At 40.1% G+C, this 142,883-nt stretch overlaps 6 protein-coding genes across 10 annotated transcripts; 3 read left to right on the top strand and 3 right to left on the bottom strand.

Annotated features, from left to right (window-relative positions):
* Window positions 1-4,655: 4,655 nt before the first annotated feature.
* P2RY8 (P2Y receptor family member 8) lies at window positions 4,656-35,203 on the top strand. The gene is made up of 3 exons (XM_064716321.1): window positions 4,656-4,705; window positions 8,190-8,275; window positions 33,884-35,203. The coding sequence occupies exon 3, from the start codon at window positions 33,952-33,954 to the stop codon at window positions 35,023-35,025; it is 1,074 nt and encodes a 357-aa protein (XP_064572391.1). The 5' UTR covers window positions 4,656-4,705; window positions 8,190-8,275; window positions 33,884-33,951; the 3' UTR covers window positions 35,026-35,203.
* Window positions 35,204-49,484: 14,281 nt separating this feature from the next.
* Window positions 49,485-74,779, top strand: ASMTL (acetylserotonin O-methyltransferase like). Of its 2 annotated transcripts, none has more exons than XM_064711663.1 (13): window positions 49,485-49,654; window positions 50,650-50,781; window positions 52,556-52,603; window positions 53,237-53,301; window positions 54,305-54,366; window positions 56,280-56,388; window positions 60,106-60,526; window positions 63,435-63,597; window positions 65,353-65,537; window positions 67,238-67,367; window positions 68,455-68,598; window positions 69,103-69,225; window positions 74,455-74,779. In XM_064711663.1, exons 1-13 carry the CDS (start codon window positions 49,562-49,564, stop codon window positions 74,667-74,669), a joined length of 1,890 nt encoding a protein of 629 aa, XP_064567733.1. In that variant the 5' UTR covers window positions 49,485-49,561; the 3' UTR covers window positions 74,670-74,779. The 2 variants fall into 2 exon arrangements, with proteins under 2 accessions (XP_064567733.1, XP_064567726.1); XM_064711656.1 differs by lacking the exon at window positions 74,455-74,779 and adding an exon at window positions 71,352-71,697 and having other exon boundaries at window positions 49,512-49,654.
* Window positions 74,780-77,880: 3,101 nt separating this feature from the next.
* SLC25A6 (solute carrier family 25 member 6) lies at window positions 77,881-81,595 on the top strand. Its single transcript, XM_064711636.1, has 4 exons — window positions 77,881-78,075; window positions 79,227-79,713; window positions 80,406-80,546; window positions 80,950-81,595. The coding sequence occupies exons 1-4, from the start codon at window positions 77,965-77,967 to the stop codon at window positions 81,105-81,107; spliced, it is 897 nt and encodes a 298-aa protein (XP_064567706.1). The 5' UTR covers window positions 77,881-77,964; the 3' UTR covers window positions 81,108-81,595.
* A 2,082-nt stretch (window positions 81,596-83,677) lies between these two features.
* LOC135447000 (granulocyte-macrophage colony-stimulating factor receptor subunit alpha-like) lies at window positions 83,678-99,711 on the bottom strand. The gene is made up of 12 exons (XM_064711648.1): window positions 99,605-99,711; window positions 95,061-95,178; window positions 94,753-94,889; window positions 93,677-93,797; window positions 92,270-92,399; window positions 92,008-92,183; window positions 91,018-91,157; window positions 89,329-89,361; window positions 88,554-88,683; window positions 87,676-87,769; window positions 86,951-87,032; window positions 83,678-84,290 (listed from the first exon to the last, which is right to left on the bottom strand). Exons 1-12 carry the CDS (start codon window positions 99,626-99,628, stop codon window positions 84,228-84,230), a joined length of 1,248 nt encoding a protein of 415 aa, XP_064567718.1. The 5' UTR covers window positions 99,629-99,711; the 3' UTR covers window positions 83,678-84,227.
* A 3,236-nt stretch (window positions 99,712-102,947) lies between these two features.
* LOC135459265 (granulocyte-macrophage colony-stimulating factor receptor subunit alpha-like) lies at window positions 102,948-118,710 on the bottom strand. The gene is made up of 10 exons (XM_064735075.1): window positions 118,517-118,710; window positions 114,575-115,008; window positions 113,124-113,253; window positions 112,857-113,032; window positions 111,366-111,505; window positions 109,092-109,130; window positions 107,989-108,118; window positions 106,679-106,775; window positions 106,106-106,187; window positions 102,948-103,075 (listed from the first exon to the last, which is right to left on the bottom strand). The coding sequence occupies exons 1-10, from the start codon at window positions 118,708-118,710 to the stop codon at window positions 103,001-103,003; spliced, it is 1,497 nt and encodes a 498-aa protein (XP_064591145.1). The 3' UTR covers window positions 102,948-103,000.
* A 487-nt stretch (window positions 118,711-119,197) lies between these two features.
* On the bottom strand, window positions 119,198-133,655 carry LOC135449187 (granulocyte-macrophage colony-stimulating factor receptor subunit alpha-like). Of its 4 annotated transcripts, none has more exons than XM_064716021.1 (10): window positions 133,539-133,655; window positions 129,878-133,158; window positions 125,142-125,271; window positions 124,874-125,049; window positions 123,549-123,688; window positions 122,907-122,945; window positions 122,038-122,179; window positions 121,402-121,492; window positions 120,747-120,828; window positions 119,198-119,842 (listed from the first exon to the last, which is right to left on the bottom strand). In XM_064716021.1, the coding sequence occupies exons 3-10, from the start codon at window positions 125,267-125,269 to the stop codon at window positions 119,765-119,767; spliced, it is 876 nt and encodes a 291-aa protein (XP_064572091.1). In that variant the 5' UTR covers window positions 125,270-125,271; window positions 129,878-133,158; window positions 133,539-133,655; the 3' UTR covers window positions 119,198-119,764. The 4 variants fall into 4 exon arrangements, with proteins under 4 accessions (XP_064572091.1, XP_064572013.1, XP_064572265.1 ...); XM_064715943.1 differs by having other exon boundaries at window positions 133,575-133,655; XM_064716195.1 differs by lacking the exon at window positions 122,907-122,945 and having other exon boundaries at window positions 133,575-133,655.
* Window positions 133,656-142,883: the final 9,228 nt, after the last annotated feature.

Raw genomic sequence — 142,883 nt, 5'->3', positions numbered from 1 at the left:
CACAAAGTGAGGTTTCGTTTCAGCTGCAGGAAACAGAGACACCTCTTGGTTCTCAATTCAAGCATCACTTCCCTCCCAGGAGGAGTCACCAGTCACTGGATCACGGATTTATTTTGCACTGAGAGTATTTCAATATTTTGTACAACACTGAATAGCAAAGACAAATGCTGCATCTGAACTTGCACTCTGGTGCACGACACAATGCATCTGATGAGCGTGGTTATTCCTGATTTGGTGGCTGTGCCCCCTGCTTAATCCTACCTAAGGGCTTTTCCCCCCTTTTCTCTGTTCCCTTGCACATAACAGAGTATTAACTCTCCTCTGCCATCTGTCATCACTCTGCCTCTATTCCTTCACAGACTTTTTCTCACCCCTTGCTTGTCTTCATTCACCCCTTCATTCACCTGAACCTTTGCTGCAAGAAAAACATATGCCAGGAGTCTGCTTTGGCAAATCCCTCCAGTTTTGCACAGAAACCAAGAGGAAAGTGTGAGTGTGTTTGGGGGGGGAGGAGATGTTGAGGCTCTGGAAGTCTTGAGACAGTTTGGTTCAGAGGTGGGACCAGGACACTCACATCAGTGTAAAAAGTAGGAAGTTTCCCTGGTACGTTCTATGGTAGAACAGATCTGGTTGGAGAGATCCTGGCCCCCAAAGGCTCTGCAGTCCAATGACTGAAATGCTCCCCCAGAGGATGGACGGTCCATCTCAAACAAAGCAAAGACCCATATCATGTACTACTACCACTGTCACTCAATTAGGCAGCAGCTGTCATTTCCTATGACAGACATTTCCTATGCTGAAATGAAAAGATGTCGGTTTGAAAACACTGACTTGAATTTTTTCACTTTGAGTTTTTTCCCCATTCATTTGCTCTTGGTCAACATTATACAAACCTGCAGTTTGGGGGTTGAATAACTGACAGACAAAATGTTTTGACCCTTGAAGGCTGTGACATTGGGCAAGGAGCCAGGTCACATCTCATATGCAAGAAGAACTATTGGGTACATTTTCTTTCTCACCATACCACCCCTCTATGGGCCTAAAACATCTGTAATGAATCTGACTAGAAGTAATTGTTCCAGATTCCTTAAGAAATGATAGGAATGTCTGCTTTCTGCAAAGCTCCACAGGTGTTTTCATGTTAGCACTAAAATGATCAGTCATAACTTAGGACTGGAATTTCTTCAGATGTGTAATGGCATCGTAGCACACAGGTCAACAGCATTGGGCAAAAAAGAGTTCTGCCACCTGGACAATGAGCGCCAAAGTCACGTATTCTGCTTGCCATGTATTCTGTCTTTCCTATCACTGTTGGCATCACAACTCAGTTCTGAGAGTGGGTGGGTGTTCCACAGATTGGAGATAATCAGATTGGTTCTGATTCATGGGTCTCCTCATTTTTTTCACTGGTTGCCTGCCTGCCATTCACCCCTCAAAAAAGCTCACCTTGCTGTGGGACAATTCATGCCATGGTTATCTCACCTGCCTAGAATGGACCAAGCACCTGAGCCCTGGAGATCTGCTCAAGACCTCCTGGTGCTGGATGACAGAGAAGCAGAAGTTCTCAGAAAACTCTTCTTTCCTTCCCCTTTGCTATGATACAGGATAGATTTCCCAGACCTTTTTTCGTTCCTCTCTGTTCTGCTTGTCTTCCTACACAGATCAGGGACTCCTTCTCTCAGTCTCCCTTGCTCCTGCCACCTTCTCCTCACTTCTATGCAGATTTACACTTTTTCCATCTTCTCACTCCCAAATCACAGGACTCCTTTTTGGAGGTAGCCCACTGTCGCACTCCCCTATCACTGTACTTGCAGAGACCTCCCACCATCATCTGTGCAAGCTCCTGATCTCTTTGTGTCCCAGTGCATCTAAAGCTGAGCTCCAGCCAGACCTGCACAGCTCAGCTCAAGCTGATGTGAGGAATCCCTTGGGAGGGTGGAATGACAGCTTAAATCTCTCTTGTTTTCATGTCACAGCTAACATTGTGCCATGTCCTCCCACAGTTAGACCTTCTTCTGCTTATGGAATGACAGGCTAGATCCATCAGAGAGACCCCAAAATCAGGTCCTGTATTTAGCCTGCAATTCTGCCTTCCTCCAGATCCTCCTCAGCTGCAGAAGAGAATCCAGTGTTTGCTTCTCTGGGAATAGCATTGCTGTTAATGAATGATAACATTCAGCCTTAGTGCAGCTCCCCAAAGCCATTTATTTTTTCTCTTTTTATTGTACAAAGGGTTGGTATGGCCTGAGGCTGGGTAGCCCTCAGAGCCTTGTGCAAATCAGATCCCCATCTGCATCTGCTTCCTCCAGGCTCCAGAAACCAGAGGCACATTCAGGTCAACCTCAAGACTGTTGCAGATTGACTGTAGAGGAAGACCTCTGCACTGGAAAGATATTGAGGAGCTTTCTAACATCACTAAAAAAAAAAAAAAAGTCTAAAATGCCACCAGACTAGTCTAAAATATCTTACACAAAAGTCATGTCCCTGTCTCCCAGGAGAACACAGTTGAACTGCAGGTATTTTACCAATAAAGACAGGATCCCAAATACTCATAGACTGCTTGAAACAGCTCCAGGGAAGACTCTCAAAGTGAACTCCAGAGTCTGCTGAGCTCAGTGAGAAGCTAAATGTGGACTCTACCAAAGGAAACTCACCCATAAATATTCACACTCTTTCTCATAATCATTCTGAAAGACATGACCAGACTTTAGAGGAATGCTTTCTTAGCACTTAATTGCTTTCTGAGGAAATTTTAGCATGGCCAAATGAACATCATCAAATTGATTACCTTGTAGAAGTAGTATGTTTATTTATTAAATAATTTTCTTTTCATTATACTATGTTATGATATATCACAGTGCATTGTACTGTAGCATTAATTAATAATATATTCATTATAACACTTCAGGACTGTAGAATTTTATGGTTTTTTGCCAAAAGTACATGCTGGGTCTTTTTATTCTGAAAGTTTCTTTCCCCAGTTTTAGAGAGGAAAGCTTCTTTAAAAATTGTAGTGAATTAAGAGTTGCAGAATATTAATTATTTGTAGCCTTAAGGATCAAAAAGTTGAAAATAAAAAGCTCTATTTCTAGCCTGCTATATTTGAACTAAAAGAAGATTGTTGAAAAACATAACAACCAAAGTAGCAAATCTAATCTCATTTTTTGGAGGAGTTTTTAGGGGGTTCAATTTAATATATTTTGTACTCTTTGAAGCTATAAGACTGAAACTCCTTCCTGTTTACCTGTGGGCTCATGGTGAGAATACTGACAGTTGGTTTCAATTTTTTATATGTGGAAGTGAGAGGAGTTAAAGCAAGAACTTGAGTCCCCATCCTGTAACCGTCTTCAAATCAAAATGCCCTGGTGTTTCTGTAGATGAAGCTACAGCATCAATAGCTATAGTTTGAAAAGTCACACAAATCTTTTGTCCTCCATTCCAAGACAGCACTAAGTGCCTGCTCAGATCTAGAACCTTGAGCATCCTCATTCTTTTTGTGGAGTACTGCAAGAAGATAAACTTCAAGTGCAGAGCAGCCTCGTCAGTGTCTTGTGGGAGCATGCCTCTGGAGTCTTTGTTTCTGGAAATAATCATTAAAACTTAACTTTTAAGTTTGCTATGGTCATGAAGAAGAGAATTGCAGAGAATAAGGATTTTTTGTAGTTTTTATAATATCTTGATTGCATTAAAAATCATGCAAGCATATATATATATATATATATATATATATATATATATATATAAAACAGAAGAACTCTTATTTGGGTGTTAAAATTCCCAGTTAAAGAGTCTTGCAAAGGTCTTTTTCTTTCCACTGCGTATATTCAAGAGTGCTTTGAATGACAAACTGGTGTAGACATCTGATGCCCAGAGCTAGGCAAGATAATCCCATCCCTGTCTCAGAAAACCCCAACATGAGCTCTCTCCACAGGCTTAGAAGCCCAGGTGCCAGCTTGGGTTCTGTATGGAGGTGTCCACTCCCCAGAAGCAGCTTGTGCTCTTGTGGCAGCTGGCCTTTAATAGCTTTCAGGCTAGTGGGTGTTTACAAGCTCAGTCTCAGAAATGCCTTTTAGTCAAACATATACATTCAGGCAAGGAAAACAGGTTTTTAGGAACAGAGGGACACAGAGGACTGACTCCTGATAGTCTGGGATACCTGACTTTCAGCTGGAGACCCTTTGTGTATAAAAGTATCATACACCATATGTATATGAAATGCTTGTCCAGGCTGCAATGGATGCCACTCCTTCAAACAAACTCGGTTTTTACCTTGCTCTCTTGGGCACCACAACACTGAATTCATGATGAGAATGTTGCTCCACTGCTCTAAACCTATTCTGTAAATGAGAGCTGGGAGGTTAAGCCATTACTCTAGGTCATTTTAGCATTTCATTACATAGGTGTCACTCAACAGTAAATTGTACTTTGTCACAGTTATGCAGCAGTTCTTCTCTTTCACAGAGGTGATCAGAGTCTTCTCCTCAGTCCACCTGCATTTTCTCAGTGTGAAACATCATGTGTAGAGCAAAGCATTCTGCAAACTGCAGTGGAACTGTGCTTGAAAGACTTTGAAGTAAGGAAGGAGTTAATAGTTTCAAAATAGTCATTTCCTGAGTCTGGTTGGATGAGTAAAAACTTTCAACTATTTCTATTTCTTCGGTGTCATTTAAGAGGCTTTCAAGGTGCACTGTACTTCTCAGCCCAGGTAAGGAGTACAGCTTTTCACTTCTTGATTGTTTATTCATAATAGTTTTTCAGAGGAGCCAGACTCAGTCAAGACTGATTTTTCTCCCTCCTATTATTTACATCTGAAGTGAGAATGAAGTTCATTGCAATTCAAGAAGTACATGTGTCTCTTATGCCAGATGACTGTGAGCTGTAGAAATAAATGTAGAACTGTATGGCTTAATAATGGAGCAAATATAGTTAAGAAATTATGCTGCACATATTTAGAAGTCAGAATTATTACAGCAAATACTGCAGTAAAAGAGAAAGAAAATGCATCACAAATTTTAAGGAGTTCACTCTGCAGGAACCACTAAGAAAATAAGGGGTTCTCAGATACAGTTTGCTTTAGTGAGGAGAGTAGTAAAAATCATAGTTTTCAACTCTGATTTTAAAAAGAGGAAGAATGAGCTTCTACATATTGGGGACAGAAGAGAAAAAATCAAACCCAGATAGTTTTGTACCAATTTTAGTTGTAAATCTGGAGCTGATATCTAGCTTTAGCTATTGCAGAGTCATGTACTGTACTCATCCTGAGACCGCTCCGGCAGTTTGCAGCAGCCCAACACACACACACAAGTGACTGTGGAACAATATCATAAAATGATACAATTTCATCAGGGTCTTTTGATGCATAAAAGCTGAACTCAGACAGACAGGCACCAGAAGAAAGTTCCACAAGAGAGTGCACTTTAGCACATGGCATTTGTTGCTTCTTAATAGACAAGCAGAGGGATTATTTGTGTGAAAACCTTTTTATTTTGTTTAATAGTTCAGAAACGAGTATAAAATAGTCATCTGTGGGGAAGTTATTGTAATAATATGCTGTCATTGTGTCACCATACAGAAAGGGAAATTGTATGTGCCATGCTGATCCCTGAGTAAAATCATACACTGGTATGGCATTTGTGGGTTTTTTTAAAGACTCAGGGGTTTTTTTGCATTTGCAGGTTTTTAAGTCTTTGCTTGTTATCAGTTTTAATGTTTGGATGTTGACTCCTTGAATGTTTGGTGTGAACGCTTTCTGGATTTTATGCATAGTAGTCAGGCGAATCTAGTTAGGACTTTTAGCAGCATTGGTTTGATTCAGACACAAAATTTCCATCCCTGTTGGGACTTAATTCCTAAATAATTTCCACTTTACTTGTGAAACTGCTGATAGAGTAGCAATTGGACTTGTGTAATGAATTTCACGCTCAACAGACCCAATGATCCACGTGAAGTTTTGTCACTGCATCTACAGATGGGGACTTAATATGAATCTCAGCTGGTGCTAGACTTGTGCCCTGGTTTTTGCAGCTGCCCTGTGCAGGCAATCTGATCAAGAGCCCCAGTCTTCCCTTGCGAACAGCTGTGTCAGTTTAGAAACAACCAGAGAGCATGTCCCCCTTCTGCTAGGGAAGAGGCTATGGCAGGGGTAGAAGCACTTGCATCAGCCTGAGTCTTAGTTGGAACATCAGTGCTAAGCAATTTGCTGTTCCTTGGGGGTCTGTATGGCCTTAGTTGGTAAATTCTTGCAGCCTGTGCCATGGTTTTCTAAAGGAAAGGTGGCTGAGGTGTGCCTACAGTTCTGCAGTCACGTTTCCCAGTTACTGAATAGGCACAGCTCAAGGGAAAGTGCTCAGCAGCTTTGTGTGGGAAGAGCAAAGAGAACCCAGGCATTCCCTGTCACCAACCAGCATCCTACTCACTGCTTGTGTGTTCACCTTCTGTCTTACAGCGTGGGTTTGCGTTCAACTCAGATGCATCTGCCCATGCAGATAATTAGGCTTTCACTGATGACTGTTAGTGCAGAAAAGGCCAGCTCAGGTGATTTGAAATGTTTGCTCTCGGTGCCCTCTTTCAGCATCAGTATCTTTGTTTGATGTGGGAGAAGGGTGCACTCCTCTGTCGGAGGGTGCAGCATGTTATGTGCAGTGGTTACGTGTAACAGCACTGAAAACAAACAGCAGAAAGGTGATTCATTGTATGGCAGCTTTGGTCTGCCACAGTAACTGCTGTTCTGGTCAAGCGGCAAGAAGGGAGAGACCCAGACACAACTCAGCCACAACAATTTGCTTTGTGGTAGACTCCCCTGCCCTGCTCAGAAATGAAGGCACAACAAGACTGTCACCACGTGTCTAAAATACGTGCTGGTGTTGTGCACTTGTATTGCCACTTACAAACTTCACATTTGCACAATTTCCAGGTAAAAACTCATTTTGAAACAGAAGTTCAGGGAGGTTCGCTGCTGACAACTAATGTTTGCAAAGCTTTCAGTTGGACAGAAGGGAGGTTTCCTTATCAGGCATATTTATTGACACTGGTTCCATGCTCTTCACAGCATGAAAAAGGAGCTTGAAAATGTAGCTCTCCTCTGAAAAGTGACATTACAGAAATGCATTACAGTTTGGACCTTGACTACTGCCTCCAGAATTCCTGGATGAAATGAGCTCTATTTATAATTAAATGTCTGTGGGATTGTTGTTTTGGCTTGATTATTCTTACTGACAGCTCTCAAATGGGAAAGTCAAGCTGGTGTTCCTCTTGGGCTTACTATTTATAGACAGGAAATCTGAGAGGGACTCAGCCTGAGAGTTAAGGTTGTTACTTAAAATAGGTTTTAAATGGGTAATATAATCCAATTTTTGTCGAAATTTAGTTGCTAATCAATCAGAAATATCCCACAGGATTAATTTTCTGCATCTCTGAACCAGATAATGTCAGTTTGATCCAGTCTCTTTTCCTATATTTTTGATTGGAAGCCTTCTATCCTTACCAAAATTTTCCATTGTTAATCTTATTTTTCAGTGTTGATGAATATTTAACTAAAGCTAAATATCAGAGAAAGAGAGAGAAAATTCTTTGTATGCTTCATGCAACAGCTCAATAATTAAATACTGGGTTTTAGCTGTCATTGATATCGTAACAGAGAGATTCTCCATTTTTGCACAAGACTGTTGAGGGTTTAAGAGTTGCTCAGGCTGGGGCCAAGGATCTGTAAGTTTGGTCAACGAGAGCTGCACATGTTTGTCATATTTTCACACTACTGCATGAAAAAATCAGGCTCAGCAGCTGGTGAATTGAAAATCCTTGCTTGCCCAACTGCTGACTAAATCTTAAAATAAGAACAGAAATTACACCTTGCTATGGTTATGAAGAAGCAGCTAGGGATCCTTACTTTGAGATACCCTGCACCTGATTCACATCTGCACAAATGAGAAGGGAAAATAGCAAACCAAGAAGTATGTGCTCTTTTATCTTCTCTTCATCTTTAGATGTCTATATTCTGAAGCATTAGTAGTCCTGCACAGGTATGTTTTACAGCTAGTGAACCATATTTTTAAGGCTGTGAAAGAAAATAGAAAATATTATCAGTGCTTGTCACTGTCACTGTTTGTAATTACCTTGAGATATGTCCTCTTCTTCTTTATTTTTTTTCTTTTTTTTTCCTTAAAAGATTTCTTGTTTGTTCCTTTCTGCAGATCTTACTCATAGAGGAAATCTGATCTGCTGCAGCACGGAAACATCAGCAGTGAGATGGCGAGACAAATTCCTTAGGGAGCTGCTTGTAAGTCTGGTCAACATTTAAGATGAAAAGTTTTGCATTTTCTTTGGCAGGATGTTGCATGCAGAGTTTAGCTGTATGAGGCAATTGCTGAGGCAATAAGGGAATATTCAGGAACACAAGCTTTGAGTAGGTGAGTAAGCACAAAGGCAGAAATAATCTTGTTAGGATTTTTTCTTTCTTCCCTGCCTCCTCACCTTCTAAAAACATGATTGGTCTTTGAGACTCACTAAATCATGAACAATTGAAATCCTGGTCTCCAGAATCCTGAATTCAGTGTGCACACTGAATAGACGCCACTTTAGGGCTACAATCGTTCAGCAGTCGAAAGCTGTGAGAGTCGAAAGCCTTTTGTACTTTTGTTGCTTCACCTTGAGAGAGTCAAGCAGTGCAGGGATCAAAGGGAAATCCCCCTGAAACACAGGCAGTGGTGAGAGATAGGGTGGGAAACTGTGGATAAGTCAGCAGTGAAATGGTGAGGATGAGACCAAAGGAAGGAAAACTGGTAGTACAAACTTGGGGTCGATGAGGACAGAGGGTGGGATCTGGAGAGCAGTTAACAGGAGGAAGAGAGACTTTGGGTTACATGCTGATCATGATCAAAGTGGATTTGTAGAGGACAGCAAGGTGTGATTCTTTCAGGTCTTTCCCCCAAATACTCTGGAGAAACCCCTGAAATATCCAGGTCTCAGAAACATAGAAGTAAATCTTGGAGGCAGCACAGGTGTGCCCGCACCCTCTAGTGGGTTACAGAAAATTATTTTACCCAGCAGAAAATTACATTACACAGAATATGCTTTTACCCAGCAGTAACTTTCCACTTCATTTGCTAGGACCAGTCATATCCTGATGTTTAGCATATTTGACACACATGTAATAACTGTTTTCAGCCTCTATAACATGATGGCTGCATCCAAAGTTCTTTTTCTGGGATGGTCTTTTGTCTGTCATAGCTCCTGAACTATACAAGAAGTTGATTGTGGCTCAGAGTTGTTTGAGGCAGCATTAGCTGATGTGAGACAAAACCATGCCAGAACTGTAACAGCCCAGCAGTTGAATTTTGTGATCTGAGCACTGTTTTGACAGTGTTAAATTTACTAATATTGACATGCTTTACATGTAGTAAAATCTTCCTTGTGCAGGTTGTATACTCCTCAGAGTCCTAAGGGTAAATATTACAGAATAATAATGCAGCACAAAAAAAAATCAATGAACAACCTGTTTAGTGGGAGACCATTTCCTGTCTCATTGCTCAGCTCTCATCTACTTGCTGCTGGAGGACATATTCTGACTGAGATGTAGAACTACAGGAAAAAGCAAACCGGCTTTGTGATTTTAGTGACTGTGTAATGTTCTGGGAAATATGATTCTGCCACTAATTCTGCCTGGGAGAGGATGCTGATAAAAGCTTTTGTGATGGTCACAAAAAGGGCACCTTTTTAAGAAAAGGATACGTGTGAAATGCCTGAAATGGAGCTAGGATGGAACTTCAGAGCTTCAGCTCTGAACAGGGAAAATTCTGATGCAGCCTCTGACTTCTGGGGAATTATACCATAGTAGTTGCTTCTTCTAACACAAGATAGCAGTATTTAAGATACTTAGAGAGAAAAATAGAGAAGATATCCATTAGCAATTATAAGAACAAATGGATTTTGGCAGATCTGAGAAAGCTGGTCCGGTGCCACCAAGGAGAACGCTTAAAGAATGTCAGTGAAACTGTTTCTTCTTTACATATGCAGGTACTTGCTTTTAAAAAGGTCAAAGAGTAGGAAATAGTGTAACTCCTCTTCTAGAGCATGCTCCTAGGAGAAAGAGTGTGCACATTCAACTCTGTTCTTTGGAAAGTATTTAAAGTCTTATCCACCTCCCTCCTAGGTAGTGTGCTAAACCTATGGACTGGGCAGAATTGCACCCAGCCAGCAGAAGCTGGAACAGCAAGCAAAAGAGGATAAAAGAGGCCAGAAGCCTGAAATACCATTCAGCTGGAAGGCTAAAGATCTTATCTCTAGTCTTGTCTTCAGAGACAGTTTCACAGTAATCACTGGATAACTCCAAAGGCCAAACTAAAGCTAGATTCCAGGCCATGTGCACTTACTTGATGGCTGCCTTTAGAATCTCTTGCCCTCCTTCATGGTGTTTTCATCTTTTCCTGAGCTGTTGTTAATAATTTTCTAGTGTGCATCTCTGATGTGAAAGATGGGTGGTAACCAGAAGCTTTGTGGCTAAAGCAATCTCCACCTCAGAAAATCTAACTCCCATGGTCAGACTTGGAGGGCAGCTTAAGGCATCTATTTGCTGAAATTAACCACTGCATTATTGTTCAGACAGGGAAGGGAAGCGTTTTTCTTCTATCAACCATCTTAAAAAATTGTAGTAAATTATATTTGGGGCCCAGAAAGAGAAGGCAACAGAGAATTTTAACAGAAGGAACTTTGGCAAAGAGGTTCAAGGTCTCCCTATATGTTTCCTGTGAGAGTATGATGTGTGAGAATTACTATTTTTACCCCCAAATTTTCATGTTTTTATGGCTTATTCTCTGTCCTCACCAGATGATCTATATGTGTGGCATGTGAAGTGTGCTGACTTAACACTGTTCCTTATAATTTTTCTGACTATTACAGATCCCATTCTGAGACACCAAGGCCTTCACTGGTGCCTTCATCCTTCCACCCATGTGATGCTTATCTTACAGAGCTTGAAAGTCTGTTTCAAGGGGTTAAGCTTTCAGAAACAGGCACCAACTCTGAGTTCCTAATTTTCAAATGCTTATTAAAAGATATCTGAATCTGACTTGCAGAGAGTACTGAGTACTCAAAAATCCAGGTATGGTCAATAGAAATGCAGTTTTGAAACAGTAACATTTTATTTAATGCCAAATGCTCTTAGAAATCAGGTCCTGCTCCTAGAAATCAGGCCCTTCATTCCTCACATTCCTCTTTGTAATATGGGGTTAAAAAATACTTATATTAGAGGAAGGCTGCAAATAAGAAATTTGTAGGTGTTTCTGAAGCACTTTGATGCTATAACACTGGATGTCATAAAAATGCCCAAAAATAGTTTATTTAGTATTTAGGACAAGAATTTGAACGGTGCATTTTACATAGGGCGTCATTTATTGAACAATCAGGAGAAAAAATTTTCTGATAGGGTCTTTGGAAAATTGCTGGGAAGGCATTGGTTCCAACAGAAATCAAGTGGAAAAAGGCAAGCTTAAACATGTCCATTTTCAAGCTTGTGACCTGTAGAGATTTTGGCAACTGATTGAGTTCAGTTAGAGATAGAGAATCTTGGCTGATTTCCTGTCTTCAGCCTGTTGACTTACACCACTTCACTAGTAGGATCATTCAGCTAAAAAGCAACCAGGGGAACCTGCTGGTGAAATTCTGGCTCTCAAGATCTTCAGTTGTTTATTTATTCAGGCTGCCAGAACAGTAACCTTCCTGAGATGAATGGGCATTGTGAGCATATCAACATGGAAGGAAAAGGCATGACATTTTCATAAGGGACTTCTCTTCCCCTCAGTCACGTCTCTGCAAAACTGCTGATCTCAGTTACACAGTGTTTAAATCCTCAGTGCACAGATCAGAGCTGCTGGGGTCTTTACAAATACATAGTTAGTCAAAAAGTTTGCAACCTATCCATGACTGCAGCTAACAGAAGCTCGCTGCTAGCGCATGAATGTGAGACTGAGTTAAACCAGAAGCAAGATAAACACTGCCTTGCACATTGCATACATCTCCTTATCAGCCTGATTTGTGACCTAAATCTGTATATCCCTGTCACAGAAAATCACTGGAACCCAGTCTTTCACATGAAGATGCGCCTTCTTGATCACCCATTTTTCCCATGGGGCATAAATATGTCTTTAACACCTCTAAGAGAATGAAGAATGAAGTTTCCTGTTAGGTGTTTGGCATTTGCAAGCTCAGCAATTCTCAGCAGTGCAGATACATAATCTTAAAATCTTTATCCAGTGCTGGTGGATAAAATAGCCTCACAAACTCATCACTGAGGTTTTTCATGGTGAAATGCATGTTAAATGTTTGACATTTAAAACCATATATAGTTGTGAGAAAAAAATTTGAGCTTTTTAAATGAAATGTTTTCTACCAACACCTCTTCTCTGAGAAACAGGGCATGGCACAGTTTTACGTGTTATAGTAAGCTGATAGGTTTGCTCAACTCACATGTCTGTTCTGGTAATGTTTGTGGGTTGAGTACATAATTATCCCCTCATGAGAGGGGAAGAGATCAGAGACAGTACCTATATCATTAACAAATATGATTGATCTACCTTAGGCTTGGAGATGTTTACACTGAGTCGGGTAGATTCTCAGCACTTCCCAGTTTTTGTTGCTGCAGTACTACAAAAAACAACTGCAAACTCTCCCAGCAGTGCCTGGGAATCACTTTGATAAATGTGGAGCACCAGCATGTGGAAAGACTTTTGCTGTGTCAGTTAGCAGGGGAGAGCAGAGAGAGAAAGGAATCAATCATATTAGAGAAAAATCAGTTCCTTCGGTTGTGCCTGTTTTTCTGACTGCTTCAACTTGTGTTTGGGCCTACTGTAGTCATGAGTGTAGAAGGAAAAAGAGGTGGTCAGAAACAGAATCCTTTAGGTTGGAGAAGACCCTCAAAGTCATCAAGTCCAACCCTGAACCCAGCACTGCCAAGTCTGCCACTAAGCCATGTCCTGAAGTGTCACATCCACACATCTTTTAATTACCTCCAGGAATGGTGACTCCACTATTTCCCTGGGCAGCCTGTTCCAATGCCTGGCAACCCTTTCTGTGAAGGAATTTTCCTATTATTCAGTCTAAATCTCCCCTGGGTTTACAGGCCAACCTGAGTCCATTTCCTTTTTTCCTGCAGTTGTTACCTGGGAGAAGAGAGGAACCCCCACCCCGCTCCAACCTCCTTTCAGGTGCTTGTAGAAAGTGATAAGGTCTCCTCTTTCCTTCAGACTCAACACGCCCAGCACCCCCAGCTGTTCTTGTGCTCCAGGCTCCATTGTCCTTCTCTGTACATTCTCCAGCACCTCAATGTCCTTCTTGCTGTAAAGGGCCACAAAACTGAAAATCTTTGCCATATTCAAAAGTGCTCATGGTCACCTGGCGATTTGACTTTCTCAAGTTTGAAATTAAAACCTCAGTGTTGCAGCTTGCCATTTCCAACAATTTTGTTGTTCACACTAATGTTCTACAGGAGCTGTAAATGCTCCCTTGCCCATACCTGCGACAGCAGAGTAAAAAAGTTCACGCTCTCCATGTATCATCAGCGTAAACTTTTCTAGTAAATTCAAAGGAAATCAGAAGGGGTATGTTCACAAAGAACCAGCCAGAAATTTAAAGTGTGCCAGATATTAGAAATAAAGCCATGCTTATATATTAAAAATATTTTGGTGTCCAGCTATGGGCCTAAGAGGACTGAATGCTAGATGCTTTCACTTCCTTCAATGAAGGATAAATATATGGTTCATTCATAAACTAGGTCTGTCACATGTTGGGTCAAGCAGGATTTGGTGCAAGATTTGCAGACTGATATTTGTATCCACAAGAAATACTTTTGTCTAGGATGAAACAATGATACTGCCCTGCAAGGGGAGATAACACCAACATGTGTGGATCCAGTGGCTCTGTAAACAGTAGAAAACACTGGTCTATTTTCTTACTATGACTTACAGTGAAATAATATATAATGAATATTATCCTTATTGCCATTGCACACATCTGCAAACTTCTCCTGAGTTATTATGGCCATTACACACAGAAAACCATATGCAGTTGCACTAATCAGGGAAAGGAGCTAAAAAAAATTAGGTGGAATAATAAATGTCTGAATTCCAGGCTTTCATCCAGCCAATTCACATTTTTTGAGAAAAAAGAGAGAGGAGAAATATAGGCTCATGTATATAGGCCAAAGATCCTTTTCAAACAAAGCTGGACAGCAGCTGGGCTCAGTGGCTCTCTGGGTTTTATTTACATTCTTGCTTCTATGCTAAGGATAAAGTGAACAAGTGTGTGATACCTGTTCTGGCTGACAGTTGCCCAGGTCATTCCCATCTGGATTGTCCTGTATTACATCCTTCCCCTACAGATGAGGCTACATGCTCACCCACAGGCTTCATTTGTCTGGTAAGAAAGTGTACTGAAATATCAGTGTTTCACTTCTAAGTCCAAGCAGCCCAGTTGCTATTCTGGGAATAGCATTCATGGACTGACTCAGAGAAAGAATTGCCTGGCCCAGCATCTCAGTGTAGGTTCTCTCTGTTATCTCTGGTGTGCTCCACTGAGCCCTTGCCCTCAGCTTCCATTTCTGCAGCGCAGTGTCACTGTGCCCCTTCACTTTCTTCTGGGAGGGAGACAATAGGTTCAGGCTGAGCTTTCTGCATGAACATTATTGTCTCAGTGCTCTCCTCCAGAGAAATGTGCTGTAGAGACTTGTGGGGGCTTATTTCCTTTTTTCAGATCTGAGCCAAAGCTTAAGTCTCTTGATGTGTGGCCATCAAAGGCATCAAAGATAAATAACTCACAGTAGTTCTGGTAAATAAATATCTTGCAGACTGTCTTACTGTTTCATGCTCAGATTTAAATGGGATTATACAGAAGGAGAAGGTTAAGCTTGCAGTAATTAAACTTCTAAATGGTTTCGAACATCAAAATGAAATGTTTTCAATTTTATCTACTTATTTTATATTTATTTTATTCACATTTATTTCACTTATGAAATTAATTAGTTCTCAACCATCCTTAATCTAGATCCTTTCCACAACAACTCACAGTGGTGAGAAATTATGTCAGATTTTGGCAAGGCCCTACATACAGACAATTGCAAATGGCAGCACTTTTTTGAATACATCTGCAACATGCCTTATGCATTAATTTTTTTATATGTTAGGGCAACAAAGATTGTGCTGCTGCTGAATTACTACTGTTGACCATGATAAATGATAAGAGTATTTCCCCAGTGGAGAAACAGCCAAATATGGTACAATTTTTTAAAAGCCAACAGAGCATTCTCAGATCAGAGTTACAGAGTATGTCAATGCTGTTTGCAAATCAGTTTGTATATATCTTTTTGACACTGACAGTCTCGGTGTCCTTTGTGGTAAACATCACGAAGGGTTTTAATGTGCTTGTTCTGTTTTATATACTTTTGATCCACTCATTCTTAAATTAAATAACTAGATAGAAAAAAATTGTGCTACTCTACACTGAAATGGGTTGGAAACCAGCCTCTCTTCTCCTTATTAGAAATAATCCCTTCACTTCATGTTTCGGTCTGGTGGGTAAGAAAACTGCTTGGGTTTTTTTGGCTAAAAGTGTGGTGTTTCCAATTCTGAAGTTCTCATTGTAGTTTCCACTAGTTATGAACACCCACATCCCCAGGAAAAAAAAATAAAAACACCTAGTTTGGGGTTCTTCTGTGTTGTTTATACACCGTTTAAAATGTTATCAAGTATTTCTTAACCTTTCTCTTTGCTTAAAAGCAGATTGTTTCAACCACTACTTCCTTATTTTTCCTCCCTTCCTCTTAACTCTTTAATAGAGGACCTCTACATGTGCTTTTCTTCTTCATTTCCAGTCTATGAATAAATTGATCTGTGCATCCTGCCAACCAACTGGGATTATGAAAGCCAAGCAAACTTTAGGGTAGCTTTTCGTCAGAACAGCAAGATAGAGTTGAAGAGTTTGCTGGGAGTGGGGGGAGAGGTGGTGTCAGTCTTTCACCACTGAAAAACTTGTCGTTTTCCCATTCATCCTTCTGACAGTTTTATTTTGACAGCCTGCATCACAGATAGCATCATAGTGTCACCACACAATGCTGAAAATGACTTGATCATCTGCTGCTTTCCTCAAACCTTGTCCTTCACAGTGATGTACCCCCATAGGCACTGATAGGAGTTGGTCATGCCAGCAATGACAGGATGTTACAAGAGATATATCTGCAGTCTCGTGCTGGCACAAGAAGGTGTGTGTGATCTTCTCCATGTATGTCCTGTGAGCCTTGTTCTGTTAATAAAACATTGGGTTGGTCTTTGCTCTGAGGCCAGCCTGAGCCTTGTTGTAGCTCCATGAGCACAGCTTTCATTCTCACTGGAGTCCTTTTCTCTGGCCTGGCTTCCTAGGTATTTCCCTGTGTAATTGCCACCCTTGGCAGAAAATGGAGTCAGTGTAAGTATGGGATCTTTCTACTGTTCTTCTCCCATTCCAGCCAGGAAAAGGGAATATGTAAAGGATCTTAGCAAGGTGTAGAGCAAGTAGATACCTATGCCCCTGTAGGCTGAAGCTCATCATCATGAGATCATCCATCTAAACAATGCAGGAAGTCAGGAATTTTTGTTCAACTGGAAACAACTCTACTTCACCCCTGTCTGTCACAGGGGGAAAAGATACATGAACACTCAGCCAGGTGATTTGCAGTGAAAGCATCACACACACCTACCAAACTCACCCTCGCACACTTCCACAAGCACCTTATTTCTGCCTGGGGAGTGGTACAAAAATGTGCAGTTGAGCTAGGTAGCTTTTCTATGCTCAATGTCTTTCCTAGTCTGCTGGGACAGGATATCCGTTCTCAAAGAGTTTAGCACGACATTTTAACTCCATGATCTAGAAGACTGACTGAGTGGCAGTACATTCTGGAAGATCTGCCAGTGTTCTTGAACTAGAGAAAAGCAATTGGCACTGCAATAAAAGCAGAAAAAGGAAGTATTTTTATTTGACTGCCTCTGATTCTTACAATAGAGGATGAGGACCATCCATCCACTGTGGCACTATGCTCACCAATGGATGATTTAGGTAGGAGCATGAGGTTCTTCTGCAAAAGGAGCACAATCCCAGGAAGCAGAGCAAAGCAAATGTGCATTTGTGACTCACATTGTATTTCTAGCATCAGGCCTCTGCCTGTTCATGTGCCTGACCTACTTGCTGGGATCCACTGAAACCCAACACTGAAGGAGAAAATTTCCATCACAGATGGAATTTCCAATTTCTGATGTTTATGCTAGCACTGAAAAAGGCTTTAGGAACCTAAATACTCTTTTGTTGTCACTCAGTGCTAAACCTCAAGACTGAGGTCTTCGGCTGCTCAGCTTTTGGTAAAGGTGCTATTATATCCCAAGCATTAAGTTCTCGGAAGCCCATATATCCTCATACCCAGCTCAGGCTGCAGGCCTGAAATCACAGTTGTTGAGTGGGAGGAAGACTGTTCCTTGTTCTGCATCAGTTTGGGAACCTAGTAAACCATAAACTGCCAAAACACTTATTGGACTACATCCTCCATGGGATACAGAAGGAAGCAAGATGTCAATGCCCTGTGCCCTTTAGTGCTGTGGATACTTAGGGCACTCCCTACAGACCATGGATGTTTACCTGACCTAATTGGAGCCAAGCATTCTTGCAGAAATTCATTAATCATAATGTTATTTATCTACAAGTTGTCTTTACTCTTGCAGCTGAATTTGTTCCAGGTTGCATGGTACCACTGTGACATAAATTCCAAAGGTGAGAAAAACAAACTCTGTGTTTGTTTAGTGCTAGAGAGGAGAAGACATCCAAAATGCAGTTCCTATTTCAATGTTATTTATATATTTTCTGTGAATCAACTAATAGAAAATCCTATTGCTTGATGGGGGGGGTGGGGAGAGTAGATTTACATCTCCTCACTCTGATGAGAGAAATAAATTCATATCTCCCACTTCCCCATTGTGTGATATTTAGGAAGTGTACTCTTTTGGCTGGTATGGATACTTCTGGGTATTATGAGATAAGACAGAGGCAAACATCTCACTGCAGCAGAAACTTCAGGAGTAATACATGGTTGCATCTAGAGATCTCCCTGAAATCCTCCACAAAGGGTGTGGAGGGTTTCACACTTCCTCTGAAGCTTTCTCAGAGACTAAGGTGTTTCTGTCTAGCTTTCTTACTGCTCAGTGTCCTGATTTTCTGTATTTCATGGTAAAATGCCTAATAATGAGGTGTTGAGGTGGGGATAGGGCCATGGAAACTCATCATCTCAGACAGGGCCATGGAAACTCCTTGGCAGGCAGGTGTAAAAATTTTCATTTCTACAACCCGGGGCAGAGTAGGTATGGATGGTGGTGCACTGGGCTCTCTCTGTGGGTTTAGATCTGTCTTAACTCCTCTAGGTTCTTGCTGCTCTCCTGTGTCTCTTTTTCTTTTTTTCTTTCTTTTTTTTTTTTTTGTGATTGAGCAAATCTAACCACAATCTCTTTTTACACCCAGTTTCTAAAGAAATTCTTTTTCCTGGTTTTCAGGTTTTTCAGATGAACTGTTGCTTCAGTAGTAACAAGAACGAGACATCAGAAATCCAGTATACAAAATAATACATTGATTCTGCAATATGAGGCATTCAGTCATTTGAGAACCAGAGAATCTTACAGTACCCTGCAGTTTGTGGAGATTTTTCCTCTTAGAATATGATTATATTATTAAAATTCATACAAAAAAAAAAATCCACTAGCTCTAAAGAAATACTTATTTTATTTTGCTAATTGATTTAGGAAGTCTCATTATATCATCAGTTAAAGTTCGAGGAAGTGCTCAATTTCAAAAGCCACTTTAAATGTTCCCCTTATAATTCTTGTAGCATTTTCAAAGCAAGACACTAATATGCCTTGAGCCATCAGTAGCAAGGTAACTGAGTTGTGCAAAAAATATAAGTATTATTTAAAGAAAAAAATATATGAGATTAGGAAAGTGACTTCAGAAGTCATTGAGCAAGTGAGAGAGAGCACTGGAATTTAAGATATTCTCCTATCATCCCCAAGAACACACCTACAGTCTTGCCAACTCTTGCCAATCCAGTCAGCCCTCAGAAGACACATGATTCTTAATCATCGACCTCTCGAAATTGCAAGGAGGCCTTTTCACAAAGAGATACAAAGAAGTCATTAACATTTTCATCTCCTTATTGACATGGCTCTCTGCAGGAACGATAATGAGGAAGCTCACTGTGAGTGCTGCCTTCGGTCCACTTCATCCCAGGGCTTCAGAAGTGGTTTTAGAGAGCCAGATCACTTTACACAGTTCAGTAAGGAGGCTCCTGACTCTAATCTAGAAAGTCATATTGCTTTGGATATTGTGGCATTGTGGGCAGGCCACTGACATACTGGTCAAAGTATAGTTACTACATTCTCATTGACGGTTTTGGCAGGAGACAAACTCTGTTGTTTGTGTTTGCTTTTGCAGAAGCATACAGGGAAACTAGTCAGGAATGCCACTGCTAAGGACTGATTCATAAAATATTTGGATGTCTTCTGAGGACTTAAGGCAAAATTAGTTTATTTTCCAAATATTGCTTTGCATCAGGTGTGCAAAGAAATGGGGGGAAAAAGCCAGAAAAAACTATATTAATACAAATGGCAATGGCAAGAAGTTGGCATGTGATGTGACCTAAAAATAGAGGACTTATATAAACACTTGTTCAGACTAAAAAGTACTCTGTCTTGTGATTGATGTGACCATTTCAAAATATTTCCTGTTGTGATTTTATAACCTTTAAAAAGAAAGGATAAATTTGAGCTGGTGAATGGCTAGGTCTTCTCTTTCTGCTGGTCTTGGTAAAGGGATTTCTTTAACATTAAAGAAACAAGTAAACAAAACTAAAAGACAAGCCTTGAGGGTTTTGTGTAGGTTAGTTTACATCATGCTGTAACAGAATGCTCTAAAAACGACAAGCCTTGAGGGTTTTGTGTAGGTTAGTTTACATCATGCTGTAACAGAATGCTCTAAAAACTATCAACCTACGCAGTACAAACACAAGTAACTTTTATATGTAGTTAATAGTACATCTAAGAAGCATCTGTAGAGATAGTGTGGGAGTGAAGGGAGGGCTGAACTGAGGAAACTGCTTTTGAAAGTTGTTTTTTTGTGTGTGCAATTTTTTTAAAAGAATTTCAGAGAATGGAAAGAGGAACCTACACTGAGAAGCTAGGCCCAACTTGTCAAAAACTTTCCCCACAGCGTGTGGTGAAACATCTTTTATCACTGCACTCTTATCTGTAGTGTGTTGGCACTATGGTTTGCTCACCTGCATGGACAGATGGATGGATGGGGCTAGAAGGGATTCTGAGAATTTCTTTTGTTTTTCCAGGCTCTTTTATGAAAATTTAATGCACAACCTTTATTAAACCACAATTCTCAAGAAAATGGATCTATTTTAAAGCTTAAAACTCCTTTCCTTTTCTTCCTCTCTCTTTCTCTGTGTATTTGTATGATGATTAGGCAATATAAGAGAAACACACAGAGAAGAAGAAAGGAAACTAAAGTTGCTCTCCTGAAAAGTATTGCTTTTAGGTTTTTATAAAAGTCTTTCTCAGATGTTGAAATAAAAAGGACTCGAGTCTGTTTCTTTCAGTTCCCTGAAAAAGCTTCAAAACACTGGCGTTTTCCTTCATTTGCTTGCCAAACCACATTAAACCCTGCCACAGTGCTCAGTGGCTGTCACAAGCACGAGTGACTTCATGTGTCATGCCCCACCAGGCTCCCCTCTGCTGAGCTGATGCCACACAGAGATGCTGGCTGGATGCCCCGTGCACATGCAGAAAGTGGGCCAAGGTCCCAGAGGACTTCAGCAGGGCTGGGGAGAACATGGAGTCTTGGCAGCTCTGTGGGAAAACCCCATGAAGGCTCTGAGCCCCTGAACTTCTCAAGAGCAAGCATGAGCAGAGTCCCAAAACAGAGCTGGGAACTAAGCAATAGTAAAAAATAGATAACCTCCACTGTTCTCAGAAAGAGAAGTGAGAAAGTAGTTGGCACTGATGTTTCTTCACTGTGAGCTGGGCAGCAGGCTGTGTTTTCAAAAGGCCTATCCTGTCTCTACTCCCAGGTACCTGAGGGCATCCTTGGGGTTTCAGAAGAGAAGGTGGCTGCTGTGGTGGCTGGGATCACACCTCAGGCACTGCCAAAGCATCAGGGGTCTGCCAGCAAAGGAGCTTCCAGCAGCAATCCTCCTTCACGATCTGTGGCACCACAACAGAGTGAAAAAGAGAACCAAAACCTTCTGATAGGGAAGCCCTCATGAGAGTACAGGTTTCAAGATTGCCATTTGCTAAAAATTCTCAGTTAAAGAGTTCAAGTTGTAGAAATTTATCTGCAATAATCTATAGACCAAAGCTCTTTGGTGCCTCGATTGGGAAGGGGAGACCCCAGGTGAGTGCTCTTGCTGCTGTGGACACTCAGAATGGCCATGGCCTGAGCCGAAAGCTGCTAATCCTCATCTTGTGAGGGCCTCCTCACTGGGTCTTGAACAGATTATTTCCGCAAGGAATCATGTTTGATGTGCCTGAAGACACACATTGCCAGAGTGCATTTTCCTTGTTTGGTTAGGGGTACTTGAAAGGTTTTGTTATTTCCATACTGTTTGCTCTCACAGCTGATTTTTCTATCCCAAGCACATTGCTACCACATTTACCATCCTCATCATGTGATTAATGATGCAGTCCTCCAGCCACAGCCTTCAGCCCATGGAAATTCTGTCTTGTGTAACAATCCTGAAGCAACATGGCCCATTTTAGCGTCGCTGTATCAGTGTGTGCCTTGGCCATGCCATTCCTAACAGTCACTTTCTGTCATCAGACTTCTCAGATGCCTAAATTAGGTCAGATTGCCAGCTGAAAACCAGGGCAATCAGCCTCAGCATTTTTACATTTTCATTTAACTGGTTTTTTTTATGTATCTGGGTTTTGTTGTGGCTCACTGTTTTATGTGATGTGCTTCATACACTTCACACGTAGCAACTGTTTGTCTGGTTCCTTCCTGGACTTTATTAACACCTTTTCCTGTCATTTTTACTAAGATTGCAGGGGATTTAATAACATTCCCACCACTAAATATGTGCCATCCTGAACTGTACACTTTTCTGTGCCCCTTGGCTCTCTCTAATTTTTAGTTTAAAAGCTATAACATTAATTTTTAGTAACAGAAATTGCCCCGTTTTAGTTTAGGTCAAACCATATTTTCTTGATGGCACCATCTGCACCAAACATTTCCTTTATTCTTAAGTGCATCTATATAGTTTTTCTATGCATCTGCTGTCAAGTTACACACTGAAAGTTCAGGAATGTGGTAATATTTCAGAGCACATCACTTAGAGATCGCTAGGGCTCTTAACAGCCCAAATTTTGTCTCCAAAGAACTCTCTCCTAGTGCTATATCTATCTTATTGAAGCATAACTGTACAAGTCATCAAAATTGCCTTAGATCAGAGTCTAGCTGGGGTGTTTGATGCTGATACAGAACTGTGAGGAGTCTGACAGTGCTACAGAACTGTGAGGAGTCTGGTGGTGATACAGAACTGTGAGGAGTGGCTGATAACACCACGGTGCTGATCTGTCAGCCTGCAAGACCTGGACTGGCTCCCCACACAAACCAGGTGCAGAACACTTGACTTCTGCCTGTGATTATTTCATAGGAAGAATTCATTATAATAATGCATATATCTGACTATTGTTGGGGTACTTACATGCTTCTCCAAGCAAAAAGAGTGTGTTAAACAAGGATAGAATCCAATTTCTCTCTTATTTATGTGTTTAAGTTAACTAAGTGCAGAGAGGATGGGAGAGAAAACCAAACCCTGAATACCATGGCACTTGCAGCCAGGTTCAGCTGAAAAGCTGAACTTTGACTTCCTATCTCACCTGTACTTGAGGATATCAAGAGGAGTGAAGCAGATGTGGTTTCAGGGTGCTATTCCTGTTGTAGCTATTTGTATTAGTGTAGTCACAAAGATACTGGACTAAAGGTGAAGCTTTTCTCAGAAATATTTTTTCCTTCTTTTTTTCCCCATTTTATAATCTCTGCTTCTTGTAAGTTACCAGTCATACCTCTAACTGGTATCAGATTGCCAAGCTGAGGAGAAGTCAAGAAAAAAAGTGTTAAGTCACAAAGAAAGTAATAATTATGTTGACTCTTTGCTCTTCCTTTTGTGCATATATGATGCTGCTTTTAAAACTAGGTTATATCTGCTCCTGTAGACTGTTGTTTCTGAGGTCCCTGTTACCTGTGCACTTTGCTTTTGGGCAGATGAGCTCTGCACTCTTCAGGCACTTGTGAGTCCATGTTGTGCCTGGAGCCAGCCACAAGCAGCACAGCTGCAGTTATTGATACTCAACATAAGCTGTGAGCTTTTGCAGAGAAGCCAATTTTCAGTTCTTTCCACATGCGAACAAAGTGATTTTGCACAAGCTGGAAAACAATGATCTTGCTTCTGCCTGTGAAGCAAAGAGCTTCGAGGTGCCGTGCATACAACACACAAAGCTGCCTCTGTGTGCTGCATGAATATCAGACCTACAGGACTGCTCTGAGAGAAATGCTTCCTGGTCATGCCGTTGGACCTCCATAGATTATATGATCATAATTAAAAGGCAGAATCAGCCATGAATGTAGCTTGAATACTATTGAATGGTGATGACAATTTCTTTAAAAAATTAAGAAACTTTCTCTAGTAGAGAACCGCAACTACTTACATGTGACCATATACACAATCAGCTGAACATCACTCCGGAAAAATACAGCTCATCTGTAGCTCAGCAGTACAATTCAGGGTTCACATTTTGATCTGTAACGATAAGCAGTAAAAGAAACTGGGCAAAGGAAAAAGTTGCAACAGTGCAAGGTTCCTCATGGAGATGACCTGAGGCGCACCCCAACCACCGTTCCCTTCAGGCCAGCTGGCAAGGAAGCATTGTCCAAAGTCCTAGGGAATGAGCTCACCTTTCCCACTGCCTTGGATTGCCTACATTTCTGCCTCCTAGCCCTTTGTCAGCCAGGCACACCTTTCCTCCTGAAATATATGCAGTCACCTATTTTCAGTGGGTATGGACAAGAGGCACAGGAGAATGCCTGAGTGCAATATCAGTTCCAGTCATACCAAAGTGCCTCCAGCAGCCTGGTTTTGTATCAAAGCCTTCCAGTAAGATGTGCAGTTTGACAGGAAGCAAGGCTCATTCTTTCTGTATATCTAGCTCCTCTTACCCTTTCAGGAGCAGAGAATAAGTAAGATATGCAAGAAGCTGCACAGTGCACATCAGTTTAGCTCCTACAGAGCCCCTGGTCTCAAATTTTTCAGCCAAGACTGTTTTCATTAGCACTGATGGGAGAATCACTCCAAACTGACATGAAAATCAGGAGAACACCCAGTCTGCAGGAGTTCACTGCCACAACATTGCAGAAGGCACCTGAGGGGAGTGCATTGGTCAGTCCATTCCATGGTCTGCCAATAAGGGCTAAATGTTATGTACTGAGCAAGTACTGCAGCAGGAGCAGGAGAAGACAAAATAATTTTTATTCTGAGTCCTGAAGTAATGTAAAACTGACTGTAGGCTTTGACACACAGGTGGAAGAAGATGGATTCAGGTAAAACAATGCATTTAATCCTGTTCTGTGCCAATTTATTTTCACACAAAAGCTGACCTGGTCATTTAAAAGTAGAAATTGGGTGATCCAAATGTGAAAGGGGTCAATTATGTTTTAGTGAACTAGCTCAGATTCTGACAGATTCCAGGCAACTGTGGGCGTCCAGGAAATCAGGATCTGAATCAACAGGATGTTTAAAACAGGCTGGAATCTGCTTCAAACACCTGCATTTACTGTGGAAGTGACTACGTATGCAAATACTGCAGTCACTGGAGATCTGCCCAGTACAGTAAACACTTTCCAACTCACCCTAAAATAGATACTTAGATTTCTATGGATGATAAATCCATAGCTGTAGCAATGACCAGGCAGGAAAGGCCACCTATACACAAATCCTGCTGTGGAAAGACTTTTGCCTATTCATATAGATCTTAATTAATAGGAGGAACAACTATTCATCCTGTGTTTTTACCAGTCACCAGTTGTTATGGTTCCAGTACTTTTAGGACACATCTATTTATTCAGGGGGTAGAAAAATGAATCTGCTGAGACCAATTAGTCTCAGTGGAAGCAGTGGAAAAAGGCCCATCTGAAGGCAGCTTACACCCTCAAACAAGTTATTTGATACACCCCTGCAAATATTACTTACAATTTCTGGCCCAAATATGTTATATGGCTGTTCGAATTACTCTACATTGTTTGCTCAAAACATTTCCCAAATATCACACCAAATTATTCTTTCAGGTACTCCTGCAAAAATTCGTGGCCTGTCCTGTTTATGGGCTCAGTCATAAGCAAAATCATTTAACAGCTACAGACTGTCATATCCTTACTGTAAATATGAAAAAAAACATAATCTGAGGTTCTTTTCTTTTTTTCTTTTTTTTTTTTTTCAATTTTTATCTCTAAAGATAATCTTCAAGAGCACACAGCAACTGTACCTCAATTCCTTTGTGGACTGATCAGGAGAGGAAACACTTGAAGAGAGCTTCACAGAAAAGAGAGGTGAAAAGATAGAAAGTAGAGATTTCAAACAGAAAATATATACACACATATATTTGTGTATAGCATAAAAGCATATGTGTATACTTATATATATTTGTTTGCTGCAAAATGCAGTTTGAGCACACAGATTCAGTGTAAGACCACCAAGTTTCTGAGGACTGAGGGATTCTCTGTTAGGAATCTGTCATATTTTCTACCACAACTGCCTTGAGCCAATAAACTGTTAAAATTCTTTTCCTGGAATTTGAGGTCAGAAGGGAAATGATTGATTACACTCTTTCCTCTGACTCTTACAAGAGCTCAGTGAGGCAATTACTTGTAGAGGGAAGTAGTTGATGACCAGAAGCCATTGTCTGTCAATCCTGGATACAGACAATATTTAAAACCTAAAGTTATAAAGGAAACCTGTTCATGTGTTATTTAAATTTCAGCTAGGCAGACTTCAGGCAATTTCATCAAAGTTCTACAAGAACATGCGTCTACATCTTGCCATAAGTCAAGGCCAAGGTACCTGCAGGAGTGCCCTCTGGCACAGGATAACTCCACACTGTGCAGGATGTCTGCCGGAGGAGTTAAAGGGAGATTTACAACATGATTGTTCATGGCTCTGCACCATCTGACAAACTCTGTGGTGCATTTAAGTGAAGGGTCCTTGCCAGGAATCAGCAGTTTTGGGAACTGCTTGCATGGCTCTTCCTCCCTGTGCAAGATAGCATGGTTTCACCCAGAGGAAAGTTACCTTGTGCTGTTGGGAAATACGAGTGTGCATATGGGCAGTGATCACAGAGCCTCTGTGTCCTACAGAATGAATGCTTGAGCTGATATGTTGAACTTTTCTGTTGCCTTAGCTTTGCTAATATTTTTTAAAATATCAGTCTTCAAAAAAGCTTTTAAAAGTTTTAAAAGTCTGCTTATGTAGGAAAGATCAACGTATATATAATATTCTAGCTATTAGCCCCTAAATTGGAACCTCTTCAAATCCACTTTAGGATACTTACTCTTACTGAAATTTAAACCAGCCTACAAAATGTATCAGTAGTTACACAACTTGGGTTTCAACTGACCTAAGGTTTTGTGCACAACATTTTTATAGGCTGACTTGTGTGCTGGTAAAGAAAACTGCAAACTGATTTATTTTGTAATCTAAGTAGCACTTGAACTGTAAAATCATACTTCAGATGCTGAGAGGTTTTTGTCAATACTGGCTCACAGACTTACTATTTCCAAGAACCTGACTACTGCAGAAATAAAGTTTTTTAAAGACCATATTGATGAGTTTCGCTCTGAGCCGGCTCACAGACACAGATGACAGTGGCTGTGTTCATGCAAATCTTACCTAAATTAGGGTGAATGTTGCTAACACCAGCAGAGAATCCTGACCTTGCTGATTTATACTTCGAAAAGATGAAGGTTCAAGTGAACTAAAATCAGCACAACTGCATAGTCCAGGACAGACACAGGAAATTTGAAAGTAGATATGTACATTTAATTTTACTACTTAGCTAGTTCTGAAAATTCGGTGCAGCATTTGCTTGTGGAGTTTCTTTGCCTCTCATCTGTATTTTTTAAATTTCATGGAAACAAATTTTTGATTCAGTCTTGGAAAGTGCCTGCTTTTACTCTGTCAGGCTGGAGAACAGAAGCACTCCCTGGTAGGCAGAAATGACAGCATTATTTTTATTCATTTTTGAATAAAGCAGTTTTTCTCTAGAATGGTAGAGCTAACAAGCTCTAACAGGTATGCACCCCTCTACTACATGAAAGCTGGTAATGTTTCTATATTTTCTTGCTGAAAAAAGAGAGGGGTTTTTACCTCTCAATGTGAAATCCTTGTGGAGAGAAGACACTTTTGTTTTACCTTGCCCTGATGGTTTGAGGTCAGAGCTATAACCACCATAGGGTTTACTTTGACTGTGTGTACTAAGATAAAGACTGACATTTATGTCTGAAGGAGTTTTTGATTAATATAATGAGTATAGCTTAACTTTTTCATTGTAAAATATATGCCAGCTTTTGCAGTGAAGGTATACATACGGTTTACTTATGTCCTTTATCTGAGTGATCTTTGGTGAACAATTAGAAATAAAGAGCAGGGTTTTTTAAAAGCTAAATGGCATGGAAGGTCAGGAATATCATAGATAGTTCAACACCTTCAGTTTTGTTTTCTCTGCTTATTAATACTTGCACATACAAGTGCACTGAGGGTAGAAGTGTCATTTCCCAAATGTATTTCTTCTTAAAAGAAGGTAAGCTAAAACATCAAATACTGCCTTTGTGATAACATAACTAAGGCTTGGCAACAGTTTCTGACCTTTGTGATAATGATACTCAGAACAGAACAACAGGAAAACAAATAGGCTAAAAGAACAAGGAAGCCCAAGTACAAAGAAATTTCTTAGAAGACTTATGTTCACATCTTCACTGAGTGAACCAAACTCTTGGCTTTTAGAGATGTAGAGGTGTAACATTGCCAGCTAAAATTTGCATGAAAGTTTATTGCAAGGGTGAGAAAGAACCATCAGTACAAAACCTGCAGCCCCTTTAGGTAAGGCCCATGTTCTGTTTAGGAAACATTCAGACAGCGATGGACTCATTTGCATTGCTCAGATTGGTGAACTTGAACATTTGCAAAGTGTTTCTCTGAATCGCATGAATGGTGCTTTAGGAACTGGACTTGAGATGTGTTACAAAAGGGCACTTTTTCTTCTTGTTCTCATATTAAAACCCCTTACTTTATTAAAATATCGAAGTGTTTGTCACTTTTCCCACAGCTCAAGATAATCGACTCTTGGCTCTTTACCTTCCTGACACCTTCTTCTCCTCACACTCAGTCTACAATAGAAATTAAGCATTTGTTTTATGGGCTTTTACTCATCTCAGTAGTAATTCACATAGTCCAGGAGGGGTTGAAAACCCAGCAGGAACACTTGAGAGCACCCAAGTTGTCTCTAGTTTTATCTACCATTAGGTAGACATAAACTATCCTAACCCTCTAGCTCTTGTTACTGCTTTGTAATCAAATTGAATAAGCAAAAAAATAATGTCAAATAAAGTATACTAAAAAGCAGTCTTTAAAGAAAAGCAAAATACATTCTTCAGCTACACTTGCATTGATGAAAAACTATTAACAGGGTTTTTCTAAGTGCTTGCAATAAAATCTGTGCTTCCACTTTGCTTCATTCTAAATCTATTTGCACTTGAGTTGAAATTGCATTTCAGCTTGTTTTACCTGTAATCTGAAACATGCCATCCTGCATTCTTCAGCTAGAAGGGTGTCTCTCTACAAGTATAACAATATCAAAGACTTTATGAAATAAGAACTTTTTTCCCTTATGCAATAGTGCTTTGGCAGGTGGTGAAACAAAAATTAAGAAACACAATAAGTTTTGAAAGGCTTTCTGCTGTGGGATATATTTTAAGAGGTATTTTTCCATCTCAAATCACAAAGCAAATCTCAATTTTTTTGTAAATAGGCAATTTTCATTTTGACTTCACTCAAGGGCTTTTCAGTCTTTTTCACAGGTGTGCTTGAAACTGAGAACAGGAAGATAATAGATGTAAGAGAGAAATCACATCAGCTTAATTTAGCAGTTCTCTAAGAATAGAGACATGTCTACTGTTCGTCTTCCACAGCAAAGAAGCAACACGTATCTTGTGATTTTTTTACTGTTTGATTTTCAGTACAACCTTAAATGTTTTATTTATCAACTTTTGTCAATTGAAGGGAACGAAATTCCTATTCCTATCAGAAAAGCATTAAGCAGCTGTCACCTTAACTTATGGTTACAGCTTGGATGAAAACATGATGCCACTGAATTTCCAAGTGAGTTTTCTGTGCAGAGTGCCACGAGCCAGTTAGTACAAAGAGCAGCAAAAAAAATCCTACATGGATTTAGTGAGCATTACTCCAGAGGCTTAGTACTTAATATGAGACTAATATACATCCATCTACTAAATGTTTCAGAAATCAGGCAAGCAGAAAAGCTTAACATTTCTCCTTCTATGTCACAATCTTGAGGACTGATGTAAATGTCTCTAAGACTGGGTCATGTCACTTGAAGAATCCTTATTTAGTTTTTGTTTCAGTATGTACATTGGTCTGTCGTATTTGAAATATAGGTCTCCCAAAATTAAAGAAAAAGCATGTATTTCTAACAGGGAAATTTATGTAACAGAACTATATTTTGAAAAATTATGTGTATGAAACCATAGCTTAGGGTGGATGTTTTAAAATCTGTGCAAGCTTCACTGATTTGAATTCTGTTGTAAAGCTGAATTTGGATGGGAAAAGCTCATAAAATGTAAGAGGAGTCTAATTTTAAACCTCTAAAGAGGAATTATTTTCTCTCTTGATGTCTTACATTTACAAATTAAACCACAAGAGACAGACAGAGGCTGTGGGTGCATTGGGGGAAGGACACAGTTGCCCTGAACCAGATAAAAATGTAAACACAGCCTTAACTAAATGCCAACAGACGCAGGAATGGGAGGGGTACATTGTGGTTCCAGCAGCTTAACCTGCTGTGGTAGTTTCAGTCTAGCCAGCAGCCAAACCCCACACAGTCATTTGTTCACCTCCCCCACTAGGCAGGACTGGGGAGGGATTTGAAAGGGTAAAAGGAAGAAAAATTGTGGGTTGAGAAAAAGACAATTTAATAAGAAAAACAAAAGCCATGCACACAAGCAAAGCAAAACAAGGAATTAATTCACTGTTTCCCGTGGGCTGACAGGTATTCAGCCATCTCCAGAAAAGTAGGGCCCCATCCCATGAAAGGCTTATTTGCCAAGACAATCACCATCACTGCAAATGGTCCCACTTCCTCCTTCTTCCCTCTGCTTTATATGCTGGTAATGGAATATCCCTTTGGTCACTTTGGGCTGCCTGTCTGTGTCTCCTCCCAGCCTTGTGTACCCCCAACCTCCTTGCCAGCATGGCACTACAAAAAGCAGTGTGGTGGCTCTGTGTAAGCCCTGCACAGCAGTAACAAAAATATCTCTCTATTGTCAACTCTGTGTTCAGCACAAATCCAAAAAATCTTCTCATACCAGCCACTGTGAAGAAAATTGGCTCTATTCCAGCCAAACCCCACACACCTGGGCATTTAAAAAGCAAATCATTACAAGTGAGGGTGAATCAGAGCAGGAATTTCTTCTAGTCCAGGCTTTCCTGACAAGGAATTCAGGATTAGTGTCAGAGAATCTGGCAAAAGGAAAGATGAAATAGGGAGGAGGATTTTCTGTACTCCACATTTCCTCAGCACATTTCCCCAAGAGTCTATCCGCCCTCATGAATGACCTGCAACATCAGTCTTGTGTGCTTTGCATGCCCCCTTCTTCCCTGCAGAAGACTCTAAAGGAACCACCCATCATTCCTCTGCTCATTGTGATGGACACCTGCATTACTAAAAACGATGTCAAGGAGACATACCATTTTTGGAAAGCTCTTGTAGGCACATAATCAGTAAGTCTGGTGTCTTTCAACTCCAGTTCAAGAGGTGCCTGCATTTGGAGGCACTTCTGTTTTACTGAAAGTAGTGTTCCACAAGTGCATAAAATTTGCCTTTAGTCAGGCCGTGAATGCTGACACTGTTTTGCATTTGGCAGCATCCAGGCATGCATTTTTTATCTCCTTCTTATCAAGATGTTCTCTCAGAAAAATGCAAGTACAGAAGAAAATACATTTGAGATTAACACAAACCAAAATGTGAGACATATTAGATAGCTTTATGACCAGTGTGATAGATTTAATGGAAATTTTTACCTATATTCCTTCCTTCCCAAGTACCTGTAATTTCTATAGGAGTAGCTTCTAGAGGCCAGTGATAGCAAATATCTTTCATTTGCTCTACATTATTAGAGCTCTGTGGTAACTCTGATATAGACAACAATCTTCTGTTTGGATTGAGAAGTATAGAGTTGTTAGGCACACAGGGATGCTACTTGAGCAGGATTTTTGAGGTAACGGACTTAATGAATAAACATTTGCTATGCTAAGTCACAAACAGATGGGTTGAAATAGAGAGCATGAAGGCTTTTTTCCCAGAGTTATGTGACAGTGAGTGCTTTTTCAAGTTAGCCTGTAAAATGAAGAATTAGCTCCAATCTTGATAGATCTCCCCTGATAAGATTTGAATTTCATTTGCAATAGATTTGGCTCCAAGGGCTTTTTGCAATTGTGTCCATATGATGATCACTTCACTACCTGAAACACGCTTGCTCTGTGTCATGTGCGTGATATATGTCCATCTCTGATTTCTCTGAAATTCCTATTTTCTTGTTTCTTTATCTAGGATTCCAACATCTCAGCTGGAAGCAACATTAATCAATACAACTGTCTTGATACTCACTCTCACCACTTCTGAATATTTGTAGCTGACATTTAAAGCACTATTGTCAAATATATCAGATCAAGAAAGAACTTTAATAAGCCCCCACTGAGCTGCTTGCTGCTGTAGCTGTGCCTTTTTCTGGATCTGCACTCGGGTTTTTCTCAGTTGATTATCTCTTTACTGCACTGCAGCCTCCAGTAGAGACTTCACATTTGCCAGGTCCCAGGAATCATCAATGGTTCAGAAAACAAGTTTTTCAGTAAAAGCCTCTCTCAGAAAGTACAGTTTTTTGTCAGAATTATTATTTCCAGAAACTATAGAGTTTCTCAGCACTGTGGGATGAGCTCTTTGAGGACTGACTGGTTGGACTGCTCATGGCCTATGAGCACACAAACTAAAGCTCTTTTTAAACAAGATACCAGGTTAAGTGATACCAACATGTTTTTTAACCTAATCTCCTACAGCAGGGCTGCCTTGCAACAAGGTGCTTGGAATAAACCATGCAGGTGATGAGAGTCCACAAGCAGGAGTGTGTCTGAACCCACTCTCTGCCTGTAATTAAGTAGTAGAGATGTGCCCACAGTTATTGGCTGACTTGGCCTGGCACCTCTTCAGCCCTTATTGTAACTCTTTGCAGAACTTACTGTATATCTATCCTCTGCCTTTCTGGGTATTTGTTGCCATTTCTTCACTTTTTCAATGTTGTACTTTTGTGAAATTGCCTCCCTGTACTCACAGTTTAAGGAAAGCAAGCACACACATTGAGGTGTGAGTTTTGTCCTGCAGCTGCTGAATGCTTCCATGCTGCTTAAAATAAATACACTAAACCATGAGCTATTGCATCTGCCAAGAAATATCTATGAAAAGCAGACAGTGAAAGCATGGGTCTGCTTTGCAGACTGCAAAACTGAAAGTAATCTTGCAGAATTAGAGATTATGCAAATAAGACCGCTGCAAACAGGACATTTTAAACTAAGTTACATTTTGCAGAAACTGAAGCTCAATGGTATTTTTTTCTTGGTAGAAGAGAGCTTCTCCAGCCTGTAAACCAGTCCAAGCAATTGCAATCTGTCACTGCTTCTCATTTTTCTTTCTTTATATTCTTTTTATATTATAAATATAGCAAGAGTCATTGAATGCATATTTTCTTTTCCCTAAATTGAAAAAAAGCAAAAAAAAATTAAAATCCACACCTTATTTGAAATGGATCACAGTTTAGTTGTGGGGAAGAAATGTCAGAAGATACTGTGCACTACAGAAATCAAGGTTATGACACCTTGAGTAGATGCAATGGATTTAGCTCACAGACAATCCATGGACTAGTGTTCTCACGCAGACATCAATTGAATGTCAACTTGTGATATGTGATTTTCCTTATGTTACAGTAACGTAATGAATAGACTACAGAGCAATCCATGTGAGAGGGATTGATGGGCCAAGGTCTAGGGTGTGAGGTTCAATAAGGCAAAATGCCAAGTTCTGCCATTGGGTCACAAGAACCCCACACAGCCCTACAAGCTTGGGGCAGAGTGGCTGGGAAGTTGCCCAGTGGAGAAGAACCCAGGTGCTCTTCATAATCAGTGCTATGATCTAATTGACATGGTGATGTTTGCTCAAAGATGCCGTGATCTTGGATGTCTTTTTCAAGTTAAATGATTCTGTGATTCTAAGCATCAGAAAACCATTCACCAGGGAAAATCTAGCTGCTCCAAAATAGGAAGAAGTCAGATTGGTGATTTGAAGGGAGGCAAGATTTTCAGAAAGTAATTTTAATGGATTGAGTGCATTCAAGGAAAATCTATCAAACTGAAGAATTTTTTTAGTTGATTAATACATGATTCATGTCCTAAATTTCTGCTTTGACATATTGTTTTTCTCACTTGACATTTCTTCTCTAGGTTTTCAAGCCAAGTGTTCATGATATGATCCAGCTGGCTTACAGGGATCAACAATCCACTTATGAAAAATGGTTAAAAACGAATCCCACCTGGATGATTTGACACTGGCAATGCTCCAGAATAAAACAGTCTCCATCACCCTCCCAGTTGTGTATACAGTAGTGGCTGTGATCAGCATCCCTGGCAATTTGTTCTCCCTTTGGGTGCTCTGCTGGCACATCAAACCCAAAACACCTTCTGTTATTTTCATGATCAACTTAAGCATCACGGACCTTATGCTGGCCTTATGTTTCCCCTTCCAGATTTCTTATCACGTCCGAAGCAATCACTGGACATTTGGCAAGACTCTTTGCAGCCTTGTGACAGTGATGTTCTATTCCAACATGTATTCTTCCATACTGACCATGACCTTTATCAGCATGGAGCGGTACATGGGTGTGGTACACCCCTTGAAGTCGGTCAAGTGGAGAAGAAAAAGATATGCCTTGGGTGCCTGCCTAGCTATGTGGTTTGCATTGCTACTAGCCTTCTACCCACTAGAAACTACAGACCTGACCTATGAAGTGAAAGAATTAGGGATTATAACCTGTTTTGATGTCCTTAAATGGAATATGCTGCCCAACTTTGCAGCTTGGGTAGCCTTTCTCCTCACTTTATTTGTTGTGCTGTTCCTGATCCCTTTTGTTATAACAGTTGGATGCTACATTGGTATCATTAGGAAGCTAATTCAGACATCAAGCAGATATGGCAATAAGCAAAAGACTAGATCTATATACCTGGCAATAATTGTCCTTCTGTCCTTCATCACTTGCTTTGCCCCCAATAACTTTATCCTACTTGCACATATGATCAGCCGCCTATTTTACAACCGCAGTTTGTACCCTGCCTACAAGCTTACCTTGTGCCTCAGTTGCTTCAACAACTGCATAGATCCCTTCATTTATTATTTTGCATCGAGAGAATTTTACCAGAAATTCATGCAATTGTTTCGCCCTATGGTACCGCTCAACGACAGCTTGGAAACCAGAAGGGAAAGTTTATTCTCTGGCAGGACCATGTCAGCCAGATCGATGTCAAGTGGACCCATGGATGGGTTAGAGGGAGTAAGGATCAATTTGCAAAGGCAGGAAAGTGTTTTTTAGTGTTAGATATTCCCAGAAGAAAGACACCTGTGAAACTCAGGAGTAGATACAGAAAACATTTCCTTTTGAAAGGCCATGCTGAAAATACCTTGCTTCAGTGACAGAACTCAAACTGTACTTAAATTGCATTTCAGGATTTTCTGGTCATGGAAGTGCTAAAGGAACTGAATTTCTTCAAGAAGGCACTGAAGCAAATCAGGCAGGGTTAGCCTGGAAATAGCCTTGCTGCATAAGACCAAGGGATAGGTTTAGAACAGTTACTCTCAGGTTGTACTACAGTTAACCAAAGACTTTCAATTCTCAGTGAATGTGAAATATTACTGTACATGAATTAGAGCATACACCAAAGCTGGTTTGGGAGTAACAGAGTTGTTTTTCTAAAGAATGTGCTAAGCTTTGTTTTTGTTTTTTGATTATATTTCCTTCTCTGTTGTTGTATTTTTATAAAAGAAAGAATAAAAGTAGCATGGTATTTTACCATTAATGCATAATGCAGAGCCACTGTGAAATCACCCAACTGCTTTTCAGTCAAACCACACTGACACTTGAAAAGGCTAGGTTGACTCATATTATTATTTATTTCAATCTTATACAGCAAAACATCTCATACAATGAAAGGAAAGCTAACAATGTTTGCAAATACAGCTGCACTTCTTGAAGTTATTAATTTCTCAGGACTATGGGGAGCACTTTATTGAAAGTAACAGGCCTTCCCAGATTAACCTATTACAGTACCAATGCTGCTTGTATGGGGTTAGTATCAACTGGTCATTTTCACCAATGTGAAAAGGCTACACATAGAAGAACCATCCCCCTCAGCAGAATTTAACTTTACATAGTGCCTGGGGAGTGATGTTTTCTTCCTTACAGAGATAGTGTAGATTATAAACCAGATTTTCAACTGGCTAAATGAAAATTCAACCACAGACTGGAGAGTCATTCTGTGCCAGCAGAAGCCAGATGAAAACTTTTCCTGATAGCCGGATGTCAGAAACAGACTTCTTTCAGGCAGGCAAGAAGAGAGAAGAAAGATGAAAATAAGGCTTGAGAATGGGAGTTGTACAAAACATCCTGAAAATAAGTTATGGCAGGTAGGTTGAGCAGTCCTGTGTTTGGAGCCCTCCTCTGAAATGTCTTTCTACAGTTTGTTTGCGTATTGTGTGCCATGTTTAATCCTTCTCACTTCGCAACAACTGCCTGCATGCCTGGAAAGACAACTGCTGCAGAACATGCACTGGGGACAGAAAAAAGAGAAGTTATTCCTGTAGTATTTACAGCTTTTTACCTACATTTGACTCTCACTGACAGAGGATAGACACAAACCACCTGAGAAGACCAGACAAGACCCCCTCACAAGCAAGACAAAAATACACAATATCCTTTTGCTGCATTTCGACTCCATCCAACAGTGAGGAGGAAGCCGTCTGCAATGTTGTAGATAGCTGGTTGAGACATGTCATGCTGCACTGATTCCTGAGCTCCTGTGCCTAAGTAATAGGCAACCCCCAAGGCCCTTAAAATTTGCCATTTTTCTTTGGGCATCTCATGGTTCAAAACCAATTTTACATCACTAATTACCATGAATTTCTTCACAGTGGAGGGTGGAAAACCACAACATGCACAGTGAGATATTTGAATGTCCTCTCTTCTGCCAAAGTATTGTCAGTTTTTGGAATAGAATAAATGTGAGTTGACCTAGCACTACTGTTTACAAGCCAATGTGAACATTCAATGCTTTGTGGCATTTCACAGTGCTAGTTTTAATTGATCGGCACATTTTCTGAGTACAAAGCAAATCTTAGTGATACGTAACTTACCCAAACCCTCCCATCAACTTGCCTGGAAGCTACCCTTCACTATTCACTTTCACATGATTCCAGCTTTCTCACTATCACAATTGTTTAATTGTTTTTTGCATTTTGTTGTGGCAGATTTTTTTTTTTAAGTTTATACTGGAATCTCTCTCCTTTTTCTTTTTTTTTTTTTGAACATGGAAATATTTTTACATTGAAAGCCTTTACTTCTCCTACATTTATGTAGACTTTGTTTTATCTTGAACATGGTCCTCAAGTGCATAGTCCCTCCTAAAATATGCTGCAAAGTGCCTGAACTATAACTGACACAAAATAGAGCCAAGAGGGCAGAAACCTTGCACTTTGGACATCAACTGCTATATTTTGAAAAATGGTGAATTGCTCCTTTTTCAAGTGAAAAAAGATGCTCACAATGGACTGAAAATATTCTCTCCAAACTCATGCAGCCCTTCATAACCCTTCATCTCTCTTCTGAATATGTTTAAAAGGAACAGGAAGGATGCCTCATTTGAAATGACACTTCATGCCATTTCATTAACTAGCTTCTAGTTAACTCCTGTTGGGTCAGTGAGATTGTTCCTTGAGAAAGGAATGTAAAAATGCACCCATTAACACCAGTCCTTCGAGTCCAATGGAATATACTGTGAAGTCTTGGAGAGTTTTTATTTGAGAGGAATAGAATAAATTATTATTAAAAGAGGCCCATCATACTGTTCTTTCATCCTGGAAATACATCCTTCTGGAGCACCATAAGAATAATGACTTCTACCCTCCTTGATCAGTAAGTGTAAGTTGACATCCAAATACATATAAATATATACATATAAATATACATTGCAATTTGTGAAGTTATTGAGAAGATCATGTCCATATTCTCTACAACTTGGGGAATATGGGCCCTGGGCAACTTGCTTACTTATAAGCATTATTATGTGGTTAATGTAATTTTACTGAAAAGAATGTAAAGTCTTCTGTTTGTTTTCAGGGTTGGTAGGAGTGTTTGTGTTTGCTGTTGTTTTTTATGACAGTATACAAATTTAGTCTATGAATGTTCTTGAACTTTTTTGTAATATAATGATAATAATAAACGGAAAAAAAAGTACATGATTTAAGATTCATTCCTGTGTTTTTACCTGCCATGCGGAAAAAACTTCCGAGCATAGCAGTGGTCAAGGAAACCAAGTTATGAAATAAAATTCATCTATTTCTCATTGTTATTGTGGATTTTTAATTTTTTTTTCACATTTCTTTACAGGATACATATATATGTTAGAAGTTGGCATTATCATAGACACTTCACACAAGTTTGAAAAGTATCAATACTTTAATGAGATGTTGGCTAACTCGAGTCCTTCTCCTGATGCAAGAGGTGCACCAATACATATATTTTTTTAAATTTCTATGCATTTCTGAAGGAGCCTAGCAGTCAGAGGTTGACCCACCCTCAGTCTGGTGCAGGGCATTGGAGGAATCTGGGAACAGACAGTCAGAGTCAGTTGTGATGGAATCATAGAATCATAAAATATATCAAGTTGGAAAGGACCCACAAGGATCATCGAGTCAAGCTCGTGGGCCTTCACAGGACCATCCCCAAGAGTCACACCATGTGCCAAGGAATATTGTCCAAACACTTCTTGAACTCTATCAGGCTGGTGCTGTGACCATATCCCTGGAGAGCCTATTCCAGCGCCCAAACAACCTCAGGGTAAAGAATATTTTCCTGATATTCAACGTAAATCTCACCTGATACAACTTCAGGCCAACCCCTTGGTTCCTGTTCCTGGTCATCAGAGAGAAGAGATCAGTGCCTGCCCCTCTGCTTCCCCTCACAAGGAAGTTGTAACTGCACTGGGGTCTCCTCTCAGTCTCCTCCAGGCTGAGCAGACCAAGGGGCCTCAGCTGCTCCTCATAAAGCTTCCCCTCGACACACTTCACTATCTTTGTAGTGCTCCTTTGGGTGTTCTCTAACAACTGCATGTCTTTCTTACATTGTCGCACCCAGGATGCAAGGTAAGGCCACAGCAGCATGGAGAAAAGCAGGACAATCACCTTGCTCAAGTGGTGGTGATGCTGTGCTTTCATGAATGTTCCCTAGACTGACTACGTTCCATTTTGGGTTCATTGTCTGTTTGGCTACATATATGCTGATACATGAGAGGGCCAGAGATTATCCTGAAGTCAACTCATCACTTTTTGTCATTTTTTCTAGTTCAAATAGTTTATAATAACATTAGGTGTTATCTACATTGATACCCACCACAGTGTTATTTCTCTAAGGTGATAGTTAGGGTATGTGCTTTCCCAAAGATGGGAGGGATAGCACAAATGTTTGTGTGTGAAATTCAGTGTTGGTAAGTGTGAATTAATGCACACAGGGAAACCCAGTCACAGGTTTGTGTAAAAAATTATGTTGCTTATCAGTGACTACAGTGAATCACAATCTGTAAGTCTATTCATCAGCTCAGCATCATAAAAATCCACGGTTCACCCATTCCTAGTTTACTCTCTGCACTTCTGGCCTCTGGCACAGAGAGGATCAACAAAGATTAGAAAAGACGAAGGTAAGAGCACATGGTATCCTCTAAGAAATTAATTTAAAATCTTAGAAGTTAAATAGTTTAGGACTGCTCATCTCAGAAAAGAGACAATATACAGTAGGTAGGAAAGAGGCCTACAAAATCTTCAATGAAGTTGCAAAAGCTGATTTAGATGACTTACACTGCCTTTGCCTACTAATTGGTGAACAACATATTAAGCTGATGAGATCTGAGGTTAAAAAGATCAAGTTCCTATCTTTTCTCACAACACATAGGATAACTGGAAAACACTTTGCTAAGAATGTTGTGGATACACATATTACTGGTCCAGAGAAACTGGAAAAGAACATGGAAAAGAAATCCATTGTAGGTTATTAAACATGCAAACCACCATAGGCCCAAGAAGACCTTGAGGATTAAAATTGTCAAAGGCTGGAGAAGTAATAAGAGGAAGTCATAGTATGTGATTGCCCTGTTCTCCCTCCATTTGAAATGTCAGTGTTTGAGGCAGGACTCCATAAGCAAGACAGGCCCTTGGCTCCCCTCTAGTCCATCTAACACTCCCAGTTGAGCCCTGCCAGAACCACCTTGGAGCTTGGCCTCTTCCACCCTGCCTGCTGGAGGGCTGCCAGGGGGATTCAGCAGGAAATTCAGCCTGCTACCATCTTGGAAGAGGCTATTGCACAGTCAGGGGAGCCTGGGGCACAAGCCTGATGATCTGTCATTTAGTCCTTTTGACAGATCACAGAATCACAGGATGACTGAGGCTGGAAGAGACCTCTAGAAGTCACCGTGTCCAACCCCCCTAACCAAGCCATCTCTCACAATCAGGTGAAGATGAACTTGTGTCTTGCTCTTCAACAAATCTCTCCAGGTGCTTCTAACAGTTCATCCATTTTGCTTCAAAACACATAATTATTAATTCCATTTCTGACATATTGTCTCACCTCTGGTCTCACTTTTTCCATCACCTATGTCTCTCAAAGGCTGCTGCTGTTGGAGCTGACTAGCAGCAGACCTGCTTGTGCATTTGAGGCATGCAAATTCACTGCTGAAGTTCTTTTTTTAATTTCTCAGATGTCAGCCTAGTATACTCTTTAAAGCTCGCAGCTGTATGAGGGAAGAACACAATTCTCTGGCCTGAATTGTCACAAATACATTGGCAAATACACTCTAGTGTATCTTTTCTGCAGAAAAAAAAAAGGAAACAGGAAACAAAATCTTTTTCAATAACCTGATAAGTTATAAGAGCTAATTTAAGATGCTATAACCTGGAAAAGTCCATTAAAATAATCAGTTTTACTGGTAAAATTTTTAGATGTATCTAAAGTCATAGTTCTTTTAAGTGCCCCAAATGAAAATTGTAATATAAAATAACACAAGAATGATAAGGATATAAGACTTCGTTATAGTTCTTAGCAATTAAATCCATCTTAGTGGAAGAAAAACCCACCTAGAATCTTTTATAGGAATAAATGTACTTTCTTCATTCATACCACAGTTCATAGTCTCAAAAGGAGTTACTGAGAGCAAAATTTCAGTCATAGCATTAATTTTGATATATTTGGATTACTTTCATCCTGGATTAAGTTTTTGCAAGTAATTGTTTTCTTCTTGAATATGTAAAGTGTAATTATGTAGTGCATAATAGAGTATAGCATAATGCTTAGTTGAAATATCTCTTTTTAAGCTTTCTTTTTCATTTGACAAAGAAACCACAACCCTGCATAACTGAAGTCTAGACTGCCACTGAACTCCTGGTCTTTCATGACTTAATTGCAAGTCTTCTAGTGTTTTTCCCTAAAGTCTAAACAGCTGATATGTTATCAAATGAAGAGACTCTCAGGCATCTTTAATTATAAAATATGAAGTTCAGAGCTGCCAGACAGATTACCTTTCTAGCTTTTAGCATAAATAAATAACTCAACTCCCTTCTTGACTATCTTATGTTGGGATGATGTCTTGCAGTCGCACTTTTTCTTCTGCAGAAATTTTCAGCACAGGGACAGTGATGGTTCTCCTTCCCCAGTTTCTGCACCACTGCCCACATGACCTGGGCTCTAGCATGCCCCAATTTGCAGAAAGAAAAGTGCCATTGTCCTACTGAGAGCTCCCCAGGCTAATTGTCCTTTGGAGCTTTTCCTAGTATGTTCTACAATCTTAACTGCTGCTGTTGGGTATGGTGAAGTACTCAGGAAAATGGAGACGTGTTTTGTTGAGTGCCTTAAATCTGAGGAAATTAAAAGGTTTTTCTCCTCTGCTGTGTACCTGAGAAGCTTTATCAAAGCAGAAAGGACAACAGACTTACATGAAGTATAAGTAGAAAATGGAAGAAGGGTTAAAGGAGTAAGTTCTGTGGCAGCTGGGCAGAGAAATACTTTAAGTGTCTGTAGAGAGGAGACACAGGAAGTCAGTTTCTGCACTAGGCTATCTGCAGTTAGAGAATGTCTGTAAATAGTTCTTTCATAAATGGCCACTTTCATTTTAGAAACATGGCGCCTTTTCAGCAGAAAAGCTGGGAGCAGCAGTAAATCTCCAGATCTCTGCAGTAAGGAAAGAAATGTGATTAACAGACAAACAAACACTATCGAGATACAGAACAAACATCTCACAGAGTGACTCAAACCTCTGGAAATGTGGGCTTGCCATGCACAAAGGTGTAACTTACCTGATCAAGTGTTGCCCTAAGCATCTAATTGTTTGGAAGCACTCATGATGACTGGTGACTGTCTCCTTCATTTCCTAAAAAATACCTGCTTTGGTTTTTGATTGCATTCAGACATCCGATGTCAGCAGATCTCTCTGTAGACAAACACTACAAAAGAAATAGTGGTATCCCACACCTGTTACCATCTTCTTCTTGACAGTTTTTGAATTTTGACATCTTCATGCTTGTAACAGCAAGTTACAATAATATTCCTGAGGATCCCAGCAAACACTTAAATAGGCTGTGGGTCTTTCTTATCTCCCCAAACTCACACAGCTTCAGAAAATAAAGGAAAATATATAAGTTAATGTATAAAATGAAGTCTCTTCCCAACATTTGCCTCTCAAAAGAGTCTGTCCATCTTCTCAATTAGAAACTCTCTATAAAGTGCAATGGCTTTTTCTCTCTCAAAAGGTTTCAGCACCACACCTCTGACTTGGCTTCCTCAGTTCCTTATAATTGCCAACATGCTGATATTTTTTTCCCTATTTCATCTTGCATTCCATAGTATATGCAGAACGCATTGGTAACCCACCCCATTTTGATGAGCAATGCAAATTTCTCTGTACACTTTCTCATAAAGTGTCCATATGTTTGAGCTTTTTTAAACCCCTGAACGAGTACCAAAATAAGTTAAAATACAACATCTAATTGTTCTTCACTTGATTCATCTGATAAAATTGAGATGATAGAAGACAGAAGTCTGACAGTGTTTCTTTCCATATTCAATAAAGGTATTTGTTTCATAGGGTGGAATTATTCCTGTTCTTACAAGCATAAAAATTTGCTGAAGGAGCCTTAAGATCTGTGGCAATCATATCTTAGCACTTCTTAGCGTGCTTATGGTGTCCCTTTTCCCCTCCAATCTCAGTGCATCTCTTTCAAGATATTGCTAGACATATTGCCATTCACATCAGCTCTGACTGTCCCTAAAAGTACACATCTGCGCACACACATGTGCGTCCATTGCTCAGCGTGGAGAAGAGGACGCTGAGGGGAGACCCCATGGAGGTTCTGAGGTCCTCTTGCCTTCCACTCCAGAGCAAGAGGAGGGGCAGGCACTCACCTCTTCTCTGTGGTCACCAGTGACAGGACCCAAAGGAATGGCCTGAAGCTGTTCTGTTATGTAATCCTTAAAATTAAAATAAGGAATGTTAGCGTTTGGGGTGTGAGGCCTTTAGTTACTAGAAGTTACAGCATTTTGGAGGTACTTGAAAGTTAGGGTTCATTATCAGATACGTAGGGAAAAGACGGGACGCACTGCCCTCCGGTGGAGATTCAGATAATAAATATAAGAGCTCCAAGACGCTCTTCACCTCGGAGCCTTGGAAGTTTTTTCTGGAAAAACTGGGATTACAGTGAGCCAATAAATCTTCTCTTTGCACCTGATTTTAAGTTTCCCTAATTTCATGCCGTTGTCTTTGCAGTTATCATTATACTGTACAATAAGAGGGAAGACTTATTTTCCAGTCTTAGGCAACGAGATATTTGTATCTTGCATCACATTTGTGTATATATGTTTTTTTTTAATAAGCACACACACATAGGTAACATGTGCATGATGCATATATAATATATATTATGTATATGCACATAATTTCCCCCAAAATATTTTATGTACTTGTTTATGTATTTTTCAAATTTAAATAACACAGAACCAGTGGTTTTTATAGTCTGATACACAGCTTCTTTTTGTCTAGAGGCTATCTAAGTGCTAATTGAAGTGAGACTGAGGCAATGTTGAGATTAGAGGTGGAACCTGCATGTGCAGCAAAAACCAGACATACGACTTCAAGAGAGACTCATGCATTCTATATAATCCACTGGCTGTCAAACACACAAGCACACAGATATCAAGGGATGCTGTCAGAAAACACTTATCCTCCTGTCCCAGGGATTACAGGGTTATTAGACTCTGCCTAGTCTTCCCTTCTGAGGCTGCTTGTTGGCCTCAAGCTCACAGCATGGAGAGAGAAAGCTGCAGACCAGAAGTTGCTCTCAGCAGCAGACATTGGCTGTGGCAACAGCTGGTAAAGTCAGTACTGGCACTGTGTGTAACTGTAATCCTGTTTCTATGTCGTGTAAGTCAGGATGTGCTTGCAGCACTCCACTTTATACTGGAGGAGGATATAGCACTTATTTGATATCAGGTAGAAACTAGCAGGAAAGAAGCATTCTTTTCTTTCTTCTATCTTGTGTGGCTGCTGTGGACTTGGCAGCTCACCCTCTTGGCCAGCACAGGCAAAAAATCTGTCATTCTCTGCTCTTCTTACTAGGATTTAGTTGTCTTCACATTGAAATTTTTTTCAAGGCTCTAGGTTTCTCCAATTTACAATACATGTTCTATGGCAGAGGACAAAAGCAAAGCTAGTTTGAATTCCTAACATTCTTTCTTCAGTTATTCTTGGAATGACACTTTTTACACTATTTAAATGTGCTGGCCAAGGATGACTCTTTGGGGCTTGGATAATGATTTCTGTATTGTTTAAAGTTGTTTTGTGAATGGCCATGTCTTCCCCCTGGGCATTGCTATATCCATGTTTGATGTAGCTTTCCTTGTCCCAGGAGATGGGCATGGAGCTGCCTGACAAATGGGTTGGTATTCTTCTGGTACTAGTTATACTGCACTCCCTCAGCAGTTGTGAAGTTTCTTCTGAACGCATGATGTCTTTTGATAACTATGCTGTGAAGACAAAGATCTTCAAATTAAGTATGTGTAGAAATATTCACAGGGACATTATGTATCCTACAGCCTTTATCCTATGGTGCATTTAAATCTTATTTCATCTGACTTCCTGTGGTCTCCACAAATGTCTCTATATGATTGTAGTACTACTCCACTTCAAATAGAAAGGAAATTCTGGGAAGTGATCACCTGGAGGCGTTGAGATATTACAGGCCTTCCAAGCTGGATAGAAGAGGAGGAAGAAGCATTTGTGCCTGAGCTGACAAATTGATAGGGATTCTTAAACATGGCCTATGAGAACACAAAGCTAAGCAATAAGACTGTGAAAGAAATCTAGGGAATCTTCTAGCTAAATACAAGCTGTATACAAAAGGACAAAAATAAAACATAGGACGGGGAATGTTAAATGACACCATGATTTTAAACAGAGTTACTGATGATTAGCTGATGAAATGCAATCCATCTGCAAACAACTATTCCCCCTACAGTAACAGAAACTAGATGTATTAATTACTTCACATGTTAGACAGACACATTATACCATGGCAAGGATTTCGCTGGCAGAAAAAGGTTCATTGAAAAATGTGTGAGCTTTTTTGAATTGATGAGGTTATCCTAGAAAAGTCAAGCTGCCCTGTGAAAGGTGAAATGCTCGTTCCCTTCATAGCAACTTTATAGCTAAGCCCCTAGGGTTCACTAATTTCCTCACAATGGTAATGCACTGTTCCCCAAACAAGATGATCCTGTGCTTGCATAGGTGGCTCAGGCAAATAACACATCTGGTTGAAATACATACATCACAATTCACACAAAAGTAAGCAGAAGAACTTAATCATCACAGTGTTCTTTACATGCTTGAAGATGTTACTGTCATAGCCACCAAGTAAATGCATAGGCAGAAAAGCAGAGAACAAAAGTATTGAGGTCTCTGCAGTTCAGAGCTCGAACTGCTGTTTTGCTTCTGCTCAAAATACCTTGTATATTTGAAAAAGTCAATAGTTTCATAACCAACCTTGGACAAGCTTAATCTTTGACTAGCACAGTCAGCCACGACACAAACTTTTCTGATAACTGCTGGTGTCATTGATCTCCCCTCGGTCAGCTCGCTGCAGCCTCGCTGTGCCTGGCTTGGGAGGCCAGTGGGGAGCAGTTAACAGCTCTCTGCCAAACCTCTCCCAGCCGTGGCAGCTTGTGGGATGTGGTTTGGCTTTTCTCACAGGGTTCTTTAGCTTGACATTTGGACCAGCAGAAATAACACATAAAAATGGCAAAGGAAAATATGTACGTCAACAGGTTTGTGGTTTTGTCTTTTAAATAAACAAAATCACCATTTGCCATGTAAGTTTAACAGAATAACAGATTTAGTAATTACCACTCCTTAAAAATAATGATCCAAGAGCCACATTTCATTTTCTTCAAGTAAAAACATCTTTTGGTGGTCTCTAGTTTTGGGCATTTTCTTAACTTTCATGGAAAACATATAGAATTTCCAGAATTTCCACATATTTCCCATTTATTTGTTTAAGTTTCAAAAAGTCTGTTGTGCAAAGCAGAATTCAGTTAAGGGAAACAAATCAGGCTTGTTTTACTCTTCAGTTAATGGGACACCACACCTAAGAGGAGTTATGTTGGGTGCATCTCTAAAGACTCCACAGGTGTCTAGAGACAATGTGTCTTTGTTCCTTTCTCTCAAAGGAAGCTGCCAGGAACAGGTGTTCTTTCATCTCAAGTCTTTCCTTTACTCATACACACAGATTGGGATGGAGTCACAGCTTCACTGCTCTGTTGCTATGAGAGCCAAACTATATTGGAAGACTGAATAAAAGGAGTAAAAGAAAATTTGGCTTGTTAATTTGAAATATAAACCTTTGCATTATCATCTCAGTCCTCTGGAGTGTCTGATTTTAGTTTATTATGCTTGCTTATATACAGCACAAAGAAAAGACAACTAGAAAGACGACTAGATAAGAAATATGTCCCAGGTTCTAGGAACACCCATACAATTGCAATTTCCCTTTCTTTGGTTAGGAATGCAGTGACATTGAAGACGTACATATATTAGGATTTACATTTACTTTAAAGTTGCAGGGTTGTAATATTTTTTCCCAGAGAAATAACTCTTTTCTGGTGTGTGCCAGAAAACATAAGCTTCTGCTGCTTGATGAGATCCTTTTCCTTTTATTTAATCAAAAATTATATTGGCATCATAGGAAAGATACTGTGGCTTTCATTTCTGCAATATCTTTCAGACCTGTCATTTGCAAGGAGCAGTGTCACACTTCACAGCCCTGAAAAAGGAACAGTGAATTTGTTCTGACAAGCATACACTATTCCTTTTTCACACAGGCCCTATTTTCCTCACTGACTCTCCAGATATCCCAGAACAATATTGAATATTATGGACATGCAGAGCACAGCTGTCTACATTCACGGGTATACTTAATCTAAGTTTTTATTTCTGTTTTCAATTCAACATCATTTCCCTAGGTTCTTTGTACTTTGTAATTACTTGAGAAAAAATGTTTTTAAATTTTCAATTCTCCTCTCAAGTCACCATCACCACTTAAAAAAAAAAAAAAAACAAAGTTCAAGCTTTACATCCTGGTAGCTAGGATTATATACAACCTGTCAGGTTATGGTGACAAATGGCTGGTCCCCATGCACCATGACAGGAGCAGGAGGCCCAAGCCTGAGGGGAGCCCCAGCAGCCCCACAAGGCCAACAGAGTTCCCTGTCCCAGCCCCTCCAGGTGCCACAGGAGTCCTGTCAAAGTTGTGCTACTGGGGGATCCACATATGTGAAAGGTAGGTAGGGGAATGTGTGCACATACAAAAAGGTTTTTCATCCTGATGAGCCAGAGGGGAACAAAGACTCCTGGTGGTGTTTGTGCCTGTATGAGTCCTTAGTGGCCCTGTCCATGTTGCTCCAGCTGGTTTTCCATGTCTCCAAGTAGACATGCCATACAGCGTGTGCATGTCAGCCTGCTGGCAATGGAACTCATGCTCAGCCCTGATGCTGGGGGCACCTGGGGCATGGGGCTGTGGCAGTCTCACCTCCACTGGGCTGGCAACTCTTAACACAAACCATGGAACCACAGAATGGGAATTGGAAGGGATAATCTGGTCCAACTTCCTTGTTCAAACAGGGCCATCCTAGAGCACATTGCACTGGATTGTGTCCAGATGGTTCTTGAATATCTCCAACGTGGGAGTCACCACAATCTCTCTGGGCCGCCTGTCCCAGTGCATGGTCAACCGTACATTAAACTTCTTCCCCCTTCCCCATACTGAGGTGAAAATTCCTGAGCATCAGTTTTTGCCTGTTGTCTCTCGCTATTGCTTGGCAATAGAGAAAAGTCTGGCTCTGCAAATGAGACATAGGGTCCATGAGACAGGTGTCAAAAGATCCATATATGCAATGTAAACTGCTGTTTTAATGACTGGACATATTTTTAATGCTGGAGGATAGATTTCACTTTCTTCCAAGCAAACTGAGAAAGCATGCAGCATCACACTCTTTGGAAGCAATCTGAGTTTTTATGTTCTTCTTCTACTACTTTTTCTACTTTTTCACTTAAAAGGCTAAATAGGGGATATTTAAAGTTTGATGAAAATGCATCAGGTGATGATGAAAATGGAGTCACAGTGTCATAGAATGGTACATGTTGGAAGGGACCTCAAAGATTCTTCCGAATGCCTAACTTAAATTTCTCCTCTTTCAGTTTATACCCATTACTCCTCATCCTCTCACTACATGCCCTTGTGAAAAGTCCCTCTCTGACTTCCCTGTTTTTGCCCTTCAGGTACTGAAAGTTGTTATGAGGTCTCCATGAAACCTTCTCCAGGCAGAACAGCCCCAGCTCTCCCAGCCCTCTTCATAGCAGAGGTCCTCCCACTCTGATGGACTTCATGACCTCCCCTGGACTTGCTCCAACACTTTCATGTCCTTCTTATGTTAGGGCTCCTGAGCTAAGAAGAAGTGATAACACCTCTTTTCCAAACACTTCATGCCAGCATTAGGGGAGTGAAGGGATGGGATGTTACACATTATGTGAGCACTGGTGAGGCCACCTCTTGAGTACTGTGTCCAGTTCTCTGCCCCTCCATTCAGGAAGGACATTGAGGTGATGGAGTGGATCCAGATAAGGGGAGTAGAGCTGATGAAGTGTCTGGAGCACAAGTCCTGTGAGGAGTGGCTGAGGGAGCTGGAGTTGTTAAGCCTGGAGAAAAGGAGGCTCAGGGGAGAATTTATCACTTTCTAGAACCATCGAAAAGGAGGCTGTAGCCAGGCAGTGGTCAGCCTCTTTCAGGCAACCAGCAACAGGACAAGAGGAAATGGCCTCAAGCTGTGCCAGGGAAGGTTTAGGTTGGACACAGGGAGGAATCTCTTCACAGATGGGGTGATTGGATACTGGAATGGAATGCCCAAGGAGGAGGTGGAGTCACTATTCCTTGAGATATTTAAGGAAAAACTGGACTAGTGTCATGGTCTATTGGACTCGATCTCAGAGGTCCTTTCCAATCTGACCGACTCTGCGTTTCAAGGCTGCTGTCAGCTGGTGTACAGGGGATGACCGGGACAGCTGCAACCCTTCCCTCACGGCAGGCTGGCCTCCGAACCACTCTCCCCCCACGCGGCCGCCCCGTGCCGCAGGGATCCGGCCCCGAGGTTCTCCGCCCAGGCCCGGCCCGGCTCCGCCCCGCGGCCCCGCCGCCACATAAAGCCGCCACCGCCTCCTCCCCACCCCCGAGCAGCGCGGAGCGAAGGCTGAGAGCCGCCGTGCGCCGCCGCCATGGTGTTGAACCCGGTGCTGGGGAAGCTGGTCAGCAAGCGGGTGGTGCTGGCCAGCGCCTCGCCGCGCCGGCAGGAGATCCTCACCAACGTGGTGAGTGCGGCCCCCGGGCGCTGGCCTCGCACGGGCCGGGGGCTACGGGCGGCGGCTGCTGCCAGCGCCGGCCGGGCCTGCGGGGCCCGACGCCTCCCGGCCCGCCCGCTCCCACCCGGGAGAGCAGTGGGAAGGGAACCGGGGCAATAAAGGAGATGTGTCCTTTCTGAAATGCACTGGTGCAGAGCAAAGGAGGCCGTAACCTGTCACTGAGGCTGTTCAGTCCCTGCGGAGGAATATGTGAGCCTCGCTGGGTGGGCTGCAGGAGGCTTTTGAATAGCACTTGGGTATCACCTATCGAACTTAGCTTGCTTAGTATTACCATTCTTAATTCTCCCGATTAATTGAACTGAAGTGGAAGAAATAACTTCAAAATACGGATGTGTGGAGAAGCACCGAGGTTCAATCATGTACTAAGTTACTAGAAACACAGCATGCCTGCTGAGTGCCGTAAATGTACAAGTGTAACCTAGAGCAAAAAGTTGGAAGAATAGTTGGGCATTGTTTGATGAAACCAATCAGACACTGTCTGGTTTTGGTTTTTGTTTATGATGTGTGTAAGGACACATAAAGTGCAGTAAAGCTCCTATAAGAATGTGCACTGCTGTTGCATGAGTGAAGTGCTATTCATGGATTCAGTTTAAAAAAATCAAGTAATATAATCCTTTGTTTATGAAGTGTCTAAGTTTATACTATTATTTTTTATATGGAAAGAGTAATGAAATTACAAATGTGATTAGGCTCTAATAAACACGGGCAAAATCAAATGTACACACCAATTTCAACTTTCTGCTTGTTTTGTTTTAGATTGCTTGTAAAAGATATGTATGCACTAGACACAGATAGAAGCACTGGGGAGTTTTTTTGTGTGTGTTTGGGGGTGAGGTGTGTTACATGTAAAAAGCAGATGTCAAATTTGCTATTTGCTTAATATGCCTTGGGAGCAGTGTTTAATAATGAGGTCAGATTGACTGCATCACTTTCCTGTGTTACAGGGCCTGCGGTTTGAGGTGGTTCCATCCTGGTTTAAGGAGACACTAGAAAAGTCATCTTTTACAGCCCCTTATGAGTATGCTGTGGAAACAGCAAAACAGAAAGCTCTTGAAGTAGCAAACAGAATGCATATAGTAAGTTACTAACTATTACTGCAATGAGCTTTTTGTCATTAGGTGGTGCATGTTACTGTGACTTATTTGCTTGCACTGTTTAAGTGATCGCTGAGTCCTTTTTCTTCACTGAAGGCTAATGTATGTTTTCCTGTCATTTGTGAAAGATGGTGTCTTGAAATTGCCTAATCAGAAGTCTAATGCATGCAGTTCAGGCTTTCCACAAAATGAAGTGGCCTGCATCTTTTGTCAGCATCACACCTACTCTTGTAGGGGATGCATATTCCATATTTTTTTGAACAGTCAGGTGTGTGGCTGACCTCATTCCACGTATTTGACTTACTTGTTGACTGTGGAGACAGACTCCACAGAAAAACACTGATGGGATTCCAGTGCTTTGCAGTAGCTTTCACTGAAGGAATGACAAGAATAGCTCAGGAGTTGTGAGTATAGTAGTACTGGATGAAAGCAGAAAAAAAAAAATACTCTTTCTTTGCCCAAAATGTTTTAAAGCAGAATTTGTCTATCTAATTTTAAGAAGGCAGAAGTTGATATTATTTCAGATTCTGTTAGGGAAGGCATCCATTTTGTATCTTAAATTTTATCAAAACCAGTGATGCAACTTACACTTTCAGTGGTGTTTGACTTATGCCCTTGGCCGTGATCACTGTTTGAACACATAAGGCTCACCAGAGGCTTGCTACATAAGGCCCACATAAGGCTTGCTGCCAGAACCTGTTTAAAAGTTGAGCAGATTAAATCTCACAAAATTGACCATAATATTTTCTTAATAATATAGCTCTGAAAGAGAGGGGTGTTTGCTGATCCTATTCTAGCAGCAGAAAAGGAATGTTGAACACTTTAAATTAACAGTGTTGCCAGATGTCACCATACTTCAAAGTAAATATTGCATGATCTCCAGTGTAAATTGTTACCCAGTTTTCTGTCAACTACCTTCCAGACAATGGTACAGCATAGTAGAATGGATTTTAAACCCATCCTCAATACATTACTTACTTTGGGCTTTCATTGCAAAACACTGTGCTGGTGATAATGCTGGTTCAGTGTATTTCGAAACACTTCTTCATACAGGAATTGGTAGAACTAATTCTAGATATCGTTAAACAATTTAGAGCACATCAAGTCTTTGTCTAGAAGAATTGCCTCCCTATAAATGTTTTATTATAATGGTCAGACAGGCTTCATGTCATGCTGTGATAAGTAACAGCAGTATGCCTTGTAATATGCAGGTAAATCAAAACTTAGCTATAAGGACAGATACTGTTTAAAATCAAGATAGTTTTACAAGGAATTTTTGTATATCGCTACCTCATATTTAAAAAAAAATAGATCATGTTCCCTTTTAAGAGAAAAACACAAAGTATAGCTAAAAAAAGGGGATTTATTTTTCAGTAAAATTTTGCTTGGAGAAATGATCCTCGAGTGCTGTATTCTTTGGTCTCCAACTACTAGTCACTTCTTTAAAGGTATTGTTTGCCACCTTGAAGACCAGAATGACTTTTGAGAATGCACTTTATTTCCTGGATGCTTTTATTCATCAGTAACATATTTGGGCAAATTTGTGGCTTGAGAATGGTGTGCTCAAGCCTCACTTTTATGGTGATATAAACATTTACTATTTTGCAAAAAGTGCAAAAGGAGAAATAGTGTCTTGCTTACAGGTCAGTGTAGAGCCTTACTTCTAAACCAGTAAACTGCTATTTTCTCACCTTATGTCTTAAAAAATTTTCTTCTCTTTTCATCTTCTGACAAATGCCTTCTTATGCTTTTGCAGAAGCATATGAGAACACCTGATATTGTCATAGGAGCAGACACTATTGTGGTAAGAAGTCTTTAGTGATTTTGCATCATTTTCATTTATGACAAGTGTAGAAAATACTTGTATCTTTAGGTTTAAGTTTGAAAGCAGCCTTCACTGTGAAGTTATACCTGCATTATGATACATCTTTTTGGGATGTGTTGATGTGGCTTTTAGGGCTTTTTTTTCCCCAACAAGGTAATTTTTGAACTCTTGAGAGCTAGAAGCCTTGCTGCTGGTTTTGGGGACACTAATACTGCCATAAATATTGCCTTGGATCTCTTAATATGTAACGGAAATTCTGTTCTCAGGTGACTTGTCTGTCAGGAAGTCCAGATCATGTGAACAGTCCTGTGCTCTGCCTTGTTGGAGGAGGTCACTTTGTATGTGACATCTTCACAGAGACAGTGAACTGTTTAAGACATAAAAAGTTGAATTATCCTTTTGTTTGAGAGGTGCAGCCATTGGAGGGTAGAGTATGGCACCGATGTGCTTGACACTAAATTACCTGTTCTACCAAAGTATTTGTGCTTCTTGCTCTACTCAATAGATTCACGTTTGAAGCCCTGGCTGAAATCATGATATGAACATCATTTCTGACCTCAGTTTTTGAGAAGTGAGAAAAAGCAGCATACTCACTCTGTTTTTCTGTTTTAGTCTGTGGATAAGCAGATCCTGGAGAAACCAGTTGATAAGCAAGATGCATACAGGATGCTATCAAGGTCTGTAGTTTTAAGTAAGATACGAAATTTGAAGATGCAGTTTCTCTCCATCACTTAGATTCTCAAAAGGGTTCCACAGAAGGGATATATGCAAATTTTTGGGCGTTTTGTTTTGTTTGTTGTAAGTTTAGTAGGTCAATCTCTTAATTAGGGGTATGAAAAGCACTTAAATATTTAGCTTTTTAGAACTCCAGGAAAAAAGGCAGACAAGATGATGCATCTTTGCATATATCCAAGGTGTCAAGTGAAAATTTTCACACAGTTTCACCTTACAATTTGGTGTGGAATCTTGTGGGGGACAGAGCATGTGAGATGCTTCTGATCTCATCCAGAACTATCCTGCCTAATCTTTATGAGATTATTTCTTAAATAGTTTATTCGAAGATTCACAATCCCTTGCTATTATACATCTGTTGCTTACACAGCAGGTAATAAAGTCCTCACAACTAGTTGGCCACAGCGTGGCACTCTGGAGCCACTACAAGAGAGAGCCAGGGGTGAGGGAATCTGGGCTCTTCCTCTGCACTCTGGCTTGCCTGGGGAGCAATCTGGATGAAATGAGAACATATGCTCTAGTTCCCTATTACATGTCTAGTCTGAGTTACATCACCTAGCTGTTTATTGCCACCTTTCAGTGAAGATAGCCCTAACAGTAGAATTTATGCCAACTGGCCTTTTCTAATGCATTTGAAATAGTCACTTTTCTGATGTACAGTGAATGAGCTGATACCATGGACTACTCTTATACAAGTGGTATTTTAGAGACTTGAAATGACTGCAGCTTTTGGTAGTGTTTTTTATGTGGTTTTTTTTTTTTTTTTTTTGTGTGTGTTTTGCCATTATCTTTTCAGGAATATTGAAATAAAATTTGTTTCTTTAGGATGCATGTCAGATCCATTGAGTAGATACATTAATTAAATGGTCTGCTTCGCAGGCTGTAGCAATATAATCATGTAGAATATTTCATAAGACTGTTGCTTAATGGACATTTTTTGCCTGACAGGTTAAATGGGAAAGAGCACAGTGTTTTCACAGGAGTGGCTATTATACACTGCCACAGTAAAGGTACGTGTCATTTTATTACAACTCAGTATTTGTATCAAAAACTACTCTCATGATAGCTTGTACAAGTAAAGAAATAGGATGAAAATGTTTCATATACAGTCTGAATTGGTTTTCTACTCAAGAACTACCTTATCAAAATATAAATTAAAGACTCCCCACAAAAGCCAGCCTTCTTCCTGTATTCAGTTTTCACACAGAAGGGAAAGCGACAAGACAGTGGAGTTCAGAAATACTGTCTCTGAAAGCTGTGACACTAATTGAAAGGCCAGTGTAAGTGGTGGAATATTCTAAATTAAATTCAAGTAAGGTACTGTAGACCGTGAGACTGAGCTGAATGTGATCCATTTCAACTTCATTCTGTGTTGTGCTTAGACCAGTTGAGGCTTAGTACCTCAGACTGTTGAGAAGCTGTAGGCAGCAAGACACCAATGTTCCTTATCACATAAGATAGAGAAAGTGAGTCATTTTTATGGAAACTACCATAAATAGAATTTGAGGAGTGTTTAAAGGGCATTGTCTGATAATTGTGCCAGTAGTCTTTTAGTAGAGCTTTTGCAGACATTTCACTGGATATAGGCTTTCTGTACACAAATTAACAGTTTTTGACTTTTTCTGGAATGGTTGCGCTTAACTCTTGTAAAATGGAATTACATTTAGTATTGCAGTACTGCTAATATGCTAGTACAGTAGAGGGAGAGCTGCTGCAAAAGAAATAAAACATGTTTTATTTCTTTTGCCCACAGCAAAGGGCATGTTCCTGTGAGCAACCCAGCAATGTAAATAACACCTTTAACTCTTTACTCTAGGAAGAAGGTTAAGTGCAGCCAGCTGTAGTAGTGATACTGTAACAGCACATCTCATTTGAAGTGTACAAATTTGAACTGCATCACAGTCAGATAGCAATATACCTTTAGTCTGCAGATTCCCCAAGAGATGCAGTCAATAGAACAGTTTTGTGGAATTACTATAAACTGTATTTACAGTTTATAATTACAATGTGCTTTTTAACTTGCTAAAGATGGAATTTTTTACTAGAATTTGTTATCAATACTGAAAGACATGTTAATCTGTCTTCATATGCACCAATTTTCTTATTTTGTTTGAGCTTCACACTATCACTGTTAGAAATTGGTTGGCATTCTTTGTTTGGTCTGTACTGTAGATATTTCTTACTCTCCTCAAGCATTTCCAGTGCTACCAGAACTGTGGTAGCAGAAGATGCTTGGTGTTTATAGAAAAGAGTAGAGAGAGCTAATAATCTGCAATGTGCACACTCATCTGTGCAAGGCTGTTACCTTTTGAACATGTTTTGGAAAAGCCTCTGTCTGCAGTGACAGCAGGGTCACAGTGTGCCACATGCAGCAGGGTCCATACCCAGGTCTGCAGTACTTTATTGCACCTTCCCTCATCCACTTCCAGCTACAGAAGTCTGAAATAATATTGTCATCTCTTCAGAGATGGTAGGAAGGTGACGGTGATGATTCTTGATGGGACTGCTGGATACCCAAGTCTGAAGTACACGTGCAGCTGCGTGTACCCACTTTTATGACAGCTACATGTTGAACTCTGATATGTTAAGAGTTCTTTGACAACACTCATAAAGTTGAAATGGTGGCTGTAACCTTCTTTGTACTCAGTGCTGGATGTGTGTGCCAGCATCCATAAATAGCTTTGTGTAAGCATTGGTAATTTAAGAGTATATTCCACACAGGAAGAGCAATCTTTATCCCTGAGACAGGACTGCAGGGGCTGAAAATGCAAACTTACTGTTTTGATAAAGTTGAATCCACTGTCCCTGAAGACATACATCTTTGCAATATATTTAATTTTTCTCAAGCAAAACTGTAAAATGATTAAGAAATACAACCTAGATTTTATGCTCTCTAAACTACAATTCCTGTTTCTTTCTGTAGACAATCAGCTAGAGATGGAAGTCACTGATTTCTATGAAGAGACTAAAGTAAAATTTTCTGAGCTGTCTGAAGAGCTCTTATGGGAGTACATTCACAGTGGAGAGCCAATGTAAGTAAGACCCTGATGCCACCACACAGCACTTGAGAATAGTCCTTAGGGTACATTGTTAAGCCAGTGTAAAACATCATTCTGTGTTCTGTGAAATTTTGTTCTGTGTGTATGAGAAATGATAGTATGGGTGATGCAAGGGCACTATTCTTTTGTTCTTGTGTAAAGCTGTCATTTCTCCAGCAAAAGTGAGCTACCTTTTTAGAACCCTAATGATTTTGAAAAGTGAAGACTTTAAATACTCTGGATTAAGCAAGCACTTGTGCAATGTACAATTATCCTTCTGTTAGCAGAACCATTCAGGGATCTTCAATGCCCAAGACAATGCATAGTTCATTACAAACAGGTGAAAAGAGGTAGTGTTGGATAATCAGGGCATCATGGAACTGTATTGGGAGAAAGCTAGAACTTGGTGTATTTAGTTTATCAAAATCACTGCTCTAACTCAAGGAACACCAGCTTAGTTTTTACTTATCCTTGTGAGAAGTGAACACCCAGTTTGTGTGTGTTACTGTGTCAAAATTGTCCTTCAATTTATGCGTTTCTGCTACACTGCTAATATAGTTACTGATCTGTATAGGCAACATTTGCAAAGACAATATACCAGACAACAGCTATTCCATGGAAGAAATAGGATGAGAATAGAATGCCTAATTACTGCTCCTAAGATGAAGTTCACTAGATTGCTTTAAAAAAAAAAAAGTACTTTTTTGGAGACAACAGGGGAAAGGAATTTGTCTTCCCTTTGTGTTAGCTGGACCGGCCTGAAGGCATAGTTAGCACTCTGGACTGCATATCAGGTGATCTGATGTGAACTTTTGTCCCTGTAGCTTCAATTTTGACCATGTAAGAAATTGTGGTGGTTGTTGAACTCATTTGTGCTATAAAACAATAAAGCCACGCTTTAATGGGGAAAAGAAACCACTGTGGACTTCGGATATACTTCAACGCTTATGTGTAAATGAGGTGTACTTGGTGAAAATGTAAGGTTGACAGCTTATTGAATAGACTGATTTTTAAATTTGATAATATGGAGAGAATGTTTTGGCCAGATTGCAGCTTGTAATAAATTCCAACATAGATTTTTGGAAGGTGATGTTTACTATGCCAGTTAGTATGATGTTTAGATTTAGTGGGCCATAAAGTTGCACCTTGAAGGAGAAATGACCATGGATTTTTAGGAAGAATGTGAGATTGAAAATTGTATTGGAATATTCTGAATATTTCCTCTGGAAGCAAATATCTTCAGCAGTACTTTGCTGCACCAAAATGGCTCGTGAGCAGTGCTGGGTTGTTTTGTTCATTCTCCTGGAAAAGGAGTGTGTCATCAAGGGTTTCTCAAGGACCAAAGGTTCAGAGAATGTATTTTATTATTCCCTGAGGCTGAAGAAAATTGATCTTTGTTTCTATAATCCTTGTTTATATATGTTCCTATTACGTTTATATAATAGGAAGCAATTGTTCCAACTTTGCAAAGGAACTACTAACCATGGTGTCCTATAAATTTTGCAAAATTCAGTAAGGAGAAGTATCTCACAGCACTGGTTTTTGGTTATTTTTGTTCTCTTCTCCATGCCCACTCATACAAGTTACACAATACTATGGATTTTTCTAAACCCATAGAAAAACCTATTCTATAGGTTCTTCTAAACAACAAGTGACCATTCCTTTTTTAAAATTTACATGGCAAAATTATTTTCTGAAATAATACAAGACTTAATAATCACAGGAAAAAAATAAAAGAAAAATTACTAGTTCTCGTTAAGGATTAAATTGAGTTTTTTCTATCAAAAAAATGTGTACCATATGCAGTAGGGTCCATACCCAGATGTGCAATACTTCATTGCACCTTCCTTCAACCACTTCCAGTTACAAGAGTCTGAAATAATCTAGTAATCTCTTGAGAGGTGACAGGAAGATGACAGTGATGGTTCTTGATGGGACTGAAGAAGAAAATTGGCATATAGTATTTAAGTCAATCACTGGTGACAGAGTAATACTAGAAATACATAGCTGATGTAAAGTATGGGTAAGGAAGGAGGGGAAATTGCTGTCTCAAGGTAGTCTGTGATGAGGCTATAAAAACCCTCGAATTTTGGCTTCAGAAAGATGTTTTGCTTTTTGTTTTATTCCTGTTCCTCTTTCTAAGCAAGGATTTCTCCTTGCAGGCAGTCTCTTTCCTTTTTTTCTGTATATCTGTAGAAAGAAGGCTGTACCACAGTAATCCTCACTGTTTTGGGTTTGTATAATGAGTAGACTTTGATCCAGCTTTTTATTTTGTAATCTTTCCCTTATGAACAAATTTATCTGTCTCTGCTTACAACTGCTAGCCTGAAAACTGATGTGGTTTTAGTAGCTCTCCTCTGATGGCAGTGAAACTAAAGGACTCTGCTGCAGTCTGGTAAGGAGGTGATGACTGAGCCTTCAACTCTACAGCTTCACATTTTACTGTGAAGGAATAAAATATAGAATATAAAGGTTCTTTTCAGGATGCAATCCAGAACATTGTGTTGTAGAAAAATAAATGTGTAGCCATTTCTGTTAATCTTCTTGCTGGGAGTATGATACTGATGCTTTTGATGGTTGTAATGTTTTTTGCCTACCTGTAAGCATATACCAAAATAACTATAACTTCATTGGAAAATGAGAAGACATTTTAGTCATTATAATATTCCTAATGAAGTTGATCTAAATAATAATGTTATAAAAGAAAAAATAATTTAAACAATGACAAAGTTATAAGGTAGTGCTGACAATGCAATGACCTTCTTTCTCAAGCAGTTTGTGTAATTCCATACTACCTTAAGTTAATAGATCTGAGACTGACTGACCTTTGGTTTCTAAGCTTGCTGATGTAGGTTTTCAGATTCTGCTGTTATGTAGGAAACATACTTTTAACTGCCTTGTTCCTTGTATTAGAACAGTAAAATTGTTGGGTCTCCTGCAGCTTATCTGACTTGTACATATTTCCATTCCAATCTGTGGAATTTGCATTACACCTAAAGACAAATTAGATTTCCAGGGTTAGTTTCTGTGCATGTACATTCCTGTGCCAAATTACCAGGATTACCATGACATCAGAGAGCAGTGTTGTGAACCACAACTCTATTCTGTCTCAGATGGTTGCACAGGAGATGGATGGATAGGGCTAAATAGAGTAGTGGATCTTATTTGAATAGGCTGCTCTTTTCCAAGGAAGTCTTGTCTTCCCAATCCTCGTTTGAGGTATTCCTATGACTGAGATCTGCAAGATGCTTTCTGTAATAATTTGAGTTCTAAAAGGTCATCTTTATTGAGCTCCTTTGGGACCTAAAGGCTTTCCAGCCTCTTGTGGAATTGGGTGAGGTTCATTATGCATCTGGTGACCCAGTGGCAGTGCTGCTTTTGGTGACACTGTTACCTTTTTGGTAGCCACGGCTTGGTAACCTATGGCAACACACTGACTGCAGTCACCTGCTGCTTAGGTGACTGTTGCACTTGCACTGTCTGAAGCATCAAGACTTTTGGCTCCTCACCCTTAGTAGAAATTCTGATCCTTATATTTATCTTGTTATTTACAAATTGAAGTGTTGAGCCTACCTAGTAGATTTGGTCTGCCTGTAACTTAGGTACACTAGAATTCTAGCCTCTGCAGTTCTGGTGTACTATTAGTGTTGTGTGATATCTCTGCTCTTAAACGTGATTAGATCTTTGTTGGTTTTGTTTTATCTTCCTCAGGGACAAGGCTGGTGGATATGGTATCCAGGCCCTTGGTGGAATGTTAGTTGAGTATGTCCATGGAGACTTCTTGAATGTGGTGGGATTTCCTCTGAATCACTTCTGCAAAAAGCTGGCAGAATTGTACTATCCGCCCTCTAAACATAACATACAACATAAAAAGTATGACTCTATCCCTTCTGTGGACACTTTTGAGAACCTCAGCGATGGAGAATCTTCAAATTTCACAGAGCGCAAAGTTGCGAGTAAGTTGGACCACAGTGGGATGCGTTCCTCAGGAGCTGCTTACACTTCTGAAAACACTTCTGCTGTCAGAACTGGTTTTACAGTACCTTTGGAAAATCAGAATGGAGTGTCACAGAGTGCACCAAAACTTCCATCCAAAATTCTAGAGCTGATGGATGGTTTTAGAGCTTCAAAGGTAAGGGGAAAAAAATCTACTCATTACATGGTTGCCTGATGCATTTGTTTCACTGGACTTCAATATGTAGCAGGTATTGTGAAATATTTCAGCTGGAGAAGAAATGTATTAATAATTAGTAAAAAAGGACCACTGATGTTCTGGAGAATCTTAAGATAGCTGAAATTTCTGGTGCAGTGCAATCATTGCTGGGTTTGTCTTTTTTATTTGCTTTTATGTGTTCTATGAAATTTCAGTTACCTATTGGATAATTTTATCCCTTGAGTTGAGACGGAAAAATTTTTCAGATTTTTTTTTTTTTACTGATCAGAAGAGCACAACCGAGCTGGAATTATATACTCTTAAAAAAAAAAAAATTAATTTGATTAACTCACCTGACTTAACACTGAGACAAAAATTGTATATATTATATTTCCTTTGTAACTTTTAAGGCTTTGCATTAGAATTCTGTGGAAGATCTTAATTTTTTTACTGCCTCTTCAGAATATTAATTTTAATAACCTGTTTCATGTTCTGGATGTGTTTAACTGATAATATCCATGCTGTATCTGATGGAGGCATACTCATAGCAGCTCACAAACAAGGTCACATGCTCTGTGTTTCAGCCAGGCCTGATGAGAAATGCATAGCTGGACATTTTAATTACTTCCAGATTTTCTGCATAGTTCCAGTTTGGCAAAGACAATAGTGAAGAAAAGGAAGAAGAAATGAACAGTGATCATTCTAATATGTCACTGGTCTCCAGGTTATTTGTGTTTTAGGAAGATGTCTGAAAAAAGTGCTAAAGTGGCAGTGAAATGCAAACTTGGAGCTAAAGACTCAGCAACTTGGAGGTGAATGGAGGAGGGCACACCAGACAGTGAACAATAGTTTTGCTGAAACAGTGGAGAGTTTTGCTCAGCTCTGGAGGAAGACTGTAGTGTGATCATGTGGTTCTGTGGGTGTGCTGCTTGCAGGCATACAAAGCTGTCCTGAGAGGTTTGGAATGAAGTGGATTTGAGGGTGCTGCATTTGTGAACTTCTTGTGTACCTATGGGGAGTGACATATTTGAATGGGTGAGATGATGCTTAGCATTTCTTCCATTTAAGTAAAAACAAATATGGATAATCATCAGAGTGTGGCTGTATATTACTTATACTGTTTACAGTGATGTGATGCTGAATAGTTTTGTGCAGTGAAAGACAGTGGAAGCTGGAAATAAAAGAAACAACTTTACTTTCTCATTACTCCTGTGTAAAGTCATAGTATGAAGTACTGAATCACATGGTGAACTTGTGGGATTTTTTTTCCCACTAAATGGATCTTTGTAAAATTAATTACCAGTAGTGATGAATTGCAATCTGACAAAACTCATTATGTTCCCATTTGCCGAATAGGTATAAGTATACAAAAGCATTTATTTCCTCCAAAACTCTAAAGTTTTTCTCATTTTGATTCTTGGGTGTCGCTTCAATAACTTTATAAAGTGAGTAAAGTCTCCCACAGGTGAAGGCATTGCTGTCTATTTCCCTGTGAACCACTCTGTTGCAGAACAGGAGGAGATCAGGGTTAAATACCTGCACGTTAAAAAACTTTGAAGTTTACTGTGTTCCAAATTTACATGGTCTGATCTGTACTCATATCTTTTACGTTTTTTCTTCTTTAATTCCTTTTTTTTTTAAATTTAACTGAGAATTACTGTATGGGTTGGTCAGCCAAGTTTTCTGCCTTATCTTCTCACCTTCTTTTTCCTGTTCTAATGGTTTCCAGTTGGTATGAGTCCAAAGACTGGGCAGGTCTCAGAAGCCATCTGGTTGTAAACTAGGTGTAATTGGCTCAGTATTGTGAAAGCCTGAATTATAATAAATCCCAGCAATATTTTCTTATTAAGGTTGTTACAAAATAGAATAAAGTGATGTGAAGATTATAGAATATAAATACATGCAGTAGCAGACCTACCTCTCAAAGTTATCTTTTTCTCCCTTTGATTTTTATCAAACAGAATGTCAAGGCCCTTCTTTCCTTAATTACCTTTAGATTTAAATTTCATTGTAGTTGCTTGCAATTGTAAAGAAGTGGATTCTGTGATTGCTGCATTTGCCTCCACTGTTGTGCTCTCCACAAGTTCCTTGATTTTAGGTGTTTTACCTGCTTCAGAATACAGAAACTGTAGAATTGCAAATTAATTTTGAATGGAGAGGTATATATTACTATATTTAATTAACTTTACTCTCTGGTTTGGTTAGCATATCTTGAAAAAAGTTCAGCTAAGGTTTTCAATTTAAGGCAGCCATTACCCATGACTTTTTCTTCACCATGAAGTACTAGCTGTTCTTTTGTCCCCATCTGTACACATCCTGGTAAGGTGTGCTTGTAGTACAGTTGTCCTATGAAGTCTTACTCTTTTTGTTCTTAATCTTTTTGTGTTTTTTCCTTAATTTTGATAAAATAACGACTTGTACTTTAGCAACTGAAGCTGTTACACTATCTTGGTGGAGACTTTTGAGTTCCTTATGCTTTGCATCTATCAAATTTAATTTTTCATTATTTAATAATAATTTTTATTATCAAATTTTGGTATTGGTTCATATGCTTAAGAATGTTCCATTACATCAAACAGCCATATAGATGGAGAAGTGCTAAATATACAAATAAAGTGGGTCTTCATACACAACTTTTAGGCTGCATTCCAGAATACTGTGAGTTTCCTTCTCTCCCAAACACCATTGTTAAAAGTTCTGTTACTTAGCCAAGATACTGAAACCCTCTGAGAAGGAAGGGAGCAATTTTTAGGAGGTTTGTGAAATTGTGTTGCAGTAGTTTAACAGTAGTTGTGTAGAATAATTGTAGGCAAACAATATAATTCTTCTGTTTTCTGATTTCAGTCTTTTAAACACAGCATGATAACAATTTCTTACCTACAAATAGGCTCTGTTTGTAGCCTCTAAGCTGAAGATATTTGATCATCTGAAAGATAAAGGTCCAACGAAGGCTGTGGATATTGCAAATTATGTTGGAGCCTCTGTATGTGGAACTGAAAGACTCCTTGATGCATGTGCTTCTCTTGGATTACTGGAGAAAACACCACAAGGTGATTAATTTACCCTCTGTGCAACTGTATATACTAAAAGACAGACAGGACTGGAAGAGATGCTTTTAAGGTCACAGGTTCTGACTTGATATTGTGGGTAACTTGGATTTGGGGCAGAGGGGAATGGATTCCTTTGCTTCATTATTAGTAGCTGGAACTGTTTCATGTGGTGGAAGGCTTTATGTAATGAACACATTCAAGTCTCCCGTATGGAAACCTTAGATTGTTTTTGCTCTCTGTACATAATACTGACCAGATTTCTAAGAAAAGATTGCATGGACAGTCCCAAGGAACAGTGTAATAGCTCAGATCTGTCATCTGTACTTGAGTCACAGCAACCCCATGCAGCACTACAGGCTGGGGGGAAGGTGGCTGCAAAGCTGCCCAGTGGAAAAGGACCTGGTGGTGTTCAAGAGCAGCTGAACATGAGCCAGCAGTGCCCAGGTGCCCAGTGAGCATCCTGGCCTCTATCAGCAGTGGTGTGGCCAGCAGGAGCAGGGCAGTGACTGTGCCCCTGTGCTCAGCACTGGTGAGGCCACAACTTGAATCCTGTGCTCAGTTTTGAGCCCCTGATGACAAGAAAGACACTGAGGTGCTGCAGTGTGTCCAGAGAAGGGTAATGGAGCTGCTGAAGGGTTTGCAGTGTAAGTCTGGTGAGGAGTGCCTGAGGAAGCTGGGAATGTTAAACATAAAGCAAAGGAGGGTCAGAAGAGAGCTTATTGTTCTCCACAACTACGTGTGAGGATGTAGTCAGGTGGGAGATGGTCTCTTTTTACAAGTAACTAACAGCAGGATAAGAGGAAACAGCCTCAAGGTATGCCAGGGGAGATTTAGATTGAATATTAGGAAAAATTTCTTCCCTGAAAAGATGGCCAAGCATTGGAACAGGCTGCCCAGGGAAGTGGCTGCCTCACCATCCGTGGAGGTATTCAAAAGGTATGTAGATGTGGCACTTGGGAACCTGGTTAAGTGGTGAACTGAACAGTGCTGGGTTAAAGGTTGTACTTGATAACCTTAGAAGGCTTTTCCATTGAAGTGATTCTGTGTTTCTATCTAAAATGATTGTCAAATTCCATTTCCTTCTGCAGCAGTGCCATCAGTCTTCAGCAGAGGATCAGGCTTTTAATGGGGAGAATTCTGCTATCTGTCCCTCTTTGTGGACAAGAACTTAAATTTTAGTGCTCCTAACTGGAACAGTCCATGAATGTGTATGTAAATGAGGGAGTCAATATTGGAATTAACTTTTTCAATCAACACTATATAGTTCTAAGTTTCCATGTGTATCATTTACATAGTAAGACTTGAAATAATTAGGTGTAAAGAAAAGAAAATGAAGGACTCTTTTTACTCTGTTAGAGGACAAGACAAATGAAAAAGACCCAAAGACAAAATGGAGAAAGCTTAAATTCAGGAGAGAAGCAGTCATAATCTAAACAAAAATAGTCAAGAATGAGAACCTCTAACACTGTCCATTGAATATTAGGTATCTAACTGAGGTACTCTGGTTTAAAATAAAAAAAAAATAAATCGGTGTGTATCTATATTTTCCAGCATCTAAATTCTTTTTTGAAACTAAGTACTTGCTCCTTTAAGAATGACAAGACTTTCAGAATTACTTTTTGTGCAAAAGTTTTAGTAATAGATCATGAGATCAGGATTACTAGTTATTTATGAAGGAAAACATGCCTTCAGATTTTAAACAAGAGTTGCACAGTACTGAAACAAAGCCGGTTACAACTGTGTTCTTCCCATAAGGTTACAGTAATACAGACTCAGCAAATACCTACCTGACCTCAGATGGTAAATACTCACTTCATGGCTACATTATCCATTCTAATGACCACCTTTGGCCTCTCTTCACAAACCTGGAGTTTGCTGTCAAAGAAGGGAGCAGGCAGAATCATCGAGCCTTTGGAAAGAAAGCAGATGATCTATTTAAGGTAATGTAAACTCTTACTAGTATCAAAACCAGTAGTGAGGAGCCCAGAACTGCTCTAGGGACAAATGGAGATTGACAAGTTTTCTTCAAACAGCTGTGTTTCAGAAATGGTAGAAGCACAATGCAATTCACCAGTCCCAGGCTTCTGTTCTCTGCAGCTTTAGGCTGTGAAGTAGTGGAGCAATCACAGAATATATTGGGAGATTTGAGTGCTGACAAAAATTCTCCAGATGAAGTGTTGCCCATCCCACTGACACTCAGAACAACCTCTGGGCCTGATGAATTGACATTTGTGTCCCTTTTATAATACCAGATAGTACCTTACCACACATGTACTCCTTCCATATTGGATGCCAGTCATGTGATAGTGATGTGCATCCAGTTTAGGCTGTGCTGTGTAGTCAAAGCTGGTTCATGGTGATGCAGTGGAGAAGGGATCTAATCTCCTTTATGAAGTTTTTTAGTTTTGTATAAGCTTCAAGCTGATTACTATTACTGATAAAATTATAATCCTTCTGCTTTCTATTTCAATCTATGGTATTCCTTTCCCAATGCTAGCCCAAGTGGATGTAATCAGACTGGAGAATCACTTAGGTGTATAACTAGCCTAACTTGTCATTTACTCATCTGGTGAAGCAGGTTGAGAGGCATAAATATTTGTGTCTGTGTAAGCAGAGAGCTGCTAGTGTGAGCAGGAGAATGCCTTTGACAGCACTGCTGGCTTAAATTGTACTTCAGACTACATCCTGAGGTCCTTAATTTGTATTAAACTTCAAGATGGTGATGAAGGCAGTCTCCTGAAGGAGATGTCTGTATTCCTCATGTATTGTCAATGGAACAAAATAAGGACTTCTGGAGACTTAAAAGCTCTGCCAGTTTCATGTTAGTGCTTAAATAAGTGGAGGACAAAAATTCCATTGGAAATCATTCAAAGGGTCTTTAAAGGGAGTTAAGATACTTTGCTTTAAGATAGCTGTTGGAGTAGATGTCTAAATTTATATACAAATTAAGTGGTTTAATTAACCACTGGAGCTTATCCTTTGTTAAATCTGGGTTATCAACTTTGCTTGGGTGATTCTTGTGTCCAGTTTAGACCTGGGCTCCATATGTGTACAGGATGGTGTGCCTGAGCAGAATCTATGGTCTGCCTGTGGCACTGTGCACACCACAGCCTGGAGATACTGCCACTTCATGGTAGTTGCAAAGCCAGCCACTGGTGAAATCTGTGTAAAGGTGAAAGGTAAAGGGATTTGTCTGTTTGTGTCCTTGAAAAGGTAAAGGCATGAGAATCTGCTTCTGAATGCTTGCTTGTTCCCTAATCAAAAAAAAAAAAAAAAAAAGAATGATCTATAACATTTTTGATTTATGGTATGGCCCAATTATCTAGTTATTTTTCCATCATGGGAGAATACATGTTTGAGTGAAATGAAAGCAATTTGTGAGGATATCAAGAAAGAGCACTTTTTCTTTCATTCTCCTAAATCTGTCCTTTCAAGGTGTCTGTGTGATCAGAATTCTCGAGAGGATGCAAAAATCTGCTTATCACTACAGCAAAGGATTTGGATGAGCAAATAGTCAGTGGCATTTTTAATGGACCTTTTCATTTTGGGAATTCTAATGTTCACCTACTGCCTTGGTTGTACATAGTTTTAATTAACCCTGAAAATAAACCTTAATTATGCTGCTTTTCCCCCTTTTTAGGACTATTATCACAGCCAGGAAGTAAAGCAACGTTTTATGGCTGCCATGCACAGCATTGCTCGCCTGACAGCAAGAGATGTGGCTACAGCATTTGACCTTTCACAATTTAAATCTGCTTGTGATTTAGGAGGTATTGCTTGTAATTAACTTGTATACAATAAAGGGAAAAGCTTGATTTCAATTCTGCATTTTATTACTTAAAAGACATGTATTTCTTCACTAGAGCTGTAGTAATATTATCTACTGTTGTTTTTCTGATACTGCAAGGTCAGGATAAAAGAGCAGTGCAGCTAATTGAAAGCAGAGTTACCTAAATGGTATTAGAATAGCTTAAGATAAGTGAGTGTTTGTTTCAATCAGTTACATGGCTCAAGGCTGAAAGTAAGATAGTGGCTCAGGTGATACGGCATTGAGGTGAGAGTGCCATTTTCAGCAGTGTTGTTGCTCTCCTTAGGCACATCCAGGATATTCAAAAGTAATGCAAGTAGTGAACCACCACTAGTGGGGTGTCAAACTTGAAACACTGCACTGCTAAAACAAAAGTTTTGATTCTTTTCTAATGGATTTGTTTTGTGTATTGTTGTAGTTACTAATATCTAATATGTCCATCAATATGTTGAAGACTAGTGATATACCTGAAGAAACTCTGCTTTTTAGCATTCCCTTTTTTTTATAGGAAACTCTGTGCTTGGAGCTGCACAGAGGAAGTGTTATTATATAGGGAAAGATCCAGGAAGGAAGAATAATTTTAGTGCCTGAGGAGGTGGACAGTATCTCAGAGGAATTAACCCAGCACTGGTACAGCTGTTGCCACTTGTGTAGAGACTCCAGAACTTCACAATCTTTACTATGCTGGAGAGTGTCAAATTTCATATATGTCAGTGCTTTGTAAATGCTAAACAGTTAGAGGTGTTCTTCTTCAGCAAATATAAGTATTTGCCTTTTCATTTACATTTTGATACTCCCCAGAAAAACCCTGAGGTACTGATATCAAAGGTCACATTTGCAATTCTGTGTCAGTAAGGAGTCATGCCTGCATTCCACAACCTTTAAAACCTTGCTCTATCAACCAGGAAGTCTTGTTCGTTGTTGAGCTGTCTATCTCTGGTTCTGATTGGATGCCTCTGTTTCACAATGTTATATATAGCCTTGTCTTTAAAAATGTCTGCAAATTCTGGGAGAAAATAATTGAATTGACTTCTTTAAACTCTTAACAGGTTGCACAGGAGCTCTGGCTTATGAATTAGTACAAGTATACCCAAATCTCAAGGTCACAGTATTTGACCTTCCAGAAGTCATTGCAAACACCTCTTACTTTCAGCCTTCAGGACAGCACACTGCTCCAGTAACATTTGTGTCAGGTAAATGTAGTACATGATCATTTTTCTGGTTTCTCTTGTCCTTGAGCACAAACAGGCTCTTTTGCTGCTGCTGCAACCCCAAACATGTCTTAGTACAAGGCAGTATAGGTTCACCCAGGCTAAATGGGGACATAGTATTTTTCAAGACTGTGGGGATAAAAAAATGCTTGGAGAATGTAGCTAAGTAGGTATGAATTAGTAAGTTTTTAAATACCCCTGGAAGCAAAAGCTACATGTGCTTGTCTGAGGTATTTCATTTCTAGACAAGTTCAAAATGGTGACTACAAAGAACTTTGTCTCCTTCCTTGCTTTATGTTTACTCTCCAGTGTTTTGTTAGAGAATTCTCGCCTATGATCTGCTCTTTAACTACACTTTCCTTATCTGCAAATCAGGGCATACTGTACCTGCTCATTCTTGTTACTTTTGCACTCTGCTGAAGCGCCTTGTTTTTGCAGTATGTACTCTGTGGTTTCTGCAGGAATGTCCTAACTGTTTTCCAACAGGTGACTTCTTCAAGGATAATCTTCCAGAAGCAGATCTTTACATCCTTTCACGTGTTCTTCATGACTGGCCTGATGAAAAGATACACGTGCTGTTAAGCAAGATATCAGCTGTTTGCAAGCCAGGTATGTTTTATTATCCTTGTGAACTTCAAGGTGCATGTTAATGTACCTTTAATGAGCACTGAGTAATGCTTTTCTAGTACGAACTTAGGATATTTTTTGTTCAATCATAGTAGCTTTTGCCTGAATGTGTAGGCTTGCATTATGATAATACCTACTAATAAAAAGAAGGAAACAAACCTGCAAATAAAACTATAGATAATAAGCTTTTACTATAGTTGCAGGCTTCACATGCAACTGTATCATATCCACAGTCTCTGTCATGCCCAGACTTTCTTCCTAAACCCTGTATCATCAATTAATTAAACATGTGCTTATTTCTATACATAAAATTAGCCTAACTGAAGTTCCTTTGGGTAAATCAAGCAGCAGCAGTTTGTTTTGCTGTTGTTTTGCTATCTCAGTAGTGTCCAGAATATGGTAAACTGGCTGAAGTTCAGTACTACTTTATGCACACATACCCTGAGAAATATGCAGCCTTTTTGACTTTCTACTGCATTTGAATCATAGAATCATCAGAGTATCTCAAGTTGGAAGTGACCCATAAGGATTATCAAATTGAACTCCTTGCTTCTTGAAGGCTTAACTAAAACTAGTTCATATGACTAAGAACGTCATCCAGATGGTCCTTGAACTCCAGCAGGTTTGGTGCTGTGACCCCTTCCCTGGGGAGCCTGTTTAAGTGCCTGCCACCCTCTGGGTGAAAAATCTTTTCCAATTGTCCAGTCTGAACTTTCCCTGATGCTTCATTGCATTTCCTTGTGTGCTGTCACTGGTTCACCAGAGAGAGGAGATCAGCACCTTCCCCTCTATTGCTCCCTTCGAGGAAGTTGTACATGGTGATGAAGTCACACCTCAGCCCTCTGTTCTCCAGTCTGAACAGATCAGGGGACCTCAGCTGCACCTCATGAATCTTGGTCTCACGGCCCTTCACCATCGTGGTCACATACACTGAGGCACCCAAAATTACACACAGAATCAAAGAATATGCTGGGTTGAAAGGGACCCATCAGGATCTTCAAGTCCAGCCTCTATCCCTATGCAGGATGCCTGAGGGGTCACACCGTGTGCCTGAGAACATTGCCCAAACACCCCTTGGACTCAGGCAGTCTTAGTGCTGGGACCACTTTCTGGGGAGCCTATTCTAGTGCCCAGCCATCCTCTGGATGAAAACCCTTTTCCTGATACCCAAACTAAACCTCCCCTGACTCAGCTTCATGCTGTTTCCTTGAGTGGTGTCACTGATCACAAGAGTGAAAAGATCAGTACTTGCCCTCCATTACCCCTTGTGAGGATGTTGAGGACCACAACTAGGTCTTCAGTCAATCTACTCCAGGCTGAACAAAGCAAGTGACCTCAGCTGCTCCTTATAAGGCTTGCCCTGGAGACCCTTCACCATCTTTGTGGCCCTCATTTGGATGGTCTCTAATAGCCTAATATCTATATATGTGTGTATATATATACGCACATATATATATGTTTTATATTGTGGTGCCCCAAAACTGCACACAGTACTCAGGGCAAGGCTGTACCAGCACAGAGTAGAGTGAGACAATCCCCTGTTTAGTGATCATCTGACTAAATCACAGAATTTAGTGATCCTGTGCTTGGATGCACCCCAGAACATGGCTGTCCCTTTAGACTGCCAAGGCACACTGCTGACTCATATTCAGGCAGTATTACAGATCAAAGAAGACAAAAAGCAGAAAAGCCTGATTCCTTAATGCAAATGTAGGTCTGACATTTGTTTCAGAGGAGAGGATGCAAAATAAGATCTATCCCATAAACTATAATCCTGTTTATAAATTATGAAAGAAAATTCTGGGTGACTGTCTTTATCTTATGCAAAGTTTGCCTTATGACAGATCCTTACAGGAGTTTGGTTCAAATGAAAGCAAGGCTGAGTTTAAGAGCATAGGCAGGAAGTGATCTGAACTTCTGGCGCCAGTGCTCTAAACTTCTTTTAACAATGAAATGGTTGCTTCCAGGAAGAGATAGGTGAAAGTAAATTTTCACTGATTTCCACTGAAGACCATTAAAAAAAATCAATCTGAGGGAACCTCTGTCTCCAAAAAAGCATTTTTAAGTTGAACTTACACAGAACCACTTTTGGTTGTTTTGGAAATCAGGAAGTGCCTTGCTAGTGGCAGAAACTGTGCTTGATGAACAGAAGACGCACCCTTCAGTAGCTGTGCTACAATCTCTCAGTATGACTGAAGGCAAGCAGAGAAGCAGCTCAGAATATAAACAGCTACTGGAGAAATACGGATTCACAGATGTACAAATTAAGATCACAGGAAACTTATTAGATGCTGTTCAGTGCTTCAAGAAGAATCTGTCACTGTAGTGTGCCCACAACCAATCTGGAATGCTGAATTTTCTCCCCTTGTGCAATATACCCATCATCAACCAACTCATTTTGGCAGCTGAGGATCATTTTGGCCCTTTGTCTGAAGCATAGCTGTTACAGGCCCTGGATACAAGCTGGAGTGCAGCTTCTGCCAGAGTGAATTCTGTGCATTTTAAAAAGTGTCTGGGGCAGGCTGAAACACCTGCATATGAAATACCTTCATGTCCAGTTCCTCTGTATACTGTATTAAGCTTAGACTTGGCATAGCTGTGTATAGCATGTCAGGTTAAAACTGCAAGCTTGTACTGAGCTACATCAATATATTAGTTTTCTTGGGCCATAAAATTAAAGAGAGTTCTCCCTCTGCAGTGTATTCAGTGGTTACTACTAATTTTTATCAGAAATAAAAAAAAAAATTAATATTGTACCATCTGCCTGAATTTGGGGATGACAGTCCTCTTTTCCACTGCTGTGTGAGACTTTGCTCAAAAACATCTCATAGTCTTTTAAAGCACTTCTTCTACAAGCAAAAGTGAAAACAGAACAAACCTCAAACATGCTCCTACAATAGCTGTAGTGTCACAGAGGAACTTCAGCAGCCTCTGGCCTCCAGCCACACTAGGTACCTGCACAGGCTGCAGCTGAGAGCTGTTCATGTTTCATGCTGCCACTTCTGGGGTTTTCTGAATATGGTTGAATAGCCATATTTGCTTTCTGTCTCATTAATTGAGATGAGTTTTAGGATTTATGTATAAAACCTTGTATGAAAATTTAAAAAAATAAAAGTTCCTTCATGCTTCAATCTTTAATTGGAGAGCTGCATACTGTATCCCATCTCTTCAAGTAACTTGTCACAAATGTCACCTCTCCTAATGTTTATTTCTTTCCTGACACTTCACTGATTTTTAATTTTTTTTTTCAAAGTGTAATGGAAGCCTTTCTGGAAATTAAAGCTACACTTTCAAACTAGCTTGCTTTCTATCAGTTGTGAGGTTTTTGCCTGTTGCTTGTACAGCAGAAGTCCCAATAAACCAGTGTGCAAGAGGCTGTGCCAGTACTGAATTACCAACCTCTGCAACTTAGATAGAGTTAATGAGGAAGGTTAAGGCATCTGCCCAGATGTTAGTTAATCAGGAGTTACTTTGCTCCTTGGCCAATGGGTAAAGAAAAAGTGCCACTGTGGCTCACCTCATTAGGAGAAACAGGCTTCCTACAGAGCATTTCAGGTGCACAAAATCAGGGAAATGTCAGACTTTGCCACATTGGGGTTTTTAATTCTTAGCAGAAGGTTTCTATAAATGGAATTTTGACTGATCTTATCTCTGCAGATATTAAAATAGATAATGCCAAATATTCAAATGAATAAATTTAAAATGTTTCTTTTCCACATTGACATGCAGCTTGCTTTTTGCTTAACAGGTTTGTATGTTGAGAGAGACTCATTCTAACAATCAGATGTGTCTCATCTCATAGTTACTCATGAAGTTCATAATGTTGTTCCTTAAGCTGCTTTAAGCTGTTTGAGTCAGAAACAATCAAATCCTAACATTGGCACACCAGTAACTGTTAGAGACTTTAAAACTGTGCCCCTAAGTACTATGTCTCTGACTGTAAAATTAGAATAGAATGTGTTTGGCTACCACCCAGCCTTCATTTACTCTGTGATTAATGCACAACACTAAGCATTAGTCCCTTGGGCATGGTGTCTGTGGTCATGTACCACAGCTTTGCACTCTCAGGATAATTAAGTGTTGGAGCAGATGATCCAGGGACGTTGTGGAATCTCTGTCCTTGGAGGCTTCTGTGTATGAAGCCAGTCCTGAAGAAGCTGAGCTGACTGCAGAGCTGCCCTGCTCTGAGTGGGAGGCTGGACTAGAGATCTCCTGTGGTCTGTTTCAGGCTCAGGTGCTCTACAATCATGTGATGCAGCCCAGTCACCTGAGGAATTATAAGCTCATCTTACTAATACACAAATTAAGTTTTTCAGCTCCTCTGAATATCTTTTGCTGACTGGTAGAAGGAGTGAATTTAATAGTCTAACACTGAAAAGATTCTAAGCAATGTACATAACTGAGGAAAATTTTCCTGACATGAAGAATGAGGGGGGGTTAAGTTTTAAAAGGTTTTGATGATTATTGAATGTCTGAGCTGTACAAGTTGGAATGGCTCTGAGGAGATTGTCTTAAAGGTCAGAAAGGTATGAATGTTATGCTGCACTTCATAATAAAATCACTCTGAGCTTCTGCTATCTTGATCTTGGTGTCAGGCCGAAGGCAAGTATGTATCACAATGCTTTTGTCAGTAGCCCTCTCTTGGCTTCCCTTTTCCCTCACACTTCTGAACATGGAGAAGAAGACTCTGTAAATCAGATCATTTAAGTTCTGCTTTCATCTTTAGGTCAGTTCCACCACAAAGAATTCAGTTTCTACAGAAATAATGTACAGAATGTATTGAACAGAAACACTGACTTCTCCTCTGCTTCTGTAATGCTTGCCATCCACTCTTCTCTCTGCTTGGCATCATTTCAACATGAATGTGAAGCAGCAGTATATCCCAAAGAGATGCAACTCTATTCCTGTCTTACTGTTTTCTATGGTCCTCATGCCAAGTCTACACAAGTCATCCCCTTTTCCCCTGAAAACAGACGTGACTTGACTTGTGAGTGTTTGATTTCTCCATACTGAGAAAGGGAATTTCCTGGGGTTTGTGAGAGGAGTGGATTATTCTTTCAATAGTGGATTAGTCATTTAATAGGAGAGAAAATCCATAAATGATAAAGGAATTCACCCAGGTCTTGTAGTTTGCACCCTTCTATACGGCAGCAGAAATTTTCTTGCCTGATAATGGATTAGAACTGTTGCATGTGTTTGTTTTTAAATTAGGCTGTGCAGTTTTGCTGGCTGAAATGGTGTTGGATGATGAAAAGAAGAACAGGAGCACAGCTCTGCTGCAGTCTTTGAACATGCTTGTGCAGACAGAGGGAAAGGAGAGAAGTGGCTCTGAATATCAAGCTTTGCTGGAACAACATGGATTCAAAAATGTCAAAATCAGAATAACAGGAAATTTGTTAGATGTCATTCTCTGTGTTAAGACTTAGAAAAAATGTAGTCTGGATGTCTTATACTTGTGTTTGATGTTTTGTAATTATCCAAATACATTCTCAACTTCCCATCAATACCATAAAAAAGAAATGTATTAAGAAATGCCATCTTTGTGGTATTACTTTTAAAAAGTTTATTACATTTAATTTAGACTTCAACAGAATGATGCCAGGAGATTCTGTCGCTGCACAACACGCATAGGACACAAATGGTGTCATCAGCCCAAGGGCAGTATTCACACTGCTGAGAAGTCACTTTCTTCATACTTGGTGCAGTTAGAATAGTAGAGTTTTTAGACCAGCACACATTGCTTTGCCCCTGTTCCAGGAGGTTAATGTTGGTATCATTTTAATGCTCCATCACCATCCATTTTAGTATCATTTTATATTGCACCCTCTACTGTAAATAAACACACTCTAATCAGCTCTGGAAACTGCTACTGCAATGGTGTAAGATTGGAAACAAGAACTGGAGCAGCAGCTTCCTGAGAGAGTTAAGACAGACTGCTCTGCTTTGAGAGAGGCTTCCAAAAAAAGGCAGTTATATAAAAGCACAAGTTTCCTCTGTGATTGTAATTTGATATTAAATCTGAGGGCACCAAGTTTGTTTCAAGAACATCATCCTACACCTTTTTAGCCCTTCTTAATTTGTGAGTTCTTATAAAAGTGGATAGCAGAATATGAGATGAGGAAAAAAAAAGGTGAAGAAACATAAAAAAAAGCATGGTGATGGAGAAAAAAGGATTTCCCCCAGTCATGTGCAGGTGAGCTCCCAAGCTGAACAGAACATGACAACTACAGACTGAACAAGTTCCCCATTACAAATTATGTGCCTTTTACCTTCATTTTTCACACTGATGATATTCGAGAGTCTTAGAATATGAAGTTCTTTTTAAATCAATAGAAAATTTTATGGTGAACAAAATCTCAGAATTGGAGACAAGTATTGTGCTGAGAGAGTATTAACATTCAGTTATGAGCTTTTTTTTAAAGGAAAAATTACCACACTGTGTGTGCCTCCCTGAATGAGTGAATGTACCACAGCATTTCATAAATTATGTTCAGAATATGGTCTTCTAACACCCTATGTGCATAAACCTCTGTGAGCACAGGAATCACTTCAGTCTGTCTGTATTATGCTTCAGAAGAGCACACAGTTTACTTTTGATCTTCTGGTGTGCAAAAAAAAAGTATAGCGACATATCTTGTATTAGAGCAGAGACAAAGGCGATGCCTGGCACCTTTTCTCACAACATGCCCTCTTGAGAGACATGCTCATTTTGAAATCCTGCAAAGTACATACATGTGTAAGCAGTGGTTACTGGCACCTCAGCTACTGCAGCTTTGTGGTTCACCAGTCATCTGTTTAAAAAAAAGGTTTGGCCTTATTGACTTTGGTTGGGAACACCCACAAAAAGTGAAAGCAAGTGATGTGAACTAATGCCCTCCAGCTAGAACAATTTCAACACATTTTAGAAAGAATTAATATAATTTCAGACAAAGTTTGATAGTTAGGTTCAAAACATCAATTTCAGCATACAGTAAAATTAGCAAAGTTAGTGATGGAAACCAGGCCTGTCTTGGTAGGGCCTGAGTCCCTGCCATGAGTGCTTGCTGTGACAGCCTGCAGGGGAGGTTTTCACAACATCTAACTTTGAGTGCCCATGCAAGAAGCTGGAACCACCCTGTCCTATTGTTCCTCTATTGTCCCACAGGAAACTGCAGCTAAGTCCATTGTCTTGGATCAGTTCAGTGACATACAGAAAAGCCCAGTGATGTGACCCTAGGCAGTGGCAGTGCTAAGGAGGAGGTGGGAACAGAATTTGGGAACAAGGATATGCCATGGATCAGCATTACCCAGAGTGTGGTGAGCGTGGAACAAAACTGACAGTGCCTGAAATCTGCTCCCCTCCACCTGACAGCTGCTGCTGCCCCACAGGGACCCCATGCAGAAAGCTGTCTCCCTCCCAGACTGGCTTCCAGCAGAAAGATGCTGCAGAAAGAGCCTCCAGTTCACTTGCTTGTGCTGCTCATTGACTGCTGCCTGGGCCCACAGACCCACACCCCAAAGCCAGTGCTCCAGCAGCTCACACTCAGCTTCACACAGTCAGAATCACAGAATCACTTATGCAGGAAAAGAAATCTCAGATCATCAAGTACAACCTCTGACCCAAAACCAGGTCAGCAGATCATGGCACCAAGTGCCACATCTACTCTTTCCTTAGGTACACCAAGGGACTTTGACTACACCACTTCCCTGGACAGTCCATTCCATTGTCTCACCACTCCTGTGAAAAAATTCCTCCTAACATTCAACCTAACCCTCCCCTGGCACAGCTTGTTTCCTCTTCTGTTGCTGGTTGCCTGGGAGAAGAGGCCAACTCTCACCTGGCTACAGCCTCCTTTTGGGTGGTTCTAGAGAGCAATAAGGTCACCCCTGAGCCTTCTTTTCTCCAGGCTAACCAGCCCCAGCTCTCTGTCGCTTCTCACAGGACTTGTGCTACAGACCCTTCACCAGCTCTATTGCCCTATCTGGATCAGCTCCAACACCTCAATGTCCTTCCTGGATTAAAGGGCTCAGAACTGGGCACAGTACTCGAGGAGTGGCTTCAGCAGTGCTGAGTGCAGGGGCAGGATTACTTCCCTGCTCCTCTTAGCTAGGATGCCACTGACTTTCTTGGCCTCCTGGGCACACACTGGCACATTTTCCGATGCTGTCACCAGCACCCCCGTCCTTTTTACGCGGGGCAGTTTTCCAGCCAGTCGGCCACGGGGTTGTTGTCACCCAAGTGCATTTGGCATTTGCTCTTGTAGAACCTCATACAAGTAGCGCCCATCGGACCAGCCCGTCCAGGCCTCTCTGCAGAGCCTGCGTGCCGGGCGGTACGGGGGCTGTGCAGGCGGTTGCGGGCGCTACTGGCAGCGGCACAAAGCGATCGCGGAGAGCGCTTGGGAAGGCGATCGTAGTGGTGTGGGCAGCGGCGGACCCGCAGGCTGCCCCGCGGGGGCCGGGCCGCGCCGGTGGCGGGGCCGGGTCGGTAGCGGTAGCGGGCCAGCCGGCCCGGGTGACGCGGCGCTGCGACACTGGCGCTGCAGCGGGGCGGAGGGCTAGGGGAGGGACGGGGGCGGGGCCCTTTCGTCGCCAGCCCCGCCCCCTGGGCGGGCTGGCCAATGGGGAGGGGGGGCGTGTCCGGTGCGGCCCGGCATTAAGCCCATGCGCGCGGCCGCTCCCGCCCTTTCGGCTTGAGCGGCAGCAGCGTTTCCCTCCCGGCGGCTCCGGCGCGGCGCGAACATGGCGGACCAGGCCATCTCCTTCCTCAAGGACTTTCTGGCAGGCGGCGTCGCCGCCGCCATCAGCAAGACGGCGGTGGCGCCCATCGAGCGGGTCAAGCTCTTGCTCCAGGTTAGCGGCGTCGGCGAGAACGGGTGGCGTGGGCAGCGCCCCTCTCTGTCCCTGCGGGCGCCGGGCCGGGCGACGACAGAGGGACGGACGGGGGCGGGGGCCGCGGCCAGCGGGGACAAAGGGCGCGAGCCAGGCGGCGGCGGCCGCTGGCGGGGAGGTCACGTGAGCGGCGGCGGGGAAGCCGAAGCCGGTTCCGCCATGCGGGGAGGGGAGGGAGGGCCGGGCCGGGCCGAGGAGGGCGGCCGCCGCTGGTGTCACTTCCTGCCGCCCCCACTGCCGGCGCCGAGGGCACGGCAGGGAAGGGAGGGCGGCTGCTCTCCCCCGCCATCTTGGCGACCTTCACGTGATGCGCGCCCGGGCCGCGATTGGGCCGCGGGCGGGGCGGAGCCGGGGCGCGGCCGGCGCGCGCGGCCCGGCGTGACCCGGTGGCGCCCCAAGGTGACTCGAGTGACCTTCGCACCGGCCTGGGGCTGGCCGCTCCCCACTCACCCTCAGCCCCTCTACTTCGGGCTGGCAGCTCTGTCGCCTAACGCGGCTCTCTCAGGCGATTCCCACCAAAGGCCCGTCTTTGTCAGTAAAGGCTCGCACCTCTACGTATGCTCGATGTATTTGTCTTATACTTGCCCTTGCACCTCATTGTCAGTTTGGTAAAGACCTCAGGGAGATCATGGAGCCCAACCTAATGCCACGTAGTCTAATTTAAAGTAGACTGTGGCACTAAGTGCCATGTCCAGTCTTAAACGCCTCCAGGGATGGTTGCTTCACCAGTCCCTAGGCAGTCCATTCCGAAGTCCAATCACCTTTTGTCTGAAGAAATTCCTCCCCTAGTTCTCCCTAAACCTTCCTTGGCACAGCTTGAGGCTGTATTCTCTTGTCCTGTCACTAATTGCCTGGGAGAAGAGGCTGGCCCCTACCTTGCTGCGGTCTCCTTTCAGGAAGTTATAGAGGAATTGCTTGCGGTTTTCTATTCTTGATTTGCCAAGTCCTGATTTCTGAGAAAGCTTGGAAGCAATTTTAAGAATTTTTCTTTAAAATAACAACAATGGCCACTCAGAATGAACAACTTTGTTTTATAGTGGAAGCAGGTTTAAGCCCAGCTGCAGCATAGACCTGTCAGGACAAGTGATCAATATCTGTGTTTTTATTTGCAGGTGCAACATGCAAGCAAACAGATTGCTGCTGATAAGCAGTACAAGGGTATCATCGATTGTGTAGTGCGTATTCCAAAGGAACAAGGAGTGCTGTCCTTCTGGCGAGGAAACCTGGCAAATGTCATCAGATACTTCCCAACTCAAGCTCTTAATTTTGCCTTCAAGGATAAGTATAAGCAGGTGTTTTTGGGAGGTGTAGACAAGCACACTCAGTTCTGGAGGTATTTTGCTGGTAACCTGGCATCTGGTGGTGCAGCTGGAGCCACTTCCCTCTGCTTTGTCTACCCCCTGGATTTTGCAAGAACCCGTCTGGCTGCTGATGTCGGAAAAGCTGGTGCAGACAGAGAATTCTCTGGTCTCGGGGACTGTCTAGTCAAAATCACCAAGTCTGATGGTGTGCGTGGCTTGTACCAAGGGTTCAATGTCTCTGTCCAAGGCATCATCATCTATAGAGCTGCCTACTTTGGGATCTATGATACAGCAAAAGGTAATACTTCAGAGGGGATCTGGAAAGCCTGTGTTTAGAATTGTATTGTCTGGTTTTGGATATTTGAAGGTGAAGGGGGATATCGGTGCTACATCTGTGACACTGCTGTACACAAGGGAAAACTTGTGTTAGTCACAGCAGCCTACCTGCAAGTGCTGGTTTTGTACTTCAAGCAGTTGCTCCTAAGGCCAGGAGAGTATGTTGCTAACCAGATGCTATTAGAATAATTTCTTTTTTGTTCAGTGCATACTGAAGTTACACTGGACCAGTCCAAGTGTGTGTAGCTGAATGGGATTGGACAGTGGTTTTGCAAAGTAATTTTTAAGCTTGACTTGTGGGGAAATAAGCCATTGATGCTAGTTTGTAATGCAAGGTTATCCACAGGGACAGTGACTTAATTTAGTGATGGTTCTTTACTAAAAGCATAGTGAATAGTCAAGTCTTCTCATGCCAGTCTAAAAAGAATGCTTGTGCTTAAGTTGTAACCTACTGTGATTACTGAGAAGAAAGCCTTGTAAATATGGCGTCAGTATGTTTAAAGTTTGTGAAGTGTTCTGCTGCAGTTTTATTTAGAGTATGGGTTCTACAGTGTTTTATACTAGTTTATCTAGTAAAATAGCTGTCATGCAGGGAGTGAACCAGAGGAGGATGTGCAAGGTGAAAAGCTAATTGCTGTTTTTGTTTTACTGCAGGCATGCTCCCAGATCCCAGGAATACTCACATTGTTATCAGCTGGATGATTGCCCAGACAGTGACTGCTGTGGCTGGCGTGGTCTCCTATCCTTTCGACACAGTGCGGCGTCGCATGATGATGCAGTCAGGACGCAAAGGAGGTAGGCAGCAAATCCACACAGCTGTCAATGCTTTGTAAAACAGCATTAACAATGGAGTTGTTTTTTTACTAGTAGCCATCCTGAGTTACAATTCGTTGTTCTATAAATCTGGCTTATTATATTGTACTCAAATGAGAAAATGCAGTAAGGCTCAACCTGAGATTATCAGGATTTATGCTGAGGATTTTTCATTATGGAATGTGAAATTAAAAAAATGGACTGCCTTTGAATTGTTAGGTTAAACAGAGATATTAAAAAGGCATAATACTTTTAGTAAATATTGTGTTACAGTTTTAAATTGTGGTTTGGGACATCCAAAGCAGTTAAGTGAAACCAGGGCAGTTGTTAAAATTACCTGAGATGAACTAGGGATTAAGAATAACTCTTTGCTCTTTTCCTGCAGCTGATATCATGTACTCTGGAACAATTGACTGCTGGCGGAAGATTGCAAGGGATGAAGGAGGAAAGGCCTTCTTCAAGGGTGCATGGTCTAATGTTCTCAGAGGCATGGGGGGTGCTTTCGTGCTTGTGCTGTACGATGAATTCAAGAAAGTAATTTAAACAGCCTAAATAGAATTGGAAATCAAGTTGAGCAGATCATGTAGAATAACTACCATTATGGACCATTGACCTTCAAGAAATTCCTGTGAGTCTTATTTATCGGAGCCAGATGATACTTGTAGATGGGGCTAGAAACTGACATAGAGGGCTGATCCACTTCTCTGTAACACGCATGAAAACACTGAATCTGGCAATTCAGTGTGACAGCTTTTCTTTACAGCAGTAAGGAATGAGTGGCGTTGGTTCTGGGTCCAAAGTTGTTAGGTCCAATTTAGGCAGAAAAACTACCATTTGCCTGTGGATCAGTCTTCAGTTTCAAGTCCTATCTTATAGGACCATAAAATTGTATTTGAAAGCATTTGCTAACAAATCATGTTTTTTTCCACTTGTACTGAAGCACTATGTACCATTTTGCACAGCTGAACATCTAGCAACTTTGTTCTTAAATTGGGGCATTCTGCTGTAAAACAATAAACATACTTACTCGGTCTGTGTTGAAATTATTACATAAAAGCTTTGGAAAAGCCTCTTGTATTTCAAAACTTGTTTCAGATTATGGGTTCTCTGATACCTTTACACAAATAAGCTTTTTAAAAAAATAATTAAATGTGAGATCTTTAGAGAGGAGGGGTGGGCAAGCATGGGTTATACTAATAGAAACCACTCCCATTCTTTGTGCCTGATGGTGTATGATGGGCTGCTGCAAGTGGCTTTTTGCATGATTCTTAGAAATTTATTTGCAACTTCTATGATTTAAAATTATAGGGTGGGGGTTCAGTTGTAGTGCTAGGAAAACCCAAAGTACCAAGGACTGTTAAAGAGCAACGCTCTTGCCCTTGGTAAAACAGGCTGAAATAAAAAATTTTTTGTCAAATCAGTATGGAAAGCATCATGGCATTCATGCAAAAACCCAGGAACCCAGTAAATGCCTTCAACTTCTGAGTGACCTATGTATTGTATTGTTGCTGCAGGTTGGAAATATTGATAGTGCCATTCAGGCACTGTTTGGCCTCATCTGTAGCAGTGGTCAGTGGCTCTGTGGAAGCTTGAATTTAATCTGAAATGAGTTGCATCCCAATAGGTGAAGTTGAAGGGTTGTGGGGGAGGGAATATGTGTGCTTCTATGTAGCTGTAAAATAATAGATCAGAGTAGGTCAGCCTTCAGTATTAATTGATTGATGTTTAGGGATGGTCAGAAGACCAGATTGAGTAATTTCTCATAACTGCTCTTTGAGATAATGTAATACCTATGTGCCGTTCTTCATATGTATATAATCTTTTGTACTTTGTAATCTGCAAAGGCATCCTAGAGGGACCAGTAGAGGAAAACAAGGTGTTAATTTTCATGTTTAAGGAGCTCTCCCTATATCTTGAGAAAGAAAGTGTCACTGTATGGCTCATTGAAGGCTGACTGAGTGGTCTTGAGTTCTTCTGTGTGCCTTCTGAGATTGCTATTCAAGATCAAGTATTTAAATTATCTGCTTGGCTTTGGCTGGTTATTACCTTCCTCCTGAGTGTACTTTTTCCTTTCACTGTTGCACAAGCACTGCTTTCAACATCTGTATGTGAATGTAAGGACATTACACAGCTACTTTGTACACAGGCTACTGGCAAACTTCATGTACCTACTGCAAGTGGTTCTTGCATCCTGTGTGGCAGTAGCAGCTCCCTCTTGTGCAGGCAGGGCATTTGGTGTTAACCCTGCCAGTCAGTTCTCTGAGGGAGCAGGGGAAGACATTTTGTCTATAAAAAAGCATTAATCAGGTTGGTTTCTGTATCAGTGCCTTGCAAGGGTAGAGATGATTATGGGATACCTCCCTGTGAGCAAGCCCAAGCTTTGTGAGAGAAGCCAAATGTGGTTTCTTCAGCAGCCCCTGACAGGGAAGGACTTTCACACCCAATCTCTCCTTCAGAACAAGGCTTAACCAAAAGAAATAGGAAAAGAAACAAAACCTCCCAAATTGGCTCTAAACCAGGACGCAGAGTTAAACTCGAACTGCAATTTCCTTATGCTGTACATTGAATATGAACTAATTTGTGGTGTTCAGATTTTTTTTATTTTTAATATATGGCTTCCCTTAGTCATGCAGCAGCAATTTCCAGTGTGTGATGCAGTTTAGGGATGTAAGAGGCAAACAATAAATGAGACTTTTAAAAAAACCATTTGTTCTCTGTCTTATTGAAACACTGGAATTCATTCATTTTGAATGGTATAAACAGGAAAACATCCAGCATTTCTAAAAGAAAATACTGGCATCTAAAGCTTATATTATTTTTAAAAGGTGTTGGAAGTAGCATTTGCACCCTTTGAAGGGAGAAACTAAAATGCATTTGTGAGGAAGTTTTACATTTAAGATCTAGCCATTAAATATTAGATTTTATTTCATTTCTCACAACTGTTAAATTTTTTTGAAGGCTTTCAATGCTATTTGTGTTACTGAAGTACATACTAAAACTGCACAGGATCACAGTGTTGCAGAGCTCCATTTACAGTTGCAATACTGAGCTCATGAAATGGCTGACTAAGACCAGTATAAATAATTACATTTGGCAAGTATAATTTTATTTTTTATTCTTGCATAAACTTAATTGCACATATTGGGATAGCTTGGTGGTACTGATTGGAAGACCAAAGAGCAAATTTTAACACATTCTAAATAGCTGGCTTGTGCTTTAGAAAATAACTGGGCATACAAAAATTACAGTATAATTGCTGTGGCATTATACAGCAAGGCTGTCAGCCTACAGGAAATCATTATAATGAGAGGCAAGAAGCTTCATAGCAATGAAGACAAGAAGTAGCAGCTTCATTCTGGTTAAGAGGGCTCACATTGTCTCACATTGTGAAGAACCTCTTAGCAAGGTTCAAGCACTTCTTCAAAGTAGGTGCTTGCAGAAAAGCTTAGTTGCCAGGCATTGTGGGTCTGAACAAAAGGAAAGGAACAAATTTCACTGACTTTTCTCCCTTTTTTTTAATCTGCTCCATTTAAGTGGATTTTAAGGAGGCAAACAGTTCTATAGGTGATTTTATTCTTTTATAGACTGGTTTGAAGTACTTGTCAGCAGGGTCCATAATTTTCTTTCATGTTGGGGAATCAGCTGTGTTTTTGGAAAGTCGAATCATTCCTCAATTGTAGTTATTTTCTCAGTATGACTTTTTGTTGGTAGATTTACATATTCCGTCTGAAGGGAAAGAAAATTTTGTGTCATGCAGTAGGCTACAAGTTGGTATCATTCTGAACATTAGTTTCAGCAGTACCAAAGGCATCCCATCTTGGTCTTTTAATACTTAATAAATGATTGCAAGGCAGGAGAAAACAGTTTTAAGGACAGTTAAGGAATGTTTCAATATATCTGAGCAGTACTAGCTGTCAGCAGGAGGAAGAACAAGCTGGTTTAGACACTGGGCAACCTTAGCTGAGAAAATAGAAGGAATTTATTCAGTCAGTATTGGCTGAATTTTCCATATGTAGGCATTGGCTTGGCATGTAGATAAAGTATTTTGGTTGCTATCACACATTTTTACATTGGCTAACCTGGGGTTCTAGGAGAGTGCCTGCTGCTAGGTAAGATTGTAGTACTCATAGAGCACTTGGAGTTTAAAGTTTTGAGGGAAGATAAATAACTAAAAAAAAGAAAAAAGGATGGAAAAAACAGGGTAAAAAAGCAAGCTTGCTCTTGTACTGAGGGTATGTTGTGGAACATCAAACCAGGGTGTTCTGGAAACTTCTTTTTGAGGAAAGCTGAAGAATGGGTAAAGCTCTGCAGGGCTTTGTGGTCATGGTGTTTTGGGCTACTTTACTGTTCTCCAAGGAAAGTGCACAGAGTGTATCTTGCAAGTTCTTGGACTATATTTAACTCCAAGCAAGAGATGATAAAACTCTGTAATGGTGAGGAAAGCAAATTAGGAGAGTGACTAGAAAATCATTGGTCCGTAGTAAGATGAGTAAAATAGAATGGATTCAAGGAGTGCAAGTTGTCTGATGCACTGAATGATTTGGTAGGATCTTAAAGCAAATAAAATTGGCAGTTCTTTAATGTGAGTGTTTTAAGGATGCAGTGCAGAAAGTTAGGTTTTTTAATCATGAGCTTTTCCAGCTATCTCAGAAAAAGTTATGTAATTGGAGAAAAGAATTAGAAAATGTGAAAGGTCATTGAGTAAATAGAGGGAAAATGAGGAAATGCAAAATTTAAAAAGGTGTGATTAGCAAAGGATACTGCACATTTCAAAACAGCTCAAAAATCCATTAGCACTAAATGTCAGGGAGAGTGTTTGCTATTCAGTGGAGGAGAGCTTTTGAAAATGTACTTTTTGTACTGTGTTATTAAAATAACTTTAAAGAATTACAACATTCAGTCAATGTTAAAGGTACTGACTTTGGAAGAAGAGGTAAAATAAAATTAGATTTTAAGAGTAGATCAAACTGTTTAAACATGTCAAAATCATATGAATTATCTTCACAGCGGTGGTTGGCCAGTGTTAGGTAATGTGAGGGCTTCATTTAACTCTGGCAGCTGCTGCTGCTGCATTGCTCCCTGCGTGGAAGTGCCTGAGCCACAGATTGCAAACCTCATCCACAAAGGCCTCTGGGTTGTAGGGGAATGATTTGAGTGTCTTTGGTAGTGTCTATGCACAGGAATTTGGAAGCCACTCAAGTTCAGGAAAAGCAAGCAATCACTATGCAATTTTACAAAAAGGGCTTGTTACTTTTCTAGCTATATTATTTAATGTGATGGACTGTGGACTGCTGCTGCTGGTCTGTAGCCTTAGCTCTGGCTGCCTGGTAGGAAGTGAGAAACCAGGTATTTATGACTTAAGGTGTATGAGGAAACCTATCTAAGTCACAGTCCTACCTACTTTCTGTGAAAGCCAAAGGTGGTAGGGCCAAACACAAATTAATCAGGACAGCAAGATGGTATATAGTTACCAAAACTGGAGAGTTTTAGTAGTCAGAGATTTGGGGATTCTTTGTAAACGATTGAAGGAAAATATATGTGTCACTTTTGGAATCCTCATTGGAAAGCATGGTGTTGCCCACTGAATCTGAGGCAATTAATGACTAACCTGATTTACTGACTTCAAGAATGTCTTTGCTTTAGCCAAGCATGAATGGTTTGAAGCCTGGTTGTCGTGATGTGTGCAGATGGACAGAAGAGTTACTTGCTGTTGACAGCGTGCAAGTGTGTAAGATACTGTAAACAGGAAAGGAATAAGGGTAAAAAGTAATGGATTTTAGGTGCATTAAACCAAGCTATTAAAAGGCTTTTTTAAGGCTAAATAAACATGCAGAATAGGCTGCACAGGGATACTACAGTATATTGGTCAAATACAATTTACACAAAAGCCTGAAATTGCAAATCCTGTGTTGAAGCAAGAGGAAGGTTAGTTTAACTCTTAAGTCTTTCCAGCCTTGTTGATTTGCACTAAGTGTGACAGGATTTTTACATAGGTATAGGTCAGATTTATGAAATATATATTCACATTATATTATGACTATTGGTGTTTGAAAATGCTAATGGAAAATGCATCCTCACTTTGCGTCCTTTTAAAGTATGAACAGCAACCTTGTAAAGCTGGTACACACAGAAATTACAGTAAATTTACACTCAGTAAAAGTATAAATTTTGTCTGCAAATATCATGTCTGCAAATACCTCCAGGACAATCTTTTGTTTCAGTGTTGGTGTAGATCATTTCAGGTTTCAAAGCAGAATAGCTTGTGTAACAGAAATTAGTTTTGGACCAAATGTTAACACTTAATTTTTGTAAGTTCAGTTCTTCTAGTCTTTGGCCTGTTGTGGTTTAGAGTTAACAAATTTGACTGAATTGAGAAGAAATCGTACCTGGATATCTTCATCAGTTAATGCATTGAATTTGTCTCTTGGTTGTGGTATGGGAGGAAATAGGTTCTTGAAACTGCAGTACCTTTGGGTAGAAAATGGGATTGTGGAGAAATTGAAAATACTGCTAATATAATTTACACAAACATTTTGTGGTGTAACTTAAGGACATTTTTTGCTTTCAAGATTGAATATCTATTGCTCTACAAATTAAATGAGAAATAAAATATTTTCAGTTGGGTAACTGGTGGGTAACTATTATTACACTTAGCATTTGGGTGATTAAAATTAATTTTGTGATTAAAATCACAGTAAATAAGTTATTAATAAATTACTTTGAATAAATCACGTGACAGAACTTTCACCCCTGAGTGAGAAGTTTTCTCTAAATAAGAGTATGTTAATTTCGATTCCCTTTTGTCTGGTACTGCATACAGCCACTGGCTTCAAAGCTACCTGGATGTTAAATGCTTAAAAATAAGAACAAAAAAGCTTTTTGTAGGATCTGGTAGAATCAATCACTTAATAACTTCAACATCCTTTCCCCCTTTTTCCACTTAGTGGTTTTGCATGCCAAAGGGCCATCCACAGCTATCCCGGTGGTAATATTTCATGACACTGATAATCAGATTATTTTAATTTGCAGGTAGGAAAGTAGGAGGTTGTAGGAATGTGTTTCATATAGATAATACTTTGTCAGACGTGTCTACAGAAAAAAATTGATTTACCTTTTGAGAAGACAATACAGGAGAAGTGTAATTGAGATAGTTCCAAGTGCAATCAGAAATAAAATCACAAAAATAAAGTAATCTTTCCCTTGACCTGAAACAGGCAAGAGAGAGAAATATTTTAGCATAGGAAAAATCTGCCTTTGTGACTGTTATGATGTAAGGAATGAGAATTTCACTACATTTTTATAATGTTCTGAAGGACTTCAACTTGACTTCATTATAGAATTTTGTCAAAAATGCAGAGGGATTTGATACATTTTAAACCTTTTCAGATATTTAAAATTAGAGATTTTTTTTTTATTCTGGAAAAAGAGAAGAATAAAGAGACTTACAGAACAGTTAATAGAGCAAAATTAGTGAAAAGAAAGATGGAGGAGGAAGAGGATTATATTCATGTAAAAAGATAACAGAGAGGAAGCCTCATCACAGCAGACCAAGGACAAGGGTGGGTCTTGCTGCTGGCTGGTATTTATAAACGCACGGAGACGGGGCAAATCTGAAGTCTATTGTGCTGTTTGTCACGTCTGCTCTACTGCTTAGAAAACTTTTTGCTGTATTAGCAACGTTAACAAAACTTCTACCTAAAGCCTACCCTTTTTAACCATTTTCTCAAAACCCTCTAACTTTATCAATCCCAGCAAGTCTGTCTCTGTTTCTGTGGCCCTGGCATCTGAGCAGCTGCTGCCTTCACAATCCCAGCTAATCAAAGGCTCTGCTGCCAGACTATTGGGAGGAGCTACTCCTCCCATAAATAAAATCCATCCAGTTCCTTCAATGTAATTGGGTAAAAATTAAGATTTTATTGATTTCTGTGACTATAAGGAAGAAAGGGAAGCAAACAAGGTAATACTGGAAAAAAAAATTCATGGTCTTACCAAACTCAATGGGTTCACTCCATTCCCCCCAGTTTGAGCTGACAAGACAGTTTTTTCCACGTGCTCTGATTTTCAGAGTGTATCTTTTTTTCTCATTGTAATTTTGGAATTCATATCTGTCATTCCTTACCTAAAAGGAGAGTGATCAGACTGAAATCTGAAGACACAAAGCAGAAGTTGGAGAAGTACCCTGTAAACTCCCCTTGCAACCTTCATGGAGATTAAACAGGCATGGATGGTGTTGGTCATTGCTAAAAAGATTTCATGTTCTTGAGAGAATACAATAACAGATAAATTATGTTTGGCCTCATAATACTTTATACAAAGTCTGGAATCTGTCAAGCTCTTCCAAGGCTTAGAAGACCACTCATTTGTTGAGGGCAGACTGACAGTATTTATTAAATTCCTCAGGTTTTGAAGATTGTTGTGCTCCCTTTGCCTAGCTGTCCTGAGCTATCAGTGGTATCATTCCAATGAGAAAGAGTGTTTTAGGTTTTTAGCAAGCAAAATGTCACATCTGTCATTAACAAAATCTATTTGTGCAATGGATGGAATGTATGAAGTTTTGTGAAATGCATGGAAAAATTTGCCTACTCCATCCAAAATGGATATATTAAGTTTACACTTAAAGATATCACAGGAACATATTTTTCTGAATTCTCATTGCTACATTGATACAAAACCTGCAGTTCTATAAGTAAGTGTATTTTCTGTAATGGTATTTACATGCTTAAGTAGGCAAAAGTACAAATTGGTATGTGACAAGAATACTTACACGAGGAAGCTTTTTCTCTTCTGTGAGCTCATCCTGCAAAACAAAGACAAATCTTAATTTTTATTATTTTTTATCAATCAAATATTTCTCTAGATTGTTCTCATTTTCTTGCTTTTGAAAACCATAAGTTATTTTCAACTGAAAAATCAATCAGATAGTATTCTCCAGTAATGTCCCTGAATTTTATTCAGTTTTGTCTTCCTACATTTCCTTTTAGAAAAGGAAGGAAATATTAATTATTTATCAGTGGATGTGAAAAGCTGTATTTACTACTAAGGGTTTTTTTATATACACTATGCGTTCTCATCCATATCCAAATTACACAAGCAATCACATCATCCTACAAACACAGCAGATCTGGAACCTGTGATTTCACAATAGTTTGTGAAAGCTGACTTGAATAGTGAATTTGTCCTCCTTCCTGTCAAAGTCTCTGTTAGACTTATCCATGCCCAGGGGCTTTCTGTGAAGAGCTGCTTACACATTCTGTGCAATCAAAATTTAATTAAATTCAATCAAACATTGACCTGGATCAAAGAACCTGAAAATTTTTAAGGAAAGGGTAAGTTCAAAAATGAGTGAACAAATTCAACAGCAATGATCTCAGAGGTCCTCAGAAAAGCCGAGGTCCTGGAGACATCTATCACATGTAATATCAGCATAGCCAGCATTATGGAAAAGTCAGAAAGGTATAACTGGAAGGAATGTCTCATTACAGAAAACACACCCACAGTGTGTCTTTGACTGTAAAGCAGACTAGCATTTCCCCATCACTCACTGTCAGCTGAGTGCTTTTAGCTTACGATGTGATGGAACTCATCAGCCTGTGCTGGGAACGAGCAGGGTGCAAATGAGTTGCCTAAACTTTAGGTGTGTAGTGCTGCTTTATCTGTCTTGCCTTGTTGGTGCCTCCTGGAAGGTGTGAGTTGTAGCTGCCATCTCCATGTCAGTGCTGCTGGTGCCTTCAGCACCTCAAGGGCAGAGAGGCGCCTGCTGCTCCACAGCAGGGAGCCCTGATGGGCACTGACCCTTAGGAGATATCCCTGCTCCTGTGCAGACACCTACATTAAGGTGTCTCAGCCTAGGAGATGAATTTCCTACTCAAATATAGAAATCTGCACTGAACCCCACCCATTATAATTATGGCACAGGAAACAAGACTTAACATGTATTTCTTTCAAATAAATGTTTTGGCAATATTGCTATATTGTAATCTATATGTTCATGTAGAACTTCATAAGCATTTCACACAAGATCTTACTGTCAATTATGCCAACCAGCTGGAAAGCAGCATTGCTTCAATTGCTCCTTGTGCCAACAGGTAGATACTATTAATGCATGAAAGATACAGAATCCAGGTAATCCAAACAGCCTGCAAGCTGTTGGTCTTGTTTTTAATTAAAAAATGAGATTTATGATGTGTTGCTTTATTGCAGTTGTATATTTATGTTTAACCCTTAGCTGGTCTTTCCTGTAATGGTCTTGTGGCTGAGCAGTTGCTGCCATGGTAAGCCCCTGAGCTGCAGAAGTTCATGACAGGTGGGATATGAGACCAGGAATACTGTAGCAGGAGGAAACTACAGCTTATGAGAGAGAAATTAAAAAATAAAGAATTCAGAAATGTGCATATTATAGATATGCATGAGCATAGGTATGGTACCAAACACAAACCAAGAAATTGTTGTTTACCTTATTTTGTATGCTAATTTCATACTGAAAACACTTTGTGTTTTCCACATGACTTGTAAGGGGTGGATGCCACATAATTATGCAACTCATAGGATCTCTGGTACAATGGGCAGTGACATTTAGTGGAGCAGTGAGTATTTCTGGGGAAAAAATGGAATAATTAATATAGGCATGGTCAGTAAGCAGCTACAACTCACAGCAAAATGCATGTGAAGGTGAGGCAGCTGATGTACAACTGTGGGCTGCTGGTGCTAACTGAAGTTATCTGGTAAACAGCAGTAAAATACCTAACCAAAACTTGAGAATATATCACTGCAGTTTTTGGACAACTGAAGTAAATGAAACTCATGTAAAGAAAAGGTATGAAAGATTTTGTGTAATTCACTAGTGCAATCAGCAGAGTGCCATTTTCTTGTACATCTGTTTTCCAACCTTAAATTGACAATGCAAGTTTCCATAGGAAAAAGGAAGGAAGCTTTTTGTGTGTGGTATTATTCATTATGCATTCAAGACATCTGAATTGGAGTGTCTATAATACAGTTGACTCAGTGTGACCTGATTTCTCTTGGGGCTTAAACACCTAACTCAGAGAGGTACCCACATATTTAACTAACAGAGTCTTAATTTGGAAGCTGAACCTCACTCTGGTTTTAGGACATGTAGCTCTTGTGGCTCTCAGATAGGTGTGAAATTATGGGATGGTAAAATAAGCCCTTAGGAGAGGTGGCCTTAAAAATCTAACCATTGTGTTTCATTACTTGGAATCCTTGACTATGTGCACACCTCTTGTCTCAGCAGTTTTTTCAGGCTGCCTCTGCTTGTTTTAGTCAAGTTTTGGAGCTGTATTCTGTCAGCTGTTGGAAGCAAAGTCTGCCCTGCAGTGCAGATCCTACAACAGCTGCAGACTTTGTTTTAATATGCTTTTCAAGAAAAATTCCCCACTTCCGTATTTTATAAAAGAGTAATAAAGTAAAATGCTCAATTACTTACCAATTTTATACAGGTCAATGTACTCATCATAGAACTGTATCAGGGAGCTGTTGCTAGACCCATTCACCAGGAAGTAAGCTTTTTCAGTCCCTATGCTCACGTTTTGGAAGATGCAGCCCACATTTCTGAAATTTTCATCTTGAATATAATGCTCACATTCCATGTCCTCTTCATCTCTGCACACAGCAAAGTATTTTAGTTAAACATGAGCACTGTGTTGAGTGAGAATTCAGACTTCCCTGTCTCAAGCAGACCTACTTACCTTGACTGCTGCCAGTAGAGAAAATACTGTGTGTCTGCTGGAGCATCCCTTCCTGCCTGCCAAGTGCAGTTCATGAGGAAGATGTTATAAATCACACAGGAGAAGTTTTCAATGGCTGAGCCCTTCATGCCTGCAAACACAGGAATATCCATGATGAGGAAAAATCATGTGAGTCCTCCAAGCTGGAGGATCATGGCACACACTTAGCTATGTTAGACACCTGCTGCTATTGCTTGGGTTAGGAGTAACAACTGAGAGAAAACTCTACTCTCCCTCCACTTTAACTGCCTCTGAACTGTGAAACCTCAGTGAAGAATTCCACAAGCAAAGGAAGGCACATGGCCTTTTAATATCATCCATGCTCCTGCAGAGATAAATATTTCTTCTTTTGCAATTACACCCAGGAAACTACTCCTGACGTGTTTACACAGAGGATTTAAAAAGCTGAGACTCTTAAAGTGAGGTTAGACTTTTTCCTGCTCTCCAATCAAGCAGGCTCCTCCTTAGTTCTTTCCACCTTCATGTGGGTGACAGTGACTTGTTCTTTTTCTTTTCTGGAGCACATTGAAACAGGAACCTCGTTGCTTTTGGAGGTTCCTCATGGCTGGGCTGTGCAGGCATGCTCAGCCTCTTCCTCTCTTCTTCAACCACTTTTCTGCTTCTTACTGTCCTATGTCCTAAATCCAGTGAGAGCATGGAGACTTCCTGTGCTACTGACTCCATCCCTCTCCAGTGCCCAATAAAGAGGGCAACCCTATGGAAGAGCAGGGGAATCCTGTGGGAAAGCTGCACACTTGGAAGGCAGGGGAGACACACTGAAGTTTTGGGTGTTCTGGCTCCTATTTTGAGGGTCGCTATGAATGTTTCTGCTGACAAATCCACAGGAAGAGAAGAGCAGTGAGCATTTTCTGTGCTCAGACATGAGAAAGCTGCTAATCCATCACTTCTGTCATGTCTGAAATACCCCAGTTACACACAACTGCTGCACCCCTGGTGGCTGGGGAATTTTAATGGAGAACTCTGAGCTGAGAAGGAAGGCAAAATGGGTCACAACAAACTCATCAACAGCCCAGTAGAAAGGCATTCAATAAATAAATACTGACATCTTAATTTGTAGCAGCCAGAAGACTTATTTGACTCCACCCTTAAACCACTGTAATTTATTAGCATTTTGGAGCCTTAGTATAAAAGAGAATAATGCATTTATGGATACATTTTTTGTAATACATCTCTTGCAGAATGATGGAGACATTTATTACAGAGCAAGTAATTTTAACAGATCTGGAAAAAAAGCTTTTAATAGAAAATGTAGCAGTTGCCTACTATGTAAGTAACTGTTTTCTAAGGCAGTGTTTACCTTTCAAAGACTGCAAATATATAAAACCTTAGCCAGACCACATACATTACCTCCAGGGAGAAAGCTGCATTGTTTTGAGATGTTTGTGTTTGGCACTTCAATGACAAAGGTTAGTCCTTTGTGCATAGGCATGTGTAGTTCCAGAGGAAAGCTGCATAGTGGACTATCCACCTGTAAAGAGAACATGGTATTTTATTTCTCTGCTTTGCCTCTTCTGATGTTAGATAAGGCTGGCTATGGAAGTGCAACTCAGGACTGCAATTCCATGTATATGCATGTTTTTGGTTCAAAAACTATCTCTCTCCTTTAGCACTCAAGGGTGATATAGAATGGAACTGAGGAATCAAAAACATAACTACACAAAAAGCTTTGCAGCTCAGGAGTTGGATGCTACACTAGTGTGCAACTATTTTAGGAGTGGCATAACAGAAAATGGCAAATACATAGGGGAGCCACAAAGGAATTTAATTGAAGGATTAAGCAAAACAAAAGTCCTCATCTGACCTGCTCAGGGGTTAAAAAGTATCTGTTGTGTTATACATATAGTCTTCAATAAAGACGTGATGTGCTTTGTACTGTGTATTTCCAAGGCACCTGCTTTATTAGGCTAAATAAGCTATCTATCTTCATTGAGCTTCCCATTTTACTCTTTTGATATTGTGGGTTTATAACATAGCCTGTGCTACAGGCAGGATCCAGTTTACTGGGAAAATTTAAGATAACCATAATCCACGGCAGTGTTTCTGGGATTTTTTTTTTTTTTTTTTTGTGGGAGGTCTCTTGCTATGTCTCTTTAAAGTCTCTAGAAGTCTCACTTTATCTCACAGCCCCTTTTTTTCAGCAGCTACATCCCTACTCATGATTCAGCATAGCTGCAGTTCAGGCTATCACTTTCTTCCTGTCAGAATTTCAATTCTTTAGTATGCATTGGGTGCTCATCTCACAGTAAATACACCCAGGCATTGCTGATGGCTTCCCAGAGCCCCCAAGAGATCAAGCTGTAGACTGCAAACAGCCAAATGTCAGATGTTATCTGTGACATTCATTTTTTTCAATGTAAGTGAAATTGATAAAAGGACAATTATTGATAAAAACAATGATTTCCCTCAATGAATAGCAAGTTTACCTCTGTGTCTATATATTCCATGCCTCTGTCCATGATGATACATCTGTACTCAGAGAAGTTCCTGCTGCTCTCCCAGGACAGTTCCATTTTTCTCCAGTCCACACTCACATTTGTAATAGGTGATTCCTGTGTGTCTGCTGAAAGTGTTGCAGCATAAGTTCAGTAAGGATATGCTATTGCCTCGGTTGAATACAGAGGATGATACCTGTCAGGCTTAAGATAGCAATTGCCAGTTTCATTGCAAGCATCTCTGATAAATGGAGAGTTAAACCTTGTTTCTCAGATTATATCTGCAAAAACGTACTTACACTCCATACACTGGATGTCAGCATGCAAGGGATGAAACAGCATCATATACCACAAAATCATACAAATGAGTCCAGGAGTATCAAACATATTTCCTTCTCTGGAAAGAGACAATGAAACCTTCAGAAGGAAAAAGGAGAATATTAAAAAAAAATAAAGGAAAATAATGTTGAAGTATTTTGGTTTTGCAAAACTTAATTTTTTAAAATATTCTTTAGAAAAGCCAAGCAGAGGATGTGCTTCAGGCACCTCTTCTTTGAACTAACTGAATAGCCGTGATACTGCCCATAACAAAGTAGTTTGAGGTAAAGAGGCCACGGACTCTCATGATGATAAATACACTCACTGTATTCAGTGTAGAGACCATGACTGACAATTACTTTTTCCCACATATCTATCCCAACTGTACCATCAGAAAGGCAGGTTTTCTTGCTTTCTGATCATGAGAATATCACAATGCTGTGCCTTGCATTAGCAGCTAGGTTGGTGTTGATAACACAGCAGTGTTCTGGCTGCTGCTGAGCAGTGCTGGCACAGCCCCAGGGCTGTCTCTCCAGCCCATTCCCACCAACTCTGCAGAGGCCAGTGGGACAGGGGTGAGCCAGAGGCTGGGAGGGAACATGGCCAGGGCATCTGACGCCAACTTAGGGATATCCCGTATCGTATGGCATCATGTTCAGCAATAAAACCTGGGAGAAAGGAGGATTGGGATGGGATGAGGCATTTTTGTCCAGACATTTGACTTCCAAAGAAACTGCCATGTGTACTGCAGCCCCCTGTCCCAGGGAATGGCTGGATATTTTCTGCTGAGGGGAAGTAGAGAAGAAGGAAGAGGGGGGAGTGAGAGAGCAGCTTGGTGGGCAGCTGGTGGCCAGCCAAGGTCAGGGCACCACAGTGTTTATTCCTGTCACAAATGCGTCTCCACTTTTCCAACTACATAACTCCCACTGGTCTTAGAGGTTTCCATCCGTACAGAATAGTCTACTTCAAATTTTATCTTGCTTCAAGGTCAGAAACTAAGGAGTCAGATGTTCCAGAACACTGTAGGCAATTTAAATTTCTAAGGAAGTGTGAGCACCTGCAAAGGATGACTACATTCGTTCATGTGGTATGGAGGACTGAGCAAAGCTAGTCAAACACTGGCATCAGCTCTTGCCAAACATTGCTTATCTTCTGACAATTTTCCTTTTCTCCAAGGAGGTTAAAAATCTTTGGAAAAGATTTCTCTATTCCCAGCTTTTTTTATTTTTTTTTTCTACATGAAGAAGCAACTCTGGTTAAATTTTCATTTGCTTTAGCACTGCTGAGCAGCGCAACTTTGTAGCAGCAATTTTCTTGCTAACAGATAGTACTAAAACTGAATTAAATTCTTACAAACTCAAGAAAAAGGGAAATGTGGTAATATTTTGTTACTAATCAGCCCTTCTATATTAATTTTTATGGTTATGTCAGGATGCTGATTTCAAACTCACTCCACTTGTGGTGAAAGCAAAAACCACCCTGATGTTCTAAGTCACTTTGTAATCTTGAATATTTTCAGAAGGCATGTCACATTTCCTGGAAATTGTCTTGATGTGACATTTCCATCACATCCCCAGGACTGAAGCTGGGCCTTGGGGTTTCAACAGAGCCAGACTCTTCACTGTAACCTGCTTATCTCTTGCAGCATCCATATTTGTAAATCATCATTCTGCAGTAAGGAAGTGGCCAAGGCTGCTGCGAGGCGATAGTGAAGAATCTCAAGTACAAGCAGTATGGAGGACTGGCCATTGAATTCTCTGTGAGATATTGTCTCAATAGTTATTTCCACTTCCCCACGCTCTCAGAGACCACCCCAGCAATGCACTAACCTTGTGCATGAGAAACTTGAGACCTGTTGTCCTTCTAGTTAGCCTCTTAATCATATTTTCTCTATTTTGGCCATTCTGTTCAGTCACTCAACATATTCCCCTTCCTTTCCTCATGTTCCTTTTCTAGGCATTTGTTTTCCTATTCTTTGGCAACTGTCTGCCCACCTTTCCTTTATTTTCTGTTTCATTTTTCTTGTGATCTCCCTCTCTGTTCTGATTACTCCTGTTCTTTCAAAATCTCCCTCAGCTTTCCTACACATGACTGCAGCCCCATATTGCAGGTACCCTTCATGCTTTCTCATGGAAATGCTGATCTGGGACACTGCCATAGGAATCATCCACAGCCCTGTCTGCTTAGAGAAGTGTTAGCTGGCATCATTGTCTCCACACTCTGGACATTTCATTGGATATGCAGTGGGAATAGCAGGGCCTGTAAGCATTGCCTTTCCTCATAAGAAATGACCATTCCAGCTGAATGCCCCAACACATGGCCAGGTCCTCTGTTTTTTCTCTGCTTGGAGGCAGGATGGGCAATGTAGGAGCTGTGGTGAGCCCTGAGCCATTCAGCTGAGCAATCCAGACCTCCTGTACAGTGGCCAAACAGGTGGCTCCAATCGTATTTTTAGGAATTTCCAATTGTATTTTTAGGAATTTTCTGTATCCAAGATCTCCACTCTCTCCCAGACTGGTCTTCTTCAGACAGGTATGGTAAAGCTCTCTCTGGACTGAAGTCACCTCAGTACTGAAGGTGCCAGAAAGAACACTCATGTCAAAATGACTGGGAGCGTTATTTGGGGGATCAGACCAGAAGAACCACACATATTCTGCTGTGAGCAATATGTCCTCATATTTCATCAAAATAGAACTTATTGGGATGAAAATGCCCAAACTGGATGATTTTTTTTTCTGCCTTTCTTCTTTTCTCTTTCTCCCCTGGGCATCCTCAGAAGTGTGTGTCTATCCTGCTACACAAGGGAGAGCCCCAGGGGTGCTCAAGCACATGTTTTCCAGACACCTCAACCCTTAGCTCACTCCAGGGCAGTTTGTTATAAGCCCAGTCTATCCACCTTATCAATGTGTCAGAAGTAAAATACTGTCAGGTAGCCTGTAGTGGTTTCCACAGAAATCATGCACTAAATATTGACTTAAGCACTCTCAATTCCTACCGTCTCAGTCCATGGTCTTTGCTCTTAGGCTGTGAGTGCAGGATGGCACCAGAAAATGTCACCTGAGACCAGTGACTTATTTGCTTCAGTGTCTCTGGGAAAATTACTCCTGCCCATGACACTCTTCCAGAAATGAAACTTTGTATTTTATTCATAGGCTAACATGAGGATAAACTGACGCTTATACATTGCCAAAATATGTAGAATATCGTACACTGGCTAAGCCTTCCTGGAAGCATTGAAATAGGAATAGAAATCTTACAATGCATGCCAAGCAATGTTATTATCAAATTGCTGCCTAAATACAACTATTTCCGTTTTTAGATCAGTATTCTGATTCCTGTAGATGATACAAAACTGGGAGAAGTGGGTGCTGTGTGAGTATTTTCACTTCAGAGGGACCTGGAGAAGTTGGAGAAATGGGACGACAAGAATCTTTTGGAATTCAGCAAAGGAAGGTGCTGAGGCCTCTGCTTGGGGAGGAATACCCCCTGGCACCAGCAGAGGCTGAGATCCACCCGGAGAGCATCTTGCAAAGAGCACAGGCTGAGCCAGGGCCGATGGTGTGCCCTTGCAGAGCAGAAGACCAAAGGCACCCTGGGCTGCATGAGGCAGAGTGCTGCCAGCAGGACAGGGGAGCGTTCCTGGAGTGCCCAGTCTTGTTCTGGGATCCCCAGCAGAAGAAAGACATGGAGCTGCAGGAGGGAATCCAGCAAAAGGGCTCTGACACATGAGAAGAGGCTGAGAAATCTGGGGTTGTTCATCCCAGAGGGATGAAGGCTCAGCAGGATGATATCCATGTGTCCAAATACCCAGCTGTGGGGAATGAGGAAGAGCCAGGCTCTGCTCACTGGTGACAGCTGGCTGGACAAGAAGCAATGGGCAAAAACTGAAATAATGGAAATTCAATTTAAACACAAGAAAACACACTTTACTGTGAGATGGTCAGCTACTTGAACAGGTTTTCCAGGAAAGCTTTGAAGTCTCCAGTGTTGGAGATACCAACTGGACAAAGCCCTGAGCAACCTGCTGTAGCTGACCCTGCTCTAAGCAAGGTTTGGGAAAGGACAATTTCCAGAAGTGCCTTCCAGCCTCATCCATCCCATGACTTTGTAATCTACTTTTTTCTCCCCCCAAGAAAGAGAAATCTACCTATTTCTAGTTAATTTATAGAAAGGGTACAAAAATTAGCATTTCTTTCAGTTACTGAAAAATAGATGTCAGATAAAAAATGTCAAATAGTGCAATATATATCACAGACATTTCATAATCTTCATTGGATCTTGCAGAAATCTTTAGAAATTTTGTTTTTACACATTTCTACTTTTAATCAAACAGGTAAAAGAATCCTCAAAATATTCTATAGAATTCCTTAAACTCGAAGGACACTAATTTATACATGCACATATTTTGTACATGTGCAAATATGACTGTAGCAACAATCCCTAGAAAATATTTGTATCCAAATATTTGTATGCAAAAAACTTCTGTGGCACTAAAAAAATCAACACACAACATAGAGAGGCTTACCTCCTCTTGAAAAACTCTCCTCATTTACCTTGTTTGATTTTGGTTCTCAGCAAAAAGGACGCTTTAATGTGTAGTTGTAGTCACATGCAGGAATCTGGAAATGTTTTGCTCTCCCTGTTTGCTTTGTTTTACTGCATGACAGTATTAAGCAATGCTGCAAGTTAGAAAGCTGGTCACTTTATCATTTCCCTTACTGCTTTCGAACTTCCTTAAGTTTCCTGATTTCACATGAAGAGATCATGCAACTAACTCTTCCTTCCTGTTATATCTGATGAACTAAGCATTAATAGTCACAACATGCAAACACATTACCCAAAAATAGATAAATACTCAGCAGGGTCACAGTATATCAACATGCTCATAGAAATATCACCTCTGTATATAAACAGATTTTCATAAATAATATGTTCTAGAAATAACAGCAGTGTTGGGTCCATGTTTAAAGTGACTGCCTGTCTATGCTGGTTATGGCCCCTGCACAAGCCCAGGTTCTCCTTTGAGGAAGGTCAGTCCTTAGCAGGTATATACAAACAGCCAAGAAAGTTCTGTCTTGCATATTTGCAGGCAAAGAAATGCCAAGGAAAATACTAGACCCAAATTTCTGAATTTTCTCACTGCTGATTATGGGTTGTTTTTGTTTGGTTCATCTTAGTCTACAATATCGTGTTAGGTGAAAATGTGCCTGACTGCAGAAATTAAAACAAAATGTCCAAAGCATTTACTGAATAACATAATGCTACGTTTGCAAAAATCTTTGCAGTCATGTAAGTATGAGAGGCATAATCCATTTTATTTGCTTTAACTTTTAGCAACTTCAGATGTGGCTGAAGGGACTGTTAGTCACTTCCCCATTTGTTTTACATGACATCTGACATGCAGTTATGTAATCTGCATGTAATGGATTTTTTAAAAATTTTCCTGCTGTTCTTGAGTGCTTTTAGCAAACAGGGGTTCGTTTAACTCCTGCCTTCCACTCCCAACACAGGCACAATAGCAGGAAGGTGAGGAATTCCCTAGGCTTCTAAGGTGTAAGGGAAGATCCTTAGTAGTTTGTCTGATAAAGGAAGAACCCTGGTATCATTGAACCAAAATTGTAGGGTGTGTTTGTTTGCTTGTTTGTTTGTTTTGCTAGTGTACATGCCCAGATCCATGAATAGCAAACTACAGACTTCAAATTTTTAAATTTCTTTGCCTTTCAGTTCACACTGCTCAGTTTTGCCCACCTTTACCAAGTGGTTCCCACTAGAAGGACATGTTAATATTTTTTTCCTTTTCAAATCCTTGAGTGAAAAAAACCTAGGTAAGTGAAATGAGTAACAGTTTAGTCACAGCATGTGTGAAGCAGAGCTCAGCTGCAGAATTTTGTCTCTAGAACCACATAGACTGGCATTGGCTCAGTCCTTGTCAGCTTTTTCAGTACCTTAGGGACAGGACATGCATGTTTCAAATCTTCTGCTCACTAAAGGATTTATTTTACTTATTTTATGCAGCCTAAAAGGAGCACATCCAGTACATGTGTAGTCCCAGTTCAGTGTGATCTGAAATTGTCCATTCATCAGCTGTGCTCTACTTGGGCACCACCACCCACCTCAGTGACCACTGCCAACTTGAATAACTTTTCTGAAGCATCCTGCCATGTCACAAATATTTGTGATGCAAGGTGTGTGTGTCTGTGTTCCTGAATAATTTTGGAGAGGGGATTTGCATGCTGTTGTGATGGCATGTCTGGTGAGGTTTTAGGGTGACATGAAGATGGTATTACAGTATCACCTGACCAGTACCTTCAGGATGCCCAAACAGTGGCTGAATTAGTTTTATCTGATCCATTTGTAAGCCATATGAGGAGTGGCTCACCATCCCTGGAAGTGTTCAAGAAATGACTGGATGTGGCACTGAGTTGCATGGCTTTGTTGAAAAGGTGGAGGTGTTAGGTCAAGGGTTGGACTCAATGCTCTTGGAGGTCTTTTTCAACCTTCATAATTCTGTGATTCAGTGATTTTGCATTGTAGCCTGGACTACTTCATCAGGGTTCTGTCTGTAACACCTTTCCTGAATCAGTTGAATATGTTGTCCTTCTCCAGGAGAAAACAGAAAACAAATGAGCAGTTTGTTTAGGCTCTACTTAACAAGACCCCCATGCCATCTCTTGAGCGTCTTGATACTTTTAGTATACTTTACTATTCCCTTCCTCAGGCTGAGCCACTGAATGGTTGTTCATAGATCATGGCTAGGTTTTGGTGGACTGGAGCCAAACTATGCCTCACTCTGGCAATTTTGCCCAAGAGGAGAGTTGCTGTGCAAGGTTATATAAACCAGTGCAGCCTGTTACAGCCCCACCACCCTTTTAGCAAGTTATTGTGAGCATTTCCACTCTGACCACTGCTGCATACTGGGAAAAATACATAAATGGTTTGCAAGTGTGTCCAGCATGAATTCAGCCTCCTTTGGAAATTTTTTTTGTTGTTCTGACCTGCTGCAAAAAGCTTCCCAGGTGAGTCTTTGACCAGAATGTAATCATTAACTGTGTCAAAGGCAATAGGTGTGCCAAGAGCTGTGTGTTCAGCCACGGTATAAGCTGGAGAAAGCACAGCACTGGAAGGCTCCCCAGCACTGGAACATGTCCAGGAACAACTGTTCCCAGCATTAGTTCAGCCAGGATTTACAAGTAATGTCCTGAACAGCTCCTGGACATAGTCCAGAGGTTAGCTCAGGCCAGGGCTAACTTCTAAAGGTAGTTTGCATGTGTCCACTTCATTTAGGGGTTTAAGAGTGTGTGTGGACTCTTACACATAAATTGGCCCCTGTGCAATAAAATAGTCCCGGGAATGTTTAGCCTAATAGTAAAACATCTAGTACCATTATAAAATTAGTCTAATAATCCAATAGCAATGCTCAAATGTCTAGTGTAAAAATCTGAATTAATCTCATTTTTCTAGTTACCCATGTGTACTTGAAGAACTCCAAATAAATTTCAAGTATGAACTGATCTATTTTTGACAGTGAGCAATGAAATTGAGGAATCAGAATTTAAAAAAATTTATTAATCTCAATAAATTAATAATTAATCTTTTTAATATGAGACAGAAGGACAATTATTTTTCCATAAGATTAAAACATAACTAAAACTTGTTGAATAAAATATTCCAATCATATTTACAAAATAGAAGATTTCCAGTAAGGACAACTTACCCAAACAGTTAAAATTAGCCAAAACTAAAAGCAAATACAATGGCATTTAAAAAGATTGCATATAAGGTATCATTCTCTCTTGGCTGCATTATGCTTTTATGCAAGAAAAAGAAGAAAGTAAAGAAAGCCTATATATTATTCCAGACTTTCCACAGGGATATACAGTTGTCTAAGAAATGCACTTTCAGACTCCTCCATTTTTCTTGGCTATCTCATGATGTCAGCAACTAATAATATCTCTTCATTTTCAGATGTTGTTGACTGTATGTTGGTCTCCATCAGCTGAAAGGAAAAAAAAAACTTCCATCAGTTTTATACCAAATGTTAGGTTAGCCTCTACTTACACACAATTCTGAGAGTATTTCACCTGTTTTAGCTGTGTGTCCACACAGTCTGTCCTGTTTCCTTACAAAATCCTATTTTGAACTGTTTTCTGTGTCACCTTCTTTTCTTTCCTGCATGTGTAACTTGCAGGAAAGGGTAAGCAGGCGAGGTGGGCACCTGGAGGGATTCAAGGGGACAGCTTGGAGGGGATGACCTTGGGGGACACAGGGCTCAGACACTGAGATCATGTATGAAAAACTTCATGGTGGTTGTATGTGGTCTCTCCTTCCTTCCTTCCTTCCTTCCTTCCTTCCTTCCTTCCTTCCTTCCTTCCTTTCTTCCTTCCTTCCTTCCTTCCTTCCTTCCTTCCTTCCTTCCTTCCTTCCTTCCTTCCTTCCTTCCTTCCTTCCTTCCTTCCTTCCTTCCTTCCTTCCTTCCTTCCTTCCTTCCTTCCTTCCTTCCTTCCTTCCTTCCTTCCTTCCTTCCTTCCTTCCTTCCTTCCTTCCTTCCTTCCTTCCGCCACTTCCTTCCGCCACTTCCTTCCGCCACTTCCTTCCGCCACTTCCTTCCTTCCTTCCTTCCTTCCTTCCTTCCTTCCTTCCTTCCTTCCTTCCTTCCTTCCTTCCTTCCTTCCTTCCTTCCTTCCTTCCTTCCTTCCTTCCTTCCTTCCTTCCTTCCTTCCTTCCTTCCTTCCTTCCTTCCGCCACTTCCTTCCGCCACTTCCTTCCGCCACTTCCTTCCGCCACTTCCTTCCGCCACTTCCTTCCGCCACTTCCTTCCGCCACTTCCTTCCGCCACTTCCTTCCGCCACTTCCTTCCGCCACTTCCTTCCGCCACTTCCTTCCTTCCGCCACTTCCTTCCTTCCGCCACTTCCTTCCTTCCGCCACTTCCTTCCGCCACTTCCTTCCTTCCGCCACTTCCTTCCTTCCTTCCGCCACTTCCTTCCTTCCTTCCTTCCGCCACTTCCTTCCTTCCGCCACTTCCTTCCTTCCTTCCTTCCTTCCGCCACTTCCTTCCTTCCTTCCTTCCTTCCTTCCTTCCTTCCTTCCTTCCTTCCTTCCTTCCTTCCTTCCTTCCTTCCTTCCTTCCTTCCTTCCTTCCTTCCTTCCTTCCTTCCTTCCTTCCTTCCTTCCGCCACTTCCGCCACTTCCGCCACTTCCTTCCGCCACTTCCTTCCGCCACTTCCTTCCGCCACTTCCTTCCTTCGCCACTTCCTTCCTTCCTTCCTTCCTTCCTTCTTCCTTCCTTCCTTCCTTCCTTCCTTCCTTCCTTCCTTCCTTCCTTCCTTCCTTCCTTCCTTCCTTCCTTCCTTCCTTCCTTCCTTCCTTCCTTCCTTCCTTCCTTCCTTCCTTCCTTCCTTCCTTCCTTCCTTCCTTCCTTCCTTCCTTCCTTCCTTCCTTCCTTCCTTCCTTCCTTCCTTCCGCCACTTCCTTCCTTCCTTCCGCCACTTCCTTCCGCCACTTCCTTCCGCCACTTCCTTCCGCCACTTCCTTCCGCCACTTCCTTCCGCCACTTCCTTCCTTCCGCCACTTCCTTCCTACCGCCACTTCCTTCCTTCCGCCACTTCCTTCCTTCCGCCACTTCCTTCCTTCCGCCACTTCCTTCCTTCCTTCCGCCACTTCCTTCCGCCACTTCCTTCCGCCACTTCCTTCCGCCACTTCCTTCCGCCACTTCCTTCCGCCACTTCCTTCCTTCCGCCACTTCCTTCCTTCCGCCACTTCCTTCCTTCCGCCACTTCCTTCCGCCACTTCCTTCCTTCCGCCACTTCCTTCCTTCCTTCCGCCACTTCCTTCCTTCCTTCCTTCCGCCACTTCCTTCCTTCCGCCACTTCCTTCCTTCCTTCCTTCCGCCACTTCCTTCCTTCCTTCCTTCCTTCCTTCCTTCCTTCCTTCCTTCCTTCCTTCCTTCCTTCCTTCCTTCCTTCCTTCCTTCCGCCACTTCCGCCACTTCCGCCACTTCCGCCACTTCCGCCACTTCCGCCACTTCCTTCCGCCACTTCCTTCCGCCACTTCCTTCCGCCACTTCCTTCCTTCCGCCACTTCCTTCCGCCACTTCCTTCCTTCCGCCACTTCCTTCCTTCCTTCCTTCCTTCCTTCCTTCCTTCCTTCCTTCCTTCCTTTCCTTCCTTCCTTCCTTCCTTCCTTCCTTCCTTCCTTCCTTCCTTCCTTCCTTCCTTCCTTCCTTCCTTCCTTCCTTCCTTCCTTCCTTCCTTTCTTCCTTCCGCCACTTCCTTCCTTCCTTCCGCCACTTCCTTCCTTCCTTCCGCCACTTCCTTCCGCCACTTCCTTCCGCCACTTCCTTCCGCCACTTCCTTCCTTCCGCCACTTCCTTCCTTCCGCCACTTCCTTCCTTCCGCCACTTCCTTCCTTCCGCCACTTCCTTCCTTCCTTCCGCCACTTCCTTCCGCCACTTCCTTCCGCCACTTCCTTCCGCCACTTCCTTCCTTCCTTCCTTCCGCCACTTCCTTCCTTCCTTCCGCCACTTCCTTCCTTCCTCATTTGTAGATGCAGAGAGTGAGGAGATGTGCTAATCTCACTGGCCAATTCAGCCCTGCTCAGCTGGGAGTAGCAGGGGGACTGTGATGTTCAGGACCCTATTTTAGAGCCTGCTGATGGTGCTGGTAGAGGCAGCTGTGCTGGTTTTGTTTCTGGCTGCCTCACTGTGCCCCGTTGTGTCATTGTCCATGTCCTTGTGTTGGGAAAGTGAACAGCCCTTCCTGCTCCCTGGATCTACCAATGGGAGCATCAGCCTGTGCACCTCTGAGACTGGAATGGGAGAAACCCCGTGGTTCTGGAAGAGCACTGACTTTGACTTCCCTTAAAAAACTCTCCTGCTGATTTTCTTTTATTTTTCTTCAGAAATTTTATTTTTCTTCAGCAAAGAGAAGAGTGATCCTCTGTGATAAGTTCCTTATCATTAAAAAATTCAACCAGTAGAGTCTTGTATTTATTTCACATATTTAATATAAAAATAGAAAGAGAACATACCTCTGGATTTGTATTAGCCAGTGTAAAAAAAGCAGGTTTTGGTCCTGGGATCTGTGGAAATGCTGCCTTCAAACAGCCAGTCCTGGAAATCAAAACGTATTGAATACAAGATTAAAATTGAATAACCATAATGTGCCAACGCCATTGCAGCCTTGAACCAGCTCTTATCTTCCTCTTCACTCTTAGAAGTAAACTGAAAAATACACATAATCTCAGTACAGAATGAACATATATCAGGAAAACATTAAGATTTTAGAAAGTAATAGATTAATTTTTGATTGAAGATTTACTAGTAGTAAATTTCCTTCTTAGAGAAAGAAATTTGTCCTGCTATTTCACGACAAACAGTGAAAAGTGGGGGTAAGAGTTTTGACAAGCTGGGAGAGCAGTATCTTCTCTGAATTACTGCATATTTCTATGCAAAGTGCATCATACAATTTTCTTTCCATTTCTGTTTCACTTATGGGGTTTATTTTACCTGTCCTACAGAGACACATGCACCTTATTTGTTTTAAAACTTCAGGTCTTACATACACAGAGAGAAAATAAAATAAATGCATAAATTAAGTTTACCTTTTGCAGAAAAAAATTGTGATGATTGCCATTAAGAGTGTTGCAACTCCTACTCCAAGTAAAATCCATACTGAAGAAGATATCATTTCCTCATTTCCTGAAAGAGAAACATTCATAAATTAGTAGCAATAGTAGTAATAGCAGTCATAATATGAGGCGTAGATCATAGAATTACAGAGCATTGAATAGTTTGGGTTGGAAGTGACCTTTAGAGATCCTAATTCCAGCTACTCTGTCACAGGCAGGGATGCCTTCCACTAGAGCAGATTGCTTAGAGACCCAGCCTGGCTTTGGACACTTTTAGGGACGGGGCATCCACAACCTCTCTGGGCAACATGAGCTCCTCAGTGCTTCATCACCCTCATGGTGAAGAATTTCTTCCTAAAATCTAACCTAAATCTACACTCTTTCAGTTTAAAGCCATTCTCCCTTAAACTATATGTCCTTGCACAGTCCCTCTCCAGCTCTCTTGTAGCCCCTGCTGGACAAGTGCAACAGGGTGTCTCTGGAGCCTTCTCTTTCCCAGGCAGAGCAAACCAAACTTTCTCAGACTATGAGAGGTTCTCCAGCCCTCTGATCCATCTTGTGACCCTCCTCTGGACTTCTCCAACAGGTCCATCTCCCTCCTGTGCTCAGGACCCCAGAGCTGGATGCAGCACTGCAGGTGGGGTCTCACCAGAGTGCAGGGGCACAATCCCCTCCCTGGCCCTGCTGCCCAAGCTGCTTTGGATGCAGCCCAGGACACTTTTGGCTTTCTGGGCTGTGAGTGCTCATTGCTGGGTCATGTCCAGCCTCTCATCCACCAACACCCCCGAGTCCTTCTCAGCCCAGCTTTTGTCAATTCCTCCATCTCCCAGACTGAATGGGCACCAGCAGCTGCCCTGAGCCAGGTGCAGCACCTTGAACTCGGTCTGGTTGAACTTCATACTGTGTCTAACATCTGCTGTGAGGACTGACTGTGCTGAATGTCAGTCTGAAAGGTTTCACTTAGTATAAAAATTAATTCTGTCTTTATATCACTTTAGCAGAAAGGTCTGATGGGAAGAATTAACATTGATCCTGTTTGTCCACCTCCTGGAGTAAGCAGGAGCTCACTACAGCTGCAAAGGTGTAATTTTTAATGTTATTTCCGGTGTTAGAATGTTAAGAAATCGATTAAGTCTCTTCCCACTCTTCTCTGTAGTGCAGTGTGAAACAAAACGTTTGCCAACCCTTTTTACATGTGTGTGTGTCCACAGGTGTGTGACAATGTGTGAGGTAGATGGCACATCCCTGGGGAAGAGTAGCCGAGGGCTTGGGTTTGTTCTTACCGAACTCAACAGGTGCGCTCCATTCCCCCCAGGCTGGGCTCACAAAGCAGGCACTGCCAGCTGCTCTCATTTTCAAGATGTACTTCTTTCTTGTATTTGATCTTAGAAATATGTTACTGTTTCCCCCTTCCTAAAAAACACCCAAAAAACTGAGTTGCTTTTCTTTGTTCCATGCCTTGAAAATATGTATATGCCATTTACCAGTGAAACTTTTAAGAGGTTCTGAAAGCATTGCTTATTAAAGAAGACTGCTGTTACAGAGAAAAAATGAATCATTATTATTATTTGTATAATATATACACAAATATGTATCTCAAAAATAACCTGACACTGATGCAACTTTTTACATTTAGAAGCATTTCATCTTTTACACTATAAAAGTATAATTTGTGATTTCTTATGATACGGTTTGATTTATTGATATCTTCCCTAAGCACATAGAGAGGTAGAAAACCTCTTTAACCATCTCATTTTAGTACTGCTAGAACTGAGTAATTTGAGAAATAAGGTGTGTGTGCACCTGCCTCAATCTCTGCATTATGAATTTTCAGAAAAAGCTTAACTTTCCAACCAAACCTGTAAAATAAGTAGATGACTGCAATACTGTGTTACCAGAATTTATTGTAATACTCTTGCACTTGGTGGCTTTTGCATAGAGGTGGGATGTGCAAGCTGCACTGATTAAAAGCAGGTGCAGCATACCTGGATGACAGCCTCCATCCCGAAAGGACTTTTGTGGTCTATGTTTCTCATAAACAAAATTGAATTCCTAGGAGATACTTTATCTTTTCTCTGTTGTTAGTGATGTGTAACTTCAACTGTTCCAAATATTTGAGAAGGAGAGTGGACAATATAATATAAAATTGGAGATTTTTCAAAATACTTACAGAAAAGCAAAAAAGTTCTGCCCCTGAATGTATTATAAATTACATATGTCATGATGATTTAGCAGTTTGATGTATTCATGAAATCCATAGAAAAGGTTCCCATAAAGCATAGGTCACTGAGCACATACTGATTTAAAGGTATTTCCATACTATTTACTTTTCACAATTGACAACGAAATAAAAATGTATTGTTGATTAATAAACAAACAGACTCACTTGTATGGATGTATATATGGATTTTCCTTTAGGATTATCCTGTAAATTGAAAGAAAAAGAAAAGCAACTAACTTTATTTCTATCATTGCTTTTTTTATGTTCAGATAATAATTAATTTTTATCTCCTGTTCCATTTTTCTACATTCTAAAACTAGTGATTTGTCTAACATTTAGTATCTAATATCTGATTCATCTACAATGCCAACTTTACATAGTAATTAATTCTGCTATGGTAAGATATTTGTTTTCCCTGTCATAGCAGTTGAGATATAAATTTTATTTCGGATTGAAACACAAAGCAAACCAGAGCTAAATGAAAACTATAAGTTTATCTTTATAGACACCAGGAAAAAAAACCCAAAAGAAATAATCTGTGAAATAAACTTTTCTTTTACATCTAATATTTTAATATTACAATAAATGTCACTGTATGTAATTGCAAATATTATATAAATATTATTTGGTTTTCTTTTAGATTAAAACATTTGGGACTGGCATGGATTAACATATATTTTAGGTTGCCCTCCACTACATTTTTGATAGCTAGAATAAAATACACATAATCTCAATACAAATATTTGGCCAATGAACCCCTGGTTCCTCTTTCTTGGTGCAGGGGTAACCCAGAAGTATTGAGTGAAGTGATTACAGAGCACTGGGGGGAAGGTCAGGGGCAGGAAGTCCAGATGGTGTCTCCTCAGGCTTTCCAGTGAGAGGGAAAGGCTTGAGCAGAATTGCAGGCATCCAGCAGGTCAATGCCTGGCTGAATGACTGCTGTCACAGGCAGGGCTTTGTCTTCTATTGGGATCCTTTTAGAGAAAGAGGGGCTACTGGGCAGGAATGGGATACATCTGTCCAAGGAGGGTGATTGCATCCTTGCAAACAGGTTTGGGCAACACGGCCTTCTGCTGTGTATAAAGGAGTGCCTTGTATGCACAGAGCTCTGTCTTGGGATAAATAATGAACCAGTAGGAGATTTTTTGTGTAGGCATCATAGGACAGATCAGCAGAGCTGTCAGTGATAAGGCAATAAATTTGGCAGAAGAAATTTCTATGGGTAAATCTTCCAAAGATATGATTATAGCTGCATCTGATAAGTGTCACAGGAGCCAGTGCTCAATTGCTGGAATAATTGCTGTACCTTGACATAATTATCTTGGTGAAAGCTGCTAATGATGACAAAAAATAGCTAGAAAATTCAGACAAAATATGAACTGAGCATTCTTTATAAAATTAATGTTACATATATTAAAAGTTATTTAAAAGTATGTATTGCTTTACTGCAATAGATTTTATTCCGATGTCGGACAGAGTTTTCAATAATATTTCTTTGTTACAACAGCCAAGTGTTTCAGAGAGGTAATGCTGTTTCACGGCAGTTAAGCTGGGCTTGCAAAAAGACTCATCTGTGAAATAGTACACCCTACCCAGACTAAGAAATTCCAAATTCCAGAATGCCTTCAATCGGCCACTAAGTGGCCAAATCTGGTTGTAGTGCAGGAAGATTTTTCCTTTGTGGTCGCTGTCTGCCACCCTGTGGCGTTCCGGTGCAGTTCTGCCGCAGAGGTTACATCTACCCCAGCAGCAAAGCACAGCAATCTCATTCCTTCCCTGGTGCTGCCAAAAAACTTGTAAAACCAAGGTCACCCCCACTAACCTGTCCTTAATCACACTGCCTTTCTGCTTTCTCTCACATTTATTTTCCTTTTGTTTATCATTATAAACCTTCAACTTTTGGACCAACAGGTGTGATGCTTATATCTCAGTAAACTATTTGCATTTCATACATGGAGATATTCCATTCATTTCTATTAACTCAAAATTGTTACGTGAATGCACATTTCCCTTTTGACTCTTTAAAACCCACCCAGCTCTGGCCTTCCACAGAGATCCAGTTTCCACTGGAAATACTCCAATCCAGGGCAAATCCAACAAGTTTTAGTGAAAGAAGTGCCTTTTCTAAGCGCTGTCACTAAGTTGTGATGTGTTTGAATCTTGATTAACCATGCTTCTCCTCTGGGACTGCCCCAGACATCCAGTGTATCGCCAGCAGTGTCTTACTCAAGGAGGCAGAGATTAAAAAAAAATAAACAATGGGACAATATGGGAGAGCAGGATTTGGTATGGACCTGAAAAGCGCAGTCACAAAGGAATAAGGTGCTATGTATGGGGAAGGCTACATCAGAGAAGAGAGACATATTTACTTTTCACTCATGTGTATTGGTAAATGCAAATATATTAATTAATGTTAAGTGTAAGTGAAGACATTCTTACCTTATACTTTATGTTAATTTCATATTTAAAACACATGTCCTTGCTAGAATGACTTATTTGGGGTCGTTGCCATTGAATTATGCAATAATTTTTAATTTCATCACAGGTGACTGTGATATTTGATGGAGGCATGAGCTTTTCTGAAATGATATAACCAAGAATTCAAATAATTAAAATCACTTGATCTCTTTTTTATTTGATGAAAGAGAGTGAAATTGCCAATAACACTTCTATGAACAAAGATATTTGTTTATATCTATTTTTCTTAGGACCTGTTAGAAATAGTTTAAAGACCAATGTTTTCTAAATCATGTACACAGGATCATAGAAAAAAAGAAAAGGGACTAAGACACAAAACATGATATAGGAGAATACAAAGAAACAATCCCCTCCATTTATTTTTCTAGATGAGTAAGGTAAAATACTGTCTTCTTTTTAGGAGACTTTATTACTGTGGATGAACTACCTGCTGCTATTCCTAAAGTAAGAAATTTAAAGATCTTTTATTTTCTAAGCCTCCTCACAATGCTTCTGTGACATGAAGGTTTTGCCTTCAATCTGTTGTGAACTCTGAAGTTTATTCCCTCCTTGCAAAAGAAATAGCCATACAAAATTTAAGAAAGACGCTCAATTTTTAATAGTCTTGCCAGCTTCTTCATGTATTGCCCCTCCCTTCACAGATGTAAGCAGAAGTATGAGGACCTTTATACTTTGATCATTGCCAATTACTTGATTATTGGAACAGCAGGAAACAGTCACTCATGGCAGAAAGGGTGACAAAATGGAAGAAAGTTTAATATGAGCTAAAATACTACTTTACATCAGTCGTTAGGGACAGGCCTGACCTGTTTGTGATGGGCTACTTGGTTGAAGAGCAGGTTGTTTTATCTGCCAAGCGTGACATTACAGCTCAGTTTCTTCTTCTAGAACAAAACCTTTTCTGTTCAATCTTTTAGCACAATACCAGAACCAGTGTGACATTTCCACTGAGATTTTGCTGCAGAAACAGTGACAGCACAGGATGCTTTCAAGTACAGCAGCCATGCCTAAGGTATGTTGTACATGTCTTAATTCATTTACTCCAGGGTACAGTGTCCTGTATGTTATCTCCACTGGCAAAGAAAAGCAGACATTAGTGCTCAGATAAACTTCTAAAATGTCTCCTCTCTCTTCTATTGAGAGGTGTTTGGCCATCACTGACAGGGCAGCAAGGAAAAGTACAGTTTTTTAAGACTTGTGGACTTTGCTTGAGAAAAACTTAAAACTTATAAGGGTAGATTGCTAAAGAACCTGGGACATAATGCAGCTGTGAGCTTTCCTGATTGATTCCCCTCTTTGTCTTTTGCCTGGGGAATAGGTTTCCTTGAGGAAGCCACAGCCTCTTACTCTCAACTGTAGGTGAGACAGGGTACATAGCTCCTTCTCAGGGATAAATGACCTACTATTTTCATACAGACATTGAAATAAAGATAAAATAAATCATTGACTTACCAATTTTATACAGGTCAATGTACTCATCATAGAACTGTATCAGGGAGTTGTTGCTAGACCCATTCACCAGGAAGTAAGCTTTTTCAGTCCCTATGCTCACGTTTTGGAAGATGCATCCCACATTTCTGAAATTTTCATCTTTAATGTAAAGTTCACATTCCATCTCCTCTTCACCTCTGCATACAGCAAAGTATTTTAGTTAAACATGAGCACTGTGATGTGTTGAGTGAGAATTCAGACTTCCCTGTCTCAAGCAGACCTACTTACCTTGACTGCTGCCAGTAGAGAAAATACTGTGTGTCTGCTGGAGCATCCCTTCCTGCCTGCCAAGTGCAGTTCATGAGGAAGATGTTATAAATCATACAGGAGAAGTTTTCAATGGCTGAGCCCTTCATGCCTGCAAACACAGGAATATCCATGATGAGGAAAATTCATGTGAGTCCTCCAAGCTGGAGGATCATGGCACACACTTAGCTATGTTAGACACCTGCTGCTGTTGCTTGGTTTGAATGGAATTACTTGGTTTGAAAGGAATCACTCATTTCATTTTGTTTTCTAACACTGAAAGATATTTGCCCTGATAGATTCAATGAAGAAATTTTAGGGGTAAATCCCCCAAAGATGTGATTATAGATGCAATAAAACAATGCGTGTGGGAAAAGAGCTGGTGATCTCAGGAGCACTGCATAAACTTTATAGACTTACATTGGATGGCTGTTATTTTAAGGTCTAAAGATTGTTTGTCTATCTGCTATATACAAAGTCAAGGGTGAATAGGGGTCAGGCACGTGGGTAAAAAGCTGCCAGCAGAAAATATCAAAATAGGTCACAGCAATATCTATCAACTCAAGTTACTCAATGCTTAATGTGGTAAGTTTGCTGAGGGTGTTAGTTCATGTGGTTTCAAGGATGTAGATCAGATACAAGGAAGAAAAACTTTACTGTGAGGGCAGTGAAGCAATAGAACAGGTTGCCCAGAGAAGCTTGGATGCACCATCCTTGGAAGTATTCAAGACTGGGTTTGTTGGAACATTGAGCAATCAGGTGTACTGGAACTCATCCCTGAAGGGGCTGGAACTAAGTGATCTTCAGGGTCCTTTCCAACCCAAATCATTCTGTGAATATGATTTTATGACTGAGGAACAGTCTCTCACTTCTAAAAATTCAGTATCAAACACAGTAAAATTCAAAATTGTGTCTAGGATCTTTCTTAGCATGCAGCAGGTAGTTTATTTGTAAAAAAAACCCCTTCATTTAACTGAGTTCAGTATATTCCTCTGGCAGCTTTTTAGATTTTGTCTCTGACAACCAGACATCCCTCAGTCTTGGACTTCCTAGAGACTCAGTAAACACCTCAGCAAACAAAACAGTTGGAAAGAAAAAGACGGACCTACCTTTTATTTCAAAATGTCTTTACCTCGTTTATCTTTCTATTACAATCTTCAAGTTCAGAGAAGATGGAAAGACTATCTTTTAAAAGGCTGTATAACTATAAATAGGGCTGTCTCCCTTGCTGCTTGTGTTTTGGGGAACCATCTTAGCATCGGAAGTGTTGCAAAATAAATGTTCATCACTTCCCCCCTGATTCATAGCAAATTTTGTAATTGCCCAACTCGGGGTTTCTTATAATGTGAACAAGAAGTTAGCTGGTTAAATTTCCCCTTTTGTGGCACCAGAGTATGGTGGTGTTAGGGTATCCAGCAAGTGCTTAAATTTACAGGTATTTCTCTCTAGCTCTAAACAATACGGAGGAGTATAAAGCATCTCTCCATACAAAACATCTCTGGGGGATGGAAGATGGAGGTTCTCCATGGAGGGCATCAGGGTGAGGCCTGGCAGTCCCAGCCCACCCCACCTCCAGCCCAGATCAAGGCAGCCTCGGCCCTGACCACCAGGCACCTCCTGGGGGACTGGGATGGGCCATGGGCCTGAGGGTGGGCCCGGCTTGGCAGGGCCATGTCCAGGCAGGGCAGGGCTGGGGGAACCTGGAGAATGGCCCTGCTGTGGCACCACTGGGCAGGGGCTGATGGATCCGGGGGGCTGATGTGGGGTCCTGGGCTCTGGGCATGGTGGTGGAAGCTCCAGGGACTGGGCAGGGAGAACCAGGTCTATGGGGGTTCCCAGGGAAATGAGAACATAAACTGTAAATGTTCTTTAAGCAGATGGAAAAAGGGGATTTCACATCTTGGATATGGTATCTTCAGATAAGATATATCACTGCTAGAAAGTGTGATGTGCATTCGTCCTCATTTCATTTCTCCTGATGTGAAAATAGCCAAACTACAAGTTGCCACTAAAACAGAAAAAAATTGCAGGTAGTAAGCATCCAACTACAAACAGCCATTCCAGGCCCTGCTCTTGGGCATTTATTGCCTTCTTGGGTCACAGTCATGAATTTTCTAAAGAAGAGAGTTATTATAAACAGTATAAAATATCAAAAGCTCCTTTAAACCCTGAAAGGCTTTATTTCACAGAAGGCAATGAAATTTGCTTAATATGGAGATTTAAAATCCGTGTAAAGTAATTTCATTTCTTCACATTGAAATTGAAGCATCACTGGAAAATATGACTGTTTTCAAACATCAAGATATGTCAACATTTCCCCTTAAAAACATGCAGATTCTTTCTTCTTGGAGTTAAAAACTTGCACGAAAGAGAATGGTCCATGTGCTTCTCTAACACTTCCATTCCTTGGCTACTATATATGGCCATTATATAATATATGTAATATATTACAATTATATATACAATGTATATATAATTATATTTATACACACACACAGACCCACACCATATATATATATATATATATATATATATAATTGCCTTTATCAAAATGCTGAGGTCATTCCAATCCTACAGCTTCTTTATTGACATATGGAATGTTTTAACCACACCAGCATTAGTTCTTATGTATCAGCTATTCACAGATGACTAGAAGGATATAGTTATGTCCAAGAGAGGAAGCCAAAGGTAGCTCAGTGCTGTCTTCCCTGTAGACAAAGAGAGCTTCCTTTCTAGAGACCCAGAAATGCCCAGGCTCATGAGTATTTCTTCATTCTGGATTCTGGCTAGGGTGTGAGATTGCTGGCTGATGAACTAGAAGTGGACAGTCATTTTCTGGGTTCATGATCTCATGTTGATTGTAAATATTAGTTATACTGAGTTATTGCTGAGGCTCAGCAGCACCACCAAGAGGATATCTGACATGGAGTCTTTTCCTCAACACATGTAGTGTAAAGTGAACAGGTGTAGTGAAGCAAGTCTACTCATCATGTTGGAAACTTTTTAACTGCAAAATTATTTTCTACCGCAAAAAAAAAAAAATAAAACAGGAAAAAAGAACTGATGTGGCACTCTGTGGTTGTGGTCATGCATTTAATCACACCTGTTAATACCTCGATGTTAACTGAGGAGATGAACAGCTCACTTTGAGCATCCAGGACTTCAGTCATCCACAGAATCAAGAATCATGAGAGAATCAAGAGGGCCTTGCCTGGTCTTTTGGGGTTTGAGAGGTAATGATCTAAGGCAATGTTGGATCTATAAGGACCTATTCATGGATGTTCACTCTCTTCATATGCTAGTAGAGAATAAAAATGTGACAAAGTTTTTCTGAAGCATACCTTAGAGACAAAGGGTGGGACTGACAAGCATGTGTGTATAGATGGATATTCTACCGAAAAGCATATTTAGTTAAATATGCAGCTCATTTTTTTGTGAGAATCACTATGACTACCCGTGTCACATTATAGAGGTAAACAGACAAAGCAAATGAAAGCTTAGACATCAGGTCTGAGCCATGATAGCTGTTCAGAGGCAAAAGCAGTCAATTTTCAGAAGTTTTGCTGTATTTCCAGGTTAAATACATTCCATACATAACCACGTATGTATTTTTTTGAACAATGACTGTACTGTAAAGACAGAAGAAAGGACTTTTGATCACAAAAAAATTTAAACCCTGTAGTTTATTGTGTCCTCATCTTTGGAAGAAAGCACTCAATTTTGTAGCAGTAACATACTGAATTTCATGGAGAAGAGGAGTGACAAGTACTCAAGTAATTAAATCAGACCTATGAGAAATGTCACAGAGGCAGCAGGGAAGCAGCGTGCTTTTGCATGCTCTCAGATTATGTATCTCTGAAACACAGTGAGGAAGAGTGGAGTTTGAGGTTTTGATTTGGCTGCTTTGTCTTTAAACTGGAATTACTGCAGCAGAACAATCCAAACAGCCTAGAGGGACAGTGGTGTTTTTGCAGAAAAGGGAACTGTTCTACCCAGGGGATTTCTTTTCTTGTCTATATTTAAGCAAACTCCTTACCTAAGACTTTCAAAAATGCAAACAAATTAAACACATTTTAAAAATTCCCAAGCAAAGAGGGTGCTACTAAGGGTGCTACCAAAGTCTGTCATCTTTCATAGACCAGACAACTTGAGTGGCCTTGATATCACCTAGGACTTAGAAGCAAAGTGAGAAGAAGAGAAAGAGGAAAAAGAATAAAGGAGAGAAGGAAAACGTGGGCAGAGGCACTGGGGCTGTTTACAGACTTTCGGCTCGACAGGGAGTGAAGTCATTGCAGAAACAGTAACAAACCAAACATTTCTTAGAACTCAGAAAAACTTGAAGAATAATTTATTGCTCCAAAAAAACCAGGAATGTTCGTAAGAGCTGTCTGGTGCTTTGCTGTACTGGTGTGTTGAAGCTTTTGCATATGTCACAAAAATACAAATGGTAGACAAGACCATTAATTTTTTCCTTTCATCAAGAACATTCTAGTTTTTAGCATAGAACAGAGGAATAGCCATAGGAGATCAGAATAAAGGACTTCTTCCTGTGTGAGCATCCAAGACACTTAGTTAAAAGATTCTAAAGCCTGACCATCCTTTCCCACTGATTTTGGGGTCTTTGCCCAGGGATGGGAAAATGATACCTTAGTTCCACACCTACTGCCACCTCCACTGTTTTATGGATATTGTTTATGGTTTTCTTATTAGTGTGCTGATAGTGAACGAGTTTTCTAAATGCCTTTTCTGTCTCAGCAGCTTTCACAGTGAAAGCAGTGGGGATGTAAGGGGTGCACCAATGGCCATGATCAACTCTGTGAGAAGCAAGATGGAGAGGATCCGGTAGACTGTATTTGTTTAATTGTCCTTAGTTACAGTGAATGTTTGTTTTAGTTTTTCCATTTAATTGCAGGTGCTTTTATCTTTTGGCAATTATAACTTAAGTAGAAGGATCCTTTTCTGGTTCTGTTTTAAAAGTACATTAAAAATATTTTTTTTATTGAAAGCTCATTTAGAAACACAGAACCATAAAAAAATTTAGTTCCAAAGATGGCCTCTTGACAGTAACCTGGTCTAGTGGAATTTTATCACTGAGAAGACCTTATTTTCCATGACAGGATTTCAGCTACTTGAGATGACTTTAACCACCTTGAGACTTGATGGAATTATAGAATACCCTGAGTTGGAAATGACCCACAAAAGTAATTGACTTCGACTCTCGGCCCTACTCAGGACAGCCCCAGGAGTCACACTGTGTGCCTGAGAGTGTTGTCCAAATGCTTCTTGAACTCTGCCAGGCTTGGTCTGTGACCACTGCCCTGGAGAGCCTGTTCCAGTGCCCAACATCCTCTGGGTGAGGAACATTTTCCTGATACCCAACATAAGCCTCTTCCGACACAGCTTCAGCCATTCCCTGGGTCCTGTCACAGGTCACCAGAGGGAAGAGATCAGTGCCTGTCCTTCTGCTTTCCCTCACAAGGAAGTTGTGACTGCAATGAGATCTCCCCTCAGTCTCCTTCAGGCTGAGCAGACCAAATGGCCTCAGCTTCTCCTTAAGGTCCTTCACCATCTTTGCAGCCCTTCTTTGGACCCTGTCTAACGGCTTTATATCTTTGTTGTGTTGTGGCACCCAAAATTGCCCCCAGCACTGGACATGAGGCTGCCCCAGTGCAGTGCAGAGCAGAGCAGAGCAGAGCAGAGCAGAGCAGGACAATGCCCTCCCTTGCCTGGCTGGCCATGCTGGGCCTGATGTAGCCCAGAACAAGGTTGGCCCTCCTGGCTGCCAGGGAAGGACTGACTCATATTCAATTTCATGCAAAGTGGAAAGTTAAAATATGTGATTAGCACCTAAATTGAGGGCTTTCTCTCATATCTCCTTATTAGTTGGAGAATTCAGGCTGTTATGCTTCTGTTTCATCCAGATGTTATAAAAACACATAACTTGCCTGTACCACAATTAGCAAATGACTGGCTTCTGCTGCAGAGTTCAAATGCTCAATTTCCAACATTTCCCACTCAATACACATACATTTGTATATCTGCTACCTATTAACAATCATATATTAAGTAATTTTTTCCTGTCTAACACAGATAGGAAGGGATGAAAAACAGGAGGCAACAAATAGACTTAGGGGAAGATTGTATCAGAAAATCTTTATAGTACTCCTTTGTATGAGCAAGTAATCTTAAGAGGTTTGATTGTGGCTTCATACAGCGAGCTTTCATACAGATGTCAAATTTCATTCCTGATCACAATCTCAGTATGGCTGTACCTTTTTTGAGACACTGAATCAATGGAGATCCTGAGTAAACTCCTTAAGTTAAATTGTTCTTAATTATTCTTTTGCATGTTGTTGAAAAACAGTAAAATAGCGTCCAAAACAATACTGATTTTTTTTTCTGAAATACTGTAGTATTCATCATAATAAAAACCAGAAATAGTCCAAACTTTACTGTTCATAGAAAATGCAATCAAATACAAGGAGGCTTTTAGAGATAAGATCTTGGGGAATTGTCTTTACAGCTGATGCTCTTCTCCTTCTTTCCAGGAGTGAGAGAATATGAAAAACCTCTTAATTTTTGCCAATAAGGTATATATGCTAGAAAAAATCAAGTCGCTCATTTCACTTGCATTCCATCACTTCTTCAATATTTGTTATTTCTTCAGTTCCTTGTTTTTTTAATAGATTCGTATATTCTGGCTATTAAAGGAAGAATATAATATTTTGTTAGCTTTTCATGCACGAGATTTGTCACAAGGTCATGATTTATGAATCTCCTGTCATTAAAATTTATTATTTATTGTATAAAACCTGTAGCAGGTTTTACACAATAAAATTAGAAGACCAAGGTACACATGTCTGGATGATCCCTCCATATAGCTCCCAAAGAAGAGCAAAGACTCTTCAACTAAAAAGCTGGAAAAATCATCTTTTAAAATATAGAAAAGTTAACATGATAAAGGAAGAGAAAATAAAAGGATTTATAAAGGCTCAGCAGTAATTGAGCGTATCACTGCAGACAAATTTTGTCTTCCAGACCTGCCTGCATCCAACCTAAAGACTTTGCAAATTGCAGAAAACTGCAACATGCTCTCTAGAAGGGCAGTTCCTGCAGTGTTTGTCTGTTTGCTGCTTCTCACAAGCCAATTCCAGTGTTCCACATAAGTTAGCACCTCTCAAAATTCTGCTCTACTTTCTTGCTTGCCATACCCTAGAAACTTTTACCTCCTTCAGCATCATTGCCAAGTACTAGCATGGCAAAACTAATGAATATTTCTTTGTCCCTTCTCTCCCTGCTTGCTGCTGCAGTATTATTGTGCTGAGAAACTTATGCTCAGCATTGTTTTAGTGATAGCACATGGCTTATAGGGACAGCAGGGTGAAACTGCATTTTCCCCAATGCTCCAGGTAGACAGATGACAATTATTTTGTAATGGAAAAAGTAACACAGACAAGTTATCTGTGTGTGGACAATCTTTGTCCATATCCCAAGAGCAAGAAGGAGAAAGAAAATTGGTTCTTGCTCGTGTGCATCTTTCTGACAGTTAGGTCATACCCTTGACACTAAATTTTTGAATTTCAGGCAAATGGAAAGAAAGCATACCTGCAAGTCCATTGGAGAGGGCTCACGGAATGGGTCTCTTGGCTGTGGTACTGTAGCAGATGTTTTTTTGAAATAAGCCCTTCTGCAGTGACAAAAAGGTTTGGTAAAGAAAAGACTTAGTTTGGAAACACATGAACACAGACTATATAATCATGCTCCTGAGGTACTATTTTATTTCTCTAAGACATAAATAGTATTCTTCTAATTCAAAAGTAGCTAAAAAATACATAGGCTGAATACAATATTATATTTTTTTTTTCAGAATTTGGATGACAATAACTTATTTTCTGACTTACTAAGGCATCATAGGAAGATGTGTTTTAAGTATGTGAAAAGGAAATGTTGTCAAAACATGGAAAAAATTTCATGTACCACCCCTCAACATTGCAGGGTCTGATGGTAGGAAAGAGGTACTGATAAAAGGCCTTGGCCTAATATTGGAAAGCATTGTGTTATATTCACCAAGTGGATAAGAAAGTTGGGAATCAGAAGTATAGAGCATACTTGAGGAACATCCAGCAGATGATTCCTAGTATAGCTCAGTGTTGATTTTCTCCCTGCCTTGTCTCCTTTAAAAAGAAGTCAGAAATTTTCCGTTGGAGGAAGTATTATTTTAATTGTAGAATAAAATTTTTGCACAAGAAATAAGACTTACACTGTCATGCAAAGGAGAAATGTGAGACCTACTGCCAGGCTTGGTATCAGAAACAGCATATATGATGAAGTAGATGTAAATTGTTGTGTTCCTGAAAATCAAGCAATCACCAAAGTGTTGGTTAGCATCACAGGGCATGATTGACTGCATGGCTATGTGCAATCTGCTTTGCATCAGGGTGTCAAACACTCTATGAAGGGATGACTTCTTTAGCTCAGACCTCATTGCCCTGTAGCATGCAAAGGAATAGAGTGGCTGAAGAGTACATGGGCTGTCCACAGGAACTAGAAACCTGAGGAACTGAGTCCTACAGAGTATTTAAATATCCAAGGTGGCAGAGAGCAACAGCAGGAAAAAGGAGATTGTAAAGTCAGGAGCAGAGATGGAAGAAGTAAAACAGCTGGTAACAGACTTCAAAAAGGTCTGCTTCATTCACTATCCCTGTGCAAGAAGCACTGCCTCCCAAGAATTATTAGAGAACCCCCCAATAGTAAGAAACATGGCAATTCTTCGACTCTCTTTGTCCTAGCAAATTAATGTGCAATTATCAATGTGTTTCCATCTGTAAGCATGAAGTAAAAATAAGGTAGACAGGTAACAACTGAACAAGGTCAAGGAAAGGATTTTTATTCTTACCAAACTCCACAGGTGTACTCCACTCTCCCCAGTTTGAGCTTACTCTACAAAAGCCTGCATCTGTTGCTCTGATCTTGACGCTGTACCTTTTTCCTGAGCTGAAGCTTTCATATAGGTAGGAGTCATTTTCAGTGATTTCTGTCTAAATGCAAAATAATTAGAATGAGATTTTTTTGCATTATTTTTCTATAATTACAATAAAAATTTATATTTTACATTTATATAATGTTTCTGTGAACAGACTAGATTGAAATAATTAGTAGAAAATATCACTTAGTAAGTTAGATTGTTTCATCTTAGCTCCCCTTGTTTGAATACTTTTGTTATTGGGTAATATGAAGATGAAATTTGCTGTATGTTTCCTTGGCTCCTTAGACTCTGCTAAGCAATGGGACTTTAGGAATAAAAATTCTTTAACGATCTGGCAGGGGTATTTTCAAAATTGAGGTAGAGTTCGATAGCCAGATTATATTTTTTGTCTGCCATCTTTATATTGGCCTAATCTTTGAGGTAATATTTTCTTGCCTTTTACATCTCAATTCTTTCCAGAAAGTATTATAAAAAAAAATCCCCACATTTTTTGTGTTACACAGAATCAAGATCCATATTTTTACATTTATATGAATCTGTTAGGAAGTAAAAAAGAATGTAAAATGGAAGATTTTTGTGGAGTACTATCAAAGTTCACATGTGCAGGTGTTTTCACATCAACTTTTATAAACAATAGTTTAAAATTTCAGATTTAGAAAACTTATCAAAAATAAGAATATGCAGTACTTTGAAACAGATAGTGTGAAACCAAACCAATTTGTTTGGAGGATGCTCTGATACAGAAGAAATTTCAATATTTTAGATTAATACAGACTTACTGTTTTAGATGCAGTTTTGGGGTTTTTCTCAGCATCAGCCTAGCAACAAGGGAAAAGTTTAATTTTTAAGATTATTCTTTTGTTTACTATATAATAAAGGGTCTTTCATGGATGTTTGATTTTCAGAAAGAAAAATTGTATGTAATATTTTAAGTGCCTTCTCTTAAAGAAGGCATTTAAACTGTGAAATTTAGGCTGTTCTTCCACTAAGTGGTTTTTCCTCTCCATTGATGTCCTGAAATGTTGCACCATTTCAATGTGATTATAGAATTGAGCATCAAAGCACTAAACAAAGAAAAAAAGGCTCAGGTTGACAAAATGTTTACATTTTAATTGTTAAAACAAAGTATCTAAAATTTACAAACCAACTCAGACAATGTTTTTTCCATTGGTTTTTTGCCTGTGTATCTTTTGCATTCTTAAATATTTAATTTAGTTATGTTTCCTTTTTTTTTTTTTAATTTTTCACTGTTGGAACACAATAAGCTCACAAATATTTTGAACATTATTTTTGAAGTATACAATATTACTTTCCATATTCATTCAAGCTTTCAAAAGGAGGGGATGAGAACGGGGTTGTATGGTGTTAGGTGTAGAAATAGAGAGAAAGAAAATACTGTTAAATGTCACAATTATTCTTACCTTGTTTTCTATGACAATTTCATATTTGAAACAACTCATGTTTTCCACATGACTTGTGCGAGGTGGCTGCCACCAAATACTACATCTACGAGAAGCTTCTGTACAGTTCACTGTGACATTTAGTGGAGGGGTGAGTTTTTCTATAATAATATAACCAGAAATACTATTGATTAGTAATAGCTGTCTTCACTCTCTCATTTTAAAAATATAGGTAGTGTTCAAGCAACTGATCTAAAAAAATGCAACTTTAGCAGAATTTCTATATTGTTCCCATATTCTGAAGCAGGACTCCTGATTTAACATTTCAATTGAGAAGCCTGGAGCAAGAGCTGCAACAGTAAGGAAAACTAAAAACACAAGCCATTTATTACATTTTACTGTATTCAGCATATGATTTCTGAAGGTTTAGTTTTATTTCTTGGGTTTAAGGGTTTTTTTAAAATACTATATTCAAATTAAACAGATTTTATTTTATTAACATTCTTCCATTAAAAATAGGAGTTTTGCTTACAGCATTAAGGTAACTGTTTCTTTTCACTTTGTGGATGAACAGCATTGCTATTCATAAAAAGCAATAATAAGAGTGTTGGAGAGTTTTGTGCAGATGCGGCTTGAAGGAAAAAGGGCCATGATCATATACAGCTGGTCAAGCAGTAAAAAGCAGCTGTAAGCAGTAAGTTCTCAGCCTTCTGATTGCAAGAAAAACAAAAACACTGCGTCCTTGATCAAATGATGAGAAAAACATGGTGAAAAACATGGAGTCCTTGAATCTAGTCAATAACAGTCAACAGCAGGATATGAAAAACAAGTATCAGCCTCAATAAGAAAGCCACAGCTATTAGCAACTAAGGAAGGGTTGGCATGTAATCTGTAACCAAGGATGAGCTCGGTTTTTGCAATATGTATGAGCTTAATTAACGCTACTATAAAAGTATGTAAGCTGGATCAATGAATCTGAGACCGATGATCATCAATAGGATGTGAAAGTCTCCCTTCACTTTCCTCATAAGAGATAATAAGAGATAATAAGACCAACATCTAGATAGTCCCCTTCAGGGATCTTTAGCTAGTTAATTCTAAAAGATGACACCTTTCCCTCAGAATAAATATTTGATAGAAATGTTCAAAATTTTCTGACCTATGATTCCAGAGTGTTTCTGTATTCGTTAGTTTTTGTCCACTCTTATACTTTAGGGCTGAGAAAAAATGAAAAAACCCAAAAGTATTATGGGGAGAAATATTTTTTAAATGTATGCTTTTTCCCAGAGATGAATTCTTCATTCTTTCAAGATACAACTGGAAATTAAATTTAAAAAAATGCTTACCAATTTTGTATAGCTTTATATACTCCTCATATGACTGAATGCTTTGTCCGCTTCTGGACCCATTTACCAGGAAATAAGGATTGTTATTTTTTATTGTCACGTTTTGGAATTGACATCCCGTGTGCCTTCCATGGGTATCTTTGATGTAATTTTGGCATTCTGTGACATTTTCATTCCTTTACATGAAATATTGAATCAATAAAACATTGACAATGTCACGTGTCCAACCACAAATCAAAATTCCCAATATTCAAGCAGACCTACTTACTTCAAGGACCCCCAGTACAGGAAATATTGGGTGTCTTCTGTAGCAGTCCTGCCCACATGCCATGTGCAATTCATGAAGGAAACATTAAAAATGACACAGGCAAAGTTTGAAATGGCTGTTCCATTCATGCCTGCAAACACAGAAAGGATACCCCATGTCCACACTGCAGAAAGACTTAACTCCTCAAATAACACAGACAGATCTTTGAATGCTCGTTTAGCAATTGTTTTGCTACCTGTTTGGCAAATCTGACTGTACACAGTTTTTGTCTTGTAGTTTTGTCCTTACTTGGAGATGGCAATAATTTTATTTCTGTTGAGCCACGAGGATTATCTGTCATGATTCCAGAAGCCATAGATGTGACTGGAATTTAACTGAGTCTTTAATCAACTCAAACATAGGGATTTAGTGGAAGTTAATTACAGAGACAGTCACCATGGTGTCCTTTGTTTAGACCCCCAGTTAACTGAGGCCCAGTCTACAATGGCATGCAAATTCTACAACCATGAGCAGAGTGGCAAAATTCTCTCTGCTGCTCTTGTATTAAGTACTCTGACCCTTGGTTACAAAGCGCTAAAAATTTAAATAAGATGTCCACCACTTTCTTCTGCGTGACAGCAGGCTGGTTACAATCTAACCCTGAAACTGTTTCCTGAAGATAATCCCTGCAGAAGTGTTGCAATTTCAAAGAGAGAATGATGTATTTTTCAATTAGGAATTGAAACTGGCTATTAATCTCTTCCAGTACCTTGGATTCAAGGATAGGGGGAATCTTATTAGCACTGAACGTGACAGAAACAGGCCTGAATATCTGTATGATTAGTGTAAAATCAAGACAAAGCTGAAGCAGAAGTTTACACCTTGCTTAAGTTAATTTACAATCTGAATTATTTCTTTGTGTGTTTCTCCCCCACCAAAAGGTGAGATCTCCAACAGGAAATGATGAACATTCAGTACCTCAACAGCTATCATTGTGAATTGAAGGACTGGGCCACAGCTTTCCAAGACTAACCCAACCACTGTTAATTGAGTTCAAGAGCCACACACACAACATTTGCATTTACTTCTCTAGTTAGCCCTAAAACTCCACATCTGATTCTTAATCTTTGGAAATAAAGAGAAATTTTTAAAGTTGTAAAAGTACTACTGGATTTCTAGAATATTTCTCTCTTCCAAGAGAAAGCTTGAAACTTTTTCAAGAGCTTGGTTCAGCAGCATTTTTCTTTCAATGGCAGTGTTGGCCTAAGCATGTCCTTTCGCATCCTTCACTGATCCTGCCTGATTCCATCCTGCCCCCCTGGCTGTGCTAATGCCACTTCTTGTGGGGCCCTGTAGTGAGCAGGTTTGAACAACTGATCATCATTACAACTAATGCTCCTCTCAGCATTTGTTTTCTTTTTGGTTGTTTTTTTATCCTCTATCAGAAATAGTGGAACAAGGTTGTCTGAGATGAAAGTGTGGGCTAGCAACTAAGAGAAAAGCTGCCTAAGCTATTTCCATATCTGTAGTAAATACTGACTCATACTTAGTCACGAGGTATCAAAGCTCTCAGCAGGGAGTTGTTTATGTCCAATTTATGTGTAAGTTTATATATATTTAACAAACTAATTTTGGGAGTTCAGTCATTACCGTACTTGATGAGGTGATGGAGAACTTGGATCAGTTCTCTGCTACAGATTCAGTTTATGACCCTGGGCCAACCAAGTCTATGCACTTCATTCACTCATTTAAAAAAATAATAGAGAAATTTTCTTCCCATGAAGAAATTACTGGGTAAATGCAGCAGTCTGAAGTATGATCACAGGCGCTGTGCAAGGGTCTTAGAGAGATGGGCTTCCTCAAGCCTTTAGCAATGCTGTAAATCTAAAGAAAACAGGGTTATTCTGATTTTAAATCAGTTCACAACCTGATTCTTGTGAGGGCCAACAAGCAGTTGAAGCGCTGAATGACAAAGGAAATATTCAGCCATATGCTGTGAATAAATATGAGTCTCTCCATACCCGTTACTGACTGGACATTTTTTCCAAGGTTTTAGGGCATTTTTTTTTCATTTTTTATTTATTCATAGTTCTGTGGTTATGCCAAAGAGAGTCTAGCAAAGTATATAAACACCACTACCCTTTCTGTAAGGTTTATTTTTGAGCCTACTCTATTCATCCAACACTGTCAGCTATTACCTTTTTGTTTTTAGCAACATCTGGAATAGAGCTAAACATTCTTGAGAATTTTTACCTACATTGTTTCAGAGACACTGATATTTTTCTGCCTCCAGTTTATACTGAGGACTAGCTCAATTTTTCTAGTGTCTTTTGCTTAACCACACCTGTTTGAAATGCCCCATATTTGTCACTTGCATATAGTTATTTCCTTAAAAAATGATAGGACCATATTCTTATTAGTCTTTTCTGTGAACACTGATGCAAAAACCATTTTAGTTTCTCTATATTGTACTTATCCTTCTGAACTGCCTCCTGTATTATCTGATGATGACAGTAAAATACATCTGCAAGTATGTTAATGTCCTCTGAAGCATACTTTATTTCAGACACAAATAACTCGTTTTCACATATTTTACTATCTTTAGATATATTTTAAATGTTTGAAATTCTTTTCATGAAAGAGGTAAGATACTTAACTGAAATGTGACAATTATGATTGCATGCAAATGCATAACAATCCGCTGTTTCAAATACCTAGAGTGTTTTCATTTATTTGTTTGTTTGTTTATGTCTATTTTGTCAACTTAGATTATCTCCATCTCTTGGGCAGACATCAGAAAAAATCTAGGCACCTTAGCTTCAGAAAAATATCAGAGAGAAGAAAATTTGGCTCTACAACCATTTGTAGTTACCAACATTACTAGCAGGGAAGGACAGGATCTCACCTTTGAGTCCTGAGCCCAAGAGAATTTTTACTTTAATTCAGTCATTCTTCAATTAAAAAATGCATAAACTGTTGAATCTTAGACATAATTGACCAGATACTTTATAAAAGATGTTAAATAACAAAATTGATACTGAAAATAAAAAATAATAAAAATTTTTTTAAAGTAATTAAATTACTTTAACCTTTCAATTTAACTCTGAAGATGCTGTTAGGTGTGAGGTGGAGTTTGTCTTTCCTAAACCTAGCAAAAAGCTGTATAGATGCTCACAGGGGCACCAGTAATTCTATACTGGCTTAACACTGCCTAGAAAAAAAAAAAACAAAACCTTAAAACAGCTACTTTAGACCAGTTTATTCAATCTAGTCTGGGATAAGATGAATGAAGGCTTCACCATATTTACTTATTGCAATGCACCAAAAATATAGCCCACAGGAATCTCTCTAATTCTAATTTACCTTTGTCAGCTAAATCCAAGAGGATTCATTCCTTTCCTTTCTTACATCATCAGGAATTCACATGTAATTACTAAACAAAAAAACTGCCACCATTATTTTTCTCAACTGAAAATTTATTATTAAAATGTCTTTTTCTCCTCATTCTTATATCTGTACAAGTATCAGAGCTGCTTATCTTTAGAAAAACAGTTGCAGTAGAGCAGTACTATTTTCCCCAGAGAAATGTTTCAAACTTCCTTCCACATCTCAAATAGGTCCTGTGCAGATAATTGATGAAAATCTTTAGGACAGTCAAAGTATTTCTATGTGAAGTCCTTTCCTTTCTGTACTATAGTTTATAAAGTTTCTATGAAAATTGGCTACTGGTAGACTGTGCTACAGCACAAGTTGTTTCTCAGAGAAGCCTGAACCCTAACACCCTTCCACAGGGGATAGTCATGTCAGGGATTCAAAAGCTGAAATGCTGCTGCAGTGTCTACTCTCATCTAGATTGATTGGAAAGGTGATTAGATGAGAATAAAAACTCTCCAGTAACCTGCTGATTATGAGTAATGCAAAGCCATACATTTTATCATATTCTGATCCCACTATGATTTTTATAGCCAATGAGAAGGAAGGTTTGTAACTTAAAAAAAAAACCCCAAAGCTTATACTTTGTTCTAATATGACTATATTTTGTTAAGGGAAAATCTGTTGAGTATAGTACATTAAACTAGACCTCTGAGGTTCATTTCCCAGCTTTGCTCCTAAAAGATTTTGAAAGACATTACTGCCAGTTGGAAAATATGAAATGGAACTACTGCTTCCATGTTGGATGTGATATGAGGGTAAGATTATGCCTGCATTCCTGCAGCTTTTTCAGGAAATTTTGTATGTGAAATCTAAAGTATTAAAATCATGAAAGAGAAAAGACACTTCCATTCTACTGGTGCCTAAATGCAGTATTTCTAAAAGAGTTCACTCTGTTTAGTAATTTTACTCTATGGATGAAAAGACCTAAAATCCAAACATTTCCAATTTGACTGTGTTTTCAAGAGACAGTAAAACAGGCTCTCCTCACAGTAACTCAGGCTCTCTCTCACAGTAATTCAGATTTAACTTAACAAACAAAATACTGCTATGTGGATTGCTGGAAACAGCAAATTTTAAGTTATAATCATACAAATATTTTCACATTGTAGAAAAAATATGCCATAAAAATATTGGCTAAGACATTCATCAGAGGAAAGCAGGCATTTGCTATCAGGTAGTTTCTATCCAACCCTCACAGTTATTTAACATTAAAACTAGCAGAAATTACAAAACTCAGTATTTCTTTTCTAGCTTCTTTGGAGTACAATAAAGGAGAAACGGAAAAGAAAATAGAAGAGAAAACCAGACAATACTAAACCTACCTTGTCCTTGAAAACCTGTTTCCCGTGGTGCTTACAGTAATAGAGAAGAAGAAGGATAGAAACTATGACTTTGCCTTGGTGTATTTCTGCATGTTTTTACAGTGTGATCTCATTGCCTCATTTCCCTTATCCTCACTTCCGTTAAACCATGGGGAGCAGCAGGGTCCCTCCCGGCCTTGGGACAAAGGTCAGCATAGAGGGACACTCTCTTCATTACTTGATTCACATAATTTCCAGTAATTTGTCACACATTTTTCATATAAATGTTTGCACACCGCACCACCTGAAAGAGAGATGAACATGGGTCTTCCTTCTGGCTTGGGTGTAGGTCAGCTATGATTGCTTCAAGCCATGCCTCTGTTTTCTGCTTCTTGCCCAGGGATGCTGCCTGGTGCAGGAGTATCAGCCCTCTGCTCAGGTCTGCAGAAGAGCTGCTCCCAGCTTTGCACTAGCCAGCCTCATTCCCTCTAGGTGGGTAACAAACTATGTCACTGGTCTCAACAGCCTTCCTGGTTTGCATCCACATTTTTCTGGCTTGGGTGAATTCAATGCACAGATCAAGAAAAGTTTCTGTCTGTATGAAATGTCCTGAGTGTAATAAGCAACAGTATGCCACTTGTCTGTGCTGGTGTCCTGGAAATGAGAAGCATAGAACCTGCCTCTTCATGTACCCCATAGTACAGTCTGAGTATAGAGCCCCCTGTCTTCTTAATCTTTAATATTTTTTACAGAAAAATGAAGTTATTAAAGTAGAAAACAACATTTAAATCTCATTATTTATAATGTTCACTGAGTGCACTGCTTTTTAGTGTTATATCTCACTGCAAGACTGGTAAATCCTATCAAATCTGTCCTCCTCCTGTTTGTGTGTTGTACATCTTCACTCCCATCAGTCTTTGTTCTTGTTGTTCTTCTGGGCAGAGAAGGAATAGGTAGGGGATGGTTATTGAGATATTTCCTCTTCTTTACATCTCAATTCCTCAATTTTATTCACAGAGTAAACAGCAAGACACTGTCATGTACCCTGCTATGACATTTCATTTCAGGACCTGCAGAAGTAAGGACTTCTGATTCCTGCTCTGTGGAGGAATTGAAAGAAGTCTGCTGGAGCACTGTAATAATGCCGAGACTTTTGTAACTACTCAATTTCTCTAATTCTTGAAACTGGACCCTCTTCTGTTTTTAGAACAGAATTATTCTTGGAACTCTGAGTCCTAGTACTAGAGAAGTTGAGTGATGGTGTAACTGCTACACTGAATCAGGTTACTGGAAGCTGAGCTGGAATGAAAGTCTTAATTCATTTTCAAGTATTTTTTCTTAATAAATTCTTTCATACAGATTGGAAAAGTTGGAATCTTCAATATTTATACAGAGCAAACAACATTCTACCAGTTTCAGTGTTGGCAATTTAATTAATTGTATGGAATATAAGACGTCATGACTATACTCAAGATCACCTCTGCAGAGGATTTGGGGTACTACACGGGCATCCCAGTCTTGTTTCATAGCAATGTTTGACCTAGACATGGATAACTTCACCTAGCCAGGCAACCTGATGATGAAGTTCTCCTTAGCTGCCATGCAGTCTGAAGGATGATTTGATCAATGAAAGGGAGGGGAGTTTCATGTCAGGGTAATCTAAACGCCTCCTTTTCAAGACCAGCACATTTTACCACAGACTTTTTGGGTCAATCTGTATTCTTTTAAAAACCAGAATAACTGTACAACTTTTATATTAATAGCTTTGTAGCCTTTAATTTAATACATAAGAATTCCACAATTTGCATTTAGTCTTTTTCATAGCTAATGCCAAGAGTGAATATTGCAGTTATAGTAATCAAGAGGTTAACAATCAAAATAGTATATTTGCTTAATTTCTGATTTCTTTGCTCTGGTTTAATCTATTTTAAACCAGTCACCTTTTATGTGAGGTATCTAGAAACAGGAAGGAAAGTGCAAGCAGAAGTTTGCTAGATATTAATTTGTCTATAAAAGGACCAAAGAGCTCCAAACACAGCACCTCTCTGGACAGAGCTATCCAGCAGATACACTTGGCAGCTCTGTTCTGGGTATTACAATACCTGAAAGCTGAATTAAAGTTCAGGTCCTCACTGTGTGGGGATGATGCATCCAGACATTTGTTTTAGTTTACAAGTATTAGTTTTCCTCCCTGTTTCCTTTACTTTCTTGATTTAGTATGTTTGTACCTGATCCTAGGCTACCATCATGTGGCCACTTTGAGAATTTTCCCAAGTAACAGAAACAAAGGCTGATTACTCACTGAGCCTGGAAAGCAGCAAGGCACTGCCTGCACACAAGATGAAGGCCACTTGTATATTTCTGAGGGCATAATTTTCCTTCTTGATGGCACTCAGTCATCCTTTATTTGGACATTCTGTTCTTTGTTTTGTGTCTGTTTTACTCTGCTTTTATTCTCCCCCTCCCCCCCAACCCGTAAATACGGAAAAAACACACTCTAATTTCAGAAGGAAAATTTTTCTGTAAGTAGCAGCCTTGGGTCAATCCATGCCTTAAACTCTAAATCACATTTCTACCCACACATTTCATAAACTCAGTTTCAGATCATCCCCATGTAAATCCCTTCTGTAAGTTCTCTGATATGGTCCCCCTCAACAGCCTTGCCTCTAGGTTGGAGGGACATCAGTTTGACACATGGATGGTTAGATGGCTGGATGGGCTCATTCAAAGAGTTAGAGTCAGTGCTGCAATGCCCAAGTGGAAATCAGTAACAAGTGCTGTCCCAAAAAGGTGCATGCTTGGTTGAGCACTATTTTACCTCTTCAGCAGTGCCACAGCCAGTGGGATCAAGAGCACCCTTCAGTGAGTTTGTGGATGGCACCAGGCTGAGTGGTGCAGTTGTTGCATTAGAGGAAAGAGATGTTGTCCAGAGGGAGACTTGAGGCTTGACAGTCTTGAGGAGTAGGCTCATGTAAACTTCATGGAATTAATAATGTCCTGCTCCTGAGTTGGGGCAATCCCCAGCTCTGTGAACAGTTTGCTTAGAGAACCTGTGGATGCTCCTTCATTGGAAGTGTTCAAGATCAGGTTGGGGGCAGGGTTGGACTGGACAGTGTTTGAATATGTCTTCTAATTGAAACCATTCTTAGATTTTGGTATTTTATAAAATATGATTGCAGTAAACACTCTCCAAAGCATCTGAGTTAGTATTTCAGACTGAGACTCAGATATGGAAACATCCTTTCTATATGTTTGCAGCCATCAGGGTAGGAACAGAGATGTCCAGGTCACCCAAGGCTATACTGTGAAGGAAAAGTTTGCACCAAGTAAAGGTACTTAGAGTAGACTCATTTTTATTCATGCGATAATAGAAATAGTAATTTTAAAGAAACTACATGGCTGATATATTCATTGCAGAATCAAACTAGTTTATTTGTCAGAGCACTTTATCAGGCAATAATCCACATTGGAGCTGGAGTCTACCACAATTTGAAACCCAAATCCAGTCTCCAGCCAAAGTGGATATTTATTGTGGTGTTAACATTTCACCTTAGGCTTTTTCTTGATGTACAACAAATTGTCTAAAAAGTGGAATATTGGAAATAGTTTTTATAAGGACAGTGGGGCAGAACAGCATTTTCCTCACTTGATAAGGACAGTAGAAGAGAATAACTGTTGTTACCTTGTTGCTGTATTTCATATTTCTAAAGTCCCATACCTTCTCAGCAATATTTCTTGGTGGCAGTTCTTCACAGCTTCTGCTTGTTGCTTCTTGGCAAGAGCTCCTTCCAGGCTCCCCCTGACAGGCCAAGCCCAGCCCCTTTTATCCCAGTTATCTTCATTAGCTACAGCTGCAGCCCAATTAAGGACATCACAGCTGCAGCCCATCAAAAACAACCAGTGCTTATCAGGGCAAGGCCTATATACAGATATTCAAATACAATACAGATATTTTACCAGGACTCCTACTATAAATAACATCTTACTCTTATCAAGGACAGTAGAACAGAAAAACACAGCCTTGAAGAAATAGATAAAGGGTATAACTTAGGCAGACAGAAATCATGCAAAATGCAAGGAGGATGCCAGCTCAGCTCTGCAAGGCTGACAAAGCAGAATTATGCAAGGCAATGATATTGGGCTTACTCAAACGTGGGGACTGAGGAGCAGCTACCTACAAAGGACACCAGGCATTGAAGACAGAGCCCAAAGAACAACATTAGGGGTGTGATTATATAAAATAAAATCAAGGAGGTGGGGATATCTAATGAATATGGGATCAGTGTGAATGGTACAATCTCTGTTCACCTGATGCTCAGCACACTTGATTAGAGGAAATCTCCTCGGGGTGACCAGCATGCTGCAATAAAGGATGGCTGCTTTCTAATGCTCAAAACTGTGCTAGAAGGTTTCTATCCAGCCAATTTTTGTATCAGATTAAATAAAGGTTTTTAGCTACAGATATTGTTAGTACCTAGTCCTAGATTCTATTTTAGTAATTTATTTTATTTTAGTATTTAGTATTTTTTTTCCAGAATTAAAGCTCCATACAGTGGATGTTAAACAAGACTTCAAAAATGGGATTAATTTCTAAAGTGTAGATTAAAACAGCATATTGTATTCACTTATAATTTAGTTACAAGATTCCATGCTAATTTTAAACTCTGTGAACAGAAATGGATTCTTTCTGGGTGAAAATGAACAGGGTGAGGAGGGTGCTGTTTTATAAGAGTGCATTTATTTTAATTGAAAATAATAATAGCTGAATTTGTGTAGATAAAAATATCCTAGATTGAAAATTATTTATTACAGAATTCCTTTGCCTTTCAAGTTACAGTGACATTTACCCGATTGTTCCTAGAAAGATGATATGCATCAGTCTGAAACTGTGGTTCTACAGCACATAAGTTCTTGCATTTCTTTCCCACACAGTATTGTACTCTCTCTCAGAGAGAATTGTGCTAAAGTCACTTCCAGTCTAGGCTACTCTGAGTTTTGTGTGAGAAAATATTAAGGAAGTAAATAAATTATGTGCTTCCTCTGCCTTTCTGTATTTCGTAGAAGACTTGGGCTTATGTTCTAGTAGTGAAGATTTGCATTTGAGATATTTTATTCTTAGATGTACCTCATTCATTGATTCATTTTCAAAGTTTGTGAGATACACTATCCAAGAAAATTCTGCTTTTCTTTTTTTAAAGTCTTTTTAACAACCATTTGCCCTGCATTTTTCAATTTGTTGTAATTCCTATGAGATTTTTAGAAAATATACAGTGCTCTTAAAACCCTAAATATTGAATAGCTCTTAGCATGCTTTCCACCCATATTGAGAGCAGCCACTCTATTAAAGCATCTCTGGTTTTAGCTGTAAAGGAAGCAGAAAAGATCCCTGTCTGCAGTCAATCTTTGCCACATTGACACATCCTTTTCAGGGTTAGCAGCCTTCTTTACTGACCTGTTGACCACAGTTTTTCCTAATTTGGCTAATCTCTGTTCAAAGGACAGGTACAAAACTCAGCCATGTAATCATAGGTCTGATCTAATGGGAGATAGCCAATGTTAGTATCTCACCCAGCAGAAGGGATGGCTCTGAGAGAAAAGCACCTCTTTAGCAAGTTCTCCTGAAGGTATTGATAAACCTACACGAGATAAGGCAATGGCTTTAAATTGAAAGATGGCAGATTTAGATTGGATACACCTTTGAAGAAATTCTTTCCTGAGAGAGTGGTGATCACTGGAACAGGCTGTCCATAGAGGTTGTGGGCTCACCACTCCTGGAAGTGTTCAAGGCCAGTTGGGTTGGGGCTTGAAGCAACCTGGTCTAGGGGAAGGTGTTCCTGCCCATGGCAGGGGGAGGAACAAGATGATCTTTGAGGTCCTTTCCAACCCAAACCATCCTATGATTCTATGATTCCTCAGAAACAAAACTTTGTTAAACTAAGGAGCAATGGTTTAAAAGGATGATAAACATTTAGCCACACACACTTGCCAGATAAAAATGAAGTGGAAGTGGCTAAATTAGTGTGACTCAGCCTAATGCAGGGAACAGTTTAAAGAGCGATGACAATCCTGAATCAGCAGGGCAAACATGTGAACTCTGATGTCAATAGAGCTGGTGGAACTACCAGCATGACGAAGTGCACTGGTAAGGATTGGGGGAATAAAAAGTGATCTCTGCCCTTTCAGCCCCAGTGATCAGACAGATCTCTGTGACAGAAAGGGCAGAGATCTGACCGATTTACCAGTTAGCTGATCTGATTGCACGCAGGGAGGTGAGTAAGCAGATCTGTGGGAAAAGGGAAGTAACACTGGACAGAATGCGGGAAAGGATTTGAAAATGTTAAGGCAAGCTTGATCCATAGTGGAAGCTAGAGTTTTGAGAAATCATCTCAGAATGAAGAGTATGTCACACTGGGACTCCCCAGAACACTAAATGGGGAATTATATAAGCTTCACAGTTGAAGTAGCATCATAGAGGGTTGCATTCTCACATCTTCTCCATCAGAAAAGCATGTGTCCTTCCTGGGGCACTGAAAACCATGGACGGACTGAAACCACTGTGAACCTCTGCCATAGGTAAGTCCTAACAACATTCCTTTTTAAAATGTCAGCACAATTCACTCCCTTCTCTCAATTTTCCAGAGGCAGGAACCCTCCCTCATTTCTCTGTGCTGGAGCAGCCTTCCTCTGTCTGACAGATTTAAACCCAGGTTCTCCTCCACCTTCATTGTTTTTTATTTCAATCCTCAAGCAAAAAATTATATTTTAGTCAGAAAAATCAAGTACCCTCCACTGAGATACTGAAAAATAACTTCCACTCTGCACTCACAAGTTATTTTGAAGCACATGTGCAGATTTCAGATGACTCTCAAATCTTTCTAAAATGTAGAATAAAACAGATTTATTAACTGTGTAACATTTTAGGACTTTATCAAAATATTTCCTGGCTATATTTTTACTGATGACAAGCAACAGTGTCTGTAGATAGGTCAGTCTTTTCAGTGAGAATATAGTTGTTTCAAAGCTCATTGCTGTTACAACCCACCCCAGAAGATGAGGGTAAACCAGTTTTTTTGGGGGGGACAGATAAGAGCGAAGTGACACTGACTGGTAGATGAATAGAAATAGAACTAATAGAAATAATAGAAAGAAATAGAAATAGAAATATGGAGGGTTTATTTTAGAACAATTTGTGTTAGGGAGAGCACAGGACATGGTACAAGCACTATCCCACCTCGCACCATCTGCTTCTTATAGGCCTCTTCCCTTACCTGGCTCAAACCCCCGCTTGCAGCCTCTGGTGGTGCTGGTGCACCCTCTCTGCACCAGGATGATTACTTTGAGCATGGTCAGTAAAGCACCTGAAGTTTTTGCAAATGGCCAGTTGTTTTGAGTCATTAACCATTTTAACATTCCAGTCTCTCAAATCTGCCTTTCGGTGGGCTTTCTTTCTCAGTGTGTTGGCCCTGAGAAGAGGCTGAGGCACCACAAGATCTCAATGGAAGAATTTGTATTCATGAGTCCAGGTTAGTAATAAGGAGTTTGAACAAGCACAATTATCAGTGTTGACCAATAATTAATACTGATGAGCACAGTGCCTAGAAATGTATCTTTCTGTAAAACAGAATGAATTTCTGAATATCTCTCTGGGTGAAGTGACCAAGGGAAATTATTTTCTTAGATGGTTCAGTTGTGAGGAAGCTGACATGTTTTGAAACTGAGCAAAAGCTGTTCCACAAACAAGCAGTTTACTTACTTTCACTTGGCAGATGGATGAACGTCCTCCCTCTGCAACTCTCTGATGAATTTTACATCACCAGACTGGCTGGGAGTCAGTTTTCTTTCAACTGAGTGTTAAATGCTGGTCTTCACTGCTGTGCTCTTGGGCAGATAGAGTTTGGTAGGGAGGAATGTTGCAAGGGTAAGGGAATTCTTCCTAGAATGATGGCTATGGCATTTGGACAGCCTTTTTTCTTCGCCATGTTTGGTTCTATAATGGACATTGACATACTTGTCTTCACTGAGAATGCCATCTGCTCATACAAGTTGTCATATTTGGTTAGGCCATAAGCACCCTATATGAGCACTAGATGTTTTATTTAATATCACAAAACTAGACAGGAAGCAGATTTTTAGTGACTACTTGTAAATCAATAGACACTTTGCCAGTGCCAGTCCTAGTTCTTGATGGCGGCATTATTAGGAAAATTGAGACCTAAAGTTTAAAAATGTTGTAGGGAGTTTTTTTGAGTACCTGAAATGTTTTCTGCATACCAGCAGGGGAGGGAAATAGAATGAATAATTTGGAAAGAAATTCTTATATTAATTGTATAGAAGCAGCATGGAGATAATTTAACATTGATTCATGAAAGGAGTAGAATGGAGAAATTTTTTCTTGTTTAGCATCTCTTTTTCTTTTTTAAAAATTTGCGTGGTTTTAAAGGTTTTATCCTAACAGGGAGAGCAGACATTAACTATTCTGCTGTCAGCACTTGAATATCTGATCAGGAATAGTTGCACAAATTAATAATCAGGTGATGATATATATGTTCTGAAGTGCCTAGGAATTTTCTCTGTATTAGGCTATGTTTCACCAGTTCTCTTGAAATAATACAGAAGGATCTCTTCCGAGAAATATTCAGGATGCATAGCTATTGTTCTAATGATAAAAGATAAATCATTCTTTCAAGCCTTATTGTCTTAGGCTGCTTGTAGTCACAATTATTGTGATGCATCAGTAGTCTGACCATCACCCCAGAGGAAACTTGTGTGCATAATGAGACATCAGCTTCTGACCAGTGTTGAGTTTTTTTAATGTAGTTCATTAAATTTAAAATGGAAATGACAGAATAGTAGCAATTAGCTATTTCAGATATATCTGGTGTGATTTGAAAACTTGTACAATCTCTCTGTGCCTCAGTTCTTCTCTCAAGAAAGATTAGGGATCTGATTTTTTGTATTCATGCCTTCCCCCATCTCTCCCATTAAATGCAGTGCATATCCTAAGGCAGGTGTTAAATGGTCTAGTCTAATGGTTTTGTACTCACAAACCTTACAGCACTATTCTTATAATTGAAATATTTCACTGATTCCTCTAGATTAACCAAGGCCAAACATGGCTGTATAGTATTGCACTCCTTTATAGGACTCTTTGTCACCCCAATGCAAACGATGAACTAAGAAATACCCTACAGTGAACCTGAAACCTGCACATTCTCTCATAAATCTCTGCCTGTAGGATTCAAGAGAGGCTGGAACAGAGACATTGGATCTAAGGTTGACTTTCACTGTCAACAGCTGGATATTTGTTGCAGCTGATAATTTTCAGAAAACAAAGAAATGTCTCCTCCAGGAGATCTCAAGCCTCACTGTGGTGTATGTACATACACATAGTTTGAAAAGTATTACAAAATAATCCATGTCAAAAGAAATGTTACATTTTGAGACTGAAGAGGCAGAGCAGAAGGCTGCATGACAATTGCCATCCCTATTATATGAAACAGAAACATGAGATCAGATTTAAAGCAGAACTAAGATACCCAGATGGTGGAAATTTAGTCACTGCAGTAGAAAGCTGTGATTTCAAAATTCCCTTCTGTTAACAAGCAGTATCACTTTCAGGACACTCCCTGCTATCCTTCAAGCCTGCCTCACTACTCCTTTTTGCAGTGAAACAGGTTACTAACAGCCCAAATTTCTGAAAATTCATTTTCACTTCAGTACAAAGCAAAAGATGACTTTTTCCCTCTTCCTCCCTTGGTGTAAACAGAGGTGGAACCCAAGAGCACCCCAAATATCCCCAGCACATGATTGCAAATGCTAGTTTTGTTGACATAACAAACTAGACTGCAGGGACTGTGACAAGGGAAAGACCTTGTCCTTTAGTCACAAAGACCTTGTCCTTTAGTCACAAGCTTGGGACATCTTTGGCCCCACACAGGGCTCAGAGGACTGAGACAGAAGGGGCTGTCAAGTACTAAACACTGCTTAGAGCGCAGGCTTTATGGAGTGTGAGCCATCCTTCCTTTCCACAGGCACCTAAACCCTGCTGAGGTAACTGCAGAGTGCACTGGCTTTATGGATATTTTTTATTACATGACTTGCTGTTTTGATCAGCCCAAATCCACACGTGATTCCAATGCATCCCTTTGATGGACTGAAACTGTAACACAACTCAGTGTGAGAGTCTATTAGAGGATGGAAAAAAGGTGCTAAGTTCCTGCCATTCCTGCTTTCCTGAATAAATTAATATATGAAGATTTGAAAAATGAAATAAAAATCTTTATTTATTTAAAACTTTAAGAGAGCTCCAAAAAATGTGTGCAAAGTAATTGACTTCTTTTCTCTGAAGACACTAATGGCAGTGAGTTATGGTGTAAAAGAAGAGGAAGAAACAAATTGCAACTGTTGAGGTGCTACCTGTACTTAATTCAAAGTATAAACCACACCTTAACCAGACAAAATCTGCATGTTTTTCTAATAAACAGGAGACACAGGGGAATAAAGTTTTCTACATTTTAAAAATTTAGTACTGGGCTTTTGGTCAGGTTTGCCACTATTACCATTGGATTTGAGATTCCAAGTCACGCTCTTCTCACTTAAATAAAACACACTTCTAAGTATAGTCAGAGTTCTCCAGAAACATTTACCTTCCTTTATCTCAGTTCATCATTAGAAAAATGTGGGTTTTGTACATCCCCACCATAAGATCATGTCTGATTAACACCAGAATAAGGAAGCAATTGGCTTAAAGCACTTGAGGTAAATTTGGTTTAGCTTTACCTTGAATTTTCTATCTAGCTTTAACAAAAAAAACAAACCAAACCAAAAAATAAAACAAAACAAACCCCACAAAAACAAAAAAAGAAACAAAAAAAAACCCCACAAAAAAAAAAACCCTAAAAAACCCCCAAAAACATGGACCTAAACATATCGCCTTCTAATCTAAGATCAAGATTAGCTTATTGAATCTATATAGATGCCATCTTGACATCTTCAGTCATGCTTTTTATAAGCTACAAGAACATAAAATTTGGTGGGTGACTGGTTGATGATTTATGATCATGGTTTGTATTTTTGTTTGTTTTTTTGGGGGGTTAGTTCTGGGATTAATTCTATGTTTGTTTGGGGGGTGGTTATGGAGTGATGATGGCAGTTGGTTATTGTTTTTGATACTAGGAAATATAGAGAAATATCTGACTAGATATAAGTCAGAGTAATCACTGTCAAAAATATTTTGTTAAAAGAAAGAGGCACCCAAAAGACAAAGCAGCTGTTTTTAAGACTTTACTATTAACAACACAAAACATTTCATTGATCTTCTCTACTACATTTCTATAGCTGGATTTTTTTGTTTGTTTGTTTGTTGTTTGTGTTTTCTTTGAAACATGCATTTTTAACACACATACTGAAAAAATGAAACTATTTCCATTCATAACTGTAACAGCCTCTGCCTGGGACGAGAGTGAAGATATTTAGGTTTCACTGAACAAGCATCAAAGGTGTTTTATGGGATTCTTCCATTTTCAGCATTTCTCTACTGTGTCCAGTACCCAAAGATGGGGAAAAGCAAAGAAGAAGAGCTGATTTCTGTGCTCTGGAAAGGATCACACCAGCTAACAAATGATAAAAAATATATTACTTGACCTCTCAGCCCTTTATAGAAGGGATTGTGAAAATATTTTGTCCAAATTTGGCAGTTTTTGAAAAGGCAATAAATAATGTATTCTTGACACCTTAAGTTCATTTTTGCATCAAAACCTGGGGTCCGATCCTTTAGTGAATAAACTTTTTTATGTGAACAAGGTGTCATATCTGTTCCAAGCCAAAATACAAAAACAAAAATCCCCCCCCAAAAAAACCGAAAAAACCCAAACAAACAAAAAACCCCCCAAAATCACCACAACTTTTATCCATTATTGCCCCTCCAAATTCAGCTTAACATGGGAAGTTGGAATGCAAAATATCAGTGTGTATGAACAAAGTTGTTGATTTCAAGCCCACTTATTATCAAGTCAGTCACCTCCACCAAAAATGACATTCATAAGTTGTCAGTGTGCCTTGCAATTGCAATTTGCAACTGCAAATTAACTTACTTTATAACGAAGCTAGTTAAAAGGAAAATTTCAGAGACCAGGCTGGGCAAACCTTCAGACATGAAGAGTCAAACAGACAGTCCTACCTCTTCAAGATGCAACATTTATTTGTTCTTTTTCCTGATTAGTTCTGTGACTTTTATATTTTTAATTTGCTACAAGCTAAAAGATACATATCAGCCACTAAAAAACAGCAGAACAATGGCAAGTAGGGTAGGATCTTTCTGGGATTTTAATTTCATAGGTCACACTTGAACTGTGTGATTTAATTTCTTCTTTAATCTGACTTCTTCTTAAAAGATAAAAGCTTATTAAAATACACAAAAAAGTTTTGAAACCTTTCTCTTCCATATACAAAAAGGGGAAAGTCATGGCAGCTCTGACTTCTGAGTTAGTCATGCAGAGATGTGTCTCCTTAGAGGTCCAAAGGCCTTGGGGAAGGTTCCAGGCAGTGTTTGCTTTATTCAGAGGTGTGCTCCAGCCCCTCAGTGGGAAGGGCCCTTGCAATGGGCTTTTCTGAGGGAGTGCCTTGTGAAAAGGGAAGTCTCCTGAATCAATTTCTCGCTGTAGTCCTAAACCAAGACGTTCTCCAGTGCTGATCTGTCCCACTTCTCAGCCAAAACAATGCATAGGTACCCAGGGTTTAACAAGCATTAAAACTGAGGTAAGTTTTGAAAAAATAATGTAAATGGTACATTTGACTCTTCAGCTACCAAGAGATTTAAACTTTATTTGACCTATATTGCTTATTTCATCATTCATTGATCAATTTCTACATTTTTTACTATTAAATATGGGGTGGAGGTGGAGAGTGTTGAAAACCTGACAACCTTTAATTAAGTCTAAGTTTTAGGTAATCTTAATCAGACAAACAGTCCAGTGATTCTCTTCATCTGAAACTGTGCATTAGAACAATGAATAAAAGATTTCATTGT

This window comes from Zonotrichia leucophrys, chromosome 1 (genome assembly GCF_028769735.1).
Source record: "Zonotrichia leucophrys gambelii isolate GWCS_2022_RI chromosome 1, RI_Zleu_2.0, whole genome shotgun sequence".
In the NCBI taxonomy this organism is placed as follows: Eukaryota; Metazoa; Chordata; class Aves; order Passeriformes; family Passerellidae; genus Zonotrichia; species Zonotrichia leucophrys.
This window is presented reverse-complemented; position numbering and strand designations above follow the sequence as displayed.

What these genes read in the sequence shown, in the direction of transcription:
- P2RY8 (XM_064716321.1), top strand. Translation starts at nt 33,952, where the DNA reads ATGGTTAAAAACGAATCCCACCTGGATGATTTGACACTGGCAATGCTC.
- ASMTL (XM_064711656.1), top strand. Translation starts at nt 49,562, where the DNA reads ATGGTGTTGAACCCGGTGCTGGGGAAGCTGGTCAGCAAGCGGGTGGTG. An exon ending in AGGAGATCCTCACCAACGTG is followed by an intron (nt 49,655 to 50,649) that starts GTGAGTGCGGCC and finishes CCTGTGTTACAG; the next exon opens with GGCCTGCGGTTTGAGGTGGT. An exon ending in TATACACTGCCACAGTAAAG is followed by an intron (nt 54,367 to 56,279) that starts GTACGTGTCATT and finishes TTCTTTCTGTAG; the next exon opens with ACAATCAGCTAGAGATGGAA.
- SLC25A6 (XM_064711636.1), top strand. Translation starts at nt 77,965, where the DNA reads ATGGCGGACCAGGCCATCTCCTTCCTCAAGGACTTTCTGGCAGGCGGC. An exon ending in GATCTATGATACAGCAAAAG is followed by an intron (nt 79,714 to 80,405) that starts GTAATACTTCAG and finishes GTTTTACTGCAG; the next exon opens with GCATGCTCCCAGATCCCAGG. An exon ending in GCAGTCAGGACGCAAAGGAG is followed by an intron (nt 80,547 to 80,949) that starts GTAGGCAGCAAA and finishes CTTTTCCTGCAG; the next exon opens with CTGATATCATGTACTCTGGA.
- LOC135447000 (XM_064711648.1), bottom strand. Translation starts at nt 99,628, where the DNA reads ATGAGGAGAGTTTTTCAAGAGGAG. An exon ending in AAGAGAAAAAGCTTCCTCGT is followed by an intron (nt 88,684 to 89,328) that starts GTAAGTATTCTT and finishes CTCTCCTTTTAG; the next exon opens with GTAAGGAATGACAGATATGA. An exon ending in CTGTATTGTCTTCTCAAAAG is followed by an intron (nt 87,033 to 87,675) that starts GTAAATCAATTT and finishes TTCTACCCAAAG; the next exon opens with GTACTGCAGTTTCAAGAACC.
- LOC135459265 (XM_064735075.1), bottom strand. Translation starts at nt 118,710, where the DNA reads ATGGTGAAGGACCTTAAGGAGAAGCTGAGGCCATTTGGTCTGCTCAGC. An exon ending in CCATATATACATCCATACAA is followed by an intron (nt 108,119 to 109,091) that starts GTGAGTCTGTTT and finishes GGTGTTTTTTAG; the next exon opens with GAAGGGGGAAACAGTAACAT. An exon ending in ACAATTTTTTTCTGCAAAAG is followed by an intron (nt 106,188 to 106,678) that starts GTAAACTTAATT and finishes TTTGATTTCCAG; the next exon opens with GACTGGCTGTTTGAAGGCAG.
- LOC135449187 (XM_064716021.1), bottom strand. Translation starts at nt 125,269, where the DNA reads ATGAATGGAACAGCCATTTCAAACTTTGCCTGTGTCATTTTTAATGTT. An exon ending in CTGTACTGGGGGTCCTTGAA is followed by an intron (nt 125,050 to 125,141) that starts GTAAGTAGGTCT and finishes TTTCATGTAAAG; the next exon opens with GAATGAAAATGTCACAGAAT. An exon ending in CCAAAACTGCATCTAAAACA is followed by an intron (nt 122,180 to 122,906) that starts GTAAGTCTGTAT and finishes TTTTGCATTTAG; the next exon opens with ACAGAAATCACTGAAAATGA.